The sequence below is a fragment of the Anarhichas minor genome, unplaced genomic scaffold (genome assembly GCF_050575085.1).
Source record: "Anarhichas minor isolate MPS153535 unplaced genomic scaffold, ASM5057508v1 ptg000024l, whole genome shotgun sequence".
Classification (NCBI taxonomy): Eukaryota; Metazoa; Chordata; class Actinopteri; order Perciformes; family Anarhichadidae; genus Anarhichas; species Anarhichas minor.
In genome coordinates, this window is record NW_027466470.1 from 6,312,763 (window position 1) to 6,414,875 (window position 102,113).

Consider the following 102,113-nt stretch of genomic DNA (forward strand, 5'->3'; position numbering starts at 1 on the left):
GCTCAGCAGGGGGCCGGTAACAGAATGCATTACCACACCACCCACTCAAAGCTGGTCCTGTGCTGTATTTAAGATGGAGAAGCAATCACAAATCATACAGGGTGGGACTTAGGTTTCATCCTGGAGAGCAGTGAAAATCAAGGCGATTGTTCGGTTTGATTTCATCATTTGCCTTTAGTTAAAACATGGGGTTGGCAACCTTTTTGAGGTGAAGTGCCATTTTTAATTTTCTTGTTAATCAGTGGGCCATATCAACGTTAACATTCACACTAAGTTAAATCACGATGCCACATCGTGATTTGAAATCACCAAACGGATCTGTAATTTTGTTCCATCCATTGAGGCAACGTGCGTAGCAGCATGTAAACAACATGCTCCCATAATCCTTGTAAGAACGAACCAAACAAGAAGGCTGCGATTCATTTTGAAAACATCCACATCTGAATGACAATGGTGGCACACGTGCCTGAGATTGACTCTCCTTGCTTTAAAACCCATGTTTTGGTTTGTGTGCATGTCCTTGAGTCTTTTCATTCTTCTTTAACATTGTGGGACGGTGAGTTCTCTGTGTTCTTGTGTGGATTCCTGAAATAATTCACTTAATTCTGAATTGTAAATGAATACAAGCAATGAGTGAAGTCTCAAAATACATTTATTGTTAATGCTTTCCCCACGAGTGAGGATGTATTAAAAATACATTTAAAAAATATGAATTAAATAAGAAATGATTGTGGATTTCTGGCGTCTCTGAGGGTAAGCTCGCCCCTGCATTCGTGTTTTGACTGCTCACAATACAACTTTATGTATTGCAACCTGGAATACAGGATTACAACAAAGGATTATAACAAAACCAAATCCCCCGTGCAACAAAAAAAAATAAGTAGATTGATTTTCATGGAGATGTCAATCGATGCACCGTTTCACTCACGGCGTCAGCAGGCGGAGTGTCACATTTTCTGCCGATGAGATTGAGCGGCAGCGAGGGGCTTAGTGGCAAATACAATCGAGGAGTGTAAACATACTGAGGGCCGCAAGAGGCCGATCAATGCCTCCAGTCTGGGATTGATTAATTACCCCAAGAAAGAGACTGAGGTGTGAGGGCACCAGAGAAACCTGATCAGAACAAGATTTATAACCCAATCTCTGTATCATCACACCCTCCCTCTCACTGTTTTCTCTTTTCTTCCTTTGTTTTTCTAAAACTGCCCTTTTCCATTGACTGATTTGAGCATGTCATGTTGAAAGTGTGAATGACTTCTTGAAAGTCCTGTATAGGACGTTGAGCTCATTAATGTAGCAGCAAACAGCTATTATCTATGTAAATATATAGTGGAGCAATGTCTACATGAGCAGAGAATGAAGTCGCTCTCCCCCTTTGTGAGTGTTGTAATCCCAAATTCTTTAGCTGTGTTTCCAGCCGGGCAGGTTTTTAGTGCATGTCCCACTGAGTAGCTAACGGCCAACGCTGCACTCATACTGCAGTTACAGCGGATAACGCCACCCCGACTGACGGCGTCGTTGCGGAAGTGTAGCTCCTACTCTTTGGTTCCCCCTCGGATAAACAGTTAGCTCTGTCAGCACTGTTAGCCTTAGTTTGCACTGTTAACGCTGTTAGCACCGTTAGCCATTAAAACTTTGAGAGCCGTGTGGAGGCAATAGATATGCTCTGAATTTTAAATTTAGCCCCTTTAACATGTTATAGAGGTTAAAAGATGAATGGTAACCTTAACCTACATTTTAGAAGGATGAAGGCTGCAAATGTGACCCACTAATATCAACAACAAATAATGAGGCCTGTGAAGTGATTGATTCTGTTAATTGTGAGATCTATTGAAAATATGCATCTTTTAACTCATTTAGTAATGGAAGAAACATTAGTGCATCAAATAAGTTATTACATCAAATAAGTGCCACGAGAGAGTTCATTTTGTTTGCTTGTTTCAAAGGTCAAGAATGAACTCTTACACTTAATTTCAGATGTGCAGCCCTCACATAATATAATGCTAAAAAATAATAATAGAATTAAAGCAACATTTTCACAACGGCCGCAACATTTTTGTAGTTTTATTTTCAGTGGAATGTAAAAAGCAATAGTTTGAGATTTTGGAAAATACGCTTATTTGCTTTTAGGGTGGTTATCTTCCAGACTAGCAGTAACTTCCTCTACTATCTCTACTGGTTGCCTGGCAACTGCTCAGGGCCAAAAAGTAATTTAATTAAATGTATTTGTATAGCCCAAAATCACAATTCACATATTTGCAATCTGTACAGAATATGACATGTCCCAGGACACAGAAAAACGGTAAAACGGTAAAAGAAAAAGTAAGAAACCTCCAGGAGAGCAACAGAGGAGGGATCTCTCTCCCAGGATGCCCAGATGTGCAATAGATATCACGAGCAACATAATAGAATTACAACATAGTCAATCCAGAAGTTATACATATGACGAATGACGAAAGCAATAGCAGTAGTAGCACTAATGATAGCAGAATAATAATAGAAAAATTATAAATACTAATAACAGCAGTAGTGGATGTAATATAATAATGTTAAGCGATTTTGGAAATCATGGACATATCTTACCCAACGTGGCTCTGTATAAACCTTCCTGACATGATAAGCCCTCCAATCCATTCACGCAAAAAATTTAAAATAAACAAAACCAATATCATGGTAAAAAAGGCAAATCCTCTCGCTTCCAGATTAAAACCTTAACCCTCCACATTTTAACCAGATATGTGTTTTAAAGTAAAAAATAACCTGAACAAATGTACTTTTTCACATTTCTGGGAATTTGGGGTTTTATAGCTGTTCAACATGGTTGGCATTTTATAAGTTGATTTAATTGATTCCAGTAGGTTAAAATGAGATAACTTTTTTTTTTTCATGAAAGGCAAATGTGTTGAGTTTTAGTTGTTGAACAGTTTGAGTGAAAATAATTAAGAGTTAAGGTATCGAATATCTTTAGAGTGAGTCTTTGGTGACATTTTCTGTGGAATCGCCCTTCATTTCCTCACTAAATGCCAGCCAAAGTTTGAGCCAGATAATAGACTCTTATGGTCATTACTGTACACACATACAGAGTAATGAACACAATATAATCAACTCACAAACGGTACCGAGTCTCAATAACCTGCTCAGGTCAGTCACATGAAGACACGTTGAGTAAAGGCTGGTCATTCTCACAACCATAGGTATGCACATGACAGCGCTGCTGCCTGATGCATGACTGTCTGTCTGTCGCCTTACACCCTCACCCGAACTAATGATGACCTTTGATTCCCAAAAGATGTCAGGAGATAAGAGGAGAGAAAAAAAACCCAAACGCACCCAATTAATTTAGGGTGAAGAGGACTGGAACGTGTGAGTGCGTCATGCTGCTGGAGTGACTGGCGAGGAGCTCCAGGAAAGACAAGGCTCGATATAATTAGGATTCAGGAGAGCCATTGTCAAAGATAATTAAAGCTGACAGCCACTGTGGAGTAGAGAGGAAGAGAGCAGAAAACACCTTCAAACTACATGCTTCAATTTAACACTTTCTACATAGTCTTTCACTCTCTATACCTCACCCACACACACATAACCTGCGCTACCATCCATCATCCCAGCGTGCTCGGAAACTGCATACTAGGCGATAAAATAGATGACAGATTAATAGAGACAATAAAAGCTGCTGTTGTATCTAGGTGACAGTTTCAGCAGACAGTTGCCCCTCTCACAGATGTGTGTGACATCTGGGGAGCAACCTCACTCTTTTATTGCCAAAGTGGAGATTGTCTGCATTAGGCCTACTTGGCTAATTTTGACTTTAGCCTCTGCTAACGAGAATTAATCAATAAATTGGATTAGCACATAATCTTTAACTGTTCAAACCCTTCTTGTACAAAGAATAATGGCAGACTACTTTGCCGGGAGGAGAGCAAACAGGAGCTCCAGCGAGGACGGTTGGCTAGTAAGCTAGCTAGCTTGTCCATCTACAGAGCTGATTAGTTAGCGAGTGACGCACAGCCGGCACGGTATTAGCCCACAAGCACCATGCTCACAGAAGGGAGTTCGACAGTATGACGGATTAAATTAGACACAGGTGAGACAGTGGTAATATGCTATAGCATATTACTACAGTTTTTTTTTACTGTTGCTGCACGGAGCAGCCATCTTGGATTTTGAGGTCGGGGTTTGTCTGACTTTCCAAGTCGGAAATCAGACTTCAGGCAGAGTTCCAGTTAAAACATTTCGACTTCAGAGTTAAAATGGAATGCAGCATGCCTTCATTCTCTGCTCAGGACGCCATTACGAGACCAAAACATTTTACTCACATTCGCATGGCGGCCTGAAACAGGGCTCCAAATGAATGCTAATGTTGCTCTGCCTTTGGTGGATGGATACAAAACAACTTGCAGAACTTGTTCGCCCCAACTCTGTAAGGTGGTATGTCAATGTTTCCTTTCCAGTTGGTTCGGCTGCCCCCAAGTGGCCAAAAAAATAAAATAAAGAAATAAAATAATGCAACCCATCGACATGAGGCGACCTCTATTGAGAGCAAGTGAAATGGGCGCAGAGTTAATTACTCGACTTTACATAGCAACATTAATCACAAGTTTGCTAAAATTACTCAGAAGCTACTGGTCATACCAGACCAAATAAGGCCATAGCAGCAAAATCCCTGGGTGTAATAATGAGTTGAGCAAGGGTTGCTCATTAATTCAACTTGTAAGAGGTGAACTGTCTTACTTGCTTTCTGTCAAAAAGTACGTAATCTCACGTTAATTTAAACCCAACGTTTTTTTAAATGAGTAACATTTTGAGAGTGAAATATTCTCCTTTGGCCTTCAACAGTTTAATAATTACAGAGATGGAAAATGACTAATCACTGTATGCTTATGTTGCAAAACTCCTCTTGCCCAATCCGTCCCTTAATGAAAGTATGAGATCTGTAATGTAACACCTTCATGTGGTTAAAATTAACCACAGTGCTTTCATAAGTTTTCCATAAACGTACTCTCTAAATAAAAACTTTAAACACATCCAATTGCTCTTTCTAAAATAACGAGACATAATATCGACTTCTACATATATTTTTATTCTACAAAATCATCTTTGAATCATCATGCAAATGGCGACTGTTCGGCTTATTCTCCCTGTCAACTACTGCCTGCGGGAATGTAATATTTCAACCAGTTGTACTAAAAGGTTTTAAGCAGCACTACCCTTTCCTTCAATTGTACCTTTATATTTTTCAAATCAAACTTCACACACACGTCTCTGAAATCATTTCTTCATGTCCAGTTTTGTTTTCTGGCAAAGCCTTGAAAAGCGTCTGTGAATGTCCCAATGAGAGGAGTATAAAGGCTGAAGTGCGTCATCACAGAGACCACCAGAGCCGTGGTAGGAAAGGCACTTATTAGTGACAGATAAATTCTGATTGGCTGAGTTCTTTTTGTTTTGGTTGATGGTTTCCTCCCTTTATAAATAAGAGGAAGAGACGTGGCAATTTAAGAATACTGCTGTAGGAATTTCTGGTGGAACTCCTTGACTTTGTTCAGCAGGATCGTCAGCTTGTCTTTCGGTGGCAAGATGGTCATTCTGGAAGGGAGAGGGGAAAGAAAAGAAAGAAACATTAACTGTGTGACTGAGTGAAGCAGCGAGAGAAGACGCCTCGGCTAAGAGTTAAAGAGTAACATAGATTTTAAAGAATCGCTTGAGAATCAACTCGGAAAGTAATTCAATAACTAGAGAGAGTGCAATAGGTACGTTTCAAAATGACAATCATCCTCTTCCTTAGAGACATTTTCAGACATAGAATATGAGACATTGATGGCTTCATCAAACTGTTAAAGTGATGCCTTTTTACGTCTTTTACATAAATGTTTCTTACGGCTTCATTCCCATATGACAGGACATTTCAGGAAAGGGTCACAACTTTTCTACGATATTTCATCCACACAGTTGGCATGAATGAAAATAAATAACATTGGGAGAGACTGTTGGTCAGATTATTAATGTAAGATAGTTTTTATTTTTACCTCTCGTGACTTTGGCGCTCATAAAATTGCAGTCAGATTGACATTAAGAGATGATGTCTGAAAGGGGCTTTAATGTCGACCTCACGTTTATTTTCCAGCAAAAGAATAATCGCTAACATGAATGCTAAAAAATCTACTGAATAATTGAGTTTTGTACTGTTGGTCAGACAAATAAAGCAATTTGAAGACATCATCTTTGGCACGAGGACAATATGTATTTATTTAAATATATATATACATATTTATGTATGTGTAAATATAGTGTGTAGTGTTCTGTACCTGAAGTGGTAGGTTCCCTCCTTCTGACCGAAGCCACTTCCGGGTACGAGGCAGATGCCCGTCTCCTCCAGCAGCTTCATGCAGTAAAACATATCTGGCTGCTGACCTTTGTCCTAACGGAGAGGAAAAGAAACAGTATCGCGCTGTTTGAGGTTTCACATTCTGGTGTCATGGGACTATTAAAGTAGCAAGTGTTGGATCAAGAATATTAGCTACTTAAATAATGATATAGCAGCGTAGCACTGTAGCTATGTTTGTAACTTAACACTGTGACTCATAGCCTTCATACGAAAAGTACTGCATGTACTTTTTTCCAGCCTTCCCACTGAGCAGCTTTATTTATTATTTTCTTCCACTACATTCATAACTTAAATTTACTATAAAGGACTTTCAATGTGTAGAAAATCAAATCTATTTAAAGCAGAACCGGACCAAATGAACGCAGAAACATCTCTTTGTAACGAACAGTATATTCCTGTACTTCTACATTGTATCATACAACCGGTAACTTGATATCTTATGAAAAGCTATTTGTTATTCTTGGAGTGCTTTTCTACAGTGTGTGTATCTATGAGAACAGCTTGACTTCTAACATAAATATGGGTGATAAGCTAAATCAAATTTTACAGAGCTTATATTTTTCCTCTTTTAGATTGTATTCTACAGTTTCATGGCAACATTTCTCTCCCGTTCACGTGTTTCAGTTATGTAGCACAGGTGCCCTTCAGAAATCAAGGCTTTTTCTCCGGCAGTCGGCTAAAAGGATAACCGAAGGTTGAGACTAAAAAGAGAAGAGTACCAATTTGAGGTAAAAAAAAAATTTTTTAAATGATTTCCTTTAGATCAAAAGCTTTTGTAAAACCTTTTTGAATCCCTTTAAAAGTATCTCAGCCCTTACAAGTAGCAGAGTATTGAGATCCAGCTCAATGGACCGCACATCGGCACCTCTATTTAACCTGCCAATGGTGCAATATTGAATGTCGCTAAAGAAGCTCTCTCCTTGAGCCTCCTTTTTGGGAAAAGCAAAGCCAAAAACAAAGCAAGGCTACAACTGTGTGGTGAAGATGGTGAGCAGAGCCCCTGGGAATGATCAGGTGTCAGCAGGTCAGCTGGACTCCGACCTTATCCTCTGCAAGGATAACCAGATAATCAGATGTTCGGTGGCTCGACTCATCAGCCCTCCCTGAAAATTCTACTGAGCAGTGAACCTTGGGACAGAATCGAAACCACAAGCTATTGGAAATCAAACTAAATGGTTGGTGAATGCACAGCGTAGGGAACCTAATTAAAAGGGTTACTTAATCAAGCACAGCGGGAAGTACGAGATGTTGGTCTTGTGTTTTCTGCAGGTGTATTTAATGCCAGCAGTGGAACACGTGTATTAGTGGAACAAGAGCTGTTGAGGCCATGGATAAAAATAATAAGTGAAATAATAACGGACCAAATGATAAGTAGATAATTATTTTTCAACTATATATTTGCTTCTCATCAATGTAGTTTCCTTGAAACGACAACACGGTCAAACCTGAATCATTGAAATGGTCATGAGAGAATACTGAGGACTGACCGTGGCCTCTTTGACGGCCTTTTCGGGGATGGTTATGCGAGGGAAGGAGTACATGGCGCCCTGCACAGGATTGCAGCTGATGCCTTGAACGGTATTGAGGACCTGCTCTGTAAGCGTGGCCTTCTCTGCTAAGGCACTTAACGTGGCCGTGCGCTCCTGGATGAGGGAGAGAGAGAGAGAGAGAGAAGAGAAAATGCACGATAGAGAGGACAGGGAGAAAAGAAAAAGAAACCAAAGAGGGATGTTACTAGAATCTGAAAACACCAACGCACAGTTAAACTATGGCCAACTGTTTCTCTGGCCTTCTCTCACAAAGTTGTCTGCTTGAATTTCTCCAGACTTCTGTGAGCTCCACGAGACTGAAGAATAGCCAGTTATTGCACAGCAAGTGTAAACAGATCATATGAAGGCCGTGAGGTAACCAAAGAATCTTTTCGCAAACTACAAGGAGGTAATGAGGGGTTCTCAAAAGTTACGTATGCTACTATTTAAAAAATGTTCTTTGCGCGTGGTTTTACTCACGATAACGCTTTTGCGATACATTGACCATGATAATAGTCAAGTTGATGGAAAAAAAGGACTTATTTTCCCTTATAACAATAATGTAACAGGATATAATGCATGGGCATTGCACTGCATATTCATTTCTGAGATTTTAGATAAGACTGTAACTAAGCTTGCATACAGTCGAGGCCATTACAACACAAATAGTATTTCAGATTGTCTTATAATTAGTCAAAGAGAAAAGTCAAACCAGCCCATAAACAATAGCATTCTACGGGTATCTTGTTGCAAACAGAATGTCCAGTATAATGATACCGGTGTGAGTGTATTGATAATGTACAGGAGAGCATGTTGCAATATATTTCCGTTTTGATTCATTTGTCCTGCTTGTGGGATGTCGACTCTGTACCTTGATGAATTTCTCATGTGAGGGTTCGCCGGGCTGCGGCGGGTTGACCACCAGGTCCATGAGAGCCTGTCCAGGAACAGGGGGACACAGACGGACAGACACCAGCTTGGACAGCTGGGCCTTCACGTCATCGTCCATGTTGAGGATCTCCATGTAGCCTCCGCGGAAGCCACACCTGAGAAGGGAGAGAAAACATTAGGATGTGACACAAAAAAAAAAAAAAAGGAAACATAAAAAGACAGAAGGTTATAGAAAACACAAAGAGCTGGTTGTCAACATTTTAACAAGGTCTGGCTGATTCATCCCCAGCATGCAATTAAAATGACTTACTCTCCCATGTAACATTTGGAGGTGGAGTGGAAGGATGCCAGTTCCACTGTGTCTGAGTACTCTGGCCCCATGTCAAACAGAACCTTCTTAAAAGAGTGGAACTGGCAACCGTCAGCATACACATTATCCTGGTACACCTGGCAGACGAAGGCAGAATGGCAGATGTCACAGTGCGCAGAAAACAATAAAGCAGGCAGATGTGGAAAGAGATGCAGAGAGACAGTACCTCGTCAGCCATGAGGAAGAGACGCTCCTGTGCGGCGAATCGGATTACGTCCTCAATGCACTGTCTGCTCTGAACCTGACCTGTGAATGAGAAGGAGGCTCATTAAGGAGAAAGGTTTTGAAGCGGTGGTTAGCCAGGCTGTTGTGTCCATTTGCTGCCATCTAGTGGCTCCTCCTGCAGTAGTGTAAGAACTGTGTGGTGATAGAGATACAAGGGAGGAAACACAATGTCTACTCCTCATGCAGAAAGGACATGATTTTAAGTAACCTCATTCCTGGTAGACCTGTGCTTTAAGCTGCGTTTCATTCCAGAAAAATGTCCTTTAATTCCAGTCTCTTTCTCCGTAAACTATCCGAAAAATGGCCCCAAAATAATCTATTAAAAGTATACAAGTCTTTCAAATTAAGGCCCAATCATCTGTGACTACATTAGAGATGCATCAGTACAATAACTGCTTAATTGACAAAAAAAAAGTCCTTCATAATTCTTGTGTTCTATCTCCTAAAACTGACACGGCTTGATCATCTGGAGCGCTCAACGAGAAGATTCAATATGTGAAAATACCGACAACCACTAAGAATCTCGTCACTTTGACCAAAACCTTACCGGTGGGGTTTCCGGGGTTGATGATGCACAGGGCTCGAGGGTTGCAGTGGCGCCGGGCCTCATCCAGGGCACGCTGCAGCTCACTGATGTCCAGACTCCAGCACTTCTCCTCGTTGAGGTAGTAGTTGATCTGCACGGCGTCCAGTTCGGCGAGCGCGGCCGAATACAGCGGATACTGAGGTATGGAGATCATGACGCCTGTACGGGACGCGCCCTCGCCACACACCAGCAGCTTCAGCATGGTCTACAAAGCGCAGGATAGGGACGTCAAGAATGATGTCAGAGCAACAGTGTTACCGACATACAAGTAATCACATATCATACGCTTTATCTGCACGATACATTATAGGCATACACGTCTGAGAAAAAAGGAAAGGGTGGAAATTCAGTTTGGTGCTCTGACTCTGTGTTTTCTGCGTGAAACAACCATTACCGCAGTTCTCAGCAAGTCTGATGATGGTTAGGAGAGATGTTCAACAAGAATAGAAAAGAAAAAAAAAAAACAGTACTGCTATACAGAATTGTGCTTTTCTGTTTTTTCTTAAACCGTTGCTTTTTTTTCTTGGACAGTTGTAACTCAACTCTGCTTTATTGTAACTCATCAGGACTGCAATCGACTTGAAATGAAACAGTATGAACAAGAAACGTTCCCAAACTCATTAGATATCTCATAGATATCTACGAGTCACAAGTCAGTGACTTTATATCAATTATTTTTTTGTATCTTTGCTCTCACAGGCGTTTGTTTTCCTGCTTGTTGCAGCTTCTGTATGTGTCCTTACAAAAAGAGTGAACAAGCTCATGAAGGGTTCACTCCAAAACTCATCCGTTCCCCGCAAAATGATCGAGACGTCGGGGAACTTTTTAACTGACAAACACGCATGATTGAGAGTACAACGGAGACACAAAGTGAGTTTTAACAGATGAGGTGATTTGTACCATGATGCCGTCGCTGGCCCCTGTGGTGAGGTAAATGTCGTCTGGGTCGCAGGGCACACCGCCATCTCTTCGCTCAATGTAGCGGGCCACGTCCTGGCGCACAGCGTCTATGCCCTGGCTGGCACTGTAGGAACCTGAGGGAGACAAGTTGCTTTAGCATAAAGCCAAACCACCAGAAAGCTAAACTGAACACGAGGATAAAGAGAAAGGTGATGATTAGCAGCTGAGGTTATATAAGTTAACTGTGCAGAAACCAACCCACCCATACTGTTCCCTCCGCAGGACTGAAGAATGCGGCGCGCTCTACTTTTAGCGTCCTCTGGGAATGTGCTGTCTTTCAGGAGTTCAGGGTAGGAGCACAGCGCCAAGACCTTGAAACAAAAAGGAGGTGCGAGGATAAAAAGGTGGAGGGGGACATTATGCAAAAACCTGCACAGATTACAGCATAACAGCAAAATATATATATACTGTATATATATTGACACCAACTTTCAAGTAGGGAGAAATCTGTTTGATAGACACCGACAAGTCAGAGGTGAGGTGCTAAATTTAGATGAGAGGTTGGGGGTGAGGATGAGGGGCAGACCTGTCGGAAGAAAGTGATTGGCTGCTGGCCCATAGCATGCGCGTCGCCAATGTTGGCCTTGATGACTTCCACAAAAGGCTTCTTGATTCCCTGCAGGGCACAAACACAACACACAGACATTATCATACATCTGAAGAATGGAAAAGAACATTTGAACAATGACAGCTGTTCTTCCTTTTGTACACATAACTGAGATTGAGATGTGACAGTGAGTGCCCATTAACAAACCTGACAAGATTATTCTAAAGAGAAAGGGGTTGGCTGAGAGCACACACAGCACCTAAACAACCTTGACACTACGCCCACACACAGGCTCACAAGTTTTCCATAAACATTCATGCCACAAGAGGCTGAGAGCTCAGCAGCTGCTGATATTTTGGCAGAATACATTAGGGGGTGAGACAGACTCTGCTACTCCAGGACGACATGCAGGCCAAAGTAAAGTTCCTCCGAACAGGCAGGTTTACCTTTACATTAGCAGAGACAGAATCTACATGGACACGATAATTATACAGGTACATTACAGCACATTTAAAAATCTAACTTTTCTATTTCCAAGTAAATTCTCATTTGATTTAGTCAGTAACAATTTTTTTTTTTTTACAGAATCTATTTAGTTCAGTTTCAGGGGAAGACCACCACTTAAACGTACCCTGTGGAGTTTTTGACCACTGTGGAGCGATGTTTTTGATAGGGAGTCCCCAAAGAACAAGACGACTGCTAGTGAGGAGTTTATGTTAGCAAAGTAGATTTCCAATTTCTTCAAATAATTGGCTCTGTAAATGTTTTATGAGGAAGGAAAACGTATTCAACAATAGGATGCACAAAATGAAAAAAAGGTTTCAGGTTTCTGTGTGGTGTATTTTGGGGATGAATGCGTGTTGTGCAAGTGTGTTTATTGGTTTCATAAATGCCACAGAAATAACTTACTTTCATGATTATTCAGGTTAAGCCAATGAAAGGTGTCAGCGGTTCCTTCACCACACTAACTTTTTTTCTGTTCCTCTAACAAAGCGTTGATGCTGATAGTAGACCCAAACATGGGAACAAGGACCTGTGCAAACCACCTTATCGTACCGCCATCAACCTTCCGCCACACAAACACAGAGACATGCAGTACATTCCAGAGGCTTTGAACCGCAGTGGTGTAGACCGAGGAACCGGATCTATGACAGCACGGCAGCAGTCAACAACGTCAAAAATAATTAGGATGATATATCACCAAAATAAAGGTATCAGTTTACCGCCTTCTACGCCAATAACATAACGTTGCTGAAAGATAATCTCTTGGGCAGCTGAGACCGCAAACAGCAATGCACGCCACCACGTGCACAAACACATGCACGTGCACGCACACAAACACATGCACGTGCACAAACACATGCACGTGCACGCACACACTGTTAACACCAGATGTTAGGAGCAGCGTGACAGAAAAGACACCAGTGCAACCTCATGCTGACAGGCTGCGTAAAGCAAAGCAGCATGTTTATTTGATTAGTTCAAACCAGTTCAGATTTGAGGAGGTTTGAGTGTCAGACTCTCTCATTGGTCGAACACCAGAGGAGTCTCTCGGTCTGGACCAATAGCGTTACACCAGGTGAATAACACCCCTAGTACCGCCCATTCATGATGGGGGGGGGGGGGGGGGGGGGGGGGGGGGGCATTTTATAAAACACACTGACCTCTGCTCCTGAGAAGCAGCTTGAAAAGGCCAGAGCTTTGTGTCCTCCATCGCTGATAAAAAAAAAAAAATAGTCCAGCAAACAATACAGAGGGTGAAGCTGTGCCCTGAAGGCCCCAAGACTGTACAAAGGAAAGGTTTCATCGAGGGCGTAAAACAGGGACACTCCTTGAAAAGAATGTTGTGATGTAAGCTGTTAAATGTTCATCGTAATAAACTAAACTAAGAAAACTCACTTTGCAAAATGTGTGTAATTTAAGTCTTTTAATGCAACATAGATTCTACAATGGAGAACATTTCAGAGGTTTGCATGTTGCTTTTCATTCTGGCAGAATATGTGGAAAGAATTTGACAAAAGAAAATAGCCTTTGTGCATCAATGGTCCTCATTAAGTATCAGCTCATTCAGACAAACAAAGACCACAATGTCATAACCGCGTGTGAAGCCCGTATTTGTGCACTCGTTAACTGACGCAGCATATGGGCTCAAAGTTGTTTTACCTGTTCCAACACAGCTTTAGTATTTGGGAAAATAACAAGAACAAGGCCGAACTTGTAGCTCATGTAAAGTAGCAAAGACCTCACTTTAAAAGAACGAGGTGTGTAGGAAACTGGAGTAGAGTACAGCGCTCATTCATGCGTGTGTGGGTTTAATTCGTGGATGAAATCGAGGATACCACTGTGACCTATTTCCCAAAGGAATGCAACACCATCCAAACAGCAAGTTTTGACAAAAGAACAGTTGGGAGGACTGTAGATGACTATTTGGGGGACATTTTTACCTTCTGGCTGAGTGCTGTACTGTTGAAACAGACTGCAGTCGGTGAACAAATAAATACTACGCTTCCACTTTCCTAGATTGAAGGTGTTAAAGTTGTACAGGTAGGATTATAACTGGGTTTTACCAGCTGAATTTTGAACATGTAAATTGCCAGGAAGTAAATGAATACCCCATAAAGAAAGGGGGATCAGCATTGGACAAAGCAAACCGAACATAGAATCTTTGGTGCCAGTGCCCCCCACCCCCATCATTTCAGTCCCCGCTCTGTTAGAACCTGCTCGCGATACTTGTCTCTTCCTGAGCAACGCCCTGAAGAGACGACCGGTTTCACACCAGACCGCACTCGGTACACTAACACCAAAACCTGTGTGAGCGGAAGGGATCGACATAACTTAAGAAATGGTTTGTATTTATAATGCCAACAAGCTGGAAAGGACCTATAATCTCTTGGGTAAAAAAAAATAAAAAAATCAATGTATACAATGGATTTAGAGCCCAATATGGATAATCCTACTGATTTCTAATCTTCAGAGAGGACCATTCACTACAAAGATACCCGAAAATCTTTGGTTTCCAGCTGTTAAAATGAAAGTTACATTACTTATCAGCTAAGTTAGACATTTAGGACTGTCAGAGGGAAAGTGAGGCAACAGATATGTGCATCACTAGTACACCAGACACACACAGGACAAAACACAGTCTGTGGTTTAGACTGTGGACCTTCACCTCACTGAGGATCTCTCAGGTTTACAGACGGGGCTTAAAAACAGCTTACACATTATCAAACCAGTCTACAGATATTAAGACCTCCACAGGAACTACTGACTAACTGATGGACTTTGATAAGAGGGAGTGTAAGCGACACAGCGAGTAATAAACACACTTGTTTTCTCTTCGGGGTAATGTTTAGACAGTAATAAGTGAGAACATAACCAGGAATGGAAACGTGCTTATGCAATTATGCTTAATGAAAGACACTGACTGGATTCATACTCCAATTAACATTTAAAAAAAGATTCAAATGAATATAGAACAGATCATTATGGCAAAAATCTTGACTGATGTGAACAATTTTCCAGACTTCTGTGTCCAATACAGCAACAGTAAAATGGCTTTCTAACTATTTGGTGGAGTAGGCTACTAAGTTTCTTCTGATGCTAAATATTCTAGGCACACTAGTTCACAATAGATACATAACTTTTTACCAGGCTGACCAATAGAAGGATGCTGTAACGGGCTGATGTAATGACAGACAACATGCTACATGGAGTGAGTGAAGTTTCCAGAGAAAGACAAGATATAACGTATGGTCCATAGTGGATACAGGTGGTATTGAACAGTGGTATCAGACGGCCTTCACAAACCTCAGAGAGCTCCCTCTCCAGCTCCACAGCCCGCTGCACGATGGGCCCCCGCACGGCGTACTCCACCTTCTTCACCGTGGGGTTCATGGTGTCGATGGTCAACACCTTGGCCCGGGGCGACACTCCGTTCTCGGTCATTTTCTCTTTGGGGAGCCCACGCCGCGTCGCGCTCAGACTGGATAGAGCTCTGCCGAGAGAGGAGGACGACAGAGCGGGAGAGGAGGTGAGTGCGCGGACCCTGGAGCCACCACCACCACCACCGGCTAACAGCTCGTTTCGCCCCCCGTTCAAAAGCCGCACGTTTCTAGGTGACAGCAACTGCATCCGCGTGGCTGCCATGTTACACGACTCTTTTATTTCAGTAAGTTGGGTAACAGTGACTTGCACCACCGGCTTGGTTGCTTCGCTCGCGGATGAGTGAACGCACAGTGGCGCTCCTAAATAATGACTAAGCGTTCAGCCCTTTGTACCTTTGAGAGGTTAAAGTACCGATGTCTCTCACGTCCCTGGCTGTAACCACGTACACGGACTACTTTATACAGTCTGGAATTATTATCGGGGTACGTTCCCTTTACGCATGGAAACGCCACAGACCAGCGCGAGCGTATCCCTCCCCCTTCGTGTGTGTGTGTGTGTGGCTCCAACCGTTATATCCCACCCACTCTTCTCCCGTTACCTTACGCACCGCACCGTGAGGCTGTCTATCAGGGTCGGTTCTCCGGTTACCGAGCTGAAGCAGCTAGACGTGGCTCAGAGCGGTTATCACCAGAGACCCGCGTGCAGCATCCAACTTCGTCCAGAGCACTGCTACCCCCCCACAACTCTTTGTTCTGGATGCTCCATGCGGTTTGGGAGGAGACTTGGAAGGATTCTTGGTGAACAAGATACTCATGAATGCTCCTCCTATTGCAACTGCAGCCCACTTGCAGTCTCTTCTGTCTGCTGCTTTGGTTCAATGTAAATACCTCTGAGAAAAGCTGCTTTAATTGTGCAATCAGAATAATAAGTACAATTCTACAATCACAGGGATTTGTACCAAGTGTGTGAGTGTGACATAATAGTTTTTATTAGCCGTCATTGGTAGTTAGTCAAATACTATTATAATAACCATTGAACTGCCTGTTTGATTGTCTTCTACCTTTTTTGGCAAGTGGTTTAAAAGCCTTATTTGCACTCGCCCTGTCGTCAGATTTTGCCACAGAGGCCGAACATCATTATCACATTAGTGGAGGAAAAGTGAGTATAGATCACTCAAGACCCGCAGAAAGTAACCAACAATATTTAGGATTAAAAGTACCTCAGACAAATAAATAGATTCTTTATATTTGAAGCCAAATGATTCAAAAAGGGCTAAACAACAAACAGCAGGCACTTATTTATCCCCGTGTAACATTTTCACATGATTCTCTCACACATATTGGAATATAGTGCGATCTTATTGATGACGTTAGTATTCACTCAGTCAAACAGCTTCCATCAATGTGACAGGAACAGCCTTGAAGCCAGTGGAGTTAGACAACAGCGACTTATCTCTTGAATGCAAAACAACGCTCAAGGCAGTTCACTTTGGTGTGCCATTTTCAATTATTTACATCATTCCTGAGTTAGTAAAGATTAACAGTGATATCCTTCTCTATTGTGCATCTCTTACCAGAGGTCTGTTAATCATCGTCTGTACAAAAGTTAGACGGATGGAAGCTGATTTAAATGCCTCTAGATCGGTTAGTAAACATGTAATTGTGTACGTTTGCGGTCATTAATAAAGATGTAAGAAAAATCTAAATAGCAGCAGCTATTCACCTGTAAATTAACATATTATTAAGTCAAAGATGTGTTTTAATGAAAATTAAGACTACGGTTCAATTAAAACCCAGTGGCTGCAACTATATCAGAGAGAGTCTGTGTGGCCAACGTACGCAGTGCAAAGGTGGGCACCGACAGCGGGATGAGCAGGAAGAGCTGGTGCTGTGGTGTCTGGAGTCCGTAGCTTTTGCACTCCTCAGTAACTAGATAGCACTGCAGCGGCTGATGGGAGAATCCAAGGACGAAGTCTTCGTGGTGGCCCCTCTGGGCCCTCTCCTCTGGGGAGACAGACAGAGTCTCCTCCTGAGTGAAGTAGCGTGTCGTGCTGAAGATGTAGAAGAGCTTCAGTAGCTCCCAGCAGCGGGCCTTGGAGGGTAAAGGAGGCTCACTGGGGAGATGATTAGTGGAAGTCCGCACGAAGGAGACCGAACGACGTGCTTCACGGTTGATGAGAAGAACTGCCAGCACATCAGGACGCATGGATACAGATCCCGGTAAGCAACGCTCTCCTATAGCCAGGCAGTCTCTCAGGGTCTCCACCAGCGGTGTCCAGAAACTACCCACCAGCCCACTCTCGGCTCTGTGCAGGGAAGGCGTTGGGCCGCACAGCACGCACACATCTGCCCCAGGGAGCAGCTGGAAGCGGAGCAGGCGGTGGGCCACGGTGGGGCTGCCCTTGGGAAGGAAAACTGGGTAATCGCAAGAGGCCGAGCCAGAAGCCGAGAGGGACCGCATCAGAGCAGACAGCAGCACGACCTCCTGAGGTGCGAGGCGCCACCACTTCTCAGTGGCAGCAGCTACCCGGCCGTGGACGACGAGGCAGCCAAACTCGCTCTCCGCGGCCTCAGCGAAGCCATCCACGGCCTCTTGAAGAAGAGCCGGGTTCGGAGGCAGCAGTGAGTCGGCGCAGTGCGTCAGGTGACCCAGGATGCCCTCTTGCCTCTCCTCCAACAGCTGATCAATGAGGGTGAAGCAGGACCGCAAGTCCCTCTTCAGCCTCTCCACATTCCTGACGTCGGTCAGCTCATCCTGGCCCAGCACCAGCACCATGCAGCTCCACACGTTCTCCAGGAGGCGCTGTAAGCGGACCTCCTCCACCTTGCTGCTGCTGCAGCCTGCACCGCCTTGTCCACCCGCACTCACAGCGATGAGCATCACACTGTCCTGGAACACTCTCCACACCACCCTACCCCCACCTTCGGTCTCACAGCAGGACAGCTCCACTCCCTGACCACCCCCGAACATGTGCACACCGTTCAGGGAGCCGATGACAGAGAATGGCAGCTGTTTGGAGGCTCCTCTGGTGAACAGAGGAACCCCACTGCTGGCTGTGAGGCAGAGCAGCTGTGTTGACCCATGCTGCAGCATCATCATGCTAGCTTTGCGCACTCTCGACTGCACTCGTGCACTGTTTTCTACCGCAGCAGATAGCAACCTTAGCTAACCTGTCTATAATGCATGTACATGACACATATCCTCGGTTCTCTAATCACGTGCTTTTCTTAGCTCTACCGTATTTAACATATGTTAACAAAAGAAGTTACCGTCGTTTCCACAGTAACGCTGTCCCATGATGCATTCTTCACAGGGTGGTGGTTACATTCAGCTGGTCGAGCTGCAGTTGTGATTTACGAGCTCTGATGTAAACGCTGAAAGAGCGGGACAACAAGACCGACCCGGGTTCAGTCCCCACAGTGTTGATGGAAGCTTCCGTGGATCCGACGCTCTCGTTGGTTCACTTCTCGCGAGAGCCGAACCAACGCTTTCATAGGACCAACGGCTCACTAGCAACTACAGTATGGCAGCGTCATAACGGAGCCTCTTTAAACCACTGAATGTTATGTGAATATTAGCATCACATACGTGTAGTTTGTGTGTATATATATATATAAATAAAAATGTATAAATATATATAAAAAAATATGTATAAATACTAAAAAAAAAATATATATATATATATAAAAATACATATCCAACATTTAAAAATGCCCTAAACATTTTTTTTTAAGATTTTACAATTACACCTTCAGTCAAGTCAATTTATTTCATGGCAATTTTTATGTCATACGTCACTCATACTATACTTACGCCATACTTCTATTAAGCGGATAATACTAATATGTACTCGAAAGTACAATTTAGGGCTCAAGCCTTACTTCTTCCAGGCCTTTTTCACAGCAGGCAGAAGGAAAAGCACAGGTGAGATTGATAACATTAACGATGGCTCAGTGTCTTTAAGTGCCCCAGTAAGCCATTCAAATGAGCCAGCATGCACAATAATATGGCCTCTCCTCAGTGGAAGGCAGCAATCATTAATATTATTGAACACACCTGTGCTCTTCCTACTATGACATGTAAAAATGACTGCTGTGAAAAAGGTCTGTAGAGTACACTTAAAGTATACTTCTTCCAATACTAAATCACAAACCTATCCAGATATATTCACACATATTTAATCAGTTTACTAAAGAAATGCATGCGTCTTTCAGATGCCGCTATTATTATCCAAGAATACATTAGAATACAGCATAATGTGGACAATTATGTCTGTCATGCAATGCTGCTTTGTGGAGTAGTAAAAAGAAAAAAAAAGAAAAAAGAAAATGACAATCAATGAAACATTGGAGTAGTAAAGAATGTTTTTTTTTAATTCATTAAATACAAAAAAGTCCAGAACAGTGATGACTAAAATAGAACAATAGAAAAGGCACAATTATTTACTCGAAAATCACACTGTGCCATGAAAAATAAAACTGTCTCCTTGCTTCTACTGTGGCTGAAAATAGATGGTCATCTTCCTGACATGATTCCAATGTGTTCTACACTCGAGAGATCCCGTGGCAGTATAATGGCTTGGCATGAGGAGCAGTGTTGAGGTCGACTTTTCCCTGTAGCATCAAAATGAAGGCCTGCAAGACAACATAAAAACAAATGGAAAGAAAATTAGTCTGAGGAAGTACTACCAAACAAACATCCACATTGTTTGAAGAACATAGCGTTTGTTATCATTTTTTTTTTTAAGTAGTGAGCATACACATAGATGGCAAAGAAGTAATGCTGTGGAGGGCTGAGAAGTTTCTATTCATGTTTAGATGTTTTTTCACCAGTCACTGGATTATTGTGGAGGAAACTACCAACATTTAACGTCCACATTTCAAAATAAAACGCTTTCATTGTAGTGAAAGGGTTTCTTTTCATCGAAAACAATATTTTATATAAAAGCGAGGAAGGGAACACTCAAAACGCATTAAAATAAATTGTAACCAGTATATCCTTAACTGTTCAGACCTGTATGAGTGTGTGCCTGAATGTGTCATACGTGTGGCAGACTTACCAATGAATGCAGTGGTTTCACAAGAAGGAGCAGACCTTCTGTGGCCTGAAAGGGTTGGTGCTGGAGGACACACCAGTGAGCAGAGGGTCCTGCATGGCATTCTGCATGCAAAACTGTTGAAGGTCTGCAGCTGCCTGGGAGACCTGGTGACAAAAAAAAGGGAACCAAAATTATAAGCCACGACATGGGGTTATTTTAAATAGGCCGTGAAATATAAACTTTATTGATCTTACACCTGGACTCAGTCACTAAAACCAGGCGTATAATGTCCTCTGTGGCTCAGTAGGGAGCTTTTTTAAATTCAGAAACATCTGGTATCCTCAGGAAAGACTAATGAACTGCTTTATGGAAACTGAACTAAGTGTTCTTAAGCTTGACCTGTACGAGAAATGAAAAGTTGGGATATCTAGGCCTGCTTCAATTTGACATGTATTCATGAATCCTTTGCTTGCTAGTCCCCTAATTTCATGGAAAAGCAGTACTTGATTTGCTGTAATACTTAAAAGAAATGTCCATATTCATTTACTAGGAACTTGAACCATGGGGGAAGAGAATATACGTTTTCATTTGGTAATTCCCAAATTACACAAAGTACACTTGAATTCTTGTATTGATCAAACATTTAAAACCATCCCATAAGGAAGACCCTCTGGATTCATAGTCTTGAGTACACACAATTTATCTGTTTAAATCTTATCGCGTATTTCATTTTATCTAGTCAACTTAAAGTTATCTTGTTAGTTTGCTTTGCAACTGGTGAAAATACTGAGGGGAAATGGCCTTTGACTTCTGCAAACGAATAGAGTTTATTCACCAGGTAGCCAATGTTCCAACGTTAGTTTCACTTCTAGGTAACGTTTGGTTAGTGTGTAGTCATCTTAAGTAAAGAGACAGAAGCTAGCTAAATGTCACATTATCTCTACTGTGATTAATTTAAACAGTGTGCAGTACAGCGCTGCACACTTCCCTTCAAGCAACGCCCTGCTAAAGCTAACGTTACGCCTTTTGACTACAAGCTAGCGGCTAGCCTCTGGCACCAGCTAACAGGCTAACAGCTAGCAGGCTAGCGTCGTTAGCGGAGCAGCGTAACGATTGAGATAATAACCCCCTCAGTCAACGTCACTTGGCAGAAAAACAATAAGCACATAAATTACCTTCACTCTGTTTATGCTAGCCTCGAAACGGAGCTGCTGTACGACCTTCTTCATGGCTACGAGATTAGATGAACCCGACATTCTCGAGGTGTTTGTTTCGTGAAAAATAAAACGCTGGGCGGTGGGTGGGATTCTGGGCTGGATGCTGAGACAAAAGCAAAAGATGATCACTTCCGGATTCCGGTTTGTTGAAAACTTGTGACTGCGACTCCTCTGTAAACACACTAGTGGGCGCCAAATCAAAGAGGATAAAATAGTTCATTAAAAATATCTTTATTGTACCGTTAACACCAGCATAGCCGATCATTAGCAATCTCATGTCAATATATGCTCCCATTAAAATCATAACTTATACGTATAGAATAATGTAAACAATAAAATGAATTCTAAAGTAAAACATTGAAAATAATCCACATGTATAAAGATATTTCTTACACCAACATGTCCAAATCACTACTTGGTAGATCCTCTGAATATAGCTTAAAATCTGAATCAGCAGTGTTGATTTGTTTTTAAAGGAAAGACAAGAACAATGGTAAAATCATTAAAGTGCTTTCTTCTTTGATCAGCTTTGGTGAATGTGCATGTCTATGACAAAGCAATCAATGGGTGACAGAATTCAGCCATGAATTGATCCTAAAGTCCACTGCGAAATGAAGTCACAAAAAAAAAAAAGGCACATGAAGTTCTCAGGAAGTGAGGCTGTTCTCATCTTCTCCCAAAGAGAAGACACTGAAGTCTCCACATCGAACTCTGCTTTTGGATTTGACCCGAACATCTCCGTCTTCAATGCTGCTGGACTCCTGCCAGCGTCCTTGATTTGAATGTCTCGAAGAACTGAAATGAAAATACAAAACAAACAAAAAAGGGATGAATAATTATGACATGGCAAAAATACTACCAGCAACAGGGTCCAAATGTCAGCTCAATACAGACAATAGTAATATTAAGTGACGGAATCATTACCTGCTGTCTGGTATCAGGCGGAGTGTCCGGTAAAGCTCAGTGGTGGATGGCACAGCGGCACTTTGTGACGAATTAGGAGTGGAGGTTGACGATTTGACCGACTTAGCTTTGGTGGAAGACATCCTCATCTCTGGCTCACTTCCTGAAATGCAGTGGATAAATAAAAGAAGTCAATGACAACCCGATCTTTGTGAAGTCCCTGGTTGTACCTGCAGTACTTTTTGAGTATAACAACTACTATTCTTTATTCATCAGTAATCGATGAAAAGCACCGTTAGTCACACCCCAAACCATAGTGATTGTAGCAGAATCTCACGTTCACTGTAGTTGTCGGACTCATTTTGGACTCTCTAAAATCATGTTGTCATCATCTTCCCCTCTATTAACTGCAATTTTCATTTTTCAGATTATACCGACTTACTGATCGATAAGGCACTTTGACCGTCAGACGAGGAACATCTCCTTCGGTCCGTAAAGGGAGTCATGTTCAAAAACTGATTCTTGAGCAAAGACGCCCGGTCCTCCTCAAAGGCCTTTTTCTGTGGAGTAAAAGCAGATTTGCAGTGATTTTACCCACAATAACTGTTGAAGAAGGTTGTGGTCAGAGGACCGGAGTACCTCTCGTCCCAGGCGAATAGCGGCCTCAGTGAAGTTCTTTCTCTCCCTCTCGAAGTTTCTCTTCTGCTCCTCAAAGAGCCTCCATTCCTCCTTGAGGCGTTCCTTCTCCTCCAGTGTGTAGCAGTCATTGAGAAGAGCGGCCGTCTCGTCGTCAAACGACGTGTTGAGTTGTTGCTGGATGGGCAGAAAACAAGTGTTTTAATCATTTTTGACCAAACTATTCTTTAGAATTTCTAAATAACAACAGACAAAGGCTCATTGCTCATATTGGTATACAACTCCTACTGGCCATCTCGGTTCTTACACACACACACACACACACACACACACACACACACACACACACACACACACACACACGTAGAAACTGACCTGGAGGAGCTGTTGCTGTGCTTGAATGAACTCTTTGCACTGCTGCACTTCACACCTCATCCTCTCCATCTCATCCTCGTGAGCCTCCCTTGGTATCACCTCTTGTTGTGACTCCAGCTGACTCTGCACCTGCGAGGCTTTGCAAACAAAACACACCAAAAGGTGGATGATCCCAATTTCCTCCTATGTGTGTAACCTACACATTACTTCTAGAATCACACTTTTCAATCTCCTCACATTAAAGTTGTTTCACAACATTACATTTATAAAACTAACACCACAAGTTGCTTTAGCAGTATTTGCGCTGCGTGTACCTTGGCTGTCTAGCTTCTCCATGTGGTTCCTCAGTTTCCTCCACTGCCGGCGGATGCTGTTGGCGAGCTGCTCTCTGGCGTGCTCACAGGATTGGTCCAGAGTTTCCCTGCTGGGGTCACCGGCCGTCTCCTCCCCGTCTGAATCGGCCTGCGCAAAAAAAAAAAAAGAAAAAAAGAAGCATATGAGGATCTTGTTTCAATAAATCTGACACGTAAACTCAGTTAATTTAAGTTTCATTTTTGTGTATTAGTTTTTCTAAATACCTGATCCCGACTGTCATCAGCAGCGGCTCCTCTGGGAGACGGCTGGTGTGGACTCAGGATGTGCATCATCTCCTTCTTCATCCGTTGAAGAACTTTCTTGAGCTCAGCGTTCTCCAGCATCAGGGACCTCTGACTCGCCTCGTAGTCGTTGAGCAAGGACTTGTACATCTCACCCTCGTGGCTGCGGAGAGCAATTTACAAAATGCCGTCATCCGATTGGCGACTACACGTTCTGCATATATGGATAACAAGTGACGTGATGGCTTTCATCATACCCGACTGTCGCTTTTGCGGTCTTCCAGTGGCTCCTTTTTCCATCCGACCGTCCCAAACAATTCAGAACATCAATCGCTAGTTGGGAGAAATACGAGGCCAACATTTAATCAACTTGTTCCGACATTCCCAGAACACATTTTTGCCAAATACTAGCACATTTACCTAGTTTCTTATCCCGTCGGTCAACCAGTAGCTGGCTGAGGCGTTCCTTGAGCTTCGCAGCTTCTCTCTCTTTTCTCTTGGCATCGTGACTGTACTGAGAGGCCCGGCCGGCGATGATGCTCTGCAGCTTCTGAACCTGTTCAGGAGGATCGAGTCGTGAGTCGGGCAGGCTCGTGTACGTGAACATTTTGGAAAACAGAAAACACGAGCGCTGCTCGTTATGAAAAGATAGTGAAATTATACCTCGTCCTTTTCGGTTTTCAAGCAGCTCTGCAGAGTCTTAATTCTGAGTTGGAGCTGCCTCTCTGTTTCATGCAGACCTGATTTCTCCCGTATAGACAGTTCCAACTGATCCTGGAGGGAAATACACAGAATTCTTATTACAAGAACACAATGAGGTGGTAACGTTGTGCTCAATCTAAGAATTTAATGAGACAGACTGTAAATACATATTCTCACATATTTGCTGTTTTCATTATTTAAAAAAAAGAAAGCCTCCCTGCACCACTCCCACCTCTACACATATTACTGTGATACAATAAACCTTGAATTCTTCCCTGGTAGGTCTAGATTAAAGAGGTATGTTAAGTCTAGCAAGCAAAGTCAGCAGTTGAGATAAGGGAACTTGGCCATCATCGTGCTATTCAAAATGATAAAGCAGTGAGACGTCTGAGCACAGTGCTTTGTAATGTTTGTCCTTGTAGTATGGTATTCATATTAACTTTGTTTTAGATGAATGGGAAGGGAAGGGAGGGAATTTCATTTCTACAGAACCTGTATGTTTCTTTTCTGACGTCTAGTGGTCAATAATCTGTTACTGCACCGTACAGACTCAGATTATAGTCTGTGGGTACACAGAGCTGGATCCAAAGAGGAATAAAACCAGAACTGGTCTGAGACAGACATAACCCTGAGAGTCATACGTGCCTTGAGTCTGGAGTTGTTCATCTGCATGTGGTCCAAGGTGCTGGATTTCTTCAGTTGTTCTTTCTCCAGCTCCTCTAACGTAGACATGTCGCGCCGGTGAATCTGCATTAGCTCATACATGGCATTCAGAGCCGGCACCGTGTTCAGGCTGGCCCCCCCCGGTGAGCTGGCCTCGATCCATGTAGAGGAGAGGCCCAGTGAGTCCAGCTCCTGTGGGAGACAGAGGAACTATGTCACCGCTGTAGTGAATGATCTCTACAGAACTTTAAAAAGTCAATATTTTACAATAATGGGCGTTCAGCAGGGCATTTCTGTACCTGATTGATGTATGAAATGCACGGAGGAATATTATCCTCCGTGCAGAAGGCACTTATCACATTGTAGGAGCTTTTGGACAGCGGCAAAGAGGAGTGCATTGACACAAGGTTGTTCTGTCTCGAGGGGGACATCGTCACATGTGATATGCTGGAGATCTCATAGTTTCCTAAAAAACAAAAGACAGGGAAATTACTGCAACTCACATGACACCGACTGTATGTTCTCATACCGAGAGGCTTGAATTAGGTCGCTGCTCTAAAAACGAGAACAAAAATATGGGTCGCCTCCAAGCAGATCCGTAAAAAAAAAAAAGAAAAAAAGAAAAAAGCACAGCTGCTGAGCTTTTCTATTCTTGACGTTTTCTACTAAATCCATCCCATTAGCAGAGAGACGTACCCAGAGACGTCCCTATTGGCACAGTGGTCCACCGCTCTCCCATATCACCGCCACATCAGTCCGCGGGGATGAGAGGTCATGAGTTACCAACCCGGAGGCGGATTAGCAGTCAGGCGGTGGATCAGAGGCTCCCACTGGAACTTTAGCCCTGCAAAAAGCAGCATCAAGCATCAGATAGACCGGCAGCAGATAATCTGAGTTGCTGCTTCACCCACACAGGATTAACTGCCCCGATGTGTGCCAGTGGGGCTTTAAACAGGGCCCTCCTATTGGTCATTGGCAAACTGAACTGCAGGGTGGTAAAATGATATCAGCATAGAGCTGCAGACGAGCTAAATCTGAGAGTGCATGCGTGTGGTTTTGTTTGCCTTCAGGGCAATATTATGATCTTTAGTTACATGCTCAACAAGCTAAACCAGATCTCTGCGTTTACCACTCCCACTACTTCACAACGCTCTGAAGTGTTCCGACGTTGCGTTGAGGGGGCTGCGGAGCACTTTGTGTTGATGGACAAGAAGAAGGAGGAGTCACGTTAATAAAGTAATTACTGCAACAGTCAGAGAACAGAGCACCGCGGTGAGGACTAGCTACCAGGACAAGTAATAAGTGTCTGTCTAACACGTCGATGCTCACATGTTGTTATCTAACACACCAGACCAACATGCACGAGTCTTATCTAGAGTTACAGTAACCGAGGCGAGCTTCAGTATAAACGTATCGTTATGTTTTTTAAGTTAAAGATGACGTCATACATTTACAATGACCGTTAGCTATTTACGTTACTTTAAGTCACGAGGTAACGTTTAACATACTCACGGGCGAGGCGTCAAAATGGGTAAAGTCTATCCGACGGTTGCCAAGTTCTGGGGTGTTGTCAAAATTAAATAAAATCGCTCCTTCATCGGCAACACCAGCAACTTCCGAGTCGTCTGCAGCGAGCACAACTCTCACCTATTTTAAATGTGAACGCAGAGGCAGAGCTGTGACCGACTGTAGGTAGACGGGCTGCTCCTCCTGCCGCTGGTCGTGTGTGTGTGTGTGTGTGTTTTTTTTAAAAAGTCTATTGCTCAGCTGCCTTCGAACCAAACGCCATTGTTATTGGAGGCAGCGTTGTTAAGCAACCAGTATCTGAGCCGTGCATTGGATATGAACACGTGAAAGTGGACGATTATGCAAATGAGGAAAAAATGCTGTCAGGTGTCACGGCTCCTCCTGTGGCAGCACGAGGTAAGGTACTATTGTCTTGACTACACACACAAATACTACATTTACTGGCAGTATGCTTACATTTCTTTTAAACTGTTTATTTGCCACATATACTGAGATATTTTTTATACACTGTGGGATTCATTTTATTCTATTTTTTCATAGTTTTCAGCCAAAGAAAAGTGAAGTATATTCAAGTAAAATATAGAAATATAATGAGTAAGAATCTGCTTAATTGGCAAAAATATATTGACTTGGTGTGAGCTGCAAAAAACACACAGAAGCAATCCAAAACAAACCATTGAGACAATCCATATGAGCAGTTTATATATCAATATTTACAAAATATGCAGAGCAAAATACACAACAAGATACTACAAATGATGAAAAGCAACCACAATGAACTTCATCTACTTTCACTTCTTAATTTCTAATTAAATAGTCTGTTCAAGTGCTTGTAAACAAGACTCACATAGCTGAGTTACTGTGCGCTGTTAGTACTCCTCTGTTGAGAAGCACGTTTGAATGCATCACTGAACTGAGGAGATGTAAATTCATATTCATATTGAAATGTCTACCATCAGGTTATTGCACCGGTAAGCATAAAACTAACTGGTCATTTTACGTCAATAGTGTTGAGCAATTCAAGTAACAAAACAAGTCAAAGAAATTATATTTGAGTAAAAACATATTCTGGCATTCTCATCACGATTCAGTACAATTAAATGATCCATGCAGACGGTCGGTACTCTTTGAACATGATTCATTCTCACGATGTAACTCTTTGGTCACACTTGGCAAAGGTGAACGCCGCCATTTTTCTCACTTCATCCAAAGCAGCAGCATGGAGAGAGGCAGCAGGCTGCTGCTTCTTCACCAGTCTGGTATCTTCCAGACTCAGGCTGGTCCCTGCACTCTGCTATGAAGGCCTGAAGCTGGGACACCGGCACCTTGTCCTGCTGGTGATGCTGGAAAAGAACCAGTGTTTAGTATATCAGGGCACTCCAGTGGAGGAATAAATAGAAACTATGACCTGAAAAACCGACTCAGACTGACCTTGATGGTCTCATAGGTGTCATTTATGAGAGCGATGAAGAGGCTGAGCACCATGTAGATGAAGAGGGAGATGTAGGAGTAGAGGTAAAGTCTGCTGAAGAGCCACACCATGTAGCCCCCGTGCCTCATCTTCAGGAAGGTGGCGTACATGTCGTCCCCGTTGATCAGAGAAAAGAGGCACTCCGTCACCTTGTCGAGCGTTCGAAACTGGAAAAAGAAAAGTTGATAATATTTCACCAGGACAGAGCTCCCCGATGCGTAGGGATTTATTAGCACGCTCTGACACTCGAGAGAGATTGATGGTGATTATAATCCCCGTACTTTGTCATGGTACGGCCCAAGGACGATCCAGCCACAGAAGCAGTAACCGAGGTAGATCATGGCCGCACAGCAGCAGAACCGGATCACATTTGGGAACGCCGCCCTGAGGGTTAGGATTAATATCTGGAGAGGAATTGAGGTTGTCAGTTCATCTGGATATGCATTTGCTATTTTTAACATTATGCCGAAAACAAAACAAAAACATTCTTACGTTGTATTTCTTGAAGAAACCAAAGTAACGAATCACGCCGACCCAGACGAGCATTGTGGCTGTTCCCAGCAAGATACTGCAGACGTCATAGTTTGTCAGGAACTGCGAGAGGAAATAAAGTACAAATACATAAAGTAGTACAAGTTAAGGGGCCATACTATTTACCAATTATATTAAAAAATACAGCAAATAAAGCTCAATGAAAAGCAAACCTTTGTTTGTATTCCAATTTTGAGTGCTGACCCAGCGATGGTCAGTGTGTCGCTCACAATGATGAGGATGTACCAGCCATTCACGAACTCCATGCGGTCGGACCAAGACACGATCTTATTGTAGTACGCAAGGAAGCAGATGTTGAACTCCTGCATGAGAGAACATTCAGATATTGTAAAAAAAGATATGAAACAAACCAGGATTCATCCATGTGAAGTTATTACATGTTTTCACTAATGAGAGGTTTGTACTGTTTATGTAATGAGGAGGTGCTGACTTCTTATATGTTCTGATCAGTGTTAAATACTGGCTAAGGCCCCGACCCTTCAATAATACTGAGGTTATGAGTCCCCACATTTTCTGTTTTTTTTCTTCTCAACATGAATATCTAAATATACATTGATTCAGCAATTCACACTATATATATCAATATAATAAATATATATATATATATATAATAAATATATTGAGTCTGAAATCACGAGTCTGTAAAATACCCACCGTGTGTTCAGGCTGGGCGATAATTCAACGTGATAATTTATTGTCTTTCATTGGAATCATATTGGGATGAAATCATACATCGAGATATCGTGATACACAATTACATCGTCTAAATTAATAATAACAAGCACACACGCACTTCTGAAAATCTGATGTGAACTATTTGAGGGAATATCATTTGAAGACTGCTTTTTTGTTTTTACATCACACTTTAAAATACCACTTTTATATATATATATATGGAAATATAAAATATTTTTTGTCTTTATAATTGTAATTAAAGCGGTTAAGCTTATTCTGTAATTACGTTATAAAATACTCTGCACTTTAAAACTGTCTAGTATTTAACTAGTAAACATAAACAGGCTTTCCTGTACAATCATCAGTGGTGGTGATGGTTCACTCGTTCCTCACTACTTACAGACTGGAGCTGGATGCCACTGATGACGGATCGCGTGCAGAGGATGAGCGAGATGAAGCAGGCGAGGATGACCAACGAATCAAACGACAGGAGGAGGTAATCGTTCTTGCCAGCTACAAACCAGAGACACGCATGTCAGGTTGAAGCAACAGCTTGCGCTTCAGATCGTACACTTTTTACTTTTTAGTAAAATCCTGCTGAGTAAGGTCATACAGGTGTCAAGGGTTGCAGATAAATATCACTGCACCCCCTGCTGGCCTTTACAGGAATAACATGATGCGTATTTTGGATTTAACTGGGTCATGATATATATCAATGGTTGGGCTGAAGTTGGGTTTGGGTAAAACTTACAAGCTCCTTCCACGTTCCAGTCTCTGCATTCGTAAATTCTGACCTCGTTCTCAACATCAACCTTTATCTCTCCGCTGTGTGCACGGTTATCAAAGTTGATCTGCATGAAAACAAAAACGAATGAAGTGTCAAGTTAAGGAGAACTTATGAATGAGCGTGTAAAACGTGCTAAAAGCTCAGACCAACCGTTATATGGAAGTCGTAGCAGTCTGGTAGCTCGTGGTGCCGCACAGTCTGCAGGTTGATTGTTTTCAGAGTGAGGTAGATGTTCACCGACAGCAGCCTGGACACACAAACACGCATTAGCAGGCGGCCCGCTCACCTCCCGGCGGGAAAAGCAGCATTTTTAAGTTTGGTCACCTTTTGAAATCTAAAGAGAAGTTCTCATGTGTGGCCACGTTGTCGTCGAACGGCTGAGCGGGATAAATGGAAACACAATCTGTGAGGAGGAAATACAGGCAATAAATAAAAAGGGCAGTTTAGGTTACTTCAGATCACATTTCTCTGAATATGCTACTTCCTCTTTTCATGGAGTCACAAGTAAATACACATTGTGATTATTTTCCATTCAAGCCATGAATCAGCTTCCATAAATACATCAAACAATATGGACACAACTCACGGTAGCTGTTCGACATAAACACACAGCTACCACTCTGTCTGACGAGCACCTTAGTGCTGACGTATGTGTGCTTTTGTGTCGTACCTTTATCGATATGTGGATCAATGTCAAAGGTCCCATTCCCAGGATCGATGCTGCTGTTTCTGTAAAACTCCTGACAGACACACAGAGGAGTGTGCTTCCCGTTAACACTCCCGTATGCGAGATTACCAACTGTCAGGTTTTGGAGATTGATGTACTGGAAAAGAAGTACGCAAAGAAGAGTAAAAGACATATTCTCATGACATCGCGGTGAGATGTGAGCTCTAAAGTGTCAGTATACCCTGTTGATAATGTAGTGGATGTGATCGTACACGTCTGCTTTGGTGTACAGCGCGTAGCTTCCCATCCGCTGCTCCTCGTATCCTTTGAGGAACAGGTGTCTGAATGTCATCAGACTTTCGTCTTTGAAAGTGACCATCATCTCGTTGCTCAGGCCGAAAGAGACCAACTGAAGCAAAAAAACAACAACATACATTTCATCTACTCTCTGTGCATATTCATGCCTGATAACAAAGACATACGAATAATAAAGGATTCTGTGTCGTACCTGGATTGTGATGATTGCGATTTTTAATATTTGTAACATTAGCTTCCATGGTTTGCGACCCCGGGCTCTGTATTTCTCACAGGGGTTCATGAAGAAGTACTTGAGCCTCCGTCTGAAGTCCTCCACCTCATTCGACTCCAGAGTCCATCGGCAGTGTCCGTTAACCCTCGTCTCCTCTGACCTCGAGGCCAACAGAGGCTCAGGGTCCTCCATCACACTCAGGCACGGAACAGCACTACTTGTGACAAAAAGTGTCCACGTTGTTTGGTTTGATTGAATATATATCCGACACGAGTTGAAGATAAGGCTTCAACCATTCCAGTCATTCTGCTGTGTGTCTAACTGGTTCCCCTGCATGTGCTCTCTGCTGTCCCTTCTCTCAACTCGCTTTACAATCTTAGTCTGTGTGCAAACTAAGTGTGCTAAAATAAGCTACAGCTCTAAAAACACGCAAAAAAAGCAGTTTTAAAGGAATATTTAGCCACTTTTAGCTCAACCGTAGCTTATTGAAGCAGACCTGCCTGCAACAGTGAGCGTAGCAGACAGTAAATGCAGATTACTTAACATATCACACTATTACATTAAAAAAAATCACAACAGTAAACGGATATTAATGAAAGTTAAAGCCAGTTACAATGTAAATATTATTATAGTGTAATTATTAAACAATATTTCCCCTCAAAGGGATTTATATTTACTAGAGAGTAAAAGCAGCTAATTTAAAGAAAAGGCAAGAAATATAGAAATGATAATAATAAATGAATTACCGGAGCACCAGCAAGCCACAGAGCGACTAGTTCAGCACTCGGGACTCCTCCGTCTGTCACCACACCAGCCTTCACCACAATGACATGTCATGTCACTCCTCTGCGTCACGTTGAGCTTTTCCAGTTTTTCCAAAACAGTCACAGAATCTCTGCACACACAGAAACTTCTGCAATGAATTCACATTGTGTTTCAAGAGCTTTCAAAAGACTCCGATACGATTCCACAGACCGGATTACCAGAAAGCTGTCTCAGTAAATAAACGAAAACATTTATTTTCTAAACCACCACATCAATGAAGAGAGGAAACACGAGTTGAATTCATACAGAAAACCTTTAGTATGTAATCAGTTGGTGTACATGGGACCAGGCAATAAGTGGGACATGGTTTGCTGCTTCACAACAGGTTTTCAGATTCAAGACTTTTGTAGTGATTTAATGCTGCACAGAATGAACTTGAAGTCATCATTTTGAGGTACACCGCTGTGATCAAAAGCAGCGTCTAATGAGATCAGACACATACGTATATTCTGGTCATTCCAGTGTATAAAAGTCTCTCACCGCACCTAGAGACTGTATCTGCAGGGTTCAACAGTTTATCGGGACATCACACCTTTTGTAAAAGAAGAGGAGGAGGAGAGGTCGAGAGCTCAAAACATGGGATTCAAACCTCAAGACCTCTTCTCTGGGTACCAACATGTGTTTGAAACATGAGTGTTGAAGGACTTAAATCACAATTTTGCAAATTTAAACTGTATTCTATTTTGGCAAAGTTATTGTACACGTGCTTATATTTTTAAAAAACAATACACATTTTGTTTAATTTAAAAAAAAGGTTTTGGAGAAAAGCGTGTATATTCTTGAAACTCTGGTATTATTTGGCTTTGGATCAAAACTAAGTTAATGAATTAGCACCAGTATCAAAAACTCTCCAACAATATTTAAACCCAAGTGACAAATGGTCCCTCTCTCTATTATAAACAGCTGATTGGTTTAGTAGAAATATAATAGCATGTATGACAATTCCTGCCTAATCAAAGGCACGGACAACACCAAAGAGAGACAGCAGGGAGAGAGGGCTTGTGGGAGTTTGAGTGGACGAGGATTTTGCTGGTTTGTCCCTTGAACTGAAAAGTGTCTTGTCGAGTTGTAGAACTAAAAGATGCTCCTGTGTGATGTTGGAGTGAGAGAGCGCGACCGGAGGGGCTGGAAGTTTGGGTCCCCTCCGGTGCTGGTGCACCCCGGTGTTCCGGCGTCGATGTTGGAGGGGGACTCCACCATCACCTCCTCCGGCAGCGGAGGAGCTCCGGGTTCTCCGGGCCTCGGGAGGCTGGAGGAGGAGACGACGCCGATGCTGACGCCGCCCGCGGAGGTCAAGTCTCCGCCTCTCTGTAAGGACAGCAGGTTGAGGGAGCCTGCTACGTCTGAGGTGGAGAGGCTTCGTTCTCCGTCGGGGTGGAGGAGCAGGGTGGAGTTGTTGTTTGAAAACATGGAGGGGGTGTCGCTGGTTGGGATCGGAGTGCTGATGCTGGTGTCGGACGAGGAACTGGAAGCCCCCGCTGTGGAGCGACAGATGAAGAAGGAAAAAGTTGAATTAAAGCATCAAGAAAAGTAGATTTAAAATAGCTTTTCATTGAGACGTGGTATATTCACCTTTGAGGGACTCGATCTTCTCGTTTTTGGCCTTTTGCACCTCATCTGTGATTTTGGTGATGATGAAGTTTTGTGAGCGCAGCTCCCTGATGGAGTCAATCAAGGCGTCCAGGCCCCGGGGGTTCTCGGCCAGTAAGTCCAACAACATGGCCGTCCTCTTGGTCTGCGTGGTCCTGCAGCTGATTTCCTCCGCGTCGTCCCGTGTCAGGATCCGGCGAGAGCGCAGGTAGTCGAGGTGGCGCTCGGCTCTGATCTTGTCGCAGAGGTAGTGCCGCATTCTGGTCAGCACCTGGAAATGGAGGCAAAAAGGGGAACAAAAGTGAGCTGTAGAGGCTCCTGGAACGGGGGGGGGGGGGGGGGGGACTCTTTCCATCGGGACTGGGGAGGCTGGGCATCACCGTGACAGAGGGAAATATTCACTGAAGTCTACAGCAGAATCAGAATAAGGATTAGAAATTGTTTTTTTTACTCACACAGAATTTGTCTTAGTGTTTGGTGCATTAAGAGGAAATTAAAAAAAGTCATAAACAAAAATATAGCATAGAAACAACATGATAAAAAGATACAGTACAATATGACAGTTTAGTGCAGGATGTGCAAACATGTTGATAGAGGGACATGCAAAAGTTACAGGTATAACAGTACAAGATGTGCGTTGTTGTCAGGTGGTTAATAATCACCGTGTATCCCTACTAATGCTTCCGGTAATGCTTTCTGATCAGGCACGCTGAGCAAACCCAGACTGTATTTACAAAAACGCTCTTAATCTCCAGCCTGTGAGTTCAACACTGTTAAGTTGTCAAACCCCACAGAGGAGTGTGTGTTGATGGGGGCACAGAGAAGGTGTGGTGGGCTATTTCCTCCTTCTAACAGGCCTTTAATTAAACGAGGTAGAAATAATGAGTCAGCGGGGCAGCAGATCTGTCTTCGTGCTCCAGTTACCTTTCCTTTATCAGTACGACGATCGATAAGGAAGTCAGATTAGGCTGAAGTATCGTACTCACGTCTTTCTTGATCTCTGCCATCTCATCTTCAGTGAGCTGAGGAACATCCATCCCTCTCACTCGGAAAAGTGAAAAACCAAAGCTCACCGGGTAACAAATGACGACTTAGATAAGTTAATAAGATAGTAATAAAGACATTAACGACATCGATACGTTAGGTAGCGTCAACAAATGTGGCTCGTCATTATTTTGTCGGTAAAAGGCGGCGGATCCACGGTCCATTCAACTTTTATGTTTCGTATAAATTCCCCGGACTTCCTGATTGTGTCGATGTTTTACGTCGACGCGAGAAGAAGAGAAGTGCGGACACTAGAGTCCTCGGTTTCACACGAAGAGACGGTTTATTTGGTTGGTTATCAGTTAAAAAGTCTGATATTGAAATAAAAACGTATCTTACAGCAGCAGACTAAGCCACCGTTGTGTAACTTTCTTCGTTAATTGTTTTCAGGAGCTGTTTAATGTTTCTGATACAGGTGAGATGCTATTCTGACTCAGTCCACTGGGTGGCGCTGCTGGACCTCACACACGCACCACACAGGATTTCTTTCACGCTATACCTGTGAAAGTACTGTGCTCAAGTACAATTTGAGGTACTTTTACTACTACTGTACACAAATACACAACATAAGGTATTGTGAGCCATTTAAAATGAATTAGACTGCCCCACTGTATCCTATCTGAAATAGTTGTCATACATATTTAATTAAAACTTTGTTGTTTGAGCTGTATGTTTTATTTATTTTTTTAAACATTACATTAAAACACAGAATAAGGTTAACCCACACAAACACAGGACAAAAATAGTGAAGAAGAGTGCACAATGTGATGAATTAAACAACAAAACCGTGTACGAAGTAGTTAATTAAAATCAGCTCTACATCAGGGAAAGGCTTCTGTATGTATGAAATACAGTTTGTATCAGTATTAATATTCCTAACAATATGTAATAACGCTCAAAGTTGCCATTTTTCTTCATTGAGTACTTTTACTTTTGATTCTTTATGTATTAGTTGTTTTCATGCAGCACTTTTGCTTGTTTACAGGATCTGAATACTTCTTCCAGCACTGGAAATGTGTTTCAAAACCAAAGCCGTGATGGAGGTACTCACATCCTTTACTTGAGTAAAAGTAATACCAACAAAATGTACAAATAATAAGGTATTATCAGCTAAATTTACTGAGTATCTAGTACACATAAGAGCGCATAATACTGATGAATAGCTGGTGTTTCATGAAGGAAGGGTTCAGTGCAGGACTGTTGTATTAGACTGCATTCATTTTTAGAAAGTTGTAGCTAATTAACTGGCAACTGAGTGTACTTTGTATGAAATGGTATAAGAAATACTGTCTTCTGCTAAAAGGCCGAACACGCAGGCACACCAACACAGGTGTTTTCATTTATCTTGCCTTATTAGACAACCTTTCAAGACCGCGTGGGCGTTTACGGACCACGCTCGATTGACAACTCCGTCACTCTCCTTGTTAAAGCAGGATCATTTGCACTTTTATTGTTGTTGTTGTTGTTGTTGTTGTTGGTGCTGTGCTTTAAGTTTGGTGACCTTGTGTAATTCCCAGCATTCAGCGGTTCCACCAACCTTCAACCTAAGCGGAGGTCTAATCAGCCTGAATAAGTGAAAACACCTGTGTGAGCCTGCAGGGTCGTAGTCCTGCAGTAGACTACGAGTCCTACCATTTAAAATCTTACCGAAACTAGAGTACCTATTGGTGCAGTGTTCTATTATTGTGTACTCTGTAAATATTTAATTATAATTACTGACGCATTAACGAAGGGGCAGCATTTTAATAATGTAGCTGATTTTAACTACTTTATATGGGTTAGTTGTTTAAGAACACAGCCTCATATTTAATTAACTGATTTTGTTTTATTTGTAAAAATCTTAATCTGCAAAGTAAGCACATACAGCTGTAACTACAAATACCTCAAACTTGTACTTAGTTACTTTCCACCTTATTCTGAACGTTTTTATCCAGTTCTGCATATTTGAATGTGGTTTTAAAGTTAATTTTATAGACTCATCAGATATCACACATTGCTTTGTCTTGAAAACTACTTTGCTCGTCTACGAGGGCAGTTGAAAGCTCATGGCATTTAATATTAAAAGGATAGCATCAGCTATACATGTTGTCGTAACTGTAAATTGTTCCAATGGATCGGCAGGGAAAGTGTGAATCAAAGCGGAGAGAACAAAGTGTCTTCATAACGGCACAGTGAACTGCCGTGCATGAGAAGAACCAATATAACACTCCGGTAAACATGAAATCAATTGCGAAAATGGCAAAACAAGGTTTTTACTTCCCTCTAATCATGATGTGCCACAAACTGTTTGAGGACTGGTGCTCCCTGAGGAGATTGTTGTCAGGCTTGTTTTGTCACGTCCTGCAATGTAAAATGTACCGTGTAGCTGGAAAACACCAAGCAGTAAGCAATGCTAACTGTAAATCAGGCCACGACCTTCTGACGCTCGCTCAAACGTTTGTTTTTTCTGTGTAATGATACTGATTTGAAATTGAGGGGAAAATACAGGCTCCAATAACTACGTAGCTGCTGTTGCATCCCAGAGCAGCAGAAAGATGCCCTTTAAATGTCAGGTGTTAAAAGGTCAAAACTGGATGTGGATGCAAGATAAACAGAAACTAACAATACATGGGCTTCATGATGAGTCACATCTTTCCGATTAAATTGCAGAGAGCAGTAGCCTGGAAATGATGTTGTGTCATCCGTGAGACATTCAGACGAACCCGGTGCTCAGGCCTGTGCGTGGCTTTTACAGTGAATGAGGCACAAAGAAAAGGGACAGTCATTCATAGAAATGATTATAATCAACTGGACCTGCAATCATATCTGCACACCCCTTGCAGACATTCCCGTCAGTCGTACAGTATGTATGACTCACACAACAGCCAAAGTAAGCTTGTCTCACCATTGTGGTTTCACACCGAGTAGCATTGGGAAAGTATTTCAGGTAGTCAGTCTTTATGCCACACGGAATCTGATTCCCATATTTTGTCTATTTTTCTTTTTCCTGTATTTGTATTTTAGCATGAAATGACTTGTTACACTCTTCTTCTTTTGTCTACCCTCTCATCAAGTATCAAGTATCTTAATTGCATTTAAGATGCTGCACAGTATCAAGTATCAAATAATAAAAATAATAAATCTTGTCTCTTGACAGTATAATCTCCAGGATTAGTGTTGCCTAACATTTCTTATAGCTAAATCCAGCTTTACCGTTGCTATGGATGACCACATGAACTTGGCAGCAAGATCAAAGAAAATTCTCCAAACATGGACTCGATACTTCACACTGTAAAATGTTACTTTCTCATGGCTGTTAGAGGAATAGTTTGACATTTTGGGAAATATGCTGCTTTCTATCCAAGAGTCAGACGAGAAGATTAGCCTACCACAATTGTCTCTGCGTTAACTCCGGAGCTATAGCCATGAGGCGATTAGCTAGCTTAGCTTAAAAACTGGAGACGGGGAAGCAGTTAGCCGGACTCTGGTCAAAGTTAAAAAATATACGCTTATCAACAACTAACAAATTATATCTTAGTTTAATCCATTTACAAACAGAAATGTAAAAACATGTAGCTTACATGTTGTAGCTATATGTTTACAAAGTAGCGACACAATAGCTTCCTTCACACCAGCATTTGAAATGTTGCAAAAAAAATAAATGATGTCCTTATAAGGGAACAAAGAGCCCGCAGAGTCCAAAACGGAGCAACATTAGCTGTGTTATTGCCCAGGAAGCTATTGTGAATGACTTGCGCTAGCATGTCCCCTGCAAGCTAACATGTTAGCAGTGAACGTTAGCTCCCCAGCTATAGTTTAACAATTAACCTCCATCACCAAGCATCCAGACCCACAGTGAGTTAACGTGGTTTCGAGTTCTGACTTGAAAATAGCTTTCACGTCCTTCTTTCCTCAGTTACAAAAAAAAAAAATGTACCAAATTTTTCTACCAAACTAAAATTAATTATTACCATATTACCAGAAAACTAAGCCCTAACTTCACACAGTCTTGATGCCAATCTAGTCACAGATGATGTACGATTACCATGTTTTAAAGGAATGTTCCCAATGCACTGTGTAAAACTGGCCAAAAGTCTATTCTAAAACTACAACATAGGAGTGCCTGGAAATAACTTAGTACTAATAACTGAAAAAATGTGCTTGTTTTTTTAAAATTGACTTACAATTACCGCTGAAACAAATATTGCTTGAATTTGTGACGAGAATGTAATTGAGTATGTTTTAACAATAGTCCGTTTCCGGTTGTTTTTTTTACTAAAGAGTACAAAGAGGGTTAGGGTTTGTGAAGCAGACAAAATACATTGTAATGCCTAAATTCAGCTGCAACACAGCTAACAAGCTAGCTTCCTCTATTTTGCAGCTTGCTATTGACTATTTTCCAGCTGACAATTTCCAACTTCCGACCTCAAAGCATTCCAGGTGCACAACGCCAAACGTGAATTACAAAACCATGGCTGACCGTGACAAACTGATGTTTCTTTGGCAACACACAACTGAACTCTCAGCAGTGAAGCCTCCACATTTTTGTGGCATTTTTAACATTTGTCTGAATAGCTTTTTGCTCAGAGAAAACAACTTTCAGATTTACCGTAACAATTACATTGGTGACATATTTTGACATCAGTTTACATGCAAAAGAGGAATTAGTGTGTATTATATTATTTAAATACAGGCAAACATACTTAAAAATTTTGTTTGCAGATATTTCATGTATTTGTTGCCGCCACATTAGTTTGTCTGAATGATTAAGTCCAGGTTATTTTTATTTTGGAAAGTAGTGCTTGCTGCCTCTGTGGACTTTTGAGTATGCACATATATCACCACATTTTAATAAAATAGGCGCTTTTTGTCTTCCAAAAAAGTAGTAGACCTGATTATTTTGTTGCAGGTGTGCTGTCACAGGAGTCCAGCTACGAAATTCGAACACGAAAGTGCATAAGTCCAACTTCAGGATAGTTAGCTTCCTGTGAGGCTGCAGGATTCATTTGTTGTTTTTTCTCTTTTCATATAAATGCTTTTTGTTGGACTTTCCAGAGGTAAGATTTTTTTAAATAAATACCCTTTTTCCTGCTCACTTCAACTGTTCCAATGTCAACCAACATCTGCTCTTTATAAAGGTTATTGGTGCCACTACATCAACTTAGAGCATTTTTATTAATAACAATTGAACAAACTATATCAAAGTAGCACAAAAGGAAGAAATGTAAAATATTTTTGATGGAATATATACAGTTACGTATACAAAAGAATATATACAATTGTGTTTAATATCAGGACCACCTGCGCTGCAAATCCGTCACCCCGGCCTCAAGACTCATCTCTTGCTGTCAAGGTAGAAACACACGGGAGGCAAAGTCCTTCCCCTTCCGTTGTCACCTTATTTTGGCGAAAAATATGTACTGTAATGTGAGAGAGAAATATATTTTTCTCTATATCAATAATGCTACATATTTATTCACATGAAGGTCTTCTTTCCTGTCGTATGGGTGTGCGGGTGGTGTGTCCTCCAAGGTATAAAATATTGTTTTACTATAGTCTATAGATAGAGCTCTATTTCATTAGAGGGACAGTTCAGGTTATGTGGGTTTGGAGACAAAGCGAGAAAGGCAAGATTGAGACATGTTCACTGGGAGATGCTGTAACAAGTGTAGCATTAAAGCATTTGGAATCAGTAAGCTAGCTAGCTAACTGGTGGACATTTAGCTAGCTGCTAAATCAGCGATACTTTAATGCTACACTGGTTACAGAAAATGAGCCAAACTGGTGGCCAGCGGCAGTGATGAGTCTATCGATTCCTACAGCTTTGTTCTACAAATATGTCAGTCGATACACACAAATTCTGTGTCTTTTAAGAGTCTTAAAAAAAGGCATTTTTTATCAAGTGCCTAAATGAGACTATAAAACTTCATACAGTGGCCGTCAGGTAATGTAAAAACATGAAAGGTTCTTGCTAGAGCCTTTGTTTGATTAGTTCGTTCTGGTCTACTGTAGCTAGAAAAAATGGCGGTGCAACATGGCGGACTCCGTGAAGAGGACCCGCTCCCTATGTAGATCTCATTCTAAGCTAACTAATGATTTTTAGTTTCTGGTAATAATACACAAATGAAAACATAGTTATATTATAATCAATATCTGCTATTAGATCACCAGAAATGCTACACATTGGCCTCTAAATACCGGAACAATGATTTATACAATTTAATACACATTTTTGATTGGAACATGGTTGTGCAAAAGATTGATAGTAAATTTGACAAACATGCCAATTCAACAACTGTAATCCCTTCAAACTTCCACAGCTGCCTTATATGTTGTACGTACATCCAAGACGACCCTCTTACCTAACATGGTTCTGCAAATTCTATATTTTATTACGGCTTTGGAGGGGAAAAGTTTCCACTCCAGTCAGCAATATCCAGGCATCTGTGAATGCACCGAGCTCACGCTCGTTGGCTCTTCATCTGCCTGAACTGGCACGGATTCAAACTGTCCCTTGTAACCTCAGTTAGATAACAGGCGAGGCTGTGCCAGTCTGCCGTTCTCCGCCTCTTGTTCTCACAGGTTATAATGAAAGGAAGGGCATTTTTCCCTGATAAGTTGATAACTCTTATTGTTCTTTGATGTGGATAGAAGAGGATGCTTTTTATTCTGGCAGCCATTTCAAAGAAGCCTTCAATGTTCATTCTGAGTGGAATGTTGCTTCAGGCAATTCTTAAGTTTTCTTCTTCCTTTCTTCTTCCTTTTTGGTGTGTTTCTCATTCAGGCCGAACAAAGGAGTCCTACGGTTCAAACATTCCATGAGGCTCTTGTCTCCTTTTAAAAAAATATTTAAGTCGATCCATCCACGCCCTTATAGGTGAGTGACACTAGCGAGGTTGGAGAATACAAACACCGATCACAGACATAGGGCAGCAGTCTAAACATCTCTTCGACCATGATAGAAATTTAGTTGCTCATAGAAATATGTAGCTTTTCTTCAATATTTATGTCAGAACTTGTGGTGCCCCGATGTTGAATCCCTGTTGGACTGCGTCCAAATGCATGAGGTGGATATCTCAGGTATCACACTTGTTGTCGTCGTCCTTTACTAGCTATATCACACGAGTATACTTTCTTTATTTTTCCTTTATTGAACCAGGTAAAGTCTCATAGAGATTCAGAGAGACCTGACCAAGAAGGTGGCATTAGTAAGCAACATATTCATATATATGCATGCGTTTAGCAGCAAACATTGTACTGCATTGCTTCAGTAGAATACAATATAGGTGCAGAACATGTCTTTTAGCTACTTGTCTTTGAAATGTTTCATTGCTTAGAAATAATAATTCTAAGAGCTTGTTTACTTCATAACAGAAGAGCTACTTCATGATTACAAGACAGATATAAAAAAATATAATTACAGGGACACTTTGGAGAGAAAGCCCTACAATAATGGAAGTTAGTCTGGGTGGTTCTTGTCTCACTGAGCGAGGAGAGGAGTGGAGGCGTTCTTGTTATGGGAGGACTCGTGGTTGAAGCATTCCTCTCATAGTTTCGGGACACCTCTTCAGCCCGCGCATACGTCAGGTCTGCTCAGAGTGTATAAAAGGAGACGGGGACTCCAAAAGAGGGAGATCAAGCACTCGTTAACTCACTGCCAGGTCGGCTATATGATAGAGATTTTTATTTCTGGAAAGATAACTTCAACTTCTGAAGATGAGGAAAGTCTTTTTCATTGTGGTCCTCTGTGTTTCACAGGTGAGGAAATACTCATTGTTCATTCATAAGCTGCTTCTTCGAGGTTGTTATAAGAGGACCATTTTTGGAAGCAAACATTTAAATTTTGAAATATCTGTTTTCATCTCAGGTGTCAGCGTCGTGCCCGAAGGACTGCTGGTGTCCCTCTGACACCCCGAGGTGTGCAGCGGGAGTCAGCCTCGTGCTGGATGGCTGCGGATGCTGTAAAGTTTGCACACGGCAGCTCTTTGAAGACTGCAGCAAGACACAGCAATGTGATCACACAAAGGGACTGGAGTGCAACTTCGGAGGGGCATATAGCTCTGCTAAGGGCATCTGTCGAGGTGAGTTATTGTCTTTACTCACTTTGTCTGTTTACTCTTCTCATTTCAAACCTCACTACTTCCTCCGTTTCTCTAAAACAGCCAAAGCAGATGGAAGAACATGCGAGTACAGCAACAACATTTACCAGAACGGGGAAATCTTCCACCCAAACTGCAAACACCAGTGCACTTGCATGGACGGTGCTGTCGGATGCGTCTCCCTCTGCCCACATCAGCTCACGCTGCCCAAACTGGGCTGTGCTCAGCCCAAGCGGGTCAAGGGCCGGGGTGGGTGCTGTGAACAACTCGTATGCCCCGAGGAGGCAAAGACAGAGAGATCTGCGGTGAAGAAACACCGGAAAACCCACGGCAAAGACAGACCGTCTGAAGACAACCTTGCCAACAGGAATGAGTTAGCTCCTGCGTGGAGAGGAGAATCAAATTCTTTACCGGGTGAGCAGTTTTGTACAGTGTCCAGTCCTTTCTGGTCACATTGCTAATTTATCTAACAGGGAGCCAACGAACAAGGAAATGTATGTGAGATTGCACTTCTCTTACCTTATTCTTTTAATCTCTGTGCAGCTTTTAGGAGTCACCCAACGGGCCACATGTTGGTCAGAGGAGTCAAGTGTGTGTCTCAAACCACAGCTTGGTCACCCTGCTCCAAATCCTGTGACACTGGAGTGTCCACCAGGGTGACCAACAGCAACAGCCAGTGCAAACTGGTGAAAGAGACTCGGATCTGTGAGGTCCGCCCGTGCAAAATGACCGTTACAAAATTAAAGGTATATTCCACTTTTTGAATGTCTTATTTGTTTTTAGTACGATTAAACAAAGAAACATTTTGATTATTTCATAATATGGTGGCCTGTGGTCTTAGCATGGTTTGTCGAGGTAGATCTGAAACATAATTCATTTTTTCACGCGCTTTTGGTGTTTTTTCCTCCAACAGAAAGGTCAGAAATGTAACCACATAGAAGAGGCCAGCCATCCAGCTAAACTGTCCCACGCAGGCTGCCGTAGCCTGAAGAAGTTCCAGCCGAGGTACTGCGGGTCCTGCTCAGATGGGCGATGCTGCAGGCCTCACCGGACCCGGACGTTACCGGTCCAGTTCCGATGCAAACACGGGGAGATCATCAGAAGGATGGTGATGGTGATTCAGTCATGCAAATGTAACCGAAACTGCTCCGGCAACAACGAGAGGACACCTGCTCGCTACAGACTTCATAATGATATCCACAAACTGAAAATGTAAAGTTTTGAACGGAAGGTTGTTGACTCAGAAACAAATGTGCACTTTGTGGTTGCATGCATCTGCAGGATAAATGTCTTGAATGATTTTGCTTCATAACATTGGAGCCTTGTGGTTTGCTTCTTTTTGAAGCTGGTTTTGTTTTTTACATTGTGAAGATCGTTATTTTTCGAATTAAATAAATATGTGTTCTACTATTATACAAATACTTACTATATTTACACCTCCCTGACGAGACATGACAACATGGAAATGACAAACTACGGCAGCTGCTAATTCATTACACATATGTCGCCATGTTGCTGTTGATTTAATGTACTACATTTTATTTATAAGAAATAATACTTCACTCTTTTCTATTGTTATATCCAATGATGGGATATTGTACAATGGTATTGGATTGACATCGTCTACACTCACTTGCCTATGATGAATATGACTGGAAATATACTTTAAGTTTGACCAATTTACTGCAGAATTTTATGTTTACATTTTTCTTAAATAAACACATAAAACAGTGCAACTTTCTCAAATACTCTCTTTTTCTTTTTGAATAAGAAGATGGGGCTTGCAATAATCTGAAAAAAAGGAAGCTGTCGGGGGTCTGTTGTAACAGTTTTCAGTAGGAAATGAGCTCCACTGTTTCAACTGCATCTAGCCGAGTCACTTCTGAAACATCCTCCATGCCACTGAATAGTGGAGGGAAAGAGTTTAATGTAAACCTCAGAGTGGTTTCCCTGCTGTTAGACAGATGCTGTGCACAAGCTGCAGAATTTAGTTTTATGAAAAAGTTAAAGGGTGGCAGATAATCTAAACTTTGCACAGAGAAATGTTACACACGGAACAAAGGACAATTCTGAATTTTGAAATGTGTTGCTCTTAATATTGAAGCGAGTGTTATTCTCCATCCAACATCATACATGAGTTGAACCTTCAGAAAACCGTTTATTATGTGCAACAGTGAAGCATCTGTTTTTTTCTATTGGTCCAGCAGTCTAGATTTTGTAAAACATAATAAAATAATATAGCGTCCAGCTCATTTGAGTCTAACGAGCACGTATACGCTCAGGGTGTGTCCATTATGGTGCTGAACTGTGATACCAAACAAATTGCCAGAAGTCACACGTAAGCAAATTTTCCAGCAAACGGATGAGAAAAGCAAATTCCCAAAGTGTGATCAATAGAATTACGTAAACGGGCAAGACCAAGAGGGCGAGAACAAGAGCAAAGGGAAAAAACAGCAGTACTGACGCAGGCAGACGTGAAATGGTTCCATCCCCTGACGGAGAACACAACAATAGAGCTTTGTCTGTAAGAGAACTTGAGAGGACTGCTCACTCGGGGGAATACGACCACTGCAAGAACACATCAAGGCTGGTGGTTTATGATCATAGATACAGTACGGGACCACAAGCAGCAAGAGAAGAACAGTACAACACAAACATAGGTCCGCTTTTAGGTAAATCGTGCTTCTATGCCTCATTTATAAACTTCCATTACAACTGCATGAAAACAACCCAGCAACAGAGTTTAAAGCTGTTTGGAAACTGTCTGGGTGTTGCATGTATCTCAGTAATTATGTTTGCAGCCCTAAAGGCATGAGCTTCACAACGGACAGCTTAAATGCAAATTTTCTACATCATTCATCTCAGTGAAGCTGAGAATCACAACATTAACACAGTAGAGGAATAATGGGAGCAAAGTTGGAGCATATTTTGCAATATTGGAAAACATGGTTTATTCTGCCGCTGGTAAACTTGGCGGGGACATATGCACCCACATAACAATACGTTATCAAGCAGTACTTTGGTAAACATTGCTTCAATGAGGTGAAAGTACAGTGTTAAAATATGGCAAAAAAACCAAGTTTGATCTGGAGCCAGTTGCAGAAAAATAGACTCAGTCTTACACTTGCAATAGAATTTAACTATTTAAAGGACCCATTTAGTATTGACTAAGGGAAGACTGATGCATAATGCATTGTGGGTAAAATTCAGACACTTGACAGAAAAGATAAGCTAACAAAACAGTTCCACCTATTCTTTTTGTCCAGCTGGAAACACCTTTTGTTTTTTTATTCATTTTAGTCCAAGAAATATCAGAAAACAGTGAAGAAATGGCCGTTACATTTAATCAGGACCCAATGTGACATCTTAACATTGCTTGTTTCATACAACCAACAACCAACAACCCAAAAGTATTCAATTTGTAGTGAAAGAACATTAGTGTAGCTGGTGCCAGGCCGTACTCAACAATCTCAGATAGGTCTAATGTCTGAGGAGTCTTAAAGCTGAATTTAAGACACAGTAGCACCAAGAGTTCACAGTCTAACAATTGCACACACACGTGAGAATATCATGGAATGTCTTTTGGGACACGAGCTAAAAACAGATATCAAAACCTGCCACAAAAACAAAGGATTTCCACTGATATCTGGGGGGAAGGGTCCCAAATCGTCAGCTTAATGTAGAAGTAGAGATCCAAATTCCTTACCTCCATTCTCATTTTTAAATAGACCGTATAAATATTACAACACAAATAAATAAATACAAATGTTAAAATGCAAACAGATTTGATCATTTTAGAAAATACGATGATCCAAAACATGATGTCTGCAGTCCCTCATCAAACATGGTCTTATACGAGTTTTTGAGGAAATCAACGTAGTTCTGGATGCTTTGCTTGTGGCTCTCTGATTGGTCCAGGCTGAGCTGCAGGTCCTTCAGACGCACCTCGAACTGTTTCTCTGCCTGCAGGTTAACAAAACGCACAGGCAGTGAATTTCCTCAGACATTTGCTCGACATCAACACATCTCCACGACGGCCGTTTGCTTCATATGCTCACGTAGAGCACGGTACTCACGGTGAGCTTGCTCTGGCGAAGAAGTCGCAGCTCGTTGTCCCTTCTGCTCCTCTCGGCTTCCAGCTCCAGGATTTTGGTCTGAAGGGCCTCTTCTCTGGAAGCAGCCTGGTCTTTGACCTTCTTGACCTGGATATATGGGGAAAACAATTATTGCCGCCATTCCTGAGTGCCAGATGTGTATCTGCAAAACACCTATAGTGCGAAAGACAGGGTGTTTATAACAAAAAAAAGAGATAATGTGATGTTGGTGATCTTTTCGCTGTTCCTCACGTGCCACTATAGACTATGTGTGAGCCATACCTGCTGCTTGACGTCTGATAGAGCGGCCTCCAGCTGCCGGCTGAGGGCCTGGCACTCTGACGAGCGCTGGTCCAGCTGCCGGTTACTGTAGCCCAGACCTTCCTCCTGACCTGAGAGCCTCCGTACCAGCTCCAGGTTCTCCTGCTGCAGCTCGTCCATCTTCCTACAAACACATTAAACCATTTAGATAAATCTGCACTAAGGAGACGCAAACATTTTGACAACAGACACGAGAGGATGTCTTACTTTTGGAGAGAGGCCACGTTCTCGTTCAGCTGTGAGTTGGCGTCATGAACGGACTTTCTCATCTCCGCAGATGATCTCAGCGAGTTTGCCTGACTCTCCATCTGTATATGCAAAATGTAAAGTTCAGCGACTGGAGCACATCACATGCAAAACTGCATAAAAGAACACAATCTTGCAAACACTGAATGTGCAGTTTTCTAGACACCAGTTCATCGTTGCTGATGGAACATGTGGGTGATTGAAAAGGACTCTCACAGCACAACATCGCTCACAAATGGCTACGTAGGTGCGGATGGAACCTGATTGTTTCCATTGCAATCGGAGAGTTTTTTTTTTTTTTTTTTTAAATCACAAATATCAAACTCACAGCAGGACCAGAAAACAAGACGCGTCGAACACACACATTGGGTTGTACTACCGCCTAGTGGTCAGATGTATGGAAATGACAGCCTTTCACATTCTGACTCTGCACACCTGAACCTGCAGTTGCCTAACGGACTCTGACGTTTCTGAGCACTTCCTCTCCGAGCGTCGCAGGTTGTCCTGGCACTCGAAGAGACTCCGCTCGGCCGCACTCAGTAACTCGGGGTAAGACTCCAGCTCGTCCACGCGCCCCTGCAGCTCCCGCCTCGCCTGGGCTCCGGAGGACGGCAGACGGAGCGGAGTGTTGGGAACAGGAAAAAATATTAGCCTGACGAGTCAGCACACCTCTCAAGGAGATGCTCACAGACGGGCTTTAATGCTCTAAGGGTGCAGAATGTGCCCGAGATTCATCTTTAGACTGAGCTCATAGGTTGAAGTGTTTACTGCAGGAAGTTTGGTCGTGAGAAGGTCCAGTAGCAACAAATGTTACACAGCAAAGAAACATCTAACAGCTCACTCATTCAATAGCAGGAGAAACAGTGCTGCAGAGCTGAATGTACTAGAAGCACAACAGTACTGTTAGAATGTGTTATTAAAAGAACAAAAAAGAAAGAAATTAGTGGTCTTAAGTATCACATATATTGTTAAATAAACATACATATTCGTAAAGACTTTTCCACATCAAGAGTTCCAATCTTTCATTAAATATAAGACTTTGAGGTTACCTTCTCAACTTCTGTATCTTTTCCATCTCGTGTCCTCTCCGTCTCTTTCAAGAGATTTGCATATTTTATCTTCAGATCATCGAACTCAGCTTGAAGCTCTGCAGCCTAAGAAGAGAAAGAGATTAGAGAACAATCAAGCCTGCTGCGTCCTTCCCTTCAACGGAAAAACTAGAGTTGTCGATAAATTATTTATACAGCTATTTCAACAGACCACATTCAGTGTTACTCTCAGTACGATCATCCGCTTTTGTGTGATGCAGTTTTCAAAACACAAATGGAAAAGCACGAAACATGAATAAGTCTTGAAACTTGTTGGTGTCACTTTGTGTTCCCCGGCCAGATGTGCAATGTTTCCCCCGTGTTTATTATCTATTCATACAACAGAAACATATTCACCTAAAAACTATTTTTGAGCAGTTGTTCAGTAATATTCACTATGTGTGCGCGTGTGTCAATTTGTGTAAAATGTCTTCTTTGACTATAGAGTGAATTATCCTCCAGGTTGTAGTTTTGAAATGAATCACAGACAGAGTTCTTGAAACTATAAAAAGTAAAGGTTATAGTGAATGTGCTGATTTCTACCTGGTGTTGGCCTTGTCCCACTTGATGTTTCCTCTCCTCACACACAACCTTTACTTCTGTCAGGGCAGACTCACAACCAGCCAGCTGCTGCTCCAGCTGAGCAACAGAAGCCTGCAATCAAATGAACATCAAACGTAATTTTAGTGCTAGAAATAAAAAAACAAGCGAGAGAGAGAGAGAGAGAGAGAGAGAGAGAGAGAGAGAGAGAGAGAGAGAGAGAGAATGTTTTCATCTTTCTTAGGAATATGACAGAAATGACAAATGCTACAGATTGATTAGCTGCTTGTCGGTTACTAAATAGCTCCAACATATTCATGCAGCAGGTGCTTTACTTTTACAGAAATGACTCTCGCGTGCAAGCTGTTGGCCAACGTGTACCTCGAGTGTTGCATTATGGATGTGGAGATCTCCATTTTCGCCGATGAGTTTTTCAACACGTTGCATCACCATTTCATTAGCTGCAGTGAGCTCATCCTTCTCCTTCTGCAGCCTCGCCGCCATGTCGCCAATTTGACTTGATGGAAAAATACACATTTAAAAATTCATAAGGGGAAAATTGGTTGATGTGTGCGTGCCGATTCCCGATATTACAGTGAGCAACCTTTTCAACAGCTCTATGTGAACGACGAGTTTGTCTTTCTCTTCTATCTCGTGCTCTTTCTGTCGCCTCCTGGAGTCTCTTCCTAAACGGGCCGTGGCCAGCTGAGCATCCTGACGGCAACCAAGGAAATAAAAGTCAAAACAACATCCTGAAAGATGCAACTGTGCACTAACAAGAAAATCATCAAATCATAGCCAATTTGACTTCTCACCTTTTCCTTTAATTGCGCATAGCATTTCTCAACAGCGGCTTCAAATCGCTCAGCTCTCAGTTTCTGAGCTCGAGTGGCTTTCTTCAGAGACTCTCTGTCCTGTGCTGCCTTCTCAGTCAAAGAGGTAATGGATCCCTTCAGATCATCAATCTCCATCTTTTGCCCGGTCAGGGTTCTCTCCACAGCCTGAGAGGGGGGGGGGGACATTAGGATATGCTAAAACACTGCACTTTTTATTTAAAGCAGTTTTCCAAGAGAAAAGTAAATGTTTGTACCCGTAGCTGCACAGTCAGACGGTTGTTCTCGGCTTCTTTGTTGCGCAGCTGGCCCTGCAGGTGAGCGCGAGTCGCCTCCACAGTTTTGGTCGTGTGAAGTGCACTCTTGATGTTCTCCTATGAATCCCATTATAGACAGGTGCTTTAGAGTCTGCATTGCGAGCACATCTACATGGAAACTTCTGCTGTGTTTACCTGCTCTTCTCTCCGCAGATCCATCAGCTCCTCAACTTTTCTTTCTGTCTCACTCAAGTCTCTTTTTAATTGCTTCAGGAGAAAACATACAGAAATCAGTACATGATTTTAGATGGGACGTTGCATTATTTTAGAGGTCTTATGCAATAAAATTGCTCTTTTATTCTAATAAGGCAGCTGGTCTCATACAGTATATGTGTTTATATCTTTCAGTTGTCAGATTGATCGAGTACCAAATGAAGCTATGTTGTTGGACGAGCCAGCCTTGACATTAAGCTCTTAATTGATCCAATTCAACCATTCAAACCAGTATACCATTAACCTTTTTCACAAACTAGCACACATTTGTATCCCTCACACTTTAAACTAAGTTATTTCCTGTGAGTCACTGCTTAAACGTAAAGAAGCACACCTCATTTTCTCTCTCAGTCTGTGAGATCTTCTTCACTAAGATGTCCGTTTGGTGGTCGGATTCAATTCGATCAGCCTAGAAGGAAAAACACGAGTTATCGAAAGAAAAATATATATACGTATATACATAAACACATTTTAAGTCAGAGTGTTTTGTGTGCTACTACTAATACAGAGCCCTGACTAACGATCCTGAGCAGTAAATAAGGTGGATGTATTTTAACCAACCTCTGCATCTTGGAGCTGTTTCAGTTTCTGTCGAACAGACTTATTTATTTGTCTAAAATCCTCCAACTTCTCCAGCAAAAGTCCTCTCTGCCTTGTAATTCTGCGCTTATCGATGGCAGACTGCCTTGAATCCTTAATAACAAGAGAAATGGAAGTTATAGGATAACGGATCGTGAATGGTTTCCAACATGGAGGGCACATGCTGGAACTCAACTTGCCAAAATTGCAACTATAACATACAGAAAATCCATCTTCCATGGCGTCTTTAAAAGACACTAGTTGTATGGCAGCAGAGTTGGCCGCTGCCTCTGCATCCATCAGTGTTTTCAGGAAAGGGCTTTTTCCACGACTAAAGGAAAAACAGGAAGGATACGTGTTACGCTGTGGCTGCCGGTGAGTGGGATGGTTGACCCCACAGGTTAGCCCATCATGTACAAATGCATTATAGGAGCTCACCAATCGATGTCAGCCTCTGGGGGTCTTGTGAGGAGACTGCTGCATGCTCTGCTCCTTCTCCCCAGCTCATGGGAGCCAACTAGATCCAAACAGCTCAGAGGGACATCCTCCCTGATGGAGCTGAAACCAAGACTGGGGAGTTCATCCTCTGGAGACATAGATCCCTCTTACTACTGACAAAACAACATAGAGTGTAAGTTAATGTTAGCACACAGAGGAGGGCAGGAAGTAAGTTCACACTAACGTGACCTTTTAAAGTATTTATGCACATTATTAAGAAGGACAGTGCGAGTAGGTTGTTAAGCAAGCCAACTAAGCCTACTCCTTATCAACAGACAGTCCAGGTTAAGTGGCTGTTAAGCTAAACGTTGCACTGCAAATAGTACGTTAATGCTACCAAACAAATGCACTGACATCTGCATTATGACTATTGCAACTAAAACATTACAATCCCTTTCAAAACATAAGCTTTACTTACGCTTTCGCCTTGTGTCAGTTGAGAACTAACGCTACTACAAACTGAAGAGCCCACCCTCTCTCACAACATCGAACCTGATTGGTTACCTCTGACGCAACGTAATGACGCGGAGTTATTTGCTCACTGCTGATTTGTTCCCCAAGGACAAAGTAGGCGGGACTAAGTTTGATTAAAGTTGCGAACAGCCAATGAAAAGAAAGAAAGCAAGTTGAAACCATAGAAACGAAAAGGAAGCTAGATAGCTAACGTTAATGCTAGGTGGTTGGAAATGTTTAAAGCAAAAATACTCTTTATTGGCCCCAACGAGGTACGTAAATGGCTTTCCTCCACAGTGTTGTCACGTTAGCCTAGTGTTACTAGCCAGGTGTTGATAGGTACAAGTGGGAATAATATATTAATAGTTTTAATAGTACTGCATGCATCAGAAACCTAGCTTTACCCGTGTGTGTATGTTTTTGTTTATGTTAACTGAGAAAGCGTGCAGTGGTGGAATACATACTATTTTAAGGTAATCCCTACTTATACATTACATAACTCAAGTATTTCCCTGTTATGCTACTTTATACTTTCAACTACACTCACTCCTCTTCATGTATATGACAGCTGACTGCTTTACAGGTTGATGTTTTCCATAAAAAAACACAAATACATTGTTATAGATTCAACTACCTACCATTAAGTAAATAAGCTCCACCTCGACATTAAAATGCTGAATACACGTTAAGGTTTTAGTAATAATTAGCTAGTATTACAATGCACAATAACACTGAAAGATGTACTTCTCCCTGCATTATGTTTACATTCACTTACGCTTGAAGTACATTTAGGTAATATTACTTCCATACTTGTGTGTGCTGCATGGCTATACAAAACTTTTAACTTCAGTAAAAGTAGCGCACGTTTTTTTGTCTTGCAGGAAAAGCACAGGTGTAACTAATTACATTAATGACTCGAATGATTTGAGGGTTTCATTAAGTCATGACATACCAGAGCCCTGAAACTGGAACATGTAGCCTAAACAGAATGCTTCATTGTTGTTCGTGATGTGCTTTTCCTACTGTAAAAAGTCAAAATGTCTGTTATGAAAAGTTCCTGTTTTCAGTCAAATTAACTTGCATGTAAAAAGTAGAAAGTCATGTTAAAGAGGATTCATTTATGTTCTGATTGTTACTCATATCACTTCTAAAATCATGTTTTTCAGAGCGGGAAAACGGTTCTTGCTAATTTTCTCTCCGACACAGTAGAAAATGTGGACGGTGAATACAGACCTACTCGAGGAGTAAGGTACAAACCCCGTGTCCTCGTCACTGCTGCACAGTTCACCCAAACACATGACACCCCTGAGAAGATGGAAATAACACGATCTAACAGGCTGTTTATGGCGTCAAAATATATGTATTACTGGCGGAAGTTACAAAAATGAAACTGTTCTACTTTTTCAAGGATACTGGAATTTGAATCGCAACCTGAAGGCAGTGGTGACAACGCAAAATGTGAGGTTGAACTTTGGGACTGTTCAGGAGATTTTAAGTAAGTTAAACATCAATTATTTTCAATGAGCAAAGGCTTAGATGATAACCAAATCCCGTACTTAAAAGTCCCGTTACTAACGATTGGATTGGTTTTCAGTGTATATACAATATATTCTCTTCACACAGATTTGAATCGTGCTGGCCTGCAATGATAAAGGACTCCAGCGGTGTGGTAATCATTTTCAATCCTGATGCTCCCAATCACCTCAAAGAGATAGAGACGTGGTACTCGATGTTCATCGCCTCTCAAGGTTTGCAGGACAAGCAGTGTTTACTCGTGGCTCATCACAAGCCCGGCAGCAGAGTAGAAGACGGACGGCTGCCTTTAGGTATTTCCACTGCAGGCCTCACAAAGCGCTTGTTTTGCGTTGTTAGTACTCTTTCTGGGCTAACATGTTCATTCTTTTGATGCAGCCTCACATTTGAGCCGACTGGCGCTTATTCACTCCAACCTGGAGGAGGAACCGGAGGATGCGAGGCAAGCTTTCTGCAGATACTTGGGAAATGTTGTAAATACGATGTCAGAAAGTCGAGAGCGAGAGGAGATGTCCATCATTACGTAGCAGCAAAATCTGTAACATATGCAGCTTAGCGAGGATGTATTTTGTTAGTAATCTGTTAAAGTCACATTCATGAATATTTTAATTATACATCTTCGCTGTCATTCAGCTGTGCATGAAACGTCCACCTTGTTAACGCTTCAGCGAAATATTTTCCTACAGTTTGGTGTGTTTTGGTGTCTCATATTTTGTATGTTTGTGAATGAAATATAACCCGCTCACTCCTGTTGGAAATGAATACTCAAGACAAACAAGTATACTTCTATGACTATGGAAACTGTTTATTTGAAAATGTGGTGCAGGTTGTTGAGAATGAGACGAGTAGAAGTGCAAAAGGAGAAAGAACAGTCCAACATTCAGACATTGTATCCAACAATGCCTCCTTTGCCAATGCACTCTCCAATGAAGAACCACATCAGCACCTCGGTGGCCACGAGTCCATTCCTAAAGGCGTCCTACAAAACAAAACAAGAAAATCATTTCACTCAAGACAACTGATTTAATGACATTCTAAAGATTTAGAAAATGAATTATGGTAGTTTATATTTAACTGAGGCCTGACATGAAAGAATAATTATAGTGGGAAAAAGTCCCTTTCCATTCATACAAATACGCACTACCAGTCACAGACGACACACTATGGACACACACACACTAACAGAATACATATTTCATTGCACTTGTTTATGAAGTTTGTTATTGTTAACTTTTGACAGTCTTTGCACAAAGTGTTTTTCTGCTCATTTTCCACTGAACTAACAGACTTCCTACACTGGTAGTTTACTCATGAGGCCCACTAGGTTTACTTCTATTGTCACAGTACAGTTATTCAGTCATTTCTATTGGATATGCAGATACACTCAACTGTATGACTGGTGTAAACAACAGGACTGGACAGCCAAGGAGCTGCTGACCATCTGGCCTTCACAACTTCTGTCAGATCCCAGAAAGGTTTACGGCCTTATGTAAAATAACATGCTTACTGTGTATATACAGTGTGCAGCATCTCTGCATCTTTACTTTGGCAGAATGACTTCAGGGCTTTTACTGTCACTACAGCTACTTCCATTATTGATTATTTTGAAATGATCCATTTAGTGACTAAAATAAACAGTCAATAATGTCACAAAATATAAAAAAGCACGTCTCTGATCCTGAGGTTGCATATTCAAATAGCTTGCATTGTCTGTCCAACAGTCCAAAAAATGACAGATATCCCTTTATCACATCAAACGGAGCAAGGCAGTAAATAGTCTGAGGGAAGAAGCTGAAATCCACCAATCAAACCAAGTGTTTGTCATTATCAATATTCAAAATTGTTTTAATTGTCTGCTGCCTAATGGTTCATGGACTCATTGTTCTGTACTGACAACACGTAATTACAGGCTGTATTTCTACAACAAACTGTAGATTATAACTGTTCCTAATTCATGCCATTCAAGCCACACAAACACAAACAATACATACACATATTGCTGAGCACTCAACTCATGGTTCAGACACACACAAAAAAAGAAAGTGATTCTCACACTTGCAGGGACTCACCTTTACTGTCGTTTGTCCCAACCGTCCTGACTGCACGCTCTTGATGAGGCCCGATGCGGCCTCTATGGCTTTGGGGATCTCAGCAGGGGACGGTGGGACGAGCTCCACGCGCGCATAGTGCCAGAAGGTCGCGAGTCGGGGTTTGGAGTATGTGAAAGCGGCTGCGAATGATTCAAACGGAAACGGCATTGGCTAATGCACAGCAAAGTTTCGGAGCCATTTCATGTTGTTCTAAAGACAATCTGTCGCAGTGGTTGATTCATGTATCGACACCTGCGTTGACCAAAGGTCACACAGAAGCTGTAACAACGTCACCGAGCTCGTGCTGCACGGTGTTCTCCACTTCCTCAGTTTATAATTGGTTTAAAAAAAAGTACGAAAGTAAACTTACCACCGACTAAAGTTGGTACTTTTGCAACGAGTTTCTGAACTGCCTGAGCCATAATGAAGAGAGAGAGAGAGAGAGAGAGAGTCCAGGAAACTAGAAGAAGGAAGAAAGAGAAAAGTGGCGTGAGAGGTTTCCGGGTCGTCGATTTCAAAATAAAAGGAGTTACGCGAAAAATGCGGTTAATATATTTATTTTCAAAATAAAATGTCTTGAAAAGTTATAAATTGAGTAAATTAAATATTTCAGATATGTGAGTGTAGCCATACAGGAGCTATAAGACAAACTGGACCATCATCCATTATTTCATAAAGCAGGCAAGTACAGCAACCTTGTTATAGCTCAAACACAGAGGCAATTCAAAGTATACAAGACAAAGAAATGTCTGAAACTGGTATTTAACATGCAGTAAAAACAAAATGAAGGAAATGAAAGTGCAGTGCCAATCAATCAGTGGCACAGCAGGGAAGTTAAAGAGACGCATTTAAATCAAACTGAGTCATTAAAGTGGTTTAATAACTGATTTAAACAAAGGAAATGATTTTCATGCTGATTGTTTCCCTTCAACTATTGTTTCAACCAAACATGCCTCTATAATATAGTTGTTTTCAATACAAGACTGCCATGAGGATGACATCCACTGTATGAAAATCCAGAAATTGCTTCACAAAATGGGTTATTGTTAGAATGTGTGTATGTGTATTGTGTCAAAGTGAGAGAAAGAAAGGAGTGAAAAGCAAAGACAAAGTGTGTGTACAACACGGATGACTAACTCATTACTCACTCTCTGGCTCAGCCCGCAGCCCACATTCAACACAAAAAACTGGTGCTGTAACAATGTTCGAACACTATTGCAGGTTAGACCTGCATTCCACAGCAAACACCCAACTACTGGTCCCTTCTGTTTGATTTACAATCTTAGAGAAAATGTTAATTTGCTGTACCGGCAAGATATATGTGAGAAGACTGTAATTAATGCCTCCTCATCCAACAGGAATATATCAAACTTTGACATAAAAGATAGCTGTGAGTGTTCAGATGTTCTCACCCCAATTTCCAAATCCTTGCAGAGATCAATGCAGAAACAGGTCTGAGAGCAGCTTGCCTGCTGCAGTGAACATGAAGTGTAATTCATTTTTCAAAGGATTAATCACTAGAGGGAGCTCTCTAATAGGTTACAATGCCAAAAGCAGTTAGCGAGAGATTATGAACAGGAAACTGCCTTTGCTTTAAACCCCAATATATGATAAACAACTTTTTTTATTCTGCAAAAGAATGGTTTGATTGCCAGACTTTTATTATCATGTCTGTTGTTGCTTTATGCACTTTTATATTCAGCCCATTGAGCTTATACCTGCAATGAAATGTGCTATAAAAAAGGGGGTTGGCCTTGCCTCAAGGGGGAGTCCTTCATCTCCTAATAGAGACTTGGGTGGTTTCATAATTTATAACTGCACAGAACTTTATTTTGAACTCAAATTGTCACGGTTTCCAAAAATACCAAATGCGGCAGCCTGAATTACGAGGTAATATAATCAAAGAAACAACAACAAAGAAGCATCAATGATTTTCCATCTCAGCCATGAAAATGTCATCTTGCATTTCATTCAGTAACAGATGTGCTATGGTCGCAGTGTGGGAAAAAGTGGGTAAGCCTATTAAAGAGTCACTTTAGGTGGCAGGCTTTATTTTGAAACGTTAATGCAGTGAAACAATAGCAGTGAGGTTTTTCTTTGGGTGCATAAAGTATAAATCAATATTTGGAGCTCTATGGCTCGCTATGGAGCATTTTTTTGATGAATGAGTCTCCGTTTTGTTTTTCTCATGCACTTGCACAAGGACAGACGTGCACGTGCATACACAGGTGGCGATGCCATACGCACTTCTGCCAATGGCTTCAGAAATGTAGCTAATGGGCCAGCAGAGAAGAAGACTGCAAGCTAGCAGACACGAGTGTAACCAAGGATTAAATCTTTCAAAAAAACAAATCCGCTTTGCAAATGTTTTATGAGGAAGGAAATGTATTAAACTAGTTTGTTAGACCTCACAGAGACACACAGTGTGTTTTTCTGCTTTAATGCACTTGAACGACATGACAGTGTATCAACCTTTACATCATATTCTTGGCAAGAAAGCAAACTTCTTCTTCTTTCTTTGAGGTAAGAGCAGAATACATTTGAAGACAAAGCATTAATTAGCATAAAATACATAATTGCTGGCCTTTGGCTGACACATTCAAACTGAGTAACTTTCCGAAAAGTGCGTTAGGGGAATTAATTTAAATTCTTTAATGAAAAAATATAAGAAACCAATTTTGAGGAGCATAAAAGTCATTGTGCCCTACAGATATCCACGTGACCCTGCAGCACAATGTTCTTCAGCGGTGATGTGTTAGTTCTAAACAGTGAATACAGAAGAACTGTGTGAGTCATAGACACAGACCGAGACAAATCGAAATATACATAGACAGGCAGGGAGAGAAAAACAGACGTGAGAGGAGGCTGCAGTGACTAAGTAAATATAGCCTTTCATGGTCTAAGACGGCTCGTATAGAGGCCACAGTCTATGATACAGGCAGATGAGATTAAAACAAATGACATCACCGCCTCGGCCACAAACAGACACACATTTGGTGATACAGCAATCAGTCTTAGTCCTCCGCGGTATGAAGACAGATTAGGACATCATCCAGTTCCGTGTGTGGGTCAGTGGGGAATTGTCAAGATTATTGCCAAGAGTGAGATGATGAAGTCATTTGCTTTATTCTTACATGTAGTAACTATACTTCCGAATTTGAAACCAAACAGATTAATTCATCGCATTCGTCTTGCAGTTATTTCTAATTATCATCTTCATCCTTATCAGTGTTTCTCGCTCGTTGTCTTCTGTCGGAGACATGTCCAGATAGTATCTCGTGTCCACATATCCTGACTGTTTGAAGATAATTCAGAAACAGACTGCGGTTTACAAACTTGTATAAAAATTGATCTTCGCTCTGATTAGATTTCGCTTCCCCGCTTGCACATTTTTTATCTGTGGTCGTGCAGCTAGAGAAGAGGATTATTGTGTGTATTTGAATATTGGATAAAGCTATAAAACTCAAAAAATGCCCCAAACACCACAGCTGGGGTTCATTCCAACCTGCATGTTCATTTGTGACCTGATCAGCCAGCACACATTTTAATGTGTGAACAAGCTCCCTGATTTTATTTTTTTTGTCAAGTGACTTCTTGGAGTCATTTTTTATTATTTTAAAATGGTGTTAGATCCCTCTCACCGTCACTCGGGAATATATAAAAAAACAGGCTTCGAGAGAGAACATTATCAGACGTATTGCTTTCATCCTGAATGTTTCACACAGAGCGACAAACTGCTTCAGCGCTCATTGTTGACGCCGTGTGACGATGCAGATGCACCGCACCATCTGCAAACAGCAGATGAGCCACTGTAACGTCAGCAAGACGCTCTCCAAACCTAAACTAAAGTTGTCAGTGAATATTACACAGAGAACCGGGAAACACAACAGATTGTTGTTAGAGTCTAAGCAGAAATCCTTTCTGTGGATGGTTGAGTGTGTTCGCAGCAGTAATGTGACCATTATGTCAGACCACAGAAGCAATAAGAGTAATGAACCTCCCCGCGTAGGTCTTGATTTACAGATTGATATTTGTTATATTACTTATAGCCAGAGGCTCCAGGTGAGACAAGCAAGCTGAAATGCAGTCTCTCCACAGGAGCTCAGCAGTGCCGAGAGCAATTAGAGTCATTACGTCTCTATAGTGAGAGAGTCAGGTGATGTGGCAAGTGAGTTTATTCCCCCTTGTGAAGAGACCCCTGTGCAGAAACACTGAGGGGACTGATGTCACTGCTACAAAAATAGGTTGATGGATAAGTGGAGTGGGTTTTAATGATGATCAGCACAAGGTTTTCTTCGCACGGTAATAACCAAGGATTACATTTCTTGACAACGTGATCTCAGTGTAGTAAAGCTTCATTTAATGCAGAGTACTCTGACCAACACTGATAGTAGCTAATATGGTCTGATAGCTTCTTGGATGCTGGGGCTCTCCGTGAACTCAAAGGACTCCAGAAATAAAGCTCAGGTGAATAGCTTCTTCATTCATATGGTGGAATGCATTATTTCTCAGAATGGGTGTTAAGGAGTTCTTATGACTGTTAGATGGAGTCAAAGCATACAAGCTGCAGACAACCCATTGACATTCTCTTCTCACGGCCACAGTCCATACCTTTTGGCCTTTTCAAAAATCTGTTTGTGGTAAGAATCTTTGAAATATTTTAGCTGTTGAGGCAGTTTACCCATAAAGCACCCTTGAAGCCTTGAAGCCATTACAGACGACACCCTTAGTTTCTGGGTTTTAAAGTGCAGCTCATTCCTTAAGCACTCTCCTGTTAAGCTCATGGAAGCGGTCGGGTATATAAAGCATTTTTCTTTCTTTTTGAGCTGCCAATCAAACTAATCTGTGACTGTATGTGTTGGCTGTCAGATGATTCATCCCCTGGCAGGTAAAGATGTCAGGGAGAAATCTTTGCTTCATTGCACATTTATTTTCTCTGCAACAGCTAAACACACTAACCCATCAGAAACTGCTGTATGTTAAACACTTTTAGGACTGATTTACTCATAACACATTATAAAAGGAGAAGAAGAAATGCACTTGCCGAGCAACTTTAAAGCTACAAACAACTTATAATGCTCAAAGTAGGATAAACATGCTGTAATACAGGGATTTATCTCCTCAGATATAATATTACTCTCACTTTTTCAAACATAATTTCCTGAAACAAAATACTACGGTGTATGAAACACCCCCCTTTGCAATGAGGCAACGTATTGACCTATTGACTGCTGAGACAGTCCTGCTTCGCTTCGCTGCTCCCAATGCTGTTGTTCAAATAACTTTTAATAACCTTGCTTACTACAATCCAGTTATGCGGCTTTATGATGGCTTTTGTGGAGGAATAATTGTGTCATATCAGCTGAGGGCCAAAAACACACTTGAAAATGGAATATAATATTACAAAGTATGTTTTCTTTTGTGTATAATAACCAAGCGGCAACATTCGGTGCTGAAAAATTAAGCCAACAAGTGCCAAAGATCGCAGTTCCTCAAATGGCCACTTGAGAATGGCTCAAAAAGCGAGTCAATCCCCATAAACCTCTATGGTAAAATGGCAAACATTACAACAGAAATGTTTACAGCCTGGTGTAAAGTACGGTTTTCGTCATATGCCTGTTCATGACAACTGGTCGTGGAGGAATTGTTATGTAACTGACCTGTTTAAACTATATTAAGGCTTAAAGTTAGGGATACTTGAGGCCATGGCCGCTTCGAGTGACAGGTGGTTGCCGTACGAGGTTGCTAGCTGCTAGCTAGCTGCTAGCGATCTGCTCTGCTGCAGTGTCGTCACTGCCAAGATGGCGACGGTCGGAACCACCCACTTTGAGCTACATAACGGTTCTTCAGAACTCGATAGGTGACGTCACGGAGAATACATCCAAATACAGTCTATGATAATCAACTTAAAATAAGCATCATTGTGTTTTCGTTCCCTTAGAATGAGCTGTTAATATCTGCATAATGAGTCGGTCCACTGGCTTTTGGCACACGGGGGAAGTTTTAGTTGGTTGCGATCTGCCAGATGCTGCCAAATCCTTCACACTGGACCTTTAAGTAAGTGTTCCCTGTTTGTGCTGACATGCACATTGTGAGCTGATATATATCTCAGTGTTTGTGTGCTAATACCAGTAAGTTACGAGGTTGCCGATCCAGCTGTCTGTTTCTGTTTCAGTTTTATGTTTCTCACGCTGATCTGCTTTTATGGGTGAAGTCAAGGAGTCTATCTGCCTGCTGATTTATGCTCCTATGCTGCTGTCAGCAACGTATGCGCAATATGTGCTTTGGTGTTAATTGTGTTATTCATTTCTTGCAGTGACTGGGCCCGTTTTGTTTTTGGCACATGCAGTATGACGTTTTCAATACTGGTGAAATATGACTTCTCATACAAGTATTTGGCCTGTGGAAGTCTTGCTGGATGTTTTCCCCTGGATGGTTGCAGTAGTGTGTAGTGTGTAGTGTGTAGTGTAGGAGGGTAATAAATATATATATTGGTCTTAGGAATGTATCTTATAGCAATTGTGTGCACACTCTGTTTTCACATCATGCGTTTCTGCGTTTAGCCTGGTTTAATCATATATGATGAATGGTTTCTGAAATGAACCAGCCAGGTGTGGAAATGTGTGTAAAGTCTACTCTAATTATCGAAATTCAAACCACATACTGGGTTTGGCTTTGAGGCTGTCACAAACAAGCTTGACACACGCTTTTAAATGATTTATTTTTGTATTGAACACAGATTGGGCTCAACACACACACACACACACACACACACACACTCACATCACACACACACACACACACACACACACACACACACACACACACACACGCACACACACACACACACACACACACACACATTCACAGACCCACACAGCTGTTGCTGTGGTTTCTCTCACATAACTGTTATGATTTGTTATCACGCGAACTGGCTTCTCCTTCAGTTTAACTTGACAGCTGTGTTTTCACTACTTAAAAGAAAAAGCTTTACTGACGGTATATATCGGTATGAGCTTGTGTATGTACCTGTGAACAAAATGAAGGTCATATTACAGTGGAGTTTGTGTTGATGTGGGTGTGTTTATGAATGTTTGTGTGTGGACATCATTGTGGAGGTTTTGTGCGCTGATACAACATGACAAACACTAACAGGTACATGACTCATGGCTGCAGAATGCAGACGGAGGAAACGGTGTTGAAAATCTCTCAAATCCTTTTCTTTTGCAGATGAGATCCAACCAGAAAAGAAAAATAGCAACAAAAAAAAGCTTTAATGTCACATTTATTGTGTTTCCCACTAGTTCCAACTTTTTGTTTTCTACAGTTATAATGACAAAACTCACATTGACCTCACATCTTTTTTTCTATACTGTGCACAGTGTATATTTTTGGCAAATGGCATCTTGGTCAGAGCACTAAACTAAAGCACGAGAGGTGCAGTCTCGGGCACGGAGTGCTGTGCTGCCCAATGAAGGTTCTTACATAATGATTAGACATTTATAAATACCAAACAGGGCTGAATTAGTATCCAGGATGGAACAATGCCCTGCATGGGTTTATTCATAGCAACCTTGATGTGGTGCTTAATTTGTTGATTAGAGATGCAAATGATTATCACATCCTTCCTGACAAAAAGGCGGTGAAGATGGCAGACACAAATCCATCATAACATATTCTACTTATTAAAGATAAAAGCACCTTTTCTATTATTAGAAAAGGTGTTCATCGATTAGATGTGAACAGAAGTAAAATATACCACCAACCGCTGAATATTCAGTCAGGTGTTTTCCCAAGCTGAATTCAGACTAAAGTAGATATGTCTTACAGATTTTACTTTTACACTCCCAGAGGACAGTATATGTATATATAGCGAAAGGAAAGGTAATACAATAATTCTAAACAGAAAAACAGAAAGAAGAAGCAAACTTAACGTGTATGTTTTAAGATTCTTTATTGAACAATATTAGCATCGTTGTGCGGTATAAAGTAGCATAAAACACTCACAAGTACTTCAAAACTGTGCTTAAGTACATACTTGAGTAAATGTACTTGGTTACTTTCATCACTGTTTATGATTTAAGAAACAATATGGATGTTCATGAACAAAGAAACTTATTTCGAAAAGTAACTCACCTGCAACTTTTTCCTTATTTTTGTTAAAGGTGCTAAATTCAAAATTCAGAGCATTTATATATAAGGCCTGTTACTGCTGATAACGCTGTCCTGGCCCACATCGTTGGGAAGCAAGGCCTGTCAGCTCAGCCTTCTCCATGAGACAATAGATATGCTCTGAATTCTGAATTGAGCTCTTTTAACCACCATTTGACATTCTCAATTATTAGGCATATCAAGGTTTGACGTATGCTGCCAGAAGTGCTGAAATAAACTGAATTAAGGCACGCTAAACAATTACTGAAATGCACCACATGATTTCGACGACACCCAAATGAGTCTTCCTGTAACCTTGGTGCGGTCCGATGTAGAGAGTACAACTGGAAAAACTCTGCTCCTGTGATCTTTCAGTAATACCAAACCAACAGAAGCAGATTTCCTCCATTTCAAGTGTAACAGTGAGAGGTTACCACTCAGAGAGGATGTGTGGCTACGTTTATGTGAGTTCTGTGCTTCCTCAGCACTGGGAAATGGCCTTGACGGGGCTTTGTGGAAAAAACGTAAAGGCCTTCGAAAGCAGTAAAGAAATAATGACATCCTCATCTTTCCCGGAGTCTTTGTGCTGTCTCGCCTCACAGGTTATGGATCTTGGTTATATCTGGACTGTGGTCCTGCTGACACCCACTGCTACTATCATTATTGTTATTATAAGTCACATTACTACTATTACTGAAACCATTACTGCTTTTATTATCAACATATCAAAATACATTCAATTGAATTGAATTCTCAGAGGGAAAAATCCCTTATAAGCCAGCTATATTGCTACAGACACAAAAGCTCAATTTACAGTATTATGGCAACACTAGCCATGTTTCCAATGAATTTTAAGCAACCCAAATGGAGCTAAAGCTGATTTTAAGCAAAAAGTCGGCCGCAGCATAGTTTGGTCAGAAGTTGGCACAATTGGCTACAGCTGGCTATGAGAGAAAAATGGAGAGAGGTCTTCAGGAATTAGTTTTAATTTGGCATGTTTTAATTGGTCTTTCATGTGAGCTACGATAGACCATGTTTCATGTATCCATAGGTTATGGGAATATCGGAGAAGACGCCGACAGCAGCAACAGCTTACATGAGTTAAATGTTCGCTAAGTCAGAAGTCACGCCATTTAGCGCATCAACTGTTTTTTGACAAAGTCCTAACCAACCACAAGCGAGCGCAAAAACGTTTTTCCGCAACTGAGGAAGTTTGGTTACACTTTTCTAATGTGATATTTCAAAACAGGCATAACAATATGTGAATGGAAAACAGGACTATTGACACATACAAATCAATGGTGAAAAGCGCAGTAGGTCCTCTTGAATGGTGATCGAATCCATTGCTGTTTTTAGAGGGCCTAACTCCGGTTCCTGCTGAACTGAGCCAGTGTTTGTTTCACATCTAACTGTTATCAGCTCAGTAGGCACAGGAGGTTGAGCCCAGGGACCTGCAGCGCCTCACTTTCACCACAAGAGGAAGCAAACGAGATAAAGCTAAACTAGCACAGGGAGTCTGGACATGCAAAGAATGACACAATCTCACTCACCTCAACAGAGTGTATCTTCAAAATTGATTCCACTAATTTTCATTACTAACCTACGATTTATAGTACAGTAAATACACCATAACTAATCCACTTAACACAAGTATTACTTTAATGTACTACATTTACATTATATTGGGGGTGGAGGCTGTCTCAATACATGCAAAGCTAGATACCACTATAGTAGTAGTAGTATATAATAACATGGTGAAGGGAAGGAAAAGAAATAAAATACTTCTCAACATAAAAAACGTAATTGAATGCAAACTAAACATGTACTTTTTAATAGTCTTTACTGAACCATGTTAGCAGCATTGTGTGGTCAAACACCATATATTAAAATCTCTTTCACTTCTTTCCCTACATATCATACATGGGTAGCTGCGTGCACACATATATACACATGGATACACACACACACAATCAGTGCTTGGCTTTCACGACCACCCAGACAACAAATGAGCTCAGGAATCACAATTACATCGCTACTTGTTTTCCTGATGGGACATTTCCTGTACTACCTTCCTGTATGAGTAAGCCCTCCCTGCCTCCTGCCTCCTACCTTCCTCTCTTACCCATCTCTCTTTGTCAGGATCCTCGTCTTCTTCGTCCCTCAGACTGAACCAATTATGCTGTTTTTTCCACCGTCCGTTGTTAAGAAAAGACTAAATGGATGGTCACAGATGTAAGAAAGTACATTCCTTGTGCCTTTACACATATTGTGCTATCCAATATAACATATGTAGGCTACTGCATATCTAACATATATGATGCTTGTTTTCCGATGATATGAATGGTTTGCTAGGAAAGATGAAAGCAAAGCACTGATTGTGCTAGAGTATGTCAGTTACACAACAAATATGTCTATTGTATATATATATATATATATATATATATATATATATATATATATATATATATTTATATATCATAAAAACCTTTGCTTCCATGTTGACTTCTTACAGCTGTTTGCACGGCGGAAGTTATAAGCTGGAAAGGCTTGTGAGGAGCGGAACTTAGCCACTGTGAACACAGGCTTTATCTGAACTGTTCACGGAGCGAGCTAAGTCCTGCCCCTCCACCAAACTCTGGACAAGCACATGTGAAAGCATCTGGAGGACACTGCGTCTACTTAGTTCAACGTTTTAGAAAAATACGCTTATTCGCCTTCTCGCTGGGACTCAGATGAAGGGATGCCATCGGGTGTAAGACACTGGTGTGGGTCTCAGCTGTAGCTGGTTGGAAATCCCTGGCAATGTGATTTACATTACATCACAACAAAATCACTCTGCCAGGAATCCTTCCAGCTAAACCAAACCGTTCAGTAGCCTATGTCTGGGAAGACTGAGATGAGGAGGAGGAGGAGGAGGAGGAGGAGGAGGAGGAGGAGGAGGAGGGGATTGAGAAGAGAATGACAAGTAGACATGCAGATAATGACAAGAAAACAGATGCATGTTGTGGTGAAAGAAGGTTGCAGGTGAGGACAGAGACAGAAAGACTGCGGTCTGCAGGTGTCTATCTGAGCACACATCAGCATGGCAAAGCACATTTACTCCCTCATCACTATGTGATTATGGGAAATACACACACACACACTTTTAAATGTTAACACATGCACACCCACACACCACTCATGCTTGTTAGCAGAGTCTGCCAAGTTTTCTGTCATTGGCGCACCTGGACAAACAGTATTTGAAATCTATTGGCTGTCATTGATTATGTGTGTGTGCGGAGGGCGATGTGTTTGTGAGAGTGTGTGTGCTTGATCAACCAAGCTCATGCACACGTTTGTGTGGGACTGTGTTGGTTACAGGGAGTTACGCCCCATATATTTATTCAGTCTGGAAACCATGCGAAGTCATGGTGATGCAGCCCAAATCACCAACATGGCTGTAATTTGAGATGTAAATGTCATTTTTCCTCTCCTATTCTGGTAATCATCTAGCGATTCTTCAGATTTGTCTTGTGACCCTTTGCGGCAACCGACCTATTAATAAATATTAGTTAACCAGTTTTTCTGTATAAAAGTGCATATCCTTAAGCACTATAATTCTTTCTTTGAATCCGCTCTCATGGCTTGATGTATCTGAGGTGCTTTAAAGCTCTATTTGCAGCCTGTAGCTACCTTTGAAAGTAGAGATTTTCCATCTTTTTTTCTCACGTGTGGTTCCTGCATTTGTCACCACAAGTTTCCCGTCACAAAGCACTTGAGTGTGCTGTTAAAGACAGGAGGAACAAACAAAAAGAGGGAAGTACCAAAGAAGAGTTCATACAGTTAAGCAGCAGCAACGTCAAATAGAAAAAAAAAGGCATTCATTATTTAGCATGTCATTCGAATGATTATGCACATTTAAGAAAGCAGTTCTTTGTCCTTTTAAACGTGTTTGTCGTCATTGCTTCATTATACTTTTTTAAATGAAAACCACAGCCTCCGTTTTATGTATGAGAGGACACAAAGCAGTGGAGCAAATATGATTTGACTTCTGGGGCTTTTTGCAAATATTCATCTCAACAGAGTATTTGTTAGAACATAAAGCAATAATAATAATAACCAAGCCAAGATAAAACAGCAGCCTTTCTCTCCCCCTGACGAAGATATTCTCAGTTACATGTTTCTGCTGCTGCTGGTGATGACTTTCGGAATTACCAATTCAGATTCATTCAATCATTGAGAGAGTTTGCTTTAATATGGCACAAGGTGGGTGGTGCTCTTTGGGAAGATTCTGCTTCGATCTCAGCTCACGCACGCATTTATCATCTTGAAATAACCGTTAGAACCAGTGCATCAAATGAAACCTATTTTATGTCCAAGCTATACAGGTAAATATTGGCAACCAGGTGGTCCAACACCTCTAGACATAATAATAAAAACGTAGTTATATTGTTATTATTATGTCTCCTAGACCGCTAATGCTCTGGAAAAGCCCAAACCCGTCATTATTTGTATGCCATGTATCCACAACGCATCTGGTTTGATCCAGCTGGGGGCCTTAATCACATGTCAGTCCCCTCTTTCTTTTTCTTTCCCCATGTTTTTCCCAAGTAGCATTATGTGAAAAAGAAAAATAATAACATTTTTTTTTGTACTCTGACAAATGTACCAAACTTTACTAAAAAACCCAGAGATTTCTTAAAGGAAAGTGAATAGCAGAAACAACATCCATTAAGCTCTAAAGCTACTACAATCAATATTTACATATTAACAATGAATCAAAGGATGTATGTTCTTCTCTCGTTATCACCCAATGCTGCAGTTCGCCACAACTTCACATTGGATTTTCGCATCTTTAAACTCATTGTTTTGGTTTTCAAATCCCGCAACTTTTCCGTTTCGGTTCACTCTCACTGCTTAACAGCCCCTGCACACTAAGTTAGTGATTATCTGGTGAACACAGTGGAGCATTTAGCAGCTGAAGCGCCAGATATTACCCTCAGGAGATGGTGGAGACCAAAACAGAGCTAAAACTAGTCAGCTGACGAGAAACACGACTCGAAATGTATGACAATGTTGTCCCCCAAATCTATTTAAAAGGTGATAATATGTTAACATTTAGTTTACAGCTTGTTTCCGCTGTTTTACAAATCTGTAAACGCAGATTTAATTGCTTTACTTTAGTTGGAAACAAGGGATAAGCATTTTGTTGTTGATAACTTTCTAGTCCTCCGTCACATTTATTTGGATTGACAGCATGCTGACATGCATAGCCTTAAGCCAGTCTGTTTCATTGCTCAACTTTGACAGCCAGTCACGGAAACTCAAGAGCTCAGCGCTGTCTGTGTCTGTGTTTCCATCTCACTCTCTCCAACTGACAAATGAACTTATAGAGCAGTATTTTTAAATAGTGATGTGCAGTATTGCAGTACAGTGGTGCAAGAGTGACAAACCTGCACACTGGGACTTCTTGAGCCTTTACTTCTATCTGCAGCATTATTTCTTTTGACACCAACAAATTGCAAACAGAAACACTAAAGGTAAGACAATTTAAAGCTAGGAAAAATTACCCCTGATTTTAACCTCAAAGGGTTGATCACATGTCTCCAAAAAGCACACTCACTTGACAAGATTAAAATAAACTCTTATATTTCAACCAATAAAAAGTATAAAGCTTGCCTGTGTCTGGCTGTTGGACAGCTAAGTGAGCAACAATTGCCTTGGCCGAGCTCGACACCGGCCAAGGCTACTTGAAAAGCAGGAAGTACGTACATGACTAATACCCTCCACTCACTTTTCTCTCTTCTGTTCTCTGCATTCTTCACGCTACAAATAAAACTGAAAGGGCAATGCTGTCCATCCCAACACATGACAAGATACAGAAGATGAAGAACAGTATATTAAAGAGGCAAAATCAACCTTCACCTTAACAACCTTAACCTTGCTGGAAGGGAGGCATCTCATGACAATTAGAAGCACTCTTCTGAGTCAAGCTTTGGAAACCCACAGCAGCCGCTGCATACTGAATGCTTTTCCTCAAAAACGTGGTGATTGCAACAGCTATAACTGAAGCTATTAACTGAATCCCTATATCCGTGAAGGCATGTTCTTAAGAATGACGGCTACAAAGTTTGCAGGAATTGCTTTTCTCTCGCCAGTCTTTTATCAGGTAAAACACAGAGTGCTGCGATGGCCTTGATTTCTGAGGCACCCAAAAACATCAGCAACTGCCACCTCAACCTGGACATGCATTAACCCCACAGTCAACACATCAGCTTACCTTTTCACTCTCTGGAGAGCTACCGGCCAGGGCCCTTCTCTTGTGATTACCCCGTGATTGTTTTAACAGCCTAAGCTGTGCTGTATTTTGGCTAAACACTTTTTTTTGTGGGACTGGGCCAAGGGCGCACATGATTGGTCAGAGTCTGTCTGGAGGTTACTCATGTTTGGTTTATCCTAGTTTGACCTGCAGCGTTTGGTACCCTGCGCTAAAAAAGCTGCAGCAACTCGAGGCTCGGATCAGTTTTGCCACTCTGCTCATAATGTTCAAAGGTTTGGATCAGTAAGTCAATCTCTTGTCAACACCCTGAGCTTCAGAGCTCGTGGCTGAAATGGTGGCACCATAGTGTCCACGTCAATGTAGACAAAGCACCACGTTTTCCTGAACATATGGGAGGGCTCGCTGAGCCGACGTTAGAGTTGGCTTTGTGCCCGATGTGTGAGGAGGGGACAGACTGATAAGCAGGAAGGGGGGGGGGAGGGGTTGCAGAGAGAAAGAGGCAGACACAGGAAGAGAGAGTAGAGGGAAGTCAAGTCAGAGACATGACGTGTGAGCAGACAGAGGAGCTTCAGAGAGATTCAACTTCAGATGGCCTGTAGCTACTTCATACGTCTGCATGCATTGCTCTGAAGGATTCTCCACGACTGTTCTTTGTCTTTTTTGAAGCAACGAGGAATATATGCCAATCCGTACATATCAGCCGAAGACACTAACCCTGACTTCTACAGGCCGGTGGTTCCCGACCGTTTTGTATGATGTCCCCCCACAGCTCTGCCACATGAACTCAGGAACCCCTTCATTGACCCCACCCATATAGCTTCCAAAAATTACCGCTATTTTAAGCATTCAATCCATTACTTTTAGCTCGCGTTTCAACTGCCAATTCATCTCTTTTAGTTACCAATTTGAACTGTTTATCCATTGTTTTAAGCTGTTTCAACTGGGTTTCACATACGTTTAGCTGCCTATGTTAACCATTTATCCATTAACTGTTTAAACAGTGTATCCATTACTTAAAGTTGTTTATAAATTACTTTAAACAACTTACCTGCTTACTTGCTAAAAGGTTTCCATGCACTCTTAATTGCAACCGATTGTGCTCAAGGGCTACAGCTGACTCAATATACAGATTTTCTCCTATACTTATTTTTTTTATTAAAATGTGGACTTTTGGTTTAAGACTTGAAACATCAGACCGTCCATAGTTGGTTTCAGTGATTATAATCATGAATAATGCTGGATATCCTCTTTCTTTGAAACTATTGGTCCTACTGTCGAGTAATTTGAATACAATTTGTCGTGAAGGTTACTGAGCATTTCAGAAGAATAAACTGCTCAAAAATGTTCTTTGATCTTTTATGCTGGCACTTCTTTGAAGATTTTCAGCCACTAAACATCCAAACATAACCTAGAATATATACATTTTTCCAAATAAAGCCTCAATTGTCAACATATGTGTAAAAGTATTTGTGAAAAGGCCTAAAAATAAGTCTAATTACAAACCATCAGATGGTTAACATTTGCCTGTGAAATAAATCAACAAAAAATAATTTGGTTGAGGTTTTGGCCATTGCAGGCAAATCACTTCTGCAGAAACTCCTTGGCCACTAAATCTCTTACAGACCGACGAGGAGGCCTTAAGGAGCCCTTGACTTTATTTGCCTCTCAACGTGGTAGCGGGGGAACGTAGGCCTTTGCAGCTTTTTAAAACGCACTCTGTGGACTCAAAGTCTGGGAAGCAAACAGACCCTTTAACTATATGAAGACAAATACATCAGCAGAAGAGGACGTACAAAAATACTAAACACCAAGGCTGGTTTTATATACTATAGACTAGAGTAACCATTTACACACCAGTTAGGTAACTGGCAATTGTTTTCATTATTGATTAATAACCATTTATTCCACAAGTAATGGTAACAACTGTGAATAACAATTCACGTCCAAAAGTCCAAACTGTGCAAAAGCTAAATTATTTAATCGCCAGTGATATAAAGCAGAGAAGCAAAGCCTCATGTTTGATATTTAATATTTGGCAGCTTAAGTTTCCTTGATGATGGACTTAAACGATTACAAAAACTGTTGACAACTGATCAATTATTAATAAGCCGACATAAAAGGAGCAAAGTGACTAATTGTCCATCCCACCAATTGTTTCTTCTTCTCAATGTTAGTTTATAACTTGAATTATTTCTATAATTACTTTATTTTAATATTTCAGGAAAAGTCGTCACATGCGTGATACTTGACATGGAATGTTTAAAACGATTTGGAAATGTTGCATATAATACATTACATCATACATGTATGCAGAATTATTTTCATGGAGCTCAACCATTGTTTTGTTCAAAGCTCTCTGTGGATGTGTATCTTGCTGTAAATGTTACGGTGCGTTAGTCGATCAGAAGATGACGTTATTTTGTGCTTGTTTGTTGTCAAAAGCACAGACCTTAAAAACAGACACACACACACTGCAAAAGAAAAAAATAATTCAGAAGATGATGATGACACTCGGCATTCAACCTGCAGCAAGCGTGCAATCCACTTAGACGAAAACTCAAGACCAACCTTGAGCCAAGCGGCAGCAGCAATCATACTTTCCCACACATAAATGAAGGTATAGGGAGTTTATGGGGCTCGGAAAAAATGCAATAAAAAGTCTTTCTGTGAATGCAGCCATCTGTGGAACTTTAAAAGAATTTCCTGTAAACAAGACTGAGGAGAACAAATCCTCTCACACTCGACCAACACTCCACTGCCGCCTAGAATTAGCCTTTCATCTTTGTTTGCCTGCACCTCTTCCTCCCTCGCTTTGCTTTGCTTTCAGCTTTCGGATCTTTGACCTTCAGCTTTCTTTCTCTTAGTTCACCTCTTTGTCTTTTCTCCCAGTCTGTGTCCCTCTAACTTCTTCCTCACTCTCCATTTCTTTCCTGACTCGTGCAGAGAGCACCTCGCTGACATAAATTCTTCTATTTTTTTTTTATCCAGAAGGAAGCGTTTACTTTTTATTATTTTAAATAAATAAAAAACTGTGAGCTATTATTCATAGTTTCTGTGGTGATGAATTACAATTTAAATGTTTTTAACGGCTTTCATACCATATTCAAAAGGGTTTGACGGATTCAATTGTGCAACCTATGAGAAAGTGAGTGACATTTATTTCTATACAATACTAAATTTGAATTCTTCCTCTTCCTTAACAGAAAACTATTTCCAACATTTGTGGTGTTTATAAGCACCCACAATCCGTAAAACAGCCTCATAAAATATTTAATTTGGGAGTGTTTTTCCCGGTTTCCACTGTGCACATTACATATCAGCCTCCATAAAATTAAATCAGCAAGGCCTGGACACTGTCTCAGTACACCTCCACTGATGTGTCGGATTTTATTAGATCCAAAGCTGATGTAAAGCAGTCGTACAAAACAGCATGCTGCTGCCAAATTGCATGAAAAGTATTTTCCTGCTGTTTTGTCCGATGTTTCCCATTTGTCATAGATAAAAATGCCACTAAAACCATAAATAATAATAATAATTATTACAGAGGCAAAGCAGCAGGGAAAATGATTTAGAAATGTCAGGTTAATGCCCCACCTCATGGAGCAGAAATCCCCCACTGTATCACCAACAGCATAAAAATGTAGAAATTCACTTCATGCTTTTAAAAATCAATATTTGTGTGAAGTACGACACACAATACAGGCGTCGTGTAACAGCGTATTTTCATTTCAGCAGCAATGGTGTCATGGTGGCATGCTTCCGCTCCTACAAGTCCTTTGCTCAGTGCTTCAGCTCGTCAGAGCTCTGGACCGTCTCAACTCTCTCCCTGTGACATATAGACCTGAGCTGTGTTTTTTCAGTCAGTTTGGCTTGTTTTGCTCCAGTTTTCTGGACACTATCAGTTTGATTTTTACCGCTTGCTGAGGAAACCCAGCTAGACAGTAAAGCCAACCGGGCAGCAGTGAATTGGGGGGAGTCCTTTGTGTGTGGGTACATGTGTGTAATGGCTAAGTGATGTCAGGTGGAAAAGACTGGCTACTTCCTCCGTCTGTGCCAACTTTGAACGTATGTAGAGAGGAAGGAAGACGGAGCGAGAAAGAAAAAGAGAGAAAGTGAGGGAAGAGAATCAAGCCACATGCGCTGGGTTTCCTTTCTCTGTGTGTCAGAAACCAAATCACCCTAAAAAATCATCTCAATCCAGTTAAAGTTACAGTTAAAACACAAACATGAAATGCAGCAGATTCGTATGAAAGCAGAGTCGTTTATTGATGAGGAAAGCTGAAGATGGCCAAAGAAATGATGAATGGAGGAGTCAATTATACTCCGAGTACAGTTTTAGTGATGCAAGAGCTGTTCGGCCAAAAGACGTTTAGTAGCCTTGAAATAAAGGAAGTACAAAGCCCGCCACGTACACTATGGATCTGATTAATGTTTACTCAGCTAGTCACAAACAACATCAAAATGGGGCTTTCTTTGGCGCTTTCTTGCATTTGCTGGTTCATATCATCACAGAAACTAAATAGCCAAGCAGTCTGAAGTGTGAATCACATTCAAACTTTTCAATATTTGTGACCACTGATTGTATAAGTTTACTTTGTTTGCTCAAGCTTTAATTTCTATCACGTTGTGTGAATCAAGTCCTGATCGTCACAGGCACGTGTGTTCAGATAAAAGTAGCATTCAACAAACAAACTAAGAAAATAATCACAATAAAAAACAATAAATCGCCTCTGAACAAATTTCTTTTGACAATTGTAGAGGTCAAATATTCAGAATTATATTTTCATTTGACAGTATTGCAGTCCTGCAATTAGACTGAGTACACATTTCTAAAACTGCACCACTAAATAAAGCACATACAAACCCAATTTTAAACCAGCACAACTCTCCAAAACGCGCCATGAATCCACTCTTTCATTTTCACCTTCACAACAGCCACCACATGCAGACTTCACTCACCTCTGAAACTTTACCGAGGTAGAAATTGCTCTCAAACTCACACACGTCTTTGAGTAGAGACAGTTTGAGGAAGAAAAAAAAACAAAGAAACTGACGCCTCTACACACGCTGAAGCTGACGAGATCCAAGAGTCACAGAGTTCAGCACAGACACAACACAGGTCACAGGGTACGGAGGATACATGCTGCCTGCAAAAAGCCTTCAAGCGCAAGTCCAAGCACAAACTGTGCTCCCAGCTTTGCTCCACCTCTTTCAAACTCCTCTTTAAGTTAAAGGGTGTGGACTGAGTCAAAGCCACGACTATAGAGAGTACACATCATTCACACAAGTTTGCCTCTTGAAAACCACACCCAGTAAGAGAGAGAGACAGAGAGACAGAGAGAGAGAGCAGCAAAGGAAACACTGAAGTTTTCCTTAAATAACAAGAGAGGAGGAGTGAGGAGACTTCTGGTTTGGGGGTCACCCAGAGACTTGAAATAACCAGCTCTGTTATGAAAATAACATTATGACGCAGAGCTGCGGTCATTTCACAATGTTTACGTTATTTGGCAGAAGCTCTGTACTTTTTGAGACGGCTGTAGGCGTACGGTGGGCACCGACGTTAAACATCGGATTACCGAGATAAAAGGGATTAGATTGTGTGTGTTCGTGCCTCCACACGCTCCTCTGTGTCTGCACATCCATCTGCACGGCGCGTACATCTGCGAACATGTGCACACGTTCATGTGTGTTTTGAGTAGGCACGGCTGCGGCCTACAGTTTGGTTCTGCCTGCGCCTCCACGCTGATGGCTAACAGCTGCCATCTCTTTCCTGTCTGAGTGGGTATACAATCTATGCTATAATGCAGTAATCACACAGTATGCCCACATCTGTTTGGTGTTAGCCAAACACGTGCGATCCCAGAGCAATTCTTCTGCGCCTGCCGTTTATTTGATCTCACTTTATTACGACATATAAGACCCTTTTGGTGAAGTACGGCGTGGCGGGAATTCAACTTCTATTTGTGGCAGAGTTAGGGCCACGTTCTATCTTTAAAATAGATTTTAGTTTCACGTGGCTTTGGATTAAAGTCCTCAAAACTAGCATTGAACAATACGATTTCTGGAAAACTATAGTCCACGTGTTTGAAACAAGCCCTGCTGTCTAAAAGAACTTACTGTAAAACCAACAACGTGTTAGTCAGTCTCTTGAAACTTTCCGATTTCCCTTCTTTGACTCTCAGTCGCTCCTAAAAATATAGGATTTCACCTTTAAAAAAATTATAATAATTTCCTAAAACAGCTGGGCACTGTAGTTTTTGCAGTCCATTTCCCTTTTATTGATGGGGACTATTTTCAGCAGCGGATGAATACACATTTTGGTGCTCCAGTTAATTTACAGCAGCAGCACGGTGTATGTGGGATGGACTCAAAATAAACTAGTGTCCATGAATGAATGAACATGGTACCCAGTGCAACACTGTGGCTCATTGATGATAAATAACAATATAAATTGTGCTGGTTTGTTAAAAGCAGTAACCTGGACTCCTGGACTTTACATCAATGATAAAAAGAAAAATCCTATATAACTTTACATTACATTAGGAAGACTCAACACTGACGACTTTGTATCTTAGGTGTGTAAACAAACAGCTCCTCTCCTCAACTTCTTCCTTTCCAGAGAGTTCCTCTGGCTTATGTTAACGCAATTATTGCAAAGTCCATACGTGCAGCATTCGAGGAGGAGTCATTCATAAAAATGGTCATCGAAACCAGAGGTGGTGTTTGGAAGGGAGCCGAGACGGGCGATGTTTGTCCATTAGTTTCTATTTATGGCCAAATATTATGTTGCTAGGGAACAGCCCAGCTCTATCGAACTTATCAAATGAGCATTAACAGCTCAGCGAGCGGCAGCCACACATACGCCAAATCTCATCATTTCCCCTCTTAACGAGCTTGTGACACACAGGATCACAAATAAATGGTCCAGGGAAAGATACAAAAACTGCTGCTGGTAGTCAAGCTGACTTCAGTGACACCAAAGCCACACAAACTCCTGTATTGTTTATCTGTCTGGCTGGCATCATTTACTGTGACTGAATGGATGTTGAAATATCGATAAAGCCCTTCCATGGAGCCATATCAAGCGCTATCTCACTAAGGAGGGCTCCAGAAACAAAGCATAAAAAAAAGTCTTATTTGGTCTGGCAGGTTGCCCACATGGCAAGAGAAAACAAAGGCTGCCTACGCACATGCTATCAGTGACAAGAGCAAGACTGCCAGACGGGCAATCAAACCAGGAACACTTTCACCTGTGCTGCAGGCAGAAAGTGCTGGGAGAAACGTGGAAGTCCAAGAGGAAGATGTTTATTACCTTTGACGTTTCCATTGAATGTTTCCTTGCAGATTTGCACAGTTGCACATCTTTGCCTTGCCGCACTGATGTTTTTAAGGAGGTTTTATGTATGAATGGTATAAAAGTTTTGAGTGTCCTTCTGTTTCCCTGTGTGTGTGTGTATGAATGAGTCATCCTGGAGTGACCCCACCCTACGTGGGCGGTTGATTTGGCGGGCTGGGAGTATTTGGCCTCTGTCGGTCTGCCGGTCCCAGTCAGAACTGCTCACATAACTGGCCTCTTTGTTCCAAATGTCACTCCTCTCAAAGGAAGAGCAGGGATCCCATCGCCGCCTCTTTCCTTGGGCCTTTCTCTGTCACTCTGTGTCGGCCATGACTGAGCCCGAACCCATAAAATACTACATATGGCTGCCTGTCACTGGAGGGGTGATACGCAAATTGTAAGAGCGTCATTCTTTTCTGTTTCATTTCAAATAAAGGAGCCGCGGGACTTGTCTTTTGAGCTTATTAATCTTCATTTAAGCCTCATCTGCCTCCGTAGTGAAGCGTCTTCATCTCGTTGACGTTTCTTTCTGTAAGAATAACCTTCTCATTCTCCTTTCTGCATTACTTCCTGGTGCTCATGACCAACTGAAAATGTGCTTTTGTGGAAACGTTTGAAGTTGTTTTGCAACTAATTTCTGCCTGTTACGGAAATGCCAAAACAAAATGTCACGCTCCAGTTGAGGAGAATCAGATTGTTTACTGGAATATGTATGGGTTTAAAACCAGATGTTGTTTAATACTAAATTATAGGATGACATAACCAACTTCAGTATCTAGTTCATATTTACAATTTTAACAATTGCAAAGTTACACTAGTGCTTTCTTGAAACCTGCGTAATTTCTATATGGGCAATGTTCTTGCAGACTGGGTGATGGGAGCGGGAAGTGTTCACATCTGTTCATCTTCACTTTTTCATAGAAACAAAAGTAACCCAAGGAAACAATATTATGTTTTGATGGGTTCAGGTACATATTGTATATGTCCCAATCTCCCTAGTGCTCATGTCATATCGTGGCTTTTAATTAAGATTTAACAGTGAATACAGCAAAGCATGTCAACAGCAGGTCATAAACCGGTGTACTGTTACACCGACGAGTGAACCGGGCAGGTGTTATCCCTTCATCGTACGAGAAACCTTGACTTCACATCAGATTATATGACAGTGTGAGTATAAAAAGGTCCATGCATGAGATGGAACAGCATGAGAACTTATTGTACTCAACCTTGTTATTTTCATCACACTGTTCCTGCGCCACAGTTTCCACTCTGCATCTAGTTTGCAGGATAAATGTATTGCGGAACACATGCTCCACAGTTAGCTACCGAGGCAGCTGCAGTTGTGCTACGTAGGGGCCTGGTGTGTTGAAGTCGTCCTGCTTCAACACCATCTGCTTCTGGCGAAGAAACTATTTTCAATGTGTCAATACATCAAATAAACTCCAGAGCAGTGAAAAAACATAAAGAGAGAAACAACAAGCTGCTGTGGGAGCAGTGTGGCTCCAGTTCATTCTGTTCCCAGTTCTGAATCTGTGCTGCTCATGCTCTGACGTCCTCTGCTTTGAAGTTTCTTCTGAGCAAAGAGGGTAAAGACCAAAGTCGCTGGCTAGCAGGGAGATCAAGTGAGTGTGCGGCCATGTGGGCCCCTTAATTTCTCTTTAATGCCTACCATTAGGTTTCAATCCTGAGCGGCCCGCCAGCAGCTATCCTGCGGCAAACATCATTTAAATTAAATGTTTACGATAGCAGCTACCGGCTCTCAAAGTAAAACATTAAAAAAAATATATGTTTTCTGTTTTCTCCTAATTGTCAGCCCTATGTCCACATGCATCACTCTGGCTAAGCGGAAAACTTGCTTTTTGTCTGGTTTCACAGCCCAACACTACGTCAAACCTCAACACCCGTTATAATGAAACAATGTGTATATGAGGAATCCTCAAAGGACTCTATAAACAACTCCGGAAGCATAGAAAAGTCAATAAATCATCTTGATCAGGCCTGCACATTGAAATTGCACTCATATTCTGGCAGCATGCTCACAAAAAGAATGGGGCCATTTTGTTTTATCTGTGTTCTAGTGCCAGGGGACATTAAGCTGTCCCAGTATTTAATGGAACGTGAATTGGCAAAGCAGAAAGGTCAAATGTAAAATGTATGACTGAAAGGCAATCTGTTAATATGGAAACACTTAAACAGAGGCGGTTTGTGCTCCATTAGTCCTGCACTGCTGTACCTCCACTGAGTGGAGCGACGTCTCACTGACCTGCTCTTTTAGAAAGGCAAATTATCTTTGTCACCTGAATTGGATTACATCTCGAAAAAAAAACATATAACATGTCAAAATATTCAACATCACTGCAATGAAGTGAATGAATGTAAACAGTCTGGAGAAAACCATTGATGCTAACCAGCAGACCATGAAACAAGGGTTCAGTTTCATGCATTTTTCTCCAGTGCGTAATTGACTGGACAACTGTTCTTAGTAGATGTAAAAGATCCTTTGGACAACAGAATCATGACATGTGTTTTGGTGCTGGTCCCATGAAAAATAGTGGTGTCATTCGCAAAAGGAAGTTTGACACATTGTCCGTTGGATGTACATTCACTAGTGTAGAGTGAATGAAGCAGAGGTGAGAGAACACAGCCCTGCAGGTTACCAGTGCTGGCATATGGTGGTTCTACAAGTATGTGGTCACAGACTTTGAATAACCATTTCCTGTTGGAAAGGAAGTCATGAATCCACTGGCAGTTAGGACTGGAGTCAATGTGGAGTTTTTATTTTGAATCAGTAGGTCGGGTCGGCTCTCAACACAGTGTTGAAAGCAGAGCTAAAGTCTACAGACGGTATGCTGGCACATTTGTGTGTGTGTCCTGTCAGGATGCTGTAAGAATGTCGCAGGTTTCTGGCATCATCCATAGATTTGTTTTTGCCCAGAATGCAAACTGCAGAGGATCTCGGAGTAATGGTTTTGAGATGATGCAAGACGAGTCTCTCAAAGCACTTCATGACAGCAGAAGTCATTCAGGCTTGTAGTCTTCTGTATTTTTGGGGACCAGAATGACGACAGGTGTTTTAAAGCAGGCTGGCACAATGATGCACTGATGCAAGGACAGATTGAAGAGATCTGCCAAGACAGGTGAGAGCTGTTAGGCAGGGTGTAGTTGGTGAAATTCAATCTGGTCAGGCCGCCTTTCTAGTCATTTGTTTCTTGAGCGTATACAGTAGACCTGCTGTGTGTTGGTAATGGTGTGAGCCAGGGGGGAGAGGGTCATAGCTGGGTTGGAAGTAAGACCTGGCAGAGATGACAAGGGAGGAAGAGGCAGCCAAGGTGTTACAGAAAGACTGTGGTGAGGCGTTGGCGAGGGGCATAAAGTAGGCTTTTTTTTTTTCGATGTGAAGTAAAAGGCTTTGCAGTTTTTTTGCAATTACTAAAAGACAAGATCAGAAACTAGGGCCCTCTTTGTTGAAGCTTGACACACAACTAAAACATACAGACAAAATATCTTCTAACTCTTGGGGGACCTTTTACATTTTCTCATATAAACTTATGTGAAAGATTGTTGCTGTACAGTACATGTACTTACAATTCAACAAATACGGATAGAAAGGCTTTGGAAAAAGGGCAAAGAAAATGTGTTTGTACATTTGGAACCTTTGTTCAAAGCATGGTTACAAAAGTTAAGGTTTTTACTTTCAGTTTGTAAGCAATCGCAAAAAAACTGTAATAGTAAAATATTTAAATCCTCAGATGAGTGTACATTTGAAAGATAAATGTACCAGGAAACGCCATTAGAGATTAGAGGTTGGGAGTCATGGGAGTAACCCCCCCTTGTCTCACTCCAGAATGTCACCCCCTATTCACTTTGTTGCGGGTATTTGATTGATCCCTGTATGCGCGCATGTGTTTGTAAGATTTGCAACAGAATGCATGATAGATCTAGAGGAAAGTTTTGTGAAATTGAGCTGCTAACGAGCAAAAGTTTGTTTCAATCATAATCAGGGTAGAGTTGCTCGACATGAGTATAGTAAAGAAAACTACAAGCCTGCACGCACAAGCATGTTGTGAATACAAATTAAGCAGACTCAGGAACAGGACCATATTAAAATGAATTTTGATGAATAGCAATGGAGTGGATCTTGCTCTAAGACACGACTGCTTGAGAATCTCGGCCGTCTTGAGTGGAATTTCAGCATGTAAGAAGATGAAGTGACCACACAAAAACACCAGCCAGCAGGGTAATCTTTATGTATACAATATATAAATTCATATTTTATCTTTGCTTGATAAAATTACAAACACTATAATCATAATTTTGTGTCATTCCTAACTGATGAACTGTTGAACAACGTATGTGTGTTATATTGCATTGTGGGGATGTGAGAGAAAAGTAACGTGTATATACACAATACCTTTTTGTTCCATTGCGGGAATTTTTGTCAAGTCAGCAAAGCAGAAACAAAGCCAATGTAAATATTTTGTCTTGGTGGTTTTGTGAATGGTAGTAATTAGTCTACATCTTTGTATGAGCACATCTCTGACTTTGTGTCGACGTGAAACGTATGATCCATTTTAGCCCCAAAGTAACTGGAGACGTTCTCATGAGTGACGTGCTGGATCTTCTTTTACATAGACAGGAATTTAAAACAAAGCCAAGTGACTCAATCGGACAGGTTTAAACAATTTGCTGACGACTCTCCGCTAGCTACCTGCTCTAATTGACCTCGGGCCACACCCAACTTCTAGTGTACTGATCCCTTTTCACTGTGAGCTCCAGTGAAGAGAAGAATGTGGTGGAAAATGTGAACGTCATGAGTCACATCAGGGCTCATGTCAAACTGAAAAGCGTGACACGAACAAGCAGCAGCGCTACGGGTGAGAGACTCACAAATTGGAACCATTCACCCACGGCGTTTGTTTATAATACCATCATTGTAACTGTTGTTCAGGGTTCAGATGTCCAGGTGACTAATTCTCTTAGAGATACAGTGTTAAACCCAACTAGAGCACATCAGGTCTAAATTACTGCACTTTTACTTCACTTGTCGCTGTGTATTTGCCATCGAGCGGTGTGATCTGCACGCCATCTACATGGAGAATAGCCCTTCATACGTTCACGAAGACATGCTTTGTATATTTGTACTCACAACATACAGCTTTTGAATTAAAATATACCACCCTTTGACCTTTCATAACAGTGTGAATATGTGTCAGCCATGCAAGGATTTGTAATTGCTTCTTCAAGTACCATGATGGATGATAATCCCCCCCCCCCCTCTATGTTTCCCAGATGTATAGAATAGTCTTTGATTTTTAATACAGCCAGCTGAGACTTCGGACCATCATTCATGGTTAATGCATTTGGGAGACAGCTTTGCCAGATCTTTCTTTTTAGTGTGGCGTAGTGCTCGCTGGAGAGCCCTCAATGAAGAGACTTGATTTCCTCTGTTTTCCACCTCTCTTTAAAATGATACACCCTGTTCATCCTCGAGGGGAAAATTGTTTCATTCTTTTTTTATTTGAAAATTTCAGGATTTTTCCGGCAGAATCAGACAACTGGGCTTCTGCATTGTGTTATTAGTAATGACGATGCTGTGACACAGGGACCTCTTTTGAGTTGATTTCCATTTACTCTGACAAGGACAAATAATAAAGTGTGAGACGAGTTCAAGTTATGTAAATGAAGCAGAACACTGTGGTACAATTGTTTTACATGGAAAAATAAATTGATACTATACAACAAATCATACCGGATCAGGACAGATAGTCAAGTAGCAGCTCGATGATACAACTGTCTGCTCCAGCTATGACATTAATAAAAGGAAAACAGAAGATGCTAAGTTTCTCAAAGTGTTATTAAATGTGTTGTTGTTGGTCTTCTTTTAAAATTGCAGTATTAATATAAAAATAAAACAGGAGATAGAACAGAATTGTTATTTTTTTTGTCTTTTCTAAGTTCTTCTAAAATGTCATTACACTAACCACTCCCCATTAGACATATCTTCATCCTCTACACATACAGTGTATACAGTACACACTCACAACCACCAATGTGACCACACAGTAAAGTCTGCCCTCCTTCTCCAACCCATGTCAATACAACATCTTTGAAGGGGTCAACTCCTGTGTTGGGAACCACTGGACAAAACTGTGTATACTAAAGTAGTTAGCCCTAAAGTTTTTTTGCATTTGCCATGACCCAAAAACTTGTACTTGTGGCACAATTATTGAAACCTATTGACCTATCTTTGACCAGCTCTGCTAAACCATACGCATACTGTCTGCTTGAAACTATATGTTTGAAATTCTAAAACACCGTATTTGGAAATAACTACACACAGTTATCTATATTAGGTGCATCAGTCATAACTAAAAGTGTGTGTATTGTCAGCTAAACATTGCCATTGAAATACCAAACTCAATTATCAATCACCTTAACCCAGAATGCACCTGGGAAAACACCTGTAACCAATTACATCAATTTGAAATCAGAAGTAAATGACGCTACATTTTGTTGCATTAAAATGGGGAAAATTAAACCCCTGGGAAAGCTTCACTTCATAGAGTTCATTCTTTAAATCAACTACATAAGCAGATGGTGAGTGTTCCACTGTTTGGCGGATTTTGGTTTTTAAATGACTTACTGGCAGCACACCACAGTACGTTAAGATATTTCTGATGGAAACCGACGTCTTTGCCAGCTCTCATATTCTACTAATCTAAAACATGGTTGGTAAAATCTGCTTTCGCTGAATCTTTTTCGTCGCTGCCAAAACTCTGGAAAAAAACATAAAAACCAGGACAAAATTATAGGATGTAGAGTAAACAATTTAAACCCGTGCTACATCTTACTGTACACGACTGCTGCCATCAGTGTGTGTGTGCATTTTTGCCAGTCTTGTTTTGGTTCTAAAGGTGAATTTCTGAGAATTGTATACATATTGTCGTGACTGTGACGTAAAATCACCAGTGGAAAATCACTTGAGTTGCATCTGAATCCTTTGTGTATGACTGCTGGGATTACACACAGAGCAGGGTTCGTTGTATTAGCCATGTGCTTGTGGATATCTGTTGGCATCTGGCTCTTATTTCCTTTCTCCGTGTCACAGGCGCAAAGGCTTTAAGCATGAGTCACAGCCCTCAGACCTCCCGGGCATCCCGGAAAGCCTCTAAAGACACGATACATGATCACTGAAAATGTCACGAGCATTTTGCAGAATTACAGTAACACAGAGTCACACACAACCTTCACAAAACGAATGGTTTAACACCATTGGGCGCTCATTTACCCACACCTCATGTTAATAATTGAATAGGTTTAATGCATGGAACTTTTTAATACTGTCTTGTCATGTTGGCTTCTGTTCCGTAGCTTTACTTTTTATGATTACAGAACTTTTTTCTCAATGTTGAACAGTTTGAACGAGACAAATTTACCCGTGACTTGTTTCTCTTCGTTTCTGCCCCACAGCTGTGATGATCTGCTCTGATTGCAGAAGATATTGGTGCACACATAGGAAAAGAAACATTCAATCTGTATTCAAAAGAAAATAGACGCCAGTGACACTGTACCACTTAAAAAATGAATGACGTGTCTGAAACCAGACAACAATGGTTCTAATGTTAGTCGGGATAAATAGATCAGAGAAGTTACAAAGGACACATGATATGCTAGCAGCATACCATTTTGATTTCCTCTCAGTTTGCGCCCATCCTGTAATGTATTCCTGCACACATTTTGTTTTGATGCAAATGCCAGCACGTAGCTAAGGCTGTTTTGTCTTGTGTTATGGACTCTCCGTGATTAGCAGTGGAAGTGTGGGAACAACACCGGGGCCAGAGGCCATGCTTTGTTCTCATTCTGCTGTGGTCTGGTCCAGTCTGGTCTGTAGGGGCCATTTCGAGGAAGTTGGCCATAACAAAGATGCACTGACTCACCAGTAAGTTGCACAGGCGGTTTGGCAATTTCCACAATGCATTCAAATCTGCGTCAATGATACTTGTTGAATATACAATGAGCCGACTGAGGCGCTGCGCCAGCTATACGGCAGATATCACCGACTCTTATCTCATCCAGGACTGGATGTGAAGGAAATATAGTAGCCCTCCACTTCCAGAACTGATAGCAAAAGTTGAACTACTTGCAGGCTTTTAGATTTAAAAAACCCCATTTGTGAACTTTTTTTTAGGATCTATGTTTAGCAATGAATGGGCAGAGTGCCACAGACGGTTTTAAAGACAGGAAGTTGTGAAATATTGAGAGGCAGACTAAAGCACTGTGGGTTTGTTGACGTGTAGAATAACACCAGTCTTATCCTTTAAGTACACGTATAAAAGTATTATCAGCCAAATTTAATTTAGGTACCAAGTACTCATTATGCAACGACCTTTCTTCGTATTATTTTATTATATATGTTGATATATATTATATTATTATAGTTGTGGATTAACCTTTAACACAATTAATAAACAGATTGTCAGCAACATATCAAAAATAATTACTACAAAACAACAAGGAAGTGATTTTCTGGACCGGTGCTCCGAAAGGAAACATTGTGCAGCACGATGTCATTTCATTAATCAGTGCATTGTGTTGATATTGATATTGTGTCACTATGACCGCACATGTCGTTTTCCCAAATCTCTCCAGACCATCAGACTCTTTCTGATCAATAAGGCATTATTACTTTTATATAATTCTTAATTTTCTAAATGAAATGCTTCCACTCTGGTAATAAGGACAATGATTTCACAGTACCCTCACAGAAAACATGGGTTAATGTACGGCAACATGAGTACACTCACACACAGAAGGAGTAAATGTACATTAACTCCTTCATCAGTATTCTCTCATAGCCTCTTCATCCATAAATATATGCAATAATAAAAGTATTATATAATATATATATATTTATATATCTACGAGGGCAAGAAGGTTTTAGTGGAAGAAATAGCATTGATGCTTTGTACAACTAAATGCAAAATATGACTGAAATCTGTATCACAATCAAGGTCATACACTCAGTATTTCCCACACGGAGGGTCAGACGACGCGGCCTCCGTCTGCTGCTGGTCTGCTTTGGTACAACTGTGTCGTTGTCCACTCGGCCAGCTGGTCCAGACTGTCAGCAGGACCTCGGCTCGGGCCGCTGATGGCGGCCAGATGTTGAGGCTTGCACACACACACACACACACGCACACACACGCACACACACGCACAGTGAGTAGTACATCCTCCGCTGGTGAGCGAAGGACTCGTAGCTACCTCAGACGACCCTACTACATGCTGCTTTTATTTCAGCAAGAGCTCAGAGGGAGAAACGTGAACTGAGGCTCAGGAGTGAGGTCACTGAAATGTGTAACATCAGTTAAACACTGTTACAGATTGAGACAAGTCACAACAACGCAAATACTTTTATGAATGACTCACTGTATCTCTTAACTTGCCGTTATTATAATAATAACACAACGTATCATGTCAGCAAAACAAAGTTGTTCCACTCAGTTAAACTGTTAAAGATGTTTAATTTTTTATATATTTATATATTATAGATCATAATGTATTGTATAGAATTGTTGTTTCTGAATTTATAAATTACAATTTTTTTATCCATCATTTAAATATATACATTTGAGATATGTATGTATTACCAATTTTCCAGCTGCCAGTACAACTTTTTAATTTTTGTAATTTCAGTGAGCTGCTTCCAAGCCCGTCTGGATACGTCTCTTCCTCCAGATCTTTCGAATTAAAATGTTTTAATCAGTAACCAATCAGTACAATCACAGAAACAGTAACAGACAGTTTTAAAACATATGTTGGATTCAGCCCTAACATCTGTATTTATTGATACATCTGTCACCCCAACAGGCCGTGTGTTGTGTTCGTCTGAACTCTGCTATGATCACCTCATATTACTTGTCACTTTTTCGATGCGATGTTTGACCAGCAGAACTCTACAGCTTGTTCCCCTAAAACTGTCTCTGGTGCAGCTTACAGGTCCGCCCCGCTGTGTGCATGCAAGCCACATGAAGTGGTGAATCCTGATGGGGAATAGATTTGCTCAAAGGAAGTGAACACAATCAAAAAAGAACAACAGTTCAACACTTTCCTTTGCTTTAGTTTAAGTCATCTCTGCCTTTGAGTTCAACTGGTGTTTACCAGAACAGAAGTGTTTTTCTATTCACTTGGACACTCACCAGCGTTCTGCTCTGGATGGTTGTGCCTCTGCTGAAGTGGACTGGCAGACAGCCGGGTTTTCAACTACAACCATCTGGGGATGCTTGAACATCAGTAGTCAAAAACCTCTCAACTACTATGGGCTTCTTATTCCATTTAAACGATTTCTACTTGTAAAATGTTATATGGTTTTCCTCTAAAGAATAAACAGGATGACATACAATTACTCACAGACTGTTATGTGACTTTTTGAAAGAGTTGATGAGTAGTGATACAGAAAAAAAACCAGTTTTGTTACCAGATTGAATTTATACTTAAATATTTGCATAAATAAAGGAAAAGCAACACTGGGTTTAATGGCAGTTATGTAGATTCAAATCATAATATGAAGTTGTGATAATTTGTCAGCATGTTCTTTTGTTTTTGAATTAAAGGATAGTATAGTACTGCCCTTTCATTTTTAAACAAAGAACCAGAACAAAATATACAAACCAAAACCAGCAGCGCTGTAGTCAGTCTCCTAATACTCGCTGGCTTCCCTTCGGCACTCAGACCAAAGTCAATTATCTGTTTATTCCAAGTTTCATGAAAGAGGAAGATAGATTAGATTAGAGGAAGTAGATTTGACCAAACGTTACTCAAACAGGAGGGAATAATGCATTTGCAGGGGACTATTTTTAGCTGTAGATAAATACATATTTAGCGGTGGGCACTTTTAGCCAACAAATCACAGGAAAAAAACAAACCATCTTGCCTGTCTGTGGCACTCCGACCCAAAACCCATGTTCCTACTGAAAATGGAATTGATGATTATAAAGTCTCATATTAAAAATAAAGTCTGAGTCATTTCCTGGAAAAGCTGGGCCCTGTAGTATTTAGCAAAGGTTACTCAAACAGGAGTTAATAGTTTGCTTGATTGGGACTATTTTCAGATTAATGCACATAGTGATTACTTACGACAGCAGGAAAGTGAATGTGGTGGCAACTCAAAATAAACTACGGTGCCCATGTTCTTCATAATGAAGAAAGATATCAACCAGTGCAACAGTGTGAGTCATTGGTGTGTTTTTAATAGTTTATGCGGAAAGAGGACTAAGTTATATAAGGCTTTGGCTACACTGAAAATACTTTTAATTGATAGTTCGTGTCTTTCAATAGGATTTGTCGACAATAAGTAAAAAAAATGATGCTGAATGACAATGCACCTTTGAGTTTAAAATGATGGATTACTTAAGGTTTACCAATAATATAGTGTTTTGTATTCAGCTCAATTTTGGGAAACTATATAAACAGAACTGTCCTTCTGATAAATGTGAATGAAAGGAGTGTTTCATATTGTTTCTCTAGTATTCATCCAACAGTGTTACTATCCTCCGCGGACACACATTGGATGCCTTCCCGAACCCTTTCCAGAATGAAAATGAAATTCATGTTTTTCCCTTTTTCTCTGGAGAAGGATCTACTATGAAAGGCTTTACAGTAAGGACCACCACCCATGCTCGTCACACTGACAGTCTCTGTTTGTTATTCCAGGCAACTGCACTGCCTGATAGACTTCCAGCACCCGCAAGCAGTCTCATTCAAACTACGTCTCTCTGATTACCCGCCACAGACCTTTCCCTGGGACTTAATCTCTCCACTTTCTGTCCCCCCCCCCCCCCCTCCTCCCCTTTCAGCTCATTTACCCGTGAGTCATCGCTGTGGTTTGGACAGGGGATCAAGAGGGTGCGGATGGATGAATACGTCTCGAAACAGGAATGGAGTTAAACCCGAGGGTTAAGGGAAGCCTGGAGGCAGACCGCTACAAAATTTCTTGACTTAATTATGTGTCAAAGTTGCCGTTCAGCCATTATTTTAGTTGGTGGTGAAGGAGAAAGTGAAAAACCAGGATGGGACGGCTGAAGGATGTGAGGCTAAATCCATCAGCCATGTGCAGCCACCCTTAAAGTAGAGGTGACAATGTGAGGCTCAGCATCGAAGAGGCAAATTAAATATTGTATTTCAGCTCAGTGAAGAGTTTCCTTTCAATGTGAGGATCAAAGCAGATATCGAGGCTGAGCACACCATCCTTAACTTATGTATTACGCTAAATAATAATTCTGGTTTGTTACAACTTGGGTCCTTTTTGTGCTTTTGGCCATCATTACTATTGGACATATTTAACTATATGAGTCAGTAAGTTAATAAGTTAGTTACTAGGATGTGTAAACGCTGTGAAAAAGAAGGCTAAGAAACACATGCAGTCAGACTATGTGCTTTAAACAAACCTCCAGATTAGAGAAAGAAAAATAAAAGCCTCCCGACCTCCTGGTTCAACTTTAAATGACCTGCTATAGTTGTGTGTACGTTTTCCTGCACAATCTGGGATTACAATTTATATGTTGGGTGCATTCAGAATCATTTTCGATCCCCAATTAAAGTAATAACCTGTTGGCTTGTTTTCAACCTCTCTGAACTTCTGACTTCTGACAATAATTATAACAACAATAGCATTAAACTTAAAAATACAAAATACCATTTACGTGTTATGTATTTGTGCTATAATTATTGTCCCATCAAATGTCCTTTGTATGTCATAACTCCTAAGTATTACACAACAAACATCTGCCTGTGAGTCTATACGTGTGAGTATAAATATATTCAAAGTACAAGCTATATTTTAATATTCAACGACAATCAGCACGTTTCTATGCAGCATATAATGATAGAGTGTACATTCAGTGTCTGTTTGAGTTAAAGATTATGAACCAATACTTTCAGGCTTTATTCTAACCTTTTCTTATATTCTATTTAATTTGTCATTTTATAGTTTATGGCTTCTTACTGTATGCTTATATTGTATTACTTTCTGACATTTGCTTGAAGCCCAGTAAAGAGCCTTGCAATTCACCTCTCATTGTGTCCTGTGTCTAAGTCTGCGCCTGAGTCTCTGCTCCAATCCTAAACCCACACGGTAAACCGTGAACCGTCACATATATTCTTGTAGTAACCAATAAAAATAATGACTGAAGCTCGGAAGTTAAAAAATTGTAAACAAAAAAAAACACTTTTCTTTATACAAATATACATATACAGTATTTTCTTGAACCGGGTCTGATTTAAGGGGTTTGAAGCAGTAACACAAGCAGTCAGACATCAGTAACAAACCATCAATTCTACTATTGTTGTTTGGAAGAGAAAACAAAGGCAGCCAGTCAAGTAGATTTTGACCTACATACGCAGTTTCCCTACAAAATGGAGATAATAACAGACATTTGAGATGCTCTCGTTCTGAGACTCACCTCTTACACTTGTTTGAAAAGGATTATTAACTTAACTATTTATTTTTTTGAATCATCCCTAAATGATCTGGCCCTTAAACTTTGGACAATGGGCTGCAGTGAGCCAACATCACCTGTAACCAATCTCACAGTGTGAAGAACTTTTAAAATGTCAGCTTGGCAGTTTGTTGAGTAATAACTATACCTTAACTCTCTTTGTATTCACGCCTCCGCGCCAGCGCCAGCTGTGGCCTGAGATATTATGTTTTAGGGTTGTCCGTCCCTCCGTCTCATTCTTGAGAGCGCTACATTTGAGGAACGCCTTGGGCGAATTTCTTCAAATTTGGCTCACACTTCCTACTTGGACACAAGAATGAAGTGATAAGAGTTTGGTGATCAAATGTCATGGTGATCTCACAAAACACATGTTAGGCTATAACTCAAGAATTCGTATGTTAATTATGACAATTTCACTCGAAAGTCTAACGGGATAAAACGACGAACTGATGACATTTTTGACAGACACGGACGTAAACTGCAGCAACATGGCTGGTCGGCGGAGGCATAGAACCACGAGGCGGTGATTATAGTTTCATTATATATAAGAACAACACAGCGAACGCACACACAGGTATTTGTACAGTCTGAGTGTTTGGGAGGTCGAGCTGATCCTGTTGCCGGTGCACTCTGGTATTTTGGCAGCCTCATTTATGGGCCTCGTGCTTCACGTCTTACTGAGCAAAGGAGAAGAGGCTGAATTTAAAAGTTCAGTTGACGAGGCACAAGTTTTAGCTTTGTTTGCTTTGTTTACTTGCTCATTGTTATTTTTAACGCCATGATTCAGGTCAGCAAATAGTCAGAGATATTAGTCTTGATATCTGCTTACATCAGCCAAGACAGAGTTGCATTCATTCACACTAATAAGTTTTACCATGATAAAATGTTGGCCTAATTGGGTGTGTTTTTCATGAACAGACTTGACAAACCTGGCGAACCACCCACCTTCTAGTACCGTGTTAAAATATTTCATCTTTATCTGAAGCTCGTGAAGCTGCTGGTGTTTAACGTAAACCAGATCGCAGTTAATCTCTGCTCTCGTCAGCCCTCATTATAAGGCAACAGGGGAGAGATGCAGCAGACCCAAGCCCCAGATTGCAGCCCTGTCGTCTGCATGTGCTTGATGTGGGAACATTGGTACTGACAGGGACATATATTGTTACAGCTGAAATTGCTATGTTGCACAGACTACCATTGTTTTGGTGTTGTTTTCCTTCAGATAGAAAGAAAAAAAAAAAAGCTCAGTGAAAGGAGGCCAGTTATAACCTGTATATTATCCACTGATACATTTCTTATGACAAATCTTTCCAATTTACCCACATATTTTGCCAAAAAAAAAAAATCAAAAACATGAATCCATATGAGGCTAAACTTTGATATCCAGCTGTGTGCTGATGCTGGGTTGTTCAAATGTAAATCCGTTATCTGCGAATGTTTATATCCACCAAAAAACTTTTATTTTTGCCCCTTCCGTGCTTAGAATGGAAGTGAATGTTACGAGAGGAGGAACGTTAATTCTGCGCATATGTCCCGTGCCTTTTTTTTCTGGAACTAAGTCAATCTTTCTTTTCGCACCACAAATAAAGGCATCAACCAATCACATTGAGTAGAATGGACACGTTCAAAACTTACACTAAAGTGTACAACAACCTCAACAACAGCCTCTATAGTCTGTACCAAGACGCCAAAGTGAATTACTCCTTTCAAACCTTGACAAAGGCAGCGCAGACCAGATCCACTCCTTACCTTTCATATATAAGGCATAACTGTTTACCAGAGGAAAATCCACTCAAAGCATTTCCCTAAAAGGGAAACTCAGCTAAGCGTAGGACATACAACTGTTTACCTCACACGCCAGATGCTGATCGGGTCAATTCTGCAGGATCCCGTGATCCTTTGCCTCCATATCTCCATATCTATTCAAACATTGTATTAGGCATGTTTTGCAACTGTGGCAAATTTGCATCGCTGCCTGTATGAATAACCTATGCCAGATATTTGCAGGCGAGTATTTCGCATTCTTTTATGTTGTTTATTTGTAACGCCCCATGTGTGTAAAAGCCTTTTAAGCTTTTAAGCTTATTTCCGAAAATGTCAAACTAATGAAAAACACTAAGGGGCCAGTATTCAGCCCTGTTTTAATCCATCAAAATGTTGTTAAATTCTATGATTCACCACATATGTAACATGTAAACGAGGCCTGGAAATAAACCTGACAATTTTATGACCCCGGCTTTCATTTTGTTCACCCGAGCTCTCAGCGAAAGCGAACAAGAGACAAATGAATTGTTTCTCAACTGCCAGTGTGGCATAAAAAGTGTCTATTTAAATTGTGCACGCCCTTCATCCGCCTTCAATATCTCTCCCTCTGTGGAAAAGAGAGAAGTTTGCCATCTGGTTACGGGAAGAGCCAGCCGACCATGTGGAAAGTCTGCTTCAGAGTGGCAGTCTTTCAAAAACGACACAGACACTCGTTCTGTAGCGTGTGTGTATTTCTGTAGATATTTGGAGTGGAACCTTTCCTCCTCCACACACTGTTTTGTCTTTGGTCAGGGGTTGCAATCCTGCCATAGCACATTTGAAAAACATTGTGTCATAAATCGGTTAAATATGGAGGATTTAAAGACTTGTGTAAGAAACGTGGAGCAAAAAACACGTGAGCTCAATCATGCTGCAGCAAAACATTTTCCATCCATCCATCCATCCTCTTAAACCGCTCATCCTGCTCAGGATGCAAACAGAAGGCCAGTCAAGCCCCGGAGTTGAACCCGAGCCGCTCTTGCTCTGAGGCGATGCACCACCGTGCAGCCCAAAAAACCCAACATTTTTCAACATTAACTTAAGTGCGTGTGTGAAGCCCCACTTGTTCCAGCTAATGGGTATAACATTAAGAAATAAATGGAAGTAACATTATGATAATCCGCTGAATTTATGTCTCAAGAAGAAAGCATAAAGTCAAAGAGGGATATAGTTTCCATCTTATTAACCCTGTTTTTAATGTTCACTCTATTTTCCCTTATTCTGAAGCACTTTGAGCTGAATTTCTTGTATGAAAGCAAATAAATATTATATCCACTGGGCTCTGGAGGGAAGGATATTGCTGGAAGACACTGAAATAAATGTGAAGTGGCTTTTTGATTTATTCATGCTTTCATTTTCCGGCCCGTTCTTATTCCCAGGGTGTCAAATATCGAAGATTCGTCCCACCCGATGCACCTTTTAGTGCGCACCAGACTTTCAAGTATAGCTACAACATCAAGCCATCTGCGTCATTATTAGACGCTCAGAAGAAATGCTCCGGGAGTGTGATAACGCAGTAAAAAAGCTTAAAACACACACACACATAAGGTGGGAGGTGGATGGGTCAAACAAACACAGACCTGTGTTCCTGTCCCAAATTGTTGTTCATTCATATATATTTATTTGTTGTTCATTAGCTAAGGGTTTTCGAAAGAAAGACAGTGTGTTCTCATGGGGAGAACAAATGTGTTGAGAATTTCCAAATCACATAAGTTAACCTACTTCAGTGAAGCACTTTGTGAATGTATTTTCCATTTCAATATGAGTATTTTTCTATGTCATTATTTTTATATATGAATGTGAAGAGGCGATGTTGTTGATTATTGTGCTGGACTTTCTAACCTTAAAGATATCAATGCCTTGTTAGACTTGACCTGATCATGTACACACCTACCTGTTTGACTGCAGCTGTGTCAATTATCCAGCGCTAACCTGATTGCAATTGCCTGGCAGCTGACAGCAGCCCTGGTATACCTGTGAGCTGATACTTGTTTTTACATGCCCTGGGTTGAAACGCGTAGGCGCTGAGCCCATTTATTAAAGTATTAGCTGTCAAATATGAGAGAACTCTCGCACGCTGTTTTGCTCACTGCTGGTGCATTTATTTACAACATTCTTGGTCTAAAACTTCCTTTTGATATTCTATGCAAAGCCTTTTCTTTTTGTTATGTCATAATTGACATTCAGTAAAAATCAGCGTTGGTTTCAAGGTTAATGTGACTCTCATCATGCTGAAACCTTCCCCGCAGTCAATAACAGCGGACCCCTGGAGACTCTATTCATATTGATCATAAACAGTGTTGAGGGGTTTGTATTGAGATGTTACTGCATTGAAATGAAAGCTATAAACAAGCTTAAAATGCAGGAAGATATGTGTGCATGATAAATGTGAAAGGCAGCTTAACATGTAGTCATGTAGTTACAATCTGTGGTCCATCGAGCACGGTGTAGCGTTTAATCACTCGTTATGAATACAGTTCATATGACCTCTTTTATCACACTTGAGAAGGTGTGGAGAGTGGATTACACTTAACATAAAGTGACACTCCAACTTTTAAGTGGGAAATGTTTCCCCGCCTGAGAGCATAAAACAGTGGCTCTAAAAATGTTTAAATCTTCTTAGAGCCAGATAAAATTTAATTGTGACAAGATTTTCGCAGAAAAAAATATCTTCAGTCTTACATTCAGTCATTATTTCATCAAGTTTTGGTGATATACACCGCTTCCATTTTAGCTTATAGGCCACAATTAGTATATGAGTGAACCGCGTAGAAGTGGCATTTACTGCAAGGGTTGTTTGAGAATAGCAGCATTGGTTTTTCATGAGGTAGCAAATTGCAAATGATTTACAGTCATTTTCTAAGCTTACGGGGGGGGGGATGTTTCGTGCTCAAAACGTAGACTGGGTGGAATGTCGGTGTCAAGAAGGAGAACTGGATATCTTTTCAGCAGCTTTGCTGATTCAACATTTACAGCAGCTCACAAAGAACAGCCCTCCCCGGTTGTATACGTCACATATCCAAATGATAAACGTATACCATTTTGGGAAATGTTCACTCTCTTGTCAAGACTTGTATCGCCTTCCACTCCCATGTCTGCAACAGTAAATATGAAGCTACAGCCAGGTAGCCAACTGTCTCGTATCAGTCGAGACAGCCCATACTGGGCTAATGCCGTTCCTCGCATACGAGACCTCCCTTGCGCTTTAATGACTATACTTTAATCTGATCAGCGGCAGCAGCTCACGAGCTAATCACATCACGGGTGAGATCACCTCTCATCCAATCACAGGCCCCTCATGCACACCAGTTGTGTGCAAGGTAAATGCATGTTTCTGTTTGGCATGTGCAAATATGCATAAACCTGCAAAAAAGAAACAACAATGGGAAGCAAAAAAGACGTGGGTTAAGCCGGTCTGCCGACTCGACGAAAGCCTTCTGTACGTCACGACGTTGGGAATTGTCAATTGGCCGTGGAGGAGCGAAAGACCTTACTCAGCATGCTTCCACAGAACAGTCAACACTAGCTAAAGGAGCAAGCAATACAGGCGCATCTACTGCGGGAAACAAAATCGCGGCAAGTGAAACCTCGTATGTGTACCATACGGTTAAACATGGACTCAGCTACATAAGCAGCGACTGTCTTGTTAAGTTTGACGGTGCTTTTTTTTCATGACTCAAATGTAGTGACGAAGACGCACGTGGGATGAATGAAAGCAGAACATTATTACAATGAATGTTTTTAGATCAAATACTGTGAGGGATATTTTGGATGAGCTGACCCTGAGCGAAAGGTGAGCCCTTACTGCCGTCACCGATTCCTCAAACAAGACGGTGTTGAAACTGCAAAATGGAATACATCAAGCAGACGATGCCAGCGTCAACTCTGTAAAACACCACATCGTTAACAAGTTATTGAGCAGCGGCAACAATCGGATTCTGAGAAGCTAATTGCCCAGGTCACATCATGACATTAAGCCTGTGACCATCTTTCAGAGTGGATAGTGAGTATCTTGTTTTAAAGAGCGACATCATGTCATGTAAGGACTTCTCTCTGGCTGTGCAAAAGGACAAAAGACTGCTTGAATCATTCGAGCAGCAACGCTGAGTCATGCCCCTCTTTTCTTGAAATGTTTTTGGGTTTCTTTTGCTGTAAAGGTCAAAATTGTAATTTATGTGATCATTTATTTTAAGGTTTATTCACATTAGCTTACATAATGATACAGAATAATAATAAAGCTGTATACTACAAAATATACACTTTTTGCTTTTCCAATTGAATAAGATACACTGAGTATTCACAGCACACCATACCCACAACTCATTTCAAACACAAAAGATACAAAGATAGAAAAAATGTGACATTTGGCCGTCAGCACTTCATTGTAACATCCAGTGCAAATATGGACAAACGGTCTCTAACACACGATCCACTTCACACCGCTACCTTCCCACTTAGCATTCACGGATGTATCCACTCTCCCCTTGTATTGAATTCATTATTTGTCTTTCTTTTAATCAAATTAAAATGAATTATAATAAATACAACAAATAATAACAATGATGATAAAAAAAAATGGATGAACAAAGATATGGCCACAAACATATTTAAACTACAGTATATGACAACAGATATAAATCGAGTGTCTCCTTCCTCATCGTATATAACATGTGGTGGGTCATTGCTCTGCCATGCTATAGGGCCCCATGCGTTTATTGCCAGCAATTGAGGCAAGTACTTTAGGCGTCGTACCAATGGTGCCCCCTGGCAAGGTACATCTGGGTCAGCAAGGCATCGCCTCCTATGATATACTCATACACATCCACAACATATGCATGAGAGTCCCTGTCTCTCTTTTACATCTCGGACACTTTTTAGATGCTCATCATGTGGAGTAAAATAGTTGTTTTGAATTTTGAAAACCAGCAACAGGTTACAACTGCTCTTGTAAAATATGAAATACTGAATGATTTTTAAATGATGTGTGGGCTGTTTATGCGTGTTTGCATTGCTCAACAGTGGCTAATTATTTGGCATATCACATCTTTCATGTGCTCCTTGCAGAAACACGTGCTGTGTGTGTGTGTGTGTGTGTGTGTGTGAGTGTGTGTGTGGGTGTGAGAGAGAGAGAGACAGAGATAGATAGGGAACCGGTTGAGTGACTGGTGTGTGTGTGTGTGTGTGTGTGTGTGTGTGTGTGTGTGTGTGTGTAGGGGTGTGACCCCGGTGACTCAGCCACCAGCAATGTTCTTCTTCTAGGTGAATGAGTCACAACCTCCCTCCGTTGGGAGACGTCTCTTTCCAACGGATATTTGCTTGAATATCTGCCTCGCCTTCTGTAAAAGAGCTGAACCCAAAGCGCTTTGAAAGACACGTACCAGCGTTTAAAACTATTCTGTGAATTCAGGCAGGGAATTATGGATTCTCTCCACAAAGGTATAAAAAAAATGGCTCGGTAATAATAAGGGACAGGTGCAAATTATTTCTGAGGATTCATTTGTTTTTTTGTTTCGCAAACCGCAAGGTCCTAACAGTTCATGTAAAACTAAAAGGTAGCTATGACAAGCTGCAGACACCAGTCTTTGGAGGCCTAAAAGGAACCACAATACGTAAAGATTACATTTCAGATATGCATTATGCTTTTTTTTTCTCTTAAATTAGGACAAACATATAAATCCATTATTATGAACTACACTCTGAGTAAGTTTAATATTCTCAAAGAAAAAAAAAAGAGTAAATGCACGTTCGGTTTGTTTACCATATAGTGCATTCCTGCTCAATTTTCTGAAAATGGATCATATTGTTTTTCTTCTGCGGGACATTACGATTTTGTCTCGCCCCACTTTTCTCCATTTCTTCTGCGTCTCCCGCCTGTTTCAACCTCTCCTCCTTCCCTTTCCATCTCCTCTCCACCTCATTTCTCCAGCTTTCATCGGCATTGTCCTGCTGTTTAAACTGCCCCTACGCTCTTCCTCTTGAGCTCAGCCTCTCTACTCACAAGGGGAAATGGAGTCGCATGCTGAAAGTTATCCCGACACAGCTATTGCCACTGGGACTGTAAGTATTTTCAGAGATATGAGAGTGCTCATCATGGTTGAAGAGTTCCAAATAAATTCTGCCCTGAAGGGGAGAAATGAGAGTTATGAAACAGGTTTCCATTTGAGCCAGCTTTGAACTAGAACCTGAATTACATTTTCCTGTCACACTTTGTACAAATTTAATTTCTGGAGTGCGAACAGAATGCTCTTTTTGTATTTGTTTGCGAGCAAAACCTCAATTCAGAGCAGGATGTGTGTTTCAACACGTCGAGCTAAATGAGCCACTTGTTGAGAGTACCACAATGCTGCTCTGAGAAACACAGGAAGAGAGCAAACAAAGAACAGCATGGAGCAGACCTGGTTTTCTGGGGGGCGTCATTTGGCAAGGGGTCACAGGAGGTTAGTGTGATCGATGGGGTAATGGCTTCCCTTTGTCTCTAATGGGGCGAGTGACGGAAGAGACGGAGGGAGAAGAAGATGAAGATGCAGCAAGAAAGAAGAGGAGGAAGGAAGCTGGAGACTGCGACTGACGACAGACTGAAAGAGCACAACATATTTATGGGATATGGACACACCATTGATGTCAAACTGGAATTTGAATTCTCCATCATAGTAATATGTGCATCCTCCAAAAATAGAAATTACCATGCCACAAAGCCCAAAAAATATATTAGAATGAATAAATAATAACTACTAAAAACAAAACTAAGAAAAAAAACGATTTTCAGGCTTCACTGCTGACTGGTGAAGCGTCACAGCACTGTAGAGCCTAAAAACATTTTCCCCCTTTTTCAACAAACAGACACATTCATTTGGGAGGACACATCATGCTGTTAAGCTTGTATCCCTCTAATGGACGCTAGCACGCTAATTAGCAGTTACATTAGCAGTTATAACCACCAAACGTTTTCCTTTGTTCATGTTATTTCACAGCGACGCTGGTATTGTTTTCCCCTTGTGAGTCATCATGGCAGAATGTGGTCCTGGAGACACCTACCGGAGCGGGAACTACCGGTTCAGAGTACTTCACCATGTGTTTGTATCTCTGTCTGTCGATCTGTGGACAGATTTTGTCACTGCAACAGCGTCACAACCGTGAAATGTGCAGTCATGCAACTCTACAGGTGTGTAGTTGAGATCAAAATAAAAGCTGAGTTTGAAGATTGATGTGGTCCAAGGAAGCGGACAGGAAGTAAAGGGGTGGGAAGTGGGGAAGGGGGATTTAATTATCAGTCCCACTGCATTTCTTGGCACGACCTGCCATGTGTAGCGGGTTGAGGTTAGGCACTGACCTTGAGTGGTTAGGGTCCGGATAGCCGCTCGGTCGGGACCTGAACAAACCAGCTTACTGTTACCTCGGGCAGCATGGACGCCTGACCAATCGCAGCGTGTAAATGCTATGCAGGGTGGGTCTTGCCAAGAAAAGCAGTGGGATTCATAAATGATGAAACATAAATAAGACTTTTTTTGGAAATTAGACATTTGACCAATATGTTTTGACTGGACAATAGTCACAACACATTATAAAGCATTTTATAATCACTTTATAAGATGAAGTATTATAATACTTCTATACTGTCACTTTGTGATCTATTTTACAGGATCATTGCGTATTATAATTCCCATTTTTGTGACACAATATAATCTCATTTACTGTATTATAATCACTGTTATGATGCATTATAAGTGTGATGTGATTATAAGTTACTCTAAGTGCTCATTGTTTGGTTTAAGTAACGTTTTGTGTTGTTCTTGCATAGATTTACTTTTCTCACCTTCCTGAAAGCAAACAATGACCTTATTAATGTAACAATATGACACAAAATATTATAATACATTACAGCTATGGTAATAATAATACACTATCATCCTTGCAATAAATATATATATGCACAGATTTCTTATAACTTAATTCATTTTAATTAATCATCACCCATCATCTCAGGACATAAAACGCAATAATGGAGCGGGAATAAATAGATGAAAGAAAAATGCATCACTGATTATCAGAAAACAGAGACTGAGAATAAACGTCCGTCCTCCAGCCCTTCACACATCAACCATCTCTTCCAATGCTCTTGTCAGTTGGTTTGCATGTGTCTGCAAGCTGCACACGAGTTTTCAGTCAATTATTGTTAAGTCATCTGCCAGACGAGATGACTAATTAAATTTCTTTAACAGCCTTTCAGACACCTGAAGTAAAAGCAGTGAAAGCCACTCAGGCGGATAATGACGGTGCACCAACAGGCCTTTCGGCAGACTAATGACATCAAAATGAGAAAGAAGTTTTTCAGACTAAATGAAGTTTTCGGTAGTATTCATTTTTTTTTATCTATTTCATATTTGTCATACTCATATGTTTTTTTATATCTTTATACCAGTATTGTCTTATTTTGTGTCTCTTCAGTATTTTTATGTATTTTATTGTTTTCGCTCCTTGTTTGCATGATTTAATTATGTGTGCTTTAAATACCTGTGTTATTGATTTGTTCCTCTTGTGAAGCATTTTCAGGTGCATTTTAGGTTATGAAAGGTCTAGTCAAAGGTCACAGCGAGGTGTGATTGTGGGCTTTTATTCAACAAATTAGTGGACTAGTTTTGTTAAAAAATAAATGTGGTTTTCTTAGCTGGTAATAAACTCCCGAGTCCATTTATAAGGACCCACATTTGTGGAAAAGCTCTCCAATCATGAAAAATTTGGTTACTTAACAACCATTGTTGATGAATTGTAGGTTAACGTGGTCGTGGACTTTCATGCAGTCGGCTACATTATTTGATTGACATTATCTGCCTGCACGTGTTTTATGCTTTGGAAAAGTTAAAACTACTCCAATGTTTCATGGTGATAGTTATGTCATCACGCTGGCCTTTTGTTTATGTTTTGGCGGGCCCTTCACAACGATAAAGAATGAGTGTTTATAAGCTGACTGGCTGTTAACACTCACACACGTACTTGACTGAACAGCGCTCTGTTGAAA

The 102,113-nt window shown here is 41.2% G+C and overlaps 10 protein-coding genes across 17 annotated transcripts; 2 read left to right on the top strand and 8 right to left on the bottom strand.

Annotated features, from left to right (window-relative positions):
* Positions 1 to 5,059: 5,059 nt before the first annotated feature.
* On the bottom strand, positions 5,060 to 18,812 carry gpt (glutamic--pyruvic transaminase). Of its 5 annotated transcripts, none has more exons than XM_076098271.1 (12): positions 18,645 to 18,812; positions 15,298 to 15,484; positions 11,470 to 11,559; positions 11,146 to 11,254; positions 10,884 to 11,017; positions 9,945 to 10,188; positions 9,339 to 9,418; positions 9,113 to 9,249; positions 8,783 to 8,957; positions 7,870 to 8,025; positions 6,303 to 6,415; positions 5,060 to 5,583 (listed from the first exon to the last, which is right to left on the bottom strand). In XM_076098271.1, the coding sequence occupies exons 1-12, from the start codon at positions 18,677 to 18,679 to the stop codon at positions 5,493 to 5,495; spliced, it is 1,551 nt and encodes a 516-aa protein (XP_075954386.1). In that variant the 5' UTR covers positions 18,680 to 18,812; the 3' UTR covers positions 5,060 to 5,492. The 5 variants fall into 5 exon arrangements, with proteins under 5 accessions (XP_075954386.1, XP_075954388.1, XP_075954387.1 ...); XM_076098273.1 differs by lacking the exon at positions 18,645 to 18,812 and adding an exon at positions 15,974 to 16,118; XM_076098272.1 differs by lacking the exon at positions 18,645 to 18,812 and adding an exon at positions 15,768 to 15,850.
* On the bottom strand, positions 16,340 to 18,621 carry fuz (fuzzy planar cell polarity protein). Its single transcript, XM_076098275.1, has one exon. The coding sequence runs from the start codon at positions 18,472 to 18,474 to the stop codon at positions 17,161 to 17,163; it is 1,314 nt and encodes a 437-aa protein (XP_075954390.1). The 5' UTR covers positions 18,475 to 18,621; the 3' UTR covers positions 16,340 to 17,160.
* Positions 18,813 to 19,727: 915 nt separating the features above from the next.
* Positions 19,728 to 21,746, bottom strand: gng5 (guanine nucleotide binding protein (G protein), gamma 5). Its single transcript, XM_076098280.1, has 3 exons — positions 21,589 to 21,746; positions 20,435 to 20,577; positions 19,728 to 20,009 (listed from the first exon to the last, which is right to left on the bottom strand). Exons 1-2 carry the CDS (start codon positions 21,667 to 21,669, stop codon positions 20,452 to 20,454), a joined length of 207 nt encoding a protein of 68 aa, XP_075954395.1. The 5' UTR covers positions 21,670 to 21,746; the 3' UTR covers positions 19,728 to 20,009; positions 20,435 to 20,451.
* Positions 21,747 to 21,845: 99 nt separating this feature from the next.
* Positions 21,846 to 27,305, bottom strand: ssx2ipa (synovial sarcoma, X breakpoint 2 interacting protein a). The gene is made up of 14 exons (XM_076098269.1): positions 27,018 to 27,305; positions 26,202 to 26,349; positions 25,805 to 25,971; positions 25,488 to 25,697; positions 24,804 to 24,914; positions 24,561 to 24,696; positions 24,398 to 24,473; positions 24,123 to 24,303; positions 23,859 to 24,006; positions 23,545 to 23,681; positions 23,173 to 23,346; positions 22,976 to 23,093; positions 22,555 to 22,696; positions 21,846 to 22,425 (listed from the first exon to the last, which is right to left on the bottom strand). The coding sequence occupies exons 2-14, from the start codon at positions 26,242 to 26,244 to the stop codon at positions 22,278 to 22,280; spliced, it is 1,791 nt and encodes a 596-aa protein (XP_075954384.1). The 5' UTR covers positions 26,245 to 26,349; positions 27,018 to 27,305; the 3' UTR covers positions 21,846 to 22,277.
* Positions 26,643 to 44,986, top strand: LOC142956614 (CCN family member 1-like). Of its 3 annotated transcripts, XM_076098276.1 has the most exons (9): positions 26,643 to 27,428; positions 30,133 to 30,226; positions 31,775 to 31,914; positions 35,588 to 35,704; positions 36,158 to 36,215; positions 43,019 to 43,232; positions 43,314 to 43,664; positions 43,794 to 43,996; positions 44,164 to 44,986. In XM_076098276.1, exons 5-9 carry the CDS (start codon positions 36,186 to 36,188, stop codon positions 44,464 to 44,466), a joined length of 1,101 nt encoding a protein of 366 aa, XP_075954391.1. In that variant the 5' UTR covers positions 26,643 to 27,428; positions 30,133 to 30,226; positions 31,775 to 31,914; positions 35,588 to 35,704; positions 36,158 to 36,185; the 3' UTR covers positions 44,467 to 44,986. The 3 variants fall into 3 exon arrangements, with proteins under 3 accessions (XP_075954391.1, XP_075954393.1, XP_075954392.1); XM_076098278.1 differs by lacking the exon at positions 31,775 to 31,914 and having other exon boundaries at positions 26,643 to 27,433; XM_076098277.1 differs by lacking the exon at positions 31,775 to 31,914.
* On the bottom strand, positions 27,558 to 33,156 carry LOC142955982 (mucolipin-3-like). The gene is made up of 13 exons (XM_076097251.1): positions 33,128 to 33,156; positions 31,693 to 31,999; positions 31,426 to 31,593; positions 31,188 to 31,341; positions 30,842 to 30,920; positions 30,668 to 30,764; positions 30,482 to 30,581; positions 30,131 to 30,243; positions 29,208 to 29,357; positions 28,996 to 29,097; positions 28,785 to 28,907; positions 28,464 to 28,670; positions 27,558 to 28,375 (listed from the first exon to the last, which is right to left on the bottom strand). Exons 1-13 carry the CDS (start codon positions 33,154 to 33,156, stop codon positions 28,235 to 28,237), a joined length of 1,770 nt encoding a protein of 589 aa, XP_075953366.1. The 3' UTR covers positions 27,558 to 28,234.
* On the bottom strand, positions 32,773 to 35,542 carry bcl10 (BCL10 immune signaling adaptor). The gene is made up of 3 exons (XM_076098279.1): positions 35,115 to 35,542; positions 34,111 to 34,399; positions 32,773 to 34,016 (listed from the first exon to the last, which is right to left on the bottom strand). Exons 1-3 carry the CDS (start codon positions 35,163 to 35,165, stop codon positions 33,613 to 33,615), a joined length of 744 nt encoding a protein of 247 aa, XP_075954394.1. The 5' UTR covers positions 35,166 to 35,542; the 3' UTR covers positions 32,773 to 33,612.
* A 1,382-nt stretch (positions 44,987 to 46,368) lies between the features above and the next one.
* LOC142956796 (outer dense fiber protein 2-like) lies at positions 46,369 to 52,451 on the bottom strand. Of its 2 annotated transcripts, XM_076098540.1 has the most exons (17): positions 52,398 to 52,451; positions 51,920 to 52,092; positions 51,704 to 51,812; positions 51,464 to 51,595; positions 51,237 to 51,311; positions 50,825 to 50,896; positions 50,630 to 50,746; positions 50,355 to 50,540; positions 50,144 to 50,253; positions 49,921 to 50,056; positions 49,543 to 49,653; positions 48,961 to 49,065; positions 48,347 to 48,505; positions 47,873 to 47,973; positions 47,627 to 47,789; positions 47,327 to 47,452; positions 46,369 to 47,213 (listed from the first exon to the last, which is right to left on the bottom strand). In XM_076098540.1, the coding sequence occupies exons 2-17, from the start codon at positions 52,075 to 52,077 to the stop codon at positions 47,040 to 47,042; spliced, it is 2,034 nt and encodes a 677-aa protein (XP_075954655.1). In that variant the 5' UTR covers positions 52,078 to 52,092; positions 52,398 to 52,451; the 3' UTR covers positions 46,369 to 47,039. The 2 variants fall into 2 exon arrangements, with proteins under 2 accessions (XP_075954655.1, XP_075954656.1); XM_076098541.1 differs by lacking the exon at positions 52,398 to 52,451 and having other exon boundaries at positions 51,920 to 52,371.
* A 177-nt stretch (positions 52,452 to 52,628) lies between these two features.
* Positions 52,629 to 55,207, top strand: ift22 (intraflagellar transport 22 homolog (Chlamydomonas)). Its single transcript, XM_076098549.1, has 5 exons — positions 52,629 to 52,704; positions 53,599 to 53,681; positions 53,841 to 53,927; positions 54,056 to 54,258; positions 54,344 to 55,207. The coding sequence occupies exons 1-5, from the start codon at positions 52,666 to 52,668 to the stop codon at positions 54,490 to 54,492; spliced, it is 561 nt and encodes a 186-aa protein (XP_075954664.1). The 5' UTR covers positions 52,629 to 52,665; the 3' UTR covers positions 54,493 to 55,207.
* LOC142956806 (ATP synthase F(0) complex subunit g, mitochondrial-like) lies at positions 54,745 to 56,553 on the bottom strand. The gene is made up of 3 exons (XM_076098551.1): positions 56,426 to 56,553; positions 56,035 to 56,195; positions 54,745 to 54,944 (listed from the first exon to the last, which is right to left on the bottom strand). The coding sequence occupies exons 1-3, from the start codon at positions 56,475 to 56,477 to the stop codon at positions 54,846 to 54,848; spliced, it is 312 nt and encodes a 103-aa protein (XP_075954666.1). The 5' UTR covers positions 56,478 to 56,553; the 3' UTR covers positions 54,745 to 54,845.
* Positions 56,554 to 102,113: the final 45,560 nt, after the last annotated feature.

Bases quoted from the DNA above. Each gene is read 5' to 3' on its own strand.
- gpt (XM_076098270.1), bottom strand. From the start codon at position 15,636: ATGGCAGCCACGCGGATGCAGTTGCTGTCACCTAGAAACGTGCGGCTT. The intron at 11,018-11,145 runs GTGGGTTGGTTT...TGTCTCCCTCAG, and splicing joins CTGCGGAGGGAACAGTATGG to GTTCCTACAGTGCCAGCCAG. The intron at 6,416-7,869 runs GTCAGTCCTCAG...CCTCTCCGTTAG, and splicing joins AGGCCGTCAAAGAGGCCACG to GACAAAGGTCAGCAGCCAGA.
- fuz (XM_076098275.1), bottom strand. From the start codon at position 18,474: ATGATGATGCTGCAGCATGGGTCAACACAGCTGCTCTGCCTCACAGCC.
- gng5 (XM_076098280.1), bottom strand. From the start codon at position 21,669: ATGTCGGGTTCATCTAATCTCGTAGCCATGAAGAAGGTCGTACAGCAG. The intron at 20,578-21,588 runs GTAATTTATGTG...TTTTGTCACCAG, and splicing joins CTAGCATAAACAGAGTGAAG to GTCTCCCAGGCAGCTGCAGA.
- ssx2ipa (XM_076098269.1), bottom strand. From the start codon at position 26,244: ATGGGAGAGCGGTGGACCACTGTGCCAATAGGGACGTCTCTGG. The intron at 23,682-23,858 runs GTACACGCAGCG...TTGTTTGCAAAG, and splicing joins GGAGAAGCTAGACAGCCAAG to CCTCGCAGGTGCAGAGTCAG. The intron at 22,426-22,554 runs GTAATGATTCCG...TTTTCATTTCAG, and splicing joins CGCCTGATACCAGACAGCAG to TTCTTCGAGACATTCAAATC.
- LOC142955982 (XM_076097251.1), bottom strand. From the start codon at position 33,156: ATGTTGGTACCCAGAGAAGAGGTCTTGAG. The intron at 31,342-31,425 runs GTATACTGACAC...CTTCTTTTCCAG, and splicing joins TCCACTACATTATCAACAGG to TACATCAATCTCCAAAACCT. The intron at 30,582-30,667 runs GTTGGTCTGAGC...GTTTTCATGCAG, and splicing joins GCTACGACTTCCATATAACG to ATCAACTTTGATAACCGTGC.
- bcl10 (XM_076098279.1), bottom strand. From the start codon at position 35,165: ATGGATGTTCCTCAGCTCACTGAAGATGAGATGGCAGAGATCAAGAAA. The intron at 34,400-35,114 runs GTGAGTACGATA...CTCCATTTCCAG, and splicing joins TGGCAGAGATCAAGAAAGAC to GTGCTGACCAGAATGCGGCA. The intron at 34,017-34,110 runs GTGAATATACCA...GTCGCTCCACAG, and splicing joins GAAGATCGAGTCCCTCAAAG to CGGGGGCTTCCAGTTCCTCG.
- LOC142956614 (XM_076098278.1), top strand. From the start codon at position 36,186: ATGTGTTTCAAAACCAAAGCCGTGATGGAG. The intron at 36,216-43,018 runs GTACTCACATCC...TTTTCATCTCAG, and splicing joins AAACCAAAGCCGTGATGGAG to GTGTCAGCGTCGTGCCCGAA. The intron at 43,997-44,163 runs GTATATTCCACT...TTCCTCCAACAG, and splicing joins TGACCGTTACAAAATTAAAG to AAAGGTCAGAAATGTAACCA.
- LOC142956796 (XM_076098540.1), bottom strand. From the start codon at position 52,077: ATGTCTCCAGAGGATGAACTCCCCAGTCTTGGTTTCAGCTCCATCAGG. The intron at 50,057-50,143 runs GTTGCTCACTGT...TTTTCCATCAAG, and splicing joins CACATAGAGCTGTTGAAAAG to TCAAATTGGCGACATGGCGG. The intron at 47,790-47,872 runs GTAAGACATCCT...ATGTGTTTGTAG, and splicing joins AACGTGGCCTCTCTCCAAAA to GAAGATGGACGAGCTGCAGC.
- ift22 (XM_076098549.1), top strand. From the start codon at position 52,666: ATGTTTAAAGCAAAAATACTCTTTATTGGCCCCAACGAG. The intron at 52,705-53,598 runs GTACGTAAATGG...CATGTTTTTCAG, and splicing joins TCTTTATTGGCCCCAACGAG to AGCGGGAAAACGGTTCTTGC. The intron at 53,682-53,840 runs GTACAAACCCCG...TACTTTTTCAAG, and splicing joins AGACCTACTCGAGGAGTAAG to GATACTGGAATTTGAATCGC.
- LOC142956806 (XM_076098551.1), bottom strand. From the start codon at position 56,477: ATGGCTCAGGCAGTTCAGAAACTCGTTGCAAAAGTACCAACTTTAGTC. The intron at 56,196-56,425 runs GTAAGTTTACTT...AATCATTCGCAG, and splicing joins AGTACCAACTTTAGTCGGTG to CCGCTTTCACATACTCCAAA. The intron at 54,945-56,034 runs GTGAGTCCCTGC...TTTGTTTTGTAG, and splicing joins TGGGACAAACGACAGTAAAG to GACGCCTTTAGGAATGGACT.